Source organism: Cuculus canorus, chromosome W, assembly GCF_017976375.1.
Source record: "Cuculus canorus isolate bCucCan1 chromosome W, bCucCan1.pri, whole genome shotgun sequence".
Lineage (NCBI taxonomy): Eukaryota > Metazoa > Chordata > Aves > Cuculiformes > Cuculidae > Cuculus > Cuculus canorus.
In genome coordinates, this window is record NC_071440.1 from 7947965 (window position 1) to 8092143 (window position 144179).

At 45.2% G+C, this 144179-nt stretch overlaps 1 protein-coding gene across 1 annotated transcript; it reads right to left on the reverse strand.

Annotated features, from left to right (window-relative positions):
- Positions 1-1304: 1304 nt before the first annotated feature.
- LOC128850273 (ubiquitin-conjugating enzyme E2 R2-like) lies at positions 1305-56610 on the reverse strand. The gene is made up of 5 exons (XM_054053290.1): positions 56434-56610; positions 11403-11489; positions 7210-7307; positions 2102-2236; positions 1305-1524 (listed from the first exon to the last, which is right to left on the reverse strand). The coding sequence occupies exons 1-5, from the start codon at positions 56608-56610 to the stop codon at positions 1305-1307; spliced, it is 717 nt and encodes a 238-aa protein (XP_053909265.1).
- Positions 56611-144179: the final 87569 nt, after the last annotated feature.

Genomic DNA, 144179 nt, shown 5'->3' on the forward strand with positions numbered 1-144179 from the left:
CCAAGCTCTGCCAAGAGCTTCCAAAACACATGCAGGAGGCTGAAGCATGCTGCTAAATAGCTTGTCAAACCACCTTCTTTCAGCCTGAAAGCACTGTGTACTCCTCACCTGTGGGGCTACACACTCATGTCCCAGCCAGGAAGAGGAGAGCCCTGCACACATATATCCCTCTGCCCCATGCCCCAGCCCTAGTCACCACTGCAGGCACAGGGACAGCCTGGCCACCCCAGGCAGACAGCAAGAGAAGCTTTGACTTCTGCTGACCCTGCAGAGCTGCATTCACCAGCACATGATCTACATAAGCAACAGAAAGAAGGCTCAGGCCAGCACTGGTCTTGGCTGCAGGAAGCAAGGGCTGCTAGCGAGTACTGGAGCAGGAGGCTATCTATCTATCTCTCCTACTGCCAGAAACAAGTTGAGGATGAATGCCAGCCCACTGGGCAGCAGGATGCAAATCTGTTCTCCCTGTGTAGTGGGGCAGCTGGCAGAAGATCTCAGCAGTACGGCTAAACTGAAGTTTTTCAACCCCAACCTAGTGCACAAAAAAATATTAAAAAATAAATAGCAACCCAGGGCTCAGCTGTACAGATGTGAAATATTGAGTGTTTAATTTAGGGTTCATGTTGCAAGTCTTTTTCAGAGATGAAGCTGATTGTGCCCTCTGGGTCTCCAGGTGCCAGCTGTTTCCTAACTTGAGCAGGCTAAAAAGGAATACTGTACACCTTTCAGTAACACCCCATCAAGCTCAACACACAGTAGCTTTACACTCTTTGTCCCACACCTGATAAAGGAAAAGCCACCACCACAAGGCTAAACAAATGTACACATGCTATTATTGTAAATGGAGCAGCAAAACCTCGGCAATTTGCTTTGTGTGGATTTGTTTTTCTTCCCAGTAAATGCAGCACTTGAGCTCCTGAAAACACAGCTTCCAATAGGTTTGTTCCAGCTTTAAATACATTAAACATCTCAATGTAAGACTATTTAATTCAAGAATCTAAATGCGAGCAAACCTGTTTTGCTGTGAGCATTTTTGTAGAAGTGAAAAGGAGAGTTTGTTTTTTAAAAGAAATCATAATACAGTGATGAAAGAGTTAAGAATGCAAGAATTCAGACATTCTGTGGAGGGTTTCTAAGAGGTCCATAAAAAAAAGGAGCAAACAGATCCATACAACAGGAGACAGCAGGAGAGACAGTTTTGTTGACATATTCCACCCCCCCCCCCTTTTTTTTTGCTGGACTTCTGCTAGATTACTGCTGCTCCCTTCTGGCCTGAGTTGGCAGGGCAGTTACAGGGGAACAGTTCACGACTCCTCATTGCCAGAATCATCATCATCATAACAATCAGCATCCTCCTCCTCCTCATCTTCATCATCAATGTCATCATCATATAAGTCGTCATAAAGCAAATCTGAACTGTTGTCATTGGAAGGCACTTTAGTTTTGATGCAGTACTCTGCCAGCGTAGTGGGGACCTTCACGCCATCCTTCTCTGCCTCAACTTTGGTAGCCAACACTTGTTTCCTGCGGGGAGGAGGACACAGCAGTGTGAGCAGAGCTGCATGCTGACAGCAGCATGGCTCAACACCCAATCTGTCAGCCAGCCCCAGCCCCGCCCTCCCAGCAGCTCAGTCAGGAGAGCTGAGGTTTGGCTGAATGATGGTCAAGACTGAACAGTGCTTCCAGCTAATCAAACCCAGGTTTGCAAACACTTGCTAAATCCCACTGATGTTCCTCCAAATTGAAGGGACAAGATTATGATTCATGAGTGCATTAAGCACAGAATTAGTAGAATGCAGTGAGTCTGAATCATATCTTAAGCAATGCAGGCAGCACTCAAAGGCAAGCGGGGACTTCAGCTGGAATTTACTAGCAGCCAGTAGGTTTTGCAGAGCATCATCCCAGATTAGTCTGAAAAAAAGAACAATTTAAAGACAGATCAGCCTGGTCTTCCTGCTCCAGAAGTTTGCACTGCTCCTGTGTGCTGAAAAACCTAGAGGGACCAGAAGTGTGGACTTGGAATAGAACTATAAAATTAATTTCCAAAGCAGCAAGCACAGCAAGAAGCTGGTAGCACAGCATCACACAAAGCAAAGCTTACCTTATGATTTCAGCGTATTCCTTGTCTTTTCCTTTACTGTCCCTCCATTTCCTGAACATGACTGAGGCATCCACATTGGCAGGAGAGAATGTGTTGGGCTCGTTAAGCAAAGAGATTACACTCAGTAAGATAGTCCTGAAAAAGGTAACCACAACAGCAGAGTCAGAGCTAACATATTCATGGATTCTGGATGCTGACAACTTTACTTGATGAATCAGAAACTTGTTTAAAGTCAAAACTTAAGCTAAGGATAATAGTTGAAGTGATAGCAGATATTTATGAACTTCAGACCCCAGCCATCAGCATAGGGAAGGTGACAATACAAACTTCAAGGATCTAGTCTGACTACAGATAATCATATCTGTGCGCATGCTTGTGAAGGGATGGCAGCTAAAGCTCAGATCAGACACAAATTCAGCTTGTGCACACCACCCATGGATGATGCAGAATGGAAACCAGCTTGGTGAACTGCTCCTGATGATATTTGGTGTTCCATCAGAAAGCCAGAGTCTCCACCTGCCCCCTGCATAGGCAGGGGTACCACCACGGCCCAAGACCATGAGATGAGGCTGCATTGCCTTCCCTGCCCCACTGGCTGTGAGGAGGTTAGAGCTATGGCTGGGTCTCTCCCCTCCTCAATTCATGCACAGCTAAGGCTGCTGTAACAGTACACTAGCACAGCAAGGGGAAGACAGGGCAGATGTTTTTCAATACCCAAGCAAGCCACCAAGGGTCCAGCAGGATTCAGCTACTGGTACTAAGCAAATCCAGCATGAGCCAGACACGTAACCCCAGCAGAGCGCCTTCCTGGATTTCTAGCAGCATACAGAGCTGCTAGCTGCTCCACTCTGCTGGCATTTACCAGGGCAAACACCACCTCTCTCACCCAGATCCTTTTCTTGCATTTCCTACAACCCTTTGCACTTCAAAGATTCAGCCCTTCACTGCTCACACAGTGCCACAACCAGCACAAAACTCAACAGAAAGTCACATCAGGCAGGTCTACGCACCCAGCCACCTGGCTGTAGCTACCACTGCAATAGTTTCATGTGACCAAGGTGGCCCTGCTGGCAACAGCTTTCAATTTAAATGGAAAGGAAAAACAAGAAACAAGGAATAAGCCTTGAAATACAGCAGTACATAGCAATTGCTTTGCAGACTTGAATAAAAGGAGATTACAGCCCCAGCTGTACTTGCGATGATTTAGGGGCACATTCAGAGCAGTGTGTGCTGATCATATTGCTGGGATACAATTCCAGGAAATGCTTGGTCATTTGGATGCTGAGTTTCTTGAAAACTTTTGAAACTAAACCCTTGTGCCTGGCCAGCATAGCTATCAGGAGAGACTTCTACAGTTTATTTTTCAAATGATATAATTCGGGAGGAAAAGAGAACAGCATCTCTAGAAAAAAACTGTCTGGTCAGACTGGAATGATGGGCAGAAGAGAGACAGTCTTCTACTTCATCACAAGAATTCATTTAAAAGCCTTTGGTTCTCAACAAATAGACTGTAAAGCCAGCATGTCAGCACCAGCATCATTGCATGCGGCTTTACTGTAGAGCATGCAAATTCTAGGGAAGGATGAGGACAGGAACTCGTGTCTGGATTTAGCATCTGCTCTATCACAGTTCCATCAACAAAGTGAGGAGAAGCAGATTTCCACTGTGGTGCTCTGGACTCCAAAGTCACTGCAAAGCTACTTAAATATACCAAGTCAACTGTCTATTAGAGGTGAGGCTCTCTGAACTCCCCATTCCCAAACAGTACATCAGATCAGCTCCATCACTGCCAATATCTTAAGAGCTGGACAGTCTGCTCTAACTCCAACCCTGCTGCTACGGATAAGAAGGTGAACAAAGTACACTAACAAAAAGGGAATCCAGCACATGGGATCTGACAGGACCAAAACCACAAAAAGAAGTTGAACCACGTGCAACTGCAAACATCCTCAGCATCAGATATGAACTGCACCAGATTGGATACAGCCTGACTCTCTGCAATATTGTCAGGGATTTGTTTCTGCCTTGGGTGAGGTTGATCTAGCATGTTGTTTCATGCAAGCTTTTTACATGACAAGTGGGGATTTCAGTCCTGCTTTCTTACATCCCCCACCCTATTCTGGGGAACAGTAGGCGTAATTGTCACATCACTTAGCTCTAAGTGTTTATGGTGCTGTTGTTTACGAGTGAGTCCCTCTATCAGTAAAGGAGAGAAGCCAGCAGAGACTCAAGGTATCAGACCCGTTAAATGCCTTTTTCTTTCATAAGGCTCAGACACAGATGAATTTCACTCAAATGAAACATCACCCCTGGTATCCAGTGATAGGATGCATGGGAATGGTTAAAAGCTGTGCCAGGGAAGGTTTAAACTGGACATTAGGAAACATCTCTTTACCAAGAGGGTGGTCAAACACTGTAACAGGCTTCTTAGAGAGGTGGTCGATGTCCCAAGCCCGTCAGTGTTTAAGAGGCATTTGGACAATGCCCTTAATAACAAGTTTTAACTTTTGGTCAGCCCCAAAGTGGTCAGGCAGTTGGACTAAGATGATCGTTGTAAGTCCCTTCCAACTGAACTTTTCTATTATGTAGCTTGGCTGGGGCTCCCAACCAGCACATCCTGTTATTTACTGTGTTGAAAAGTATTTTTTTTTTTTTTTTATTCCAGCTACTATCTACACTGTAGCCTCTCAGAGCCACCTTTAGAGGTAGATATAGATTTGTCCTAGCACATTTTTGTTCTCCAATATAAAGCAAGAGATCTGGCTTAGGCTGTACTGACAGTAATGTTAGATCTGGGCAGTTTCTGCAACCAGCTCAATGCACTAAAGCAGCCAAAAAAAGCCAACCGAAACAGGCACCTTCAGGAAATAAAGCAACAGTGAGATGATGCATCACCTATGTTTACAAGATACAGATGTACCAAAATCTTAAGTACTGTGCTCAGTTCTGGCCTGTGCATCTCAAAGGACTGAGTGAGGCCAGGGGAGATATGGAGAAAGGGCAACTAAAACGATCAAAAGAGCCTCAACCCCTAAGCCCTGTCATCACTTCCTCAGCTTTAAGGGACTCAGAATGCAAGAAAAGCAGTATTCTCTGCCATACAGATCACAGCTGCATTCCTTCACATCTTGCTGGATGTTTGCCATATTTACTTATACCTGCTTTATCTGGCTCTGAGTGATAAGAGTCCATATTAACTGTTTAAAATAATAATGAGCATGCCTGACATCATAAGAGGTGGAAGCACAGGTGCTCTCAAAGTTGAAGAATGACATCTCCCCCCTTCAGACACTCCAACCACAGTTGTTTGTAGTAAAATGTCAATACTCAGTAGGATTTACAAAATTCAGCAGCTGAGGAAAAGCCCTAGGTTACACATGCAACTCACTACAAGAACCTTCAGCCCTGCTGCCTCCTATCTGTCACTCTGGAGCCTTGCAAAGCCAGATGAGACCCCAGCAGGACATGTTTCTATTGCCAGCATCACCCATTGGTCTAAGTGCCAGCAGGCTAACAGTTAAGGGCAAGTTTTATTTCCACTTGCTGACAGAGCTGAGAAATGTTTTCTCCCCAAATGTTACCCATAAGCCCCACATGTACCAAGAGAGTAAGCACCAAAACCTACACCACAGTAAGAAAGAGCAGAAATCAAAGAACTACCACCATGAGAAGTTCTATGTCAATCTTTAGGGCTGTACTTAATGAAATACTCAAAACATGTGTGATATAAGTAATTAATGCCCAAAGCTGTTTCCTATTTGAGTTGAGGCTTGTCACCAAGTCCTAATCATATCAGATGTATGAAAAAACAGTTTAATAGCCATGTGAGCAAGAGAAACAGGTGAACATAACTTAGTATTTAAGCTTTTTTTTTTTCCTTTTAAAAAATGTGAACCAGAACTTCATGAGAGGGTACCAATGAATTGGATAACATTTACCTCAAGCTCAGAAGGTCAGATTCTCAACCCTTCACAACTTCACACAGCTAGGATGCACCACTTCTTTTGAGCCTTTTTAACCTTGAAGTAGCATGCTCCAGGAGGAACAGTTGTTATAATTTGCTGACTGCTACAGTTCCTAGCCTCCTGCCATGTTAACTCTAGTTCAGCACTTTGCAGAACGTGGGTGTTACAATCCTATTCCAATGGTCAAGAATCCACTAAGTCCCCCTTGCTAGATCTTTACTTTGACAAAGGCTCTTTTCAAATGAATTTCATGAAGCCAAGTTAGATGAAAGCAGAGTCAAACTATCAGACAACTCTTTTCACTGCATTCCCTCAGGTGTGTTGCAATCCCCAGCTGCGTTTATCAACTGATATTTCAAGTTGGGCAATCAACAACTAATAAATCACTTTGAAAGCAAGCATAATTCCATATTATATACTAAAAATCTAGAGGCAATTATTTTAACTTTAATCTGATTCATTATCCAAATAAGAAGTTAGAACAGGAAATACCTCACTTCAAGGTTTTTCCGCTATATCACTCACTACTCCTGCTGCACACATCACTGAGCTACTACTTGATATGAATTTTATCTGTTATTTATTGGCAGCGTCTTGTAATGAGAATGAAATTCAGCTGACCATTAAAAAGAAATGGACAGATTAGCCTTGAATTCCTCTGGTACTTAGTGATCCTTCAGGTTTTTTAGGAGGAAGAAAACTACCTGTCTAACTGCTCAAGATACCACACTTCAAGATAGGAAACAAATACTGGAAGGCAAACAGTAGGTAGGATTATGCACGAAGTTACTCCTACTGGGCCTGAATAATCAAAAATGTGCTTTTCCACTAGTGGTATATTGGAGGAGTTTGAAAAACCTAAGTGTAGGATAACATGGACTGGGAAAGGGTAGAACATTTAAGATAATTTGCTTTTAAAGCATGAAACCCTGTGAACAGGACAGAAGTGTCCGCATTGTTAGCCCAGCACCAGGGGACACATTATCTTCAGATAGCTTAGTAAGTCTAGTTCCCACCCAATTCAAGCCTGAAAGCCCCCAAAGTCTTAAATTCCCTTCCAAACCTTTCCCAGCATAGGCCTTAGCCTTGGAGAGAGACAACAGGGCCTTTGAGGTCACTGTTGTACATCAGATTCACAGTTACCTGACATTTTGGGTAGGGTTCCACCTCTCAGATGGCAGCTCTCCACTTTGTGGGTCATCTACAGGTGGGTGAAGAATTGAAATACATACATCTCCATTCTGCAAGACAAACAAAAGTTGAGAATAGCTTGGCTTGAGGCAGAGATCTGATAGTCAAAGTGGCAGAGTTATGTTCTGAGCTGTTTAACCTTGTTGATATGAACACCACAAGTGCCAGCAGAAATATGCAAGAACTGGAAATGGTTTTCAGTTCTTCCTGGGTCTGCTCTATTTACACACTCAGCAGTTTCCCTTCCTAAAAAACATTAGTCTGCAAATTGGTACAAAATAACCTCAAGTCAAGAGGTTTAAAGTATGTAGCAAAGTTATAAATAATAATAATAAAGACACATAAAACTAAATTGGTCTCCAGACAGCAAGTACTGTCACAGTAATGGAAACAAGCTTTAGTCACAGGAGATCCAAAGTAGTGTTAAAAAAAATCTTTTCTCCCAGTGGTAGCCGAGTTAGGTGCAAGAATTTTTGAATCAGCTGCAGGAATTTTTTAATCGAAGGCTTAAGCACTCTCTTCTAGCTCAGGTATCAAAATAATGATTCTCCTGGGACACAAGGAGGCGGAACAGATGGTGCAGGGCAGGCTTATACCACTCTCCCAGGACACAGATGGTTTTCACCTGATATTTCAAAACAGGACGTATTTCCAGTGAAACCTTCAGAGACTCTCTTCCAGCATGCAAGAGGAAGAATATTTTGGCAGCATATGGAAGCCATACAGTCACATGATCCTCAATCTGTGTTTTACTCACCAGTGTTATAGCTTGAATATAGATTTAAAGCTCCATAATGCCTACCATTTATAAACACTTTAACCAGCCTGTAAAACCAATTCTACATCAGCAACAGCACTCCAAGACAATTACTTTGTAGGAGTGCTGTAGCAGTATTCACTACAGCTGATATTCTCCACAGGCTGATGGGCCCCAGTGCCTTACTGCAGGATGGGGTGAAGATGCAGGAGGGGCTCAAGACCAGCCAGCTGGTGTTGGCCTCCCCAGGCCCTCCTGGCTTGCTGTCTCAGATGACTTAAGAGTTCCCAGAGGCAGCCTCACACCTTCAGGTGACACAGCCTCAGCTGACAGGCAGCATTCACGTTGTTTCTTGTTACCCAGACCCAAAGCACAAGTTAGTGATGGGAACAAGAGAGAAGCTGCAGATCAGTTCTGTTTCAGACTGCAGGCTGGCAGCTCCCCATGCACCCTGCATCCTCCAACACTGTTCGACATACAGGAGCCAGAGCACAAAGCAGTGCTGCTGTGCTGCTCACAGCAACAGTATCCATGCCTTTGAGCCTGAGCCAGTGATCACAGCTACAGATAGCAGCAGCTCACTCGAAGGGCCTCCCAAATATTTCAACTTGCCTTGATTAACAATGACATTTGTTTTATGGCCAAATGAGATCCTGCTTTGACATTGGAGGCTTGTGATCAGTATCCAGATTTCAGCAGCTCACTAACCCTGCCAAGTATGGTAATCTAGCAAGCTCTCGTCATTTCAAAGCAGGTTTTTGTCAAACATAGCACCTGGAGCTGCTGAATACCCAAGCATGCACTTGTTTGCTTGAACAGTTTGCCATAACAAGGCAGTTTCCTTTTTAGGACTCCAACAGGCTTGTGCAATATAGAAATACTTTTAATATCATTTTAAGATGAAGTTAACCTTATTAATGTTAGATTATGCTCACAGCCTCTTCTGGTTTTATTAATAATTTCCATGGGTTTACGCAGTTTTTCCTTCAAACATCTCCTAGGAGAATGCAGTGCTGGTGGCCAGCAGAAAGTATCACAGGACTTGGGGGAAGTTCCTCAAGTGATCAGATCCACAGCATATGGATGAACAGATATTTGGCAATATGACAATATAAAGGGAAGCAAGGATGTGAGAAGTTTCCCTCTTGCAACAATCAATGTTACATGTTTGGAAATTCAAGCAGGGCAGCAGTGCATTACAGAGTCTGGAAGGGTAAAGGTGTCATGGAGCCTGATGAGATCAGCACAAGGTTTTAGGGATCAGCATAGTTGGGAGGAGAGCCTTTCCCTACATATGTTTTTGAAAGATATAAACAAGGAGGATGGGTTATTCATCTGCCAATGGGATATAGCCTATACTTCTATTAAGACTGAGAAATGTTATGTCAAAAATGAAAAAAAGTGAATGCAGTTTTACCAAAATTCAACTAGAAGACCCAAGTAAACTGGAAATAAGGAAACCACCAAAGTTACTCAAGTCTCATTGGTTGAGATCCGGAATGTCAGCCCCAACCTCTCTATCTGGTCCCACCAGCAGATTCTGTACACTGCTACTTTAATTTTCTTTACACTGAAAGGAGTTGGGTTTTTTTTGTTTGGTGTCCCCCCTCTTCCTGACAAACCCTCAAACCTCAAGTCCTTTGCTGATTTATTCTCAGTTTTATTTGGAGTCATTCAAGTGCCTTATCTTCCCTGCTTAAATGTCATTTCCAAAACGGCCTGAAAGCTGCTTCAGATTCTCTCAGCTCTAAGAAATACTGCTATGAACACAAAGTGCAAAGCTGCAAGCTGGAGTATTTGAAGAGTAACCCCAAAATACACCCATCAAGTTGTGGGTTAGTTTCTCCTCCTACCTTCAGTTGTTTCTAGAACAAGTTTTTCATCTTTCCCACCAGGACTGGGAGAGGTCCTTTCCAAGACTCATTTTGTACATACCATTTCAGTAACCATTTCCCACTCACCACCTGCAGGAGAATTTCTGGATTTAGAATCAACGTCCACAGTATGGATCTGCAATAATCTGCAGGTCTCAAAGTCTTTATTTTTAGATCAAACTCCCATGTAACTGAAATAGAGCCTTAAAGAGAAACACCATCCTTGGCTACATGCAAGAGTCCAAAACTCAAGTCTGTCAGATGACTAATTTCAGGATGTCCCTGGGCTTAGCATAATCCTCCTGAGCATCCAGTAATTAAAGGTGATTACTATCCTGTTTTGCGCTGAAGTTTGGAGAGGCTTTTGGCCATTTATTACTAAGCCATCAATGCGGGTTCTCACCATGACATTTGAAGCATGCTCATTCCAGGCTGGACATTGAGGAGCAACAACTTGTTAGAAAAGGGCCTTCTAAACTCAAGGCATCAACTGAAGCCATCATTTGTTCACAGCAAGTGACATTCCTGGTTTGAAGTGGGACCAAAGGAAGCCTGCAGAACCTCTCATAGGAAGACACGGGATAAGGTGACAAAGCTGCACCAACAGGAACATTCTGAAAGGCCTTTAGCTCCTCAAACTATTCAACCAGTAGTCCTAGCAGGCTGACACTTGTCTAGGATATCCAAAAGTTCAGTGAGAATTTGACTAGCCTCCACTAAAAGTCAAGTTTTAAGCCAAAACAGGCCTTCAACTTTAAAAATACAGCTTTATGAAATTTGGTACTTTTGAATCAATTGCTTCTATATAAAATCATTCCCCTTCTGGACATGCTATGTAGTTGTACCATGACCCAATTATGGACTTGACAGCCCACAGCATTACCCTCTGAATTTGACCCATACACACAGTGAACAAAGGGCCACTTCAAACTGGCTAGTGGACATTACGTCCAGAGGTGTCTGTTCACTCTGGTCCCAGAGTGATTGAGCTGTGCATGACTCCTCCTGAAGCTGGACAACAGCCCAGCTCCAGTTCTTTTTGCAGTCAGAGCACCCCAAGTTCAAACCCCACTCATTTGTAGGCTGACCGCTGCAGAAGACTGTTTTCCATTATTTCTTGTCTTGGCAGAATATTTTGTATGATATACTCAAATTAAAGTGTACTTGAACTGTGTACAATGACTAGTTGCCCAAGTACCACAGTAGGTTAAGACCCCATATGCCAGCCTTGATCTAAGGATCCCCTAAAATTGCCAACACTCATGGCATGGCACTTCAGCTGGGGCTGCCTGCTGAACTTGCAGGTATAAGAACGGCTCCATCCCTGTCTATAAGAACAGCATTTCCTACAACATTTAGATTTAACTGTTCAACCATGAAGCTGACATTTAACACCAACAGCTAACCTCTTCAGTTATGGCTAGAGACATTTAGTACCTTCGATACTTCCAGAAGTTTAGGGAAGTAGAAAGCCTTCTCACATGTCTGAGAAGGTTCTTTAAAATAGGCCTTACCTCATAAATGTTGGGGTGCCACATTTTGGTCAGGAATCTGAAGGTAGGTGGTGAATATGGATAGTCAATAGGAAATTTAATGTGAGCCTGGAAAAAAGCAAAATATTTTAGTTATCAAACAGAACAAAAAAGATCAACAAGAAACCGTGAAAAATTAGAAAAAACCCAATTTTAATTAAGGTCATTAAATTGTTACTTTTATATACCAGTGCCCATGTGACCCCAAAGCATAACTCTACACAATTTCTTATGAGCAAATCACTAACTGAACAAGAAAAATCTAAACACCAGGAATGACCTGGGCTGGCAATCCTCAGAAAACAATCCAAAAGACATCTACCACATCTTAATTCAAGAAGCAACAACTGTTGTTAAACAGGGTAAAATAGATTTGAAAAGCTGGAACTCAAGATATTGAGCGTGTCAGTTCATCAAATTGCACTGATTTATTAAACAAAATACTGATATGCAATGACAGCATTACTTTCCAGTGCCACTGAGGTCAGAGCTGAGTCAGTTGCGGGAAGACTGCAGAGATCCCAGTACTGGATATTAACTTCTCTGTGATGCCCTACCATCCACAGCAGTCAGAAAAGCTAGCCAGTAGGAAAGAGGGCTGAATCTGGACTGATTAAGTGCCAAAACCACTCCCCCCTTCTGAAAGGGGAACTTGCTTGCTGCACTGTGGAAAGCAAACCCTTCCCATAGCACTGCTCAACCTGCTAAGGAAGTCCCACCACCAAGTCTAGAATGGTATCTCCAGAGAAATGTCTCCCACAGCTGGGCTCATGTGCAACTGAGAATGCAAGAAGAGATCCCAAAAGCACAATGCACATGGTGAGAGCAGAATCCCAGGTCACCCCCTTCACTTAAGCATCTAACCATGCTGCTTGGACACAGGGTGCTGACCCTGTTCAACAGGACAAACTATGGGAAGTTTTATTCCCAGAAACAGAAGCAAGCAACCAACCAACCAAATTGGATTACTGAGAGATTAAGTACCTGGCTACAGTTTTGCTTATAGATTGGCATATGCCTTTGCCTTGCAATCCAAACTTTATGGGGTCAGGTAACCAAGAAAAGAAAGCTTTCTCTTTTTCAGCTCACATGGCTTTATGTTCTGCATATGTCCCCTTGTGATACTAACTGTATATGGGGATCTTACAGCAGCACAAAGTCCTCACTCCACAGTCATTTGCCATGGCATGCTCACAACCAAAAGATTTATAATCTGCTTAAACAATCCTAGCCCACAGTTTAAGGTCAGTTACACGAATGGCATTGCTCCAAGAACAAGCAAATGCCTCTTATCGCCACACCACCGCAGAAGAGAGCAGCTGCTACAACAAGGACATGCCTGGCTCTGTAATGTGCCACTCTGTACTGGGAGAAGAGATTTACCCAGAGCAGAGCAGATTCAATTCAGCTCAAGTGCTTGCAAAAGACACAAAACAGCCCAAGGACTGAGATTAAAACTGCAAGAGACAACAAAACTCAGGGTTGAGCTAGCTACAAGATTTCTTGGCAGAATCTGCGTCTTCTACACAGGTATAGTTTTTAGGTGACAGAAAAAAAACCACACTGCCAGTAGCGTACCAGAATTATCATGTTTATATCCCACATAAGTCATCAAGGAGCTGAGGGAACAGGTCTCATTCTTCTCAGTATAACCTCTCTGCATTCAAATTGTCTAACCCTGAGGGTTTAGTCTCAAGAAAACCACTGCATAGGATGAGCCTAGAGCACCAGTTATGGCCTCTGTATGTGATGCAGACTCATGAAGAAGCTGTAGATCCTGAAAGACTGTTTCAAACTTCTAAATCCTGTTTTGCAGCCACAGCTCTTTAATAGAAAGGGGCTATATGACTGCCTGCAATAATAATCATTATGGAATTAAATAAAGCTGGTGTTTTGCCACATGAAGGATGCCTCTTGAGCTCTGGCACCAGAAAGTACAACTGGAGAGAAATTAGAAAAACATTTTCTTCTCATATGGAGACAGCCAAGACTCAAACTTGCCTATGACCAGTCTCATGTTTACAAAAATCAGCATCACATTCATCACATTACCTGCTGATAAGCCATTTCTAACTAGCCTGTAAGCATTTAGCACATTGAGATCCTGTACTGGAGCATAAAGCAAGTGAAGCCTCTACAAACCTCATTTCAGAGCCCAAAGCCACCAAACTATGTGGTTGTTTTTTTAAAAAATATTGTCTCCCTTTCCCCTAGAAATTCAGTCTGGAGGTTTTAGCTTTCATGATGATAACTGCTCATGGCAGCTGCTACTCAATTAGAAAATGAGTTAGCCTGCACAAGTCAGCTGTGTTTAGGATCCTGAGCAGTTCAGCAATTAGAGAAGATACTCCTTTCTTGCAGTGGCTTTTACTGAAAGGACAGTCCATGGTATTGCCCAGATAATTGTGCCAATCAGTCTGAACCATGTAACAACCACTTTGGCTCTGGCTAGAAACACTCACTGTCAAAGCGCTTGAGCCAGCTTCAGACAGGACAGCTGTTAACACTCTCATTTGGAGAGCTTGCCAGGGACAGGCTGGAAGCCAAATAAGAAATTTCCCTTGGCATAGGCCACCTGCACACTCCTGAAGCTGTCATTGTCTGTCTGTGTCCCCCTCAAGTCACACAACCAAGCATGGACCCACCAACACAGGGGCCACAGGTGCCTATCTCCAGCTGTGCACAGGTCAACACTGCAGTGCCCATGGTTTGACAGAGAGGTTTTTCCTGCCTCACCTCTGTGTCCCAGGCTGATAATGGCAAAGCAAGAACATTTCCAAACAGGGCTAGAATTCTGAACTCCTTAGTATAAACCCTTAAGATACAGCTATAACACTGACAATTTTTTCCCCAAAACCACAGGTCAGTGCCCTCAGAGCTCAGGTGAAGGAGCAGATTACAGGAGCACTCATTTACATTAGGCTAACAACTGCCAGCTTCACTTGCATTGCTTTTATTGTCAGTTTGACTTTACACAATGCTACAGAAAGCACCATCATTGCAACAACTGCAAGAGATGTAGCATCCAGCAGTAGATACCAAGTTGGAAATGGTGGCATCCTGAGGCATCCAAGTATTTCTTCTATAACCTTTCCATTTCCACTCATTTTTTTCATTTGTCTGCCACCTTGTCACAGAAAAGGCAACTACCAGCAGCTATATAAGACCTAACACCAACCAGAACTAATTGGTCCTCCTCCATATGGCAAGCTGCTAGCCCAACAGCTTTACTGAGCTTTGACCACAGGAGCCAAGCACTAAAGCAATTTCAGATTCCCATGCAAGAAAGCTGACATACTGAAGTTTCTGTAATTTCCCAGGAATTCCCGTGATGAAATATTACTTGATTCTGCCTCCAGGTCAACCTTCACTCCAAGATCAGGCCTGATTTTAAGGGAAAAAAAAAAAAAAAGATTCAATATGTTAAGAGATTGTGACAGGCCAGATATGAGGAGACTTCTGCCCTCACTGAAGGCCTCGTGCTGAGATTGTGCTCTTGGGTCTGATGCCTTCTGGTTGCCCACAGACTGCGCATGAGTTCTATGGCTTGAAAACAGGCTCAATGGGTGTGTGTTATGCAGAGAGGCTAGTCTGTCTGACTATTTTCTGAGCAGAAACAGATGACTGTTCTTATTTTTATCTGTACAAAGACAATGACTTCCCCCTTTGGACAAAATAGGAAGAATAACTCCAGATGTGTGAAACTGAAGTCTCCCTATAGTGTCTGATACTTGCTGAAAGAGACAAAGATACTGCACCTAAAGTTTACTTTAAATCATAAATCTCCTCTTAGGTCTCTGCTTCTCTTCTGGAGAAGCTGGCACTTGAAATAGTCCTACTGCAGGTATAGCTGAGGATGCTGGCACTTGAACTGGTAAAGCTCAAACATTGGTGTAGCTGTTCTAGAAACGGTTTGTGACCACTTTAGAAGAAGCAGTTTTCAAACTCTTTCTATTTGCAAAAATAGAGTTCTGCTGGAGCAGTGGCAGGAATATTTGAGGGTGCTTATTAAAAGTAGCACGTTACATTACTGGCATCTCTGGCAGCATGTGTAAAAGTCTTCTAGTTAAGTGTGTACAGGGTTGACAGTCTGAGTACCTGCCTCCACTTGCCAAGCTTCAGGGTCCAGAAGATTGTCTCTTATTAAGAACTGCATTAGCCTATGACATCTTCAGCATCCTCTTCTATCTCACATTTTGAGCTTTCATGACCTGGATAAGTAATTTACTTTCTTGAAACAGATTTACATACAGGCACATCTATGGAATGGTAGAGCATGAGAGAGTATGACACACTTCAGACTTAACCCGGTCATTTCTCTAGCTTATTTTGCTCAAATTCAAGTGATGACTACCAAAGCATATCCTAGTTTCACAGCATTTTGCATCAAACTTGACAGAGTTTCTATGAACTCTCTTGTTCATTCTCCATTTGCATACTTATCAAAACATAGTAGATTGCTGTATTTGGTGAAGCAAGCCATACCATTTGCAACAGCTGAGTTAAAATGGCCAAGCTAGCTTGATATGCAAACATCCTTTCCTTCAGCCTTTTGTAACTGTTTTTTGACAATTCTTTAAACGACCACCACTCATGAGTCAGTGAATGACTAACTGCCTAGATTCTCTTGGTATGCAAACTGGGCTGGATGCAAGAGGAAATCTCCCCTCGAGGGTCAGTCAGTCACATGTTCTGCTAAAAACACTGTGCAGGTCTTGATGCAGTCACCTCTTTCATAAGCAGCAAGGGGAAATGAATATTTATAGCATTCTAAGTGTAAACCATAGCACTGTGCTGTAGTGTTACACAACTTTGCCTTTCTCATCACAGCAGGCAGCAGTTCTTCTAACAAGACTTCTCAAGCTGGCATACCAGCCTTTATTTAAACAAGGGATATAGGTTTCTGGAAACTGAAAGGCAGCACCTAGGAATTGCAGTCAAAATCTTATCTACACTGGCTGACACACAGAAGACAACTAAGCACTTCTGCAGCCCTGCTACTTATTTTTCAACCAGCCACTGCATTACTGATTGTGAACCCACCTGTTTGGAGTTGGCCACAAGCAGTAAATCTAGGCAGATGCAGGTAACACTTAGTAGTAGCAACCAAGTCTGCAACCAGAGAGCTAAATACAGCAGCAGCATCTTCTAGTGTTGAGACACAATCAGCATTGTATTAATCTAGATTTATAATCCTATACTGATACAGTTGTATTATGCATAGCCCCAGTGTGCAAGTGTATAATCCTGTATGAGCCAGTGAGGTCTGACACACCTATGCAAGCTGCCTCCCTGCCCAGCATCCTCCAGTTCACTGCAGGAACCAACACTCTGTCAGCAGATATTCACTAACGAGAAGCCTACATTTGAGACACAAAAGCATATTTTCACATTATTGCATAATGATGCACCTGTCAGCTCCATTATCATAGTCTGCTTCAAACAGATAAGTTGGTACATACCTATCCTTGCTCCTAAGGCTACTGTTTCTACAGTAACAGGTTTTGGGTTTTTTTTTGCTAGTGAGGAGCCAAATTCAAGAGGCATTCAACATTCTGTCATACTTTACCTCTTCACCTTTGCCTTGTGCTTTAGATGATTTGGAGCTCAGAGCATTACAATCAGTGTAGCTTTACTCATGAGAAGCAATGACTTGGTTGTCAGTAAACTGTACTGCAAGGGATAAAAATTAAAGATGAATTCTAGCTCAGATTTCAGATTTAGGTTTTCAAAACAAGACACACACACACCTCCCTTAATTTTCACAATATTATTAAAGTGCCAGAGTCTCCATTTGAGCTTTGGCCTACTAAGGAAAGGGAGCCCAGGTCAAATGATATACTTAATTCATTTAATGACTTCAGAACACATAAGTAAAAAAAATCAAGATACAGGCAGATCACTGAGGCCTGCACAGTATTAAGCTGCTACTTCTCCCACTAAAAAGTACTCTTGCTTGGGCCGGGGGGCGAAAGCAGCAGCCGCCAGCCCAAATCTGATATAGTACCATCTCCTGCAAATATACATGTAACAGCTGCATTACACCAGGCACAAGACTATCTTTTATGCTAAATGTCTGGTTAAAATAACCATATCAGGCAGCACCACTGCTGTAGTCACAAGGACAAGATACTCAACTGCTTGGGCCTTCAGCGGCTCCAAAGTACTACTACTGCATGAACCAAATCTTGAGTTGCCTTGTGTTAGGTACCATATAGACCTTACACTCCCAGTGTGGTTCCAAGGAAACAGTTACTGAAGAAGACATTCCTTCACATACAGTCCTCATCTCCTGCAGATCACCAAGAAGTCACCTCCCTGATATAACAACCACGTTCCATTAAAAAAGCTAATTACACATGGCTAGACAAGAACCATCTAAAAAATGGTTGTTCTTGATGATCGTTAATACACAGATGGGTATAGAAGAGAAAATACAACACTGAACTGAAAGCTAGCATTGATATTTCTACCCATGTTCCAACTAGTTGCCATGACAATGACTAATATGACATCCAGATAAAGCCAGTATCCTCAGTGTGTTGAAATATCTCCTGAAAGAGCCAGAAATAGAGTGTAAAGTAGGTTGATTCCTCTGCAGTACAGCACAAATAATTAAAGGTACTCTTTATACTTCTGATAAAAGCACTGAAAGGGGAAAGGAAAATGAGAGGAAAAAAACTTGTGGGTTGGAAACTAAAACTACAGCTTTAATGAAATAATAATAATAATAATAATGTAATAAAATATATACAAATATATGAGACTGCACCCCTCAGCCCACTCCTTGATGACTATATGTCACCACAAATAATGTAGAGCAGACACAAGGGGATGGGTCCACGGATAGGAGGGAGGAGGACTCAGGACCTGGATTCAGGAATCATAGAATCCCTAGGATGGAAAAGACCTTTGAGATCATCAAGTCCAACCATACCTGTCCACTACTAAATCATATCCCTAAGCATTTCATCTACCCATCTTTTTTAAAAACCTCCAGGGATGGTGACTCAACCACCTCCCTGGGCAGCCTATGCTAGTGCTTGATAACCCCTTCCATGAAGAAATCTTTAGTAATGTGCAATCTAAACTTCCCCTGATGCAGCTTAAGGCCATTCCCTCTTGTCCTATCACCTATCACTTGGGAGAAGAGACCAACACCTGCTTCTTTCTCTACAACTTCCTTTTAGGTAGTTGTAGACAGTGATAAGGTCTCCCCTCAGTCTCCTTTTCTCCAGGCTAAACAACCCCAGTTCCCTCAGCCGCTCCTCATAAGACTTGTTCTCCAGCCCCTTCACCTCTTCTCTGGACATGCTCCAGGACCTCAATGTCTTTCTTGTAGTGAGGGGCTCAAAACTGAACACAGTATTGGAGGTGCGGCCTCACCAGTGCTGAGTACAGGGGCAGAATCACTTCCCTGATCCTGCTGGCCATGCTGTTTCTGATACAGGCCAGGATGCTGTTGGCCTTCTTGGCCACCTGGGCACACTGTTGGCTCATGTTCAATCGGCTGTCGACCAACACTTCCAGGTCCTTCTCTGCTAGGCAGCTTTCCAGCCACTCCCCAAGCCAGTAGCACTGGGGTTGTTGTATCTCAAGTGCAGGAGACTGCACTTGCCCTTGTTAAACCACATCCCATTGGTCTCAGCCCATAGGTCCAGCCTGTTCAGATCCCTCTGTAGAGCCTCCCTACCCTCAAGCAGATCAACACTTCCTCCCAGCTTAGTGTCAACTGCAAATTTGCTAAGGGTACATTCAATCCAGCAGCACATGTACCTCTACAGAGCACGTCATTAACATCCCATGTTTAACTTTTTGAGAGAGTAGAAGAAACAAACGCTCACCAGAAACCAGCTCTTACACAGCCTAGTTACAGCAGAAAAATCACCCGTCACCATCTTTTTGGAGTATGCTAGATTTTCAGAAGTGCTCTAATTTACTTATATTTGCATACCACAAGTTGTACATTAACCATAATTTTAGCAGCTCATTAGTAGCCACAAACCCCTTATTGCATTTGTGGGCTGGATTGACTTAGCAGATTTGAGAGCACCTAGTAAGTCACAGCCTCATTGTACTGGACATTACACAAGCAGTAACACATACCTCGCCCTTAAAATTTGCAGGAGGCAGTCAGTGCTGTTGGCATAAGGAGACCAGTTTCAAAATATGCTCCTTCACTCTCGTTATGCAGAGATTAGCCTCATTTGAGTACCAGATTGTTTGCTGCTCTGCAATATTTTCAGTTAGCCTCTTCCCAAAAGGGCATCATTCAAAGTAAGTATCAATGTCTGAAAACAGAAAAAGAAGAATCAGATGCTGAAACTAACACTGGACCACTACCTACAAAGTCAGTTCCAGGTGTTTTTTTTTAAAAAAACCAAACACACCAAAACCAACCAACCGAAAAGCTTAGAGTCAATTTGGGCTTAATCAGTTTTCTAATTTCAGCTAAGTCTCCTCTAAGTAATTTCATTTTCTGAAAGTTAACTGCATGTTTTCGGACAGTATTTCTCTCTAGCAGTGATAACACAGGGCATTGGTATATAGAAAGGCCAATGCTTATACTTATTCCTATAGCAACCAAGGCCATCCTTGAGCTGGTGGAGTACGGACAGGACAGGTGAGAAAATAAATACAGATATATGTAACCACAACCCCACACCACCACTGTGTCAGTGGTGACAAACACTGTAGCTATGCCAAGAGTTACCAGAGAATCAGCCACTCAATATGAATCAGATCCAGTTGTGGCAAGCACTTCAACAGCTACTACGGACACTCCTTCTGAATCCACACCAGTGCCAGAGGTTGCAAGTACCCTACTACGGACATTCCTGTTCAATCCGTATTGGTGTCAGCTGCCCCTGTGAGGACAAGGAAACACAAACAAACCTCAGGAGATGAGGAGAAACAGCCTGAAAAGGCAGTTAACAAGGATGAGGATGAGTGTGAAGAAGAAACAGCTCCTATTCTGGTGCCAGAGAAAGACCCAAGATGGGGTCCTTCGCAGACACCAAAGAGTTCTTCATGATCACCAAGTCATTCATGACAATAAAGTCCTTAGACACAGTTTCTCAAGTAGAATACTGTGAGAAATGATGTCAAAGTCTTTACTGAAATCCAGGTACACTACATCCACAGCCTTTCCCTCATCCATTAAGCAGGTCACCTTGAAACAGGAGAAGATCAGGTTAGTTTGGCAGGACCTGCCTTTCATAAAGCCATGCTGACTGGGCCTGATCACCCGGTTGTCTCGTGTGTGCTGTGTGATAGCACTCAAGATGACCTGTTCCATGACCTTCCCTGGCAATGAGGTCAGACTGACAGGCCTGTAGTTCCCTGGGATCCTCCCTCCGGCTCTTCTTGTAAATGGGTGTAACATCACCCAGCCTCCAGTTCAATGGAACTTCCCCAGTCAGCCAGGACTGATGGTAGATGATGGAAAGAAGTTTGGCAAGCACCTCCGCCAGCTCCCTTAATAGCCTTGGGTGGATCCCATGTGGCCCCATAGACTTGTGAATACCTAATTTGCCATGCAGGTCTCTAACCATTTCCACGTGGATCATGGGAGCTTTGTTCTGCTCTTCCTCCCTGTCTTCTGGCTCAGGAGGCTGAGTATCCAGGGAACATCTCACCTTACTATTAAAGACTGAGGCAAAGAAGGCATTAAGTACCTCAGCCTTATCCTCATCCTTTGTCACTAATGTCCTCTCTGCATCCAGTAATGGATGGAGATTCTCCTTGGCCCTCCTTTTGTTACTGATATATTTGTAGAAATATTTTTTATTATCTTTCACAGAACTGGACAATTTCAGTTCTAGTTGGGCTTTAGCCCTTCTGATTTTCTCTCTACATGATCTCCCTTCATCCCTGTATTCCTCCTGAGATTGCCTGCCCCTTCTTCCAAAGCTCATAGACTTTCCTCTTTATTCTGATATCCACCCAGATCTCTCTGCTCAGCCAAGCAGGTTTTCTCCCCCTCCAGCTCATTTTCCGGCACATGGGAATGGTCTGCTCTTGCACTGCCAGGAATTCCTTCTTAAAGAGTATCCAGCCCTCCTGGGCTCCTTTGCCCTTAAGGACTGTCTCCCATCGAACTTTATCAACCAGGCTTCTGAACAGTCCAAAGTCTTCCCTCTGGAAATCCAAGGTGGCCGTTCTACTGACCTCCCTCATTATTTCTCCTAGAACTGAGAATTCTATCATCACGTGATTGCTGTGCCCCAGGCATCCTCCAGCCATCACATCTCCCATAACGCCTTCTCTGTTCACAAACAGCAGCTCCAGTGGGGCACCTTCCCTAGTTGACTCACCAATTGTCAGGAAGTTGTCTTCCACACACTCCAGAAACCTCCTAGACTGTTTCCTCTCTGCCGTATTATACTTCCAGCAGACATCTGGTAAGTTGAAGTCTCCCACAAGGACAAGGGCTAGGATTCCAAGACTTCTCCCAGCTGCTTATAGAATAAATTGTCAGCCTCTTTTCCCTGGCTGGGTGGTCTATAGCAGACTCCCACCACGACATCTGCCTTGTTAGGTGCTCCACTGATTTTTACCCATAAGCGCTCAACCCTATCATCACCATCATTAAGCTCTAGGGCATCAAAATGCTCTCTAACATAGAGGGCTACCCCACTGCCTCACCTTCCTCCCCTATACCTCCTGAAGAGTTTATAGCCAGCCATGGCAGCACTCCAGTTATGCAAGTCATCCCACCACATTTCTGTGATGGCAATTATGTCATAGTCTTCTTGCCTTAGAATAACTTCTAGCTCCTCTTGTTTATTGCCCATGCTGCGTGCATTGGTGTTACTACCTACTTGGAAAATCAATAGAGGATAAATAATCTGTGGGCCTGACCAGGGTTGGAAGTAATCGATACTGAGTGTGTGCCATCACAGGATCAGCAGGTGGATGATTCAGGACAATCAGAACCAGAGACAATCAGCAAATCCTTATCCATGAAGGAGTTGTGACTGAGAAAAGACTTTAGCCATCATGAGGGTGAGCCAATTGCTTCCTGGTTGCTCTGGTGCTGAGACAGTGGAGTTGATACCATAGACTTAGATAGTAAAGGAGCCAAGCAGATGGGAACCCTAGCCAGAGACAGAGGAGTTGACAAGGCACTTTGGAAAGACACAGATCCTTAGCCTCTGAAGATGACTCTTGTCAGCTGCAAGAGACAGGTATCCCTATAGAGATGACATTGAATGCTGCCCAATTAGATGGAACACCACGGAGAAAGGTATTAAGTACCTGAGAGAACTGGCTGTGCGAGAGTTGATCTATAGTGCATAGTGTTCAATTAGAGACCCTGATGAATTTCCACGTCACCGAGCTTTGTTACGGAAGTTTGTGCAGAGTGCCCAACCGACGTATTCTCACACATCGCCAACAATGATTTAGGGAGAAGCTGCTGGCAATCTGACAGTGGGTGAAGTGGTTGACAAACTGACAATATGAAGACAGACTCTCTCGGCCTTAACAGGCCTATGTCTCAGCTCTGGAGAAATTATCTGAAAGATTTGACAGAGCCGAACAAAGATCCGAATGCTTATTCGACAAACTATTTAATAAACTGTCTCACAGGGAGGATGGATCCTACTTCTCACAGATCCACATCTCAGCCATTAAGAAAAAACATCCTCCTACGAAAATCAGTCCGAAAAAGCCAGCAAATGCCACGATGCATCCTGTCGGTTTTCCTGCGTGACCACAGAGACGACATGAGGAGATGGGATGGACAACCTACTGCTGCCCTCGAGTCATGGGTTCATGCGTTAAAACAGAAGTCATGTAGAGTTTCTTTCAAGACAAATGTTGCTCCAGTATTCAGCAGATGGGAATCTAATTCCTACCTACAAGGTAGGGGTATGCAGGATTGGTCTCAACCCTCTATGATCCAAACAAACCCATTCCTTGATGGATACTATGTTCCAAATTAGAGGGGCTCTGTCTCCAGCCAGGTAGAGAAGAGGGGCAATTGAGTTCATTGGAATGTGTGGATTTGATGGCCTAGCACAAAAGAACCACAAAAGTATAAAGCCCTTGTAGATACTGGTGCACAGTGCACCCTATTGCCTTTGAATCATAAAGGGACAGAATCCATCACTATTTCTGGAGTGACAGGAGGGTCTCAAGAACTGACTGTACTGGAGGCCAAAGTGAGCCTAACCAGGAATAAATGGGAAAAATATACCATTGTAACTGGACCTAATGCACCCTGCATCCTTGACCCTTGAAAAAGGGTACTTTAAAGACCCAAAAGGGTATAAGTGGGCCTTTGGTAGAGCAGCTGTAGAGACTGAGAATGTTAAACAGCTGTCTACCTCGCCTGGTCTTACAGAGAACCCTTCTGCTGTGGGATTGCTGAAGGCTGAAGACCAACAGGTACCAATTGCTAACACCATGGTGCATTGACAACAGTATCATACCAACCGAGACTCCGTGATTCCCATACGCAAGCTGACCCGACAACTGGAAAATCAAGGAGTGATCAGCAAAACTCGCTCACCCTTTAACAGTCCTATATGGCCTGTGCAAAAGGCTAATAACGAATGGAGATTAACAGTGGATTATTGTGGTCTAAATGAGGTTACGCCCCTGCTAGTGCTCTCATACCAGACGTGTTAGAACTGCAATATGAACTGGAATCACAGGCAGACGGGTGGTCTGCCACAACTGATATTGCTAATGCCTTTTTCTCTATTCCTTTAGCAGCAGAGTGCAGGCCACAGTTTGCTTTTTCCTGGAGGGGCATCCAATGCACCTGGAATTGACCACCCCAGGGGTGGAAACACAGCTCTACCGTTTGCCATGGACTGATCCAGACAGCACTGGAGAAGAACATCTGCAATACATTGATAACATCATCGTATGGGGTAACACAGCAGAGGAAGTTTGAGAAAAGTGAGAAAATAATCAACATTCTCTTGACAGCCGGTTTTGCTATAAAGAGAAGCAAGGTCAAGGGACCTGCACGAGAGATCCAGTTTTTAGTAATTAAATGGCAAGGTGGGCGTCACCAAATCCCATTAGGTGTGATCAACAAAATAACAGCTATGTCCCCACCAACTAACAAAAAGGAAACACAAGCCTTCCTAGGTGTTGTGGGTTTCTGGAGAATGCATATTCCTGCTTACTATGAGATTGTGAGACCTCTCTGTGAGGTATCCCAAATGACAAACAGTTTTAACTGGGGCCCTGAGTAACAACAAGCCTTTGAACAAATTAAACGAGATTGTGCACACAGTAGCTCTGGGGCCAGTTCGAACTGGACAAGACATCAAAAATATGCTCTACATTGCAGCTGGAGACAACGGTCCTACCCAGAGCCTTTGGCGGAAAGCACCGGGGAGGACACGAGGTCAACTCCCAGGACTCTGGAGTCAAAGATACAAAGGCTCAAAAGCCAATTATACTCCAACTGGAAAAAGAGACCTTAGCAGTATATAAGGGAGGTAAAGATGCTTCAGAAGTAATTGGTACTGAAGCACAGCTCCTCCGAGTGCCCCGATTACCAGTACTGGGCTGGATGTTCAAGGGTAAAGTCTCTTCTACTCATCATGCCACCGATGCTACGTAGAGTAATTGGATTGCATTAATCACTCAGCAAGCCCGCATAGGAAGCCCTAATCGTCCAGGAATCTTAGAAGTGACCATAGACAGGCCAGAAGGCAAAGACTTTGGAATGCCACCAGAGGAGGTGATGACGTGCTGAAGAACCCCCACCATATAATCAACTATCAGAAAATGAGAAACAGTATGCTCTGTTCACTGATGGATCCTGCTGTCTGGAAGAAAATCATCAAAGATGGAAAGCCACTGTGTGGAGTCCTACACAACGAGTTGCAGAAGCAACTGAAGGAAAAGGTGAATTGAGCCAATTTGCAGAAGCCATTCAGTGAGAAAAGTGGCCAATGCTTTGTCTCTACACTGACTCATGGATGGTAGCAAATGCTTTGTGGGGTTGGTTAAAGCAATGAAAACGGAACAACTGGCAGCACAGAGGTAAACCCATTTGGGTTGCCACATTGTGGCAAGATATTGTGGCCCAGCTAGAGAAAATAGTCGTAAAGGTACATCATGTAGATGCTCACGTACCCAAGAGTTGAGCCACTGAGGAACATCGAAACAACCAGTGAGTGGATAAGGCTGCTAAAGTGTTCCAAACAGATTTGGACTGGCAACATAAAAGTGAATTATTTCTAACTCGGTGGGCCCATGACACTTCAGGTCATCAGGGAACGGACGCAACATACAAATGGGCGCTCGATCAAGGGGTGGATTTAACCATGGACGCTATTGCACAGCTTATTCATGATCGTGAAACATGCGCTGCAAGAAAGCAAGCTAGATCGTTAAAACCTTTATGTCGTGGGGGATAATGGTTGAAATATAAATATGGGGATGCCTGGCAAACTGACTGCATCACACTCCCTAAAACCCTCCAGGGTAAGCATCATGAGCTTACAATGGTGGAAACAATGGCCGGATGGCTGGAAACATATCCAGTGCCCCATGCCACTGTCCGTAACACTGTCCTGGGCCTTGAAAAGCAAGTTTTGTGGAGGCGTGGCACTCCAGAAAGAACTGAGTCAGAGAATGGTACTCATTTCAGAAACAATCTTATAGATACCTGGGCCAAAGACCATGGTATTGAATGGATGTATCATATTCCCAGGCTCAGGGAAAAAAGAGTGATATAATGGAGTATTAAAGACTGCCCTGAAAGCAATGGGAAGTGGTACATTTAAAAATTGGGATAAGCGTTTGGCAGAAGCCACCTGGTTAGTTAACACCAGAGGATCTACCAATGGAGCTGGTCCTGCTCAATCAGACCTTCTACATGAGGTAGAAAGGGATAAAATCCCTGTGATGCATGAAAGGAATTTGTTGGGGAAAACTGTTTGGGTTTCTCCTGCTTCAGGCAAAGGCAAATCTATTTGGTTTTTTTTTTGGTTTTTGAGCTTTTGCTCAAGGGTCTGGACATACTTGGTGGGTAAAGCTGGGGGATGTTGAATTTCACTGTGTACCTCAAGGAAATCTGACTGTGGGCGAGAATGCTCAGGTTTAAACTGTATTACTACCAGTGTTTACTAAGTGTTTTTCAGGATAAAGAGCTAGCTTCATCATGTGGTGTCCAGTGACCTTCTCAAGGTTGACGTCTCTAACCTGCAGCCTGTGGGCACGAACCACAATGAATCCTCATGCTATTCTTCTTGCCCTGAGAGACTGCTATAATGGATGGACACCCACAATCATGAACTTAAACTTTTGTGTGGATAAATCATGAATTGGCAATACATATGTGTGTATATATATGCATATTTGAAGATATAAGTAGTAATTACCTGAGCATGATGTAAATAGTATGGAATAAGGGGTGGAATGTTGCTATTTGAGCTAAAGGGGAATCGGTTTTCTGACTTTAACTCAGTCTCTTCTAAGTAACCTCATTTTCTGAAAACTAACTGCATGGTTTTCAGACAGTTTCTCCCTAGAAGTGATAACACAGGGCATAGAATGCAAGAAGGGTCGCACCTGCAAGGGAGGGGCAGACAGGACAGGTGACCCCAAACTGACCAATAGGGTATTCCATCCCATATACGTCATATTCTGTATAAAATAGAGAGATCACGAGGGTCTTACCCCTCTTCTGTGGTGGACGATGTCCAGTGAGGACCTTGTCTGCCTGTTTGACCCTGATCCCAGATCCATGCGTTCCTGAAACCTTTTCCTGGGTCCAGCTCTCTCCTGCTGCTGACTCCTTCCCCAACTTGCTCTGCAGCATTTGTGGTGACGTAGTCATCAACGGGTGGTGTGGGGGTGCGATTTCATATATTTGTGAATATTTTATTTTCTTGTTTTCTTTATTATTATTATTATTATTATTATTTTATTAATGCTGTTTTAGTTTAAGTTTCCAACCCACAAGTCTTTCTTCTATCATTTCCCTTTCCCCCGGGGTGGGGGGAAAGGGAATTCAGAGCTCGACTACTCAGTTTTAGCTTCCGAAATTGGCCAGGCCAAGGCTAAACCGTGATAGGCTTTGTAGGGAAAAGTACTTTCTCCTGCTGGCAAGATGACTCTCATGATAGAAGCAAATATACTGGCAGCATTGCTGCAGATCTAGCAGAAAGGCCAATGCTTATACTTATTCCTATAGTAACCAAGGTCACCCTTGAGCTGGCAGGAAAAGGGCTGCACCTGCAAGGAGGGGAGAACAGGACAGGTGACCCTAAACTGACCAACAGAGTATTCCACCCCATATATGTCACACTTGGTATAAAATTTAGAGATCATGAGGGGCTTGCCCTCTTCTGCGATGGCCAATGTCCAGTGAGGACCTTGTCTGTCTGGTTGCTTCTGATCCCGGATCTGTGTGTTCCTGAATCCACTTCCTGAGCTCAGCTCCCTCCTAGCCGTAGACCCATTCCATTGTGTCTGCTCTACAGTATTTGTGGTGAGGTATAGTCATCGAGGAGGGGGAAGGGAATGGCTTCAAAGTGTTTCAAAACAAATATCTACATAATTTACTATTGTTTAGTGTTGCTCAGCAAAGTCATATAATCTTTTCAAGATAGAAAGCCTGCAGAGATACAAAGGCTGAATACAGTGGCTGTTTACAGTTCTTATTAACAGCAAGTGGGGCAGCGTTTCAGGCTCAACAGTTCTGATCTTCCTCAGAAGGAAAATCAAGGAGCTGGATTCCAGGGAAGTGACCTGAGAAGTATCCAAGCAATGACATATGCAGCACAAGTTCATTCACATTTGCTGCAATGCTGCCCAACCTTTCAGGGTACTATGCTTGTGGACAACAGATTTCATATTTCACATAGGGCCCTTTTACTGGCTACAGTCATTAGGATAAAAATGCTGTCATTCTGTCAGCAGGGGAAAAAAAATCTCAGCAAATCCAGAGTGGGGTAACCCATACAGTACACTAAGCCATATGCACTGCAAAGGTCATGTTCGTTGTACAATCACTTCTACACTGGGCATTGCAGCCTATATCATAGGGTTTTTTTATGCTTCTGCTCTAATCATCAAAATAAACATACAAGGCAGCTTATCTAATAATATCTAGGGTAACACATCACTCATTTGCTTTTTTACTGTGAACAGTCAGCTTTAAACATGGCTAGTGCAATATCAGATTAGTGTTCATGGAAGTCTGCATCACTAGTCCATTAGCCTTACAGTTCAGTAGTTTAACACAAAAAAGCCACAACAACATTTTAAATTTACAAATTAAACATTGACTGCTCCAATATTCTTGTACATGTTATCATAGGACATTAAAGTTGCTTCCAATGTGAAATGATGTCTTTAAAAAATCCCAGCTTCATCCAAGAGACAAATGACTACAGCAAACTAATGAGAACATTCCACCAGAAAAAAAACCCTAACGATATGCAAAAAAAATTTTTTTAAAAATCAGCCAATGACAAAGCTTACAAGGATGGATTCTGAAGTCATCTTCCTGTTACACTGAAAGATTTTTCTCCCATAAATACATTGATAGGCACTGAGCACAGAACAGGAACTAGTTGAGGGTACCTCCTTGCTCCATGTGTAACAGAAGTGTCCTCCAAAAAGATAAGAACAGACGTTTAAAAAGGAAAAAAAGGATTCTGCGCTCTCCAGAAGGGATTAATTAATGGCTACTTACAAGTAGCTTATGCTGTAAGCATTGCATGGGTGAGCATGACTGAGTCTGGTGCTTGCAAAGTGCATCTCAGGAGCCAGTGCTGACTAGGGACCCACCCTGGGGAACTCCAGGTCTAAACTCAGGATTTGATGACACCAAGCTGAGTGGTGTAGTTGCCACACCGGAAGGACAGGATGTCATCCAGAGGGACCTGGACAGCCTGGAGAAGTGGGCCTCTGAGAATCACAGAATCACCAGGTTGGAAAGGACCCATTGGATCATCGAGTCCAACCATTCCTAACACTCCCTAAACCATGTCCCTAAGCACTTCATCCACCCTTTCCTTAAACACCTCTAGGGAAGGCGACTCGACCACCTCCCTGTGCAGCCTGTTCCAGTGCCCAATGACTCTTTCTGTGAAGAATTTTTTTCTGATATCCAACCTGAACCTCCCCTGATAGAGCTTCAGGCCATTCCCTCTTGTCCTGTCCCCTGTCACTTGGGAGAAGAGGCCAGCTCCCTCCTCTCCACAACCTCCTTTCAGGTAGTTGAAGAGAGTAATAAGGTCTCCCCTCAGCCTCCTCTTCTCCAGGCTAAACAACCCCAGCTCTCTCAGCCGCTCCTCATAAGACTTGTTCTCCAGCCCCCTCACCAGCTTCGTTGCTCTTCTCTGGACACGCTCCAGAGCCTCAACATCCTTCTTGTGGTGAGGGGCCCAGAAGAGAACACAGTATTCAAGGTGCGGTCTCACCAGTGCCGAGTACAGAGGGAGAATAACCTCCCTGGACCTGCTGGTGACCCCATTTCTGATACAAGCCAAGATTCCATTGGCCTTCTTGGCCACCTGGGCACACTGCTGGCTCATGTTCAGTTGGCTGTCAACCAGCACCCCCAGGTCCTTCTCTTCCGTGCAGCTCTCTAGCCACTCTTCCCCTAGTCTGTAGCGCTGCATAGGGTTGTTGTGCCCCAAGTGCAGGACCCGGCATTTGGCCTTGTTAAACCGCATGCCATTGGTCTCGGCCCAGCGGTCCAGCCTGTTCAGATCCCTTTGCAGAGACTCCCTACCCTCCAGCAGATCCACACTTCCACCCAGCTTAGTGTCATCTGCAAACTTGCTGAGGGTGCACTCAATGCCTTCACCCAGGTCATTGATAAAGACATTGAACAGGGCTGGACCCAGTACTGAGCCCTGAGGAACTCCACTTGTAACTGGCCTCCAGCTGGAGTTAACTCCATTGACCACCACTCTCTGGGCCCGGCCACCCAACCAGTTTTCAACCCAGGAGAGTGTGCGCCTGTCCAGGCCAGAGGCAGACAGTTTCTGAAGCAGAATGCTGTGAGAAACTGTGTCAAAGGCTTTACTGAAGTCCAAGAAGGCTACATCCACAGCCTTTCCCCCATCCAGTAGTCGAGTGATTTTGTCATAGAAGGTGATCAGGTTAGTTTGGCAAGATCTGCCCTTTGTAAACCCATGTTGACTGGGCCTGATCACCCGGTTCTCTTGCATGTGCTTCATGATAGCACTCAAGATTACCTGTTCCATGACTTTCCCCGGCACTGAGGTCAGACTGACAGGCCTGTAGTTCCCCGGATCCTCTCTGCAACCCTAAACCTCATGAGGTTCAACAAGGCCAAGTGTAAGGTCCTGCACCTGGGTCGGGGTAATCCCCATTTTCAGTACACGATGGGGGATGATGTGATTGAGAGCAGCCTTGCGGAGAAGGACCTCGGGATGCTGGTTGATGAGAAACTCAACATGAGCCAGCAATGTGCGCTCACAGCCCAGAAGGCCAACCGTATCCTGAGCTGCATCAAAAGCAGCGTGGCCAGCAGATCAAGGGAGGTGATTCTGCCCCTCTATTCCTCTCTTGTGAGACCTCATCTGGAATACTGTGTCCAGTTCTGGAATCCTCAATGTGAGCAGGATATGGAGCTGTTGGAACGGGTCCAGAGGAGGGCTACAAAGATGATCGGAGGGCTGGAGCACCTTCCTTACGAGGACAGGCTGAGAGAGTTAGGCTTGTTCAGCCTGGAGAAGAGAAGGCTCCGAGGAGATTTTATGGCGACCTTCCAGTATCTGAAGGGGGCCTACAGGAAAGCTGGAGAGGGGCTATTCACAAAGGCTTGTGGGGATAGGATGAGGGAGAATGGGTACAACCTGGAGAGGGGCAGATTTAGACTAGACATAAGGAAGAATTTCTTCACCATGAGAGTGGTGAGACACTGGAACAGGTTGCCCAGGCAAGTTGTGGATACCCCATCCCTGGAGGTGTTCAAGGCCAGGCTAGATGGGGCCTTGGGCAGCCTGATTTAGTGGGATGTCCCTGCCCATGGGAGGGAGGTTAGAACTAGATGATCTTTAAGGTCCCTTCCAACTCTAACTATTCTATGATTCTATGATTCTCCATATATTCCTTCTCAGTAGTGCTAGGTGACCCGCCCAGCAAAAGTGACAAGGAAGGGGATGCCTTGACATGTTCTGAACACCGAACTCAGAATTTAATACTGAACTCAAGATTACACAAAGGTATGTGTATGAGTCAGACTCAGAGCCTGAAATCCTGTACATGACCACTTTTACCATGCATTTGGTTCAGATTATCATCCTATTTTCTCAAAAAAAAAAAAAAAAAAGGTACACTGGGACACCTTATTCAGACACCGGGGCATTTGGCCCAAAGGCACTTTAACCTGCATCCTCCACCTTCTGGATGGGTGTCCTACCCTAAAGAGTGTTAAACCCAGCTCTCTTCAGCTTTCCCCTTAGTATCAGGCCACTGCCCAGACAGGATGCAAAACCCCAAGCCAGAAAACAAAAGGAGCCTGGCTGGCTGTCAAGATTAAAATGGTGATTTGCAAAAAAATGATGAGATGAAATGTGAACTGCAATGTGTTAAAACAAGATTAACAACTAGATAGTTACCCATATCTTATCACCCAGACTCGTTAAGATTAACTGCTCAGGTATGGCCAAGCTTTAACGACTCTGGATGGGAATAATTTTAACCCGCTGGACCTTCAATGAAGTTGCAGGAATAAGGTGTGCTTGTCATTTCTTGGAAAAAAATATGAATATGAAGACACTTCTGTGTATATAAAGCTCTCTGAAATCACTGTTGGGTAGGAGCACTCTGAGGACAAATCCCAGTGCTCCTCCAGTGCTGAATAAAGAATATCTACTTAATAAGCACACTGGTTATTGAGTCCATTTCTATTTCTGTGTTTCAGGATTATAAATATTACACACTAGAAAGCAAGCTGAGGAACAGGAGCAATCCCTCCTTCCAGTTGAGCACCTTAGGCTACAGAGGCATGTTCCCTCACTGCTGGCTGGGTTTTGGCCCTACCCCACTATGCAGCCAAGAGCCTAGGAGGCAGAAGTTTCATCAAGGGGAAGGAAGGATTCTTCAGCATAAACTCACAGCCTGATGACTTCATTAACCACCCTAAAAAAGAAGATATAGGCTTAGCCTCCTCAAGATGAAGGAAATGAACACATCTCCAAGCAATAAGCCAAGGCTGACCAATAATTTAGGCTGAGAGCCACATATTAAATTTCTTGCATAAGCCAAAACCCTGAGGGGGGCACAGTTGTCCCTAGATAAGAGATGGCAGAACCCCTTCAAGCCCCAATACAAACATTGGCACTTAAAATAAGTGGGATTGTTACCTAAGGGGATAAGGAGAATTTATTTTGCATCTCATTTATTTACTACAAACATCCAGATCCCAGAGATGCAGACACTTAATATAAAAACATCCGGGCCTCCACCCAGGGATGTAGACACTTAGTCTTAAGAAAATTATAAACACCGTACTTAATCGACTCAAGGTTGAAAACGTGTGATGAAACAAGGAAAGGGATGGATATCAGATGGGGAGAATTTGTGACTGTTTAAGGATTACCCGAAGGGCACCCTCATCCTAACTAAGGATGTGGAAAGAAATAAGTGATTTTGTGTTAAAGTAGAATTGTGTAACCTAATGAATATATGTATTAGATAAGTTTAACAATTTTATTAGCTAGGTGGGATTTTAAGCATAGTTTTGTATAAATAGGCCTTTGGGTCTGCAGTAAGTGTGCTAGTTTTGTGGAAGATCCTCCTAGCACACTGCACAAAATAAAAGCAACATCTCCTCTGTAAACAAAATACTTTGTTTAGGGAGTTTATTTTTTTTTATTGATTTCAGCTAACAGGATGGCCCTTAATATCAGTCTTCTGTACTGAAGTTGATGACACTTCAGGCACCTCTGCACAATTTTAATTCTTTACCCTACTCATCACAGATTGCTCTAAAACTATGATAAAGTTATAAGGCAACATCATATGGGATAAAAATATTGCAAGAAAAATATAGTATGGATTATTTGAGAAGCCTGTATTATTCCTTAACTTTAAATGGAAATTTGATCTTGAACAACCAAACTTGCCTAGAACAAACACATCTGAGGATGGAATAACAAAGAATCAAAATCACAAAGTGAAGGCTTCTCCAGTATCCTATTAAAGCTAAACAATCTCCAGATCAAACATCCAAGGTGTCTGAACAACAACTACCATTCCTCCTTTATCATAGCCATGTGTAAGATGATGATGGTTAAACTGAAAGTAGCAGAATGGGATCCAGCAATGCAACTCACAAATTTGCATTAAAAAGGGACACAGATGTTTTGTCTTTGTGAATGTGAAGCTTCCTACAAAATACTCCATAGGGAAGGAGGCTATCAAGCATTCTTAAAAGCCTGCCCTATCAAGTGGTAACACAACAAAAGAGCTTTCAAGACAAGCTTAAGAAAAGATCCAAGCTCAGGGCTGGCAATCAAGCTAATACAATTATCCATCTGAGTTGCCATTCACTGACAGCAGTGGAAGTATTACCAATAAAAATAATAAATTAGCTAGGATCATAGAATCATTAAGGTTGGAAAAGACTTATAAGATCAAGTCCAACCATCAACAATAACAACATGCACACTAAACGATGCCCTGAAGTGCCACGTCTACGGGGTTTTTTTAACACCTCTAGGGAAGGAGACTCCACCACTTCCCTGGGCAGCCTGTTCCAATGCTTCACCACTCTTTCAGTAAAGCAATTTTTCCTAATATCCAATTTAAACCTCCCCTGGCACAACTTGAGGCCATTTCCCCTAGTCCTATCACTTGTTACTTGAGAGAAGAGACAAACACCCACCTCCCTACAACCTCCTTTCAGGTAATTGTAGACAGTGATAAGGTCTCTCCCTCAGCCTCCTCTTCTCCAGGCTAAACAACCCCAGTTCCCTCAGCCACTCATAAAACTCATTCTCTAGCCACTTCACCAGTTTCACTGCCCTTCTCTGGATGCACTCCAGCAACTCAATGTCCTTCTTGTACTGATGGGTGCAAAACTGAACACAGGATTCGAGGTGCAGCCTCACCAGTGCCATGTACAGGACAATCACTTCTCTGTTCCTACTGGCTACACCATTTCTTATAGAAATCAGTATGCTCTTTGCCTTCTTGGCCACCTGAGCACACTGCTGGCTCATGTTCAGCAACTGTTAGGCAAAAGAAATGTTGTTTTTGGAATCATAGAATCATAGAATCACTAGGTTGGAAGGGACCCACTGGGTCATCGAGTCCAACCATTCCTAACATTCCCTAAACCATGCCCCTCAGCACCTCTTCGACCTGTCCCTTAAACACCTCCAGGGAAGGTGACTCAACCACCTCCCTGGGCAGCCTATTCCAGTGACAAATGACCCTTTCTGTGAAAATTTTTTTCCTGATGTCAAGCCTAAACCTCCCCTGGCGGAGCTTGAGGCCATTCCCCCTTGTCCTGTCCTCTGTCACTTGGGAGAAAAGGCCAGCTCCCTCCTCTCCACAACCTGCTTTCAGGTAGTTGTAGAGAGCAATAAGGTCTCCCCTCAGCCTCCTCTTCTCCAGGTTAAACAACCCCAGCTCTCTCAGCCGCTCCTCATAAGACTTGTTCTCCAGCCCCCTCACCAGCTTCGTTGCTCTTCTCTGGACACGCTCCAGAGCCTCAACATCCTTCTTGTGGTGAGAGGCCCAGAAGAGAACACAGTATTCGAGGTGCAGTCTCACCAGTGCCGAGTACAGAGGGAGAATAACCTCCCTGGACCTGCTGCTCATGCCGTTTCTGATACAAGCCAAGATGCCAATGGCCTTCTTGGCCACCTGGGCACACTGCTGGCTCATGTTCAGTTGGCTGTCAACCAACACTCTCAGGTCCTTCTCCTCTGGCAGCTTTCTAGCCAGACTTCTCCTAGTCTGTAGCACTGCATAGGGTTGTTATGCCCCAAGTGCAGGACCTGGCATTTGGCCTTGTTAAATCTCATGCCCTTGGTCTCAGCCCATCAGTCCAGCCTGTTCAGATCCCTTTGCAGAGCCTCCTTACTCTCGATCAGATCCACGCTTCCACCCAGCTTAGTGTCATCTGCAAATATAGACACTGAATTTTGCCCGATAAGGACCAGAGACAAAGACACCCAAAACTTTGTGCCTCACGCAAGTTAGGTCTGCAGCCAAAGATAAAACACACAACGATGATTATTCTTGTAGAACACACGGCAATATCAGTGCAAACCAATACTGCAGTTACAGGGGCAAGCCTAAAGAGTTCAAAGAAATCCAAAACCATGGAAGGAAGTGTCTAGATAAGGGGAGGGGGCAACTGGGGAGACATGGTAGGAGATGTGAACAGGAGACTTGATAGGCTAATTAGGAGGATCAGATAGGCTGTAAACCTTAAAGTACCCAGCCAATGGGGAAAAAAGGGAGGGACAATCTGGTCGGGGTGGGGGGTGGGGGTGGGTGTTAGAAATAAAAGGTATGCTAAGTGTGTACCAGTGCGTGCCTACTTGGTGGAACACCCATTTATGCATGAATGTGAATAAAGTGTGCTTCACTAAGGAATCTATCCAAGCCTGTTTCCATCGGCTACAAGGACATTTCTCACAATTTGGGGACTCATCTGGGATCTCAAGTTGTCACTCCGTGAGTCTGTTGCTGAAGGATGAAAAGGCACTCCTTGTTGAAATCAATGGCCCCGTGGATTGTTGGCAGAGATTCCAATAGGGGAGACCGACTGAGACCCTGAGACCATGTTTAAGGATAGACCTTGTGAACCACAGGGGGAAAAAGGATAAGGATAGTAGGCACAATACACTAGGCAAACTCCGTGCGTGGACCAAGGTAAGAAAACTGAACTGTTAAGTATTACCTTGGTGGTCAGGGGAGGCTCTTATGTACGAGTGAGACAGATGTACGTACATCAGTATGAAGCAAGTGCGGAGTCCGGATCCCCGGTTCTGTTCTTCCGCGAGGAAGACAGCTGGAGAAGGACAAAGTAAAAGAATGGCGTGAAAGAAAAGGAGTCTCAAGACATAAAATGGGAAACAGGAATACTAGGCCTAGGGATAATACAGGGGACAAAGGGAGATCCCCTGTGGGAACATTCTTCCAGACAATCTGTTAGGGAGGATAAAAACTTAAAGCACTGGGATGATGTGTCATGTACTAAAAGAAAAGACAAAAGGAAAATGATAAATGATTGTGGGTTTGTTTGGTCAAAATATGCATCAGAAGAAAACCAGTTGTGTCAGGACTTAAACTTGTATGTAAATCAGAAATCCCCTTTTTCCTCAAGAAGAGTCTGATTATGCAGCTTGGAGGAAGGTTAATTAATTTTTTTTTTTTTTCCACAAAACACAGAGCGCCTTTTTGTGCTGAGAGTAAAAGGGGAAAATAATTATGGCAAACAGGAAGAGAGTAATAAGGAACTCCAGTCTTGGGATCCCTTAAAATGTCTACCCTCTCCTTATAATCCTCCCTTGGCTAGTCCCCACCCTCCTCCCCTTAACCCCGAAAGACCAGGTTGACAGCTAGAGCCAGCAGGAAGAGGCAGCGAGTGCTCCCTCCCCCACAAAGTACTCAAGGTTAAAGCAGGAAATCGAGCAATGTAAAAAAGATCTAGAGAATTATCTCATAGCAGAGAGTAGCCGCAGGCGAGAAGGCATTGCAGAATGTATGTTTCCCCTTCGTGAGGTACCCCTCCGTCCCGGACAAGTAGGATATGTAAGTGCTCCGCTTACTAGCACCGAAGTACGAAACTTTAAGAAAGAAATGAAGTCCTTGATCGAAGATCCCATGGGTCTGTCTGATCAGTTCTTAGGCCCCAACTACTTTTCTTGGACAGAAATTATGTCTATTATGAACATCTTGTTCACTGGAAAGGAACGGAGAATGATTAGGAGAGCAACTATGCAGGAATGGGAGAGAAGAAATCCACCCGGATCAGGGGTTGTTCCAGCAGAGCAAAAATTCCCCAACATAGATCCTAACTGGGATAATAATATTCCTATATATAGGGACAAAATGAAAGATTTAAGAGAATTAATAATAAAGGAATCAAAGAAGCTGCCCCTAAGTCCCAAAATTTTGTAAAAGCATATGAAATTCAGCAAGAAAAAAATGAAACCCCATCAGCCTTTTTGCAACATTTGCAAGATCAGATGAGGAAATACTCTGGGATGAATCCCAAGGACCCGGTGGCCCAGTGGTTGTTAAAGGTGCATTTTGTCACCAAAGCTTGGCCAGATATTCAGAAAAACATACAAAAGATAGAAGGTTGAAGTGAAAGACCAATAGAGGACTTATTTCGAGAAGCCCAGAAGGTGTATGTGAAGAGGGAAGAAGAAAAGCAGAAGTAGAAAGTTAAAATTATGGTCTGTAGGTAAATCAATAATGCAACAAAGACAGGGGGACTGGAGTCTAGGCCAGGGGAGGGGAGGATGAGGAGTGAGAGGGAGAACCATGGGATGGGATAAGGGACAACCATGTCAAGGGTCATCCACTCATCCTCCGTCAGCTGGGTGCTTGACATATCCCTCCCCTCCTTGAAGCTGCTGAAGAGGGCTGCTGCTTTGCTGAGTTGCAGGGTGGAGAGGAGCAAGGATGAGTCCGGGAGAATGAGCTAGCCATTATGTCTCCACCACTCGTTTGCCTATCAGGATGACCAAATTGGCCCCTGGTCACCCCCTCCCGCATATCAACGTAGGTATGTAGAGTTACACCATAGCCACAGAACAAAGAATGAGAGATGATCACGAACACAGAAATATTAATATGATTTATGAATAGAAACTAATATATGTCGTACTTGGATGACTTATGGATGTGGAAACCGTGAGTTTTGTGTGTTGGAAATGGCTTGATGTATGATCCTGGAGTTTTTCCGATACCTACGCATTGGTGGAGGTTGCACTGGCAGGGGGACTAAAGCAACCTGCTGTGTCCCTTACCAGCGGCACCACTGGCCAAAAGTAAAGAAGATAAGGAGCTGGGCTGACTGATACCCTAGATGTTCTCACTCCAGAATGGACTATAAGAGAATGAGAGGAGCAAGCCTTAATCGGAGCTCCCTCTCAGCTGGTCCGAGACCCCCACCGACGTCAACATTAACATCATGGATCCAATCCCTCCAAGCACTGGAGAATCTGCAAAACTTCACGTGCAGCAACTTTGTGGAAACATCTAAAAAGACTTTATCACTGAACTCCAGACAGGTCGTATAGTCCCTCACAAACCCTCATAGGATGCTAATATTGGTCTAGACTTAAGCTTATATTCTTGACTTAGAATTGTAACATTATAGGTAATAAACTAAATTTTTAAATGCAGTTCTGGGTCCTACTCTGTCTTCCTCGGGGTGTGACAGTGCTATAACTGAGGCAAGCTGGGACATTTTAAAAGAGAATGTCCACGCTTAAGGAGGAAGGAGAGGGTGATTCCGATAATGAATTTTGAAGGTCTGGAATAGGGGGGCCAGGGGTTCTTTAACTATCGGTCCCACCCAGAGCCCTTGATAAACATAAAGGTGGGACCCCAAGAAGAGAATGTTGTCTTTTTAGTATATACAGGAGCTGCTAGGACCTCCCTAAACTATATTCCTTTAGGATTAGAATTATCCAAACAATGAGTGTCAGTTTCAGGAACAGAAGGAGAAGAATTTACAGTCCCTGTCTTTAAGGTTACAGTGTCGAAACTTGGAGACAAGAATGTTCAAGGACAGTTGCTGTACATACCTGAAGCAGGCAGTAATCTATTGGGTAGGGACTTGATTATACAACTAGGGCTACAAATTAAGACTCGCACAGAACGTATGACAATTATCATGAATGTACTAACGGAAAAGGATGAAATGGACATAGACCCTGTAGTGTGGGTCAGAGAGGGTAATCGATGAGGCCACTTTGAAGATAGATTTGCAGGAAGAACATGAAGTAGTAAGTCAAAACCAGTACCCTATCTCTGTCAAAGGGCAGAGGGGTCTTCAGTCAGGAATCGAAACTTTACTTAGATAAAATACTAGAGCCCTGTATGTCCCTTTTAATATGCCCATTTTGCCCATATGGAAATCAGATGGATCCTATCAACTAGTGCAAGATTTACGGAAAATCGATAAAATTGTAAAAATCTGACACCCTGTAGTTCCTAACCCATATACATCAATGAGCAAAATACCACATGAGCATAGATGGTTCAGTGTTATAGACCTTAAGGATGCTTTCTGGGCCGGCCCCCTAGACCCAGAGAGCAGAGAATTGTTTGCTTTTGAATGGGAGGACTCTCAGGCAGAGACAAGCAAAACTTAGATGGACTGTCCTACCCCAAGGGTTTACTGAATCACCTAATCTATTTGGGCAAGTGTTAGAGGGAATTCTAGAGCAATTTAAACCACCCTCAGGGGTTCTGTTGTTACAGTATGTAGATGACCTTTTATTTTCCAGAGCAGAACAAAAAACAGTAAAAAAAGCCACAGATCTGCTTTTAAACTTTTTAGGGAAACAGGGCCTGCAAGTATCAAAACCAAAGCTTCAGCATGTAGAAAAAGAAGTCAAGTATTTGGGACGCCCTATTTCAGAGGGAAGGCGTAGAATAAATCCTGAGAGAATTCAGGGAATTATTGACCTGCCACTGTGGAAGAATGGCTTGGTGAACGAGGGCATGATTTAATAGCAGTGAACAATCCAGGGTTTGCTGTCTGTGGCTAGGCCTGACCTTGAGATAAAGCTAAAAGGGAGCAGAATACAAGAATGCGGAACTCAGCGCTGGAAAGTCCCGAAGAGTCGTGTCGTGAAGCCGACCAGAACTTTGTATCTGCCCCTTTCGCGTACTTGAGAGCATTTAACCAATTATGTAACAGCACAAGGCACGTGAACAGTAGGACATAACCAATTATGATTTGTTATCTTAGCGCGTGCCTTATTAGGATAAGTATATAAGGAGTGTTAAGTGTGTGAATAAACGAGAACGATCATACTCATATTGAGACTCCGTCGTTACTCCGGGTCCGTCTCCCACTCCGACATGCCATTCTCAAAGACAAAAAAGGAATTAAGAAAGTTTTTAGGTCTGACTGGATATAGTCACCTATGGATTGAAGGCTATGCACAAAAGACTAAAGGATTGTACTTTAAATTATTAGATTAGGAGCCTGAAGTTCTCACCTGGACAGAGGACAAAGAAAAACTGGTCAAAGAATTGAACCAAAGTTTAATAACGCACCAGTCCTGGACCTACCGTCCTTAGATAAACCCTTTTGTTTATTCACCACAGTAGATAAGGGAGCAGCCTTAGGAGATTTGACTCAAGAGTGAGGGGGGAAGCAACAACCCACAGCATACTTATCTAAGCTTTTAGACCCAGTATCTCGGGGCTGGCCAGAATGCATATAGGCTGTAGCAGCAACTGCTTTGCTGGTAGAAGAAAGCAGAAAATTAACCTTTGGAGGAATGTTAGTTGTAAGTACCCCATACCAAGTAAAAGCAATTTTAACCCAAAAGGCTGGGAGATGGTTAACAGACTCCAGAATTTTGAATTATGAAGCTGTGTTAATTGAGAAAGACGACCTGATCTTAACAACAGAGCCATGTTTGAACTCTGCTGCCTTCTTATGGAAGGGGGATAGTGGAAATCAAGTTTTAGAACATAATTGTTTAGAGTTAGTTGAATATCAGAAAAACATATGACTTGATTTAAAAGATATACCCCTGCATGCAGGATTGAGTCTATTTATAGATGGGTCTTCCAGGGTCATTCAAGGGAAAAGGCATAATGGATATGCTGCCATCGAGGGACTGAGTAAGGAAAATAAGAGAAATAGGCTGGTTGCCTAATAATTGGTCAGCTCAAACATGCAAGTTGTACGCACTCAATCAAGCATTGCAGATGTTAAAAGATACAGAAGGAACTATTTACACCGATTCTACATCGATTCTATTTACACCCATTGGGGTGGTGCACACATTTGGAAAAGATTGTGAAGAACGGGAGTTAATTAACAGTAAAGGGAAAGAATTAGTTCATGGAGAACTTATTAAACAAGTACTGCACAACCTAATGTTGCCCGCAGAAGTGGCGGTGGTACATATTAATGGACACCAGAAAGGAAATGCTTTTTGAACCAAGGGAAACCAACTAGCAGATGAAGTAGCCTGAGAGGCAGCTTTGCAACCAGAAATAACTACTATGAATTATCTCACACCTGAGGTACTGGTCCCAAGGGAAAGCCCAGTCTTTGAGGAAAAAGAGAAATGGGCCCTTAAAGAACTAGGGGCCAAAGAACAGAATGGAAAATGGAAAATGGTTACTCCCAGATGGTAGGGAAATGCTGAATAAACCAACTATGAGGGAAATATTAGCTATCTTGCATCAAGGAAGTAATTGGGGAACACAAGCCATGTGTGACCTAGTGTTACAAAAATGTGGGTGTACTGGCATCTATAGTATAGCCAAGAAAATTTGTGAGAGGTGTGCAGTTTGTCAAAAAATAAACAAAGGAGCACTAAAAATACAACCAGCAGAGGGGTGAAACCCAGGTCTAAGGCCCTTTCAGAGCATTCAAGTTGATTTTACAGAATTACCTAGAGTAGGTCAAATTAAATATTTACTAGTGTTAGAAGATCATCTCACAAGACGGGTCAAAGCCTTTCCCCCAGGCACAGCCACAGCAGCTATAGTAGCAAAACCAATTTTAGGACAAATTATCCCTCAATATGGGATAGTAGAAAACAGATTCAGATCAAGGAAGTCATTTCACCTCTAAGATGCTACAGAATTTGATGGGCAACCTAGATATATCTTGGGACCTCCATACCCTGTGGCACCCTCACTCATCTGGAAGGGTAGAGAGGATGAATCAGATGTTGAAGAAGCAGTTATCAAAACTAGTGTTAAAAACCAAATTACCTCAGACCAAATGTCTGCCCATAGCCTTGTTAAGAATTAGGACTGCTCCTCACAAAGATGTAGGAGTCTCGCCTTATAAGATGCTTTTTGGTCTACCATATCAGCAGGAACAATGGACCTCCACAATTCGAAACTAAGAATGTGTTTTTCAAAAACTATATACTCGGGTTGTCCTCTTCCTTATCTTCCCTTCCCTCAGGCGCCAAGGACTACTAGCACAGACTCTACCACTAGAGTTCACAGTCCACAAGTTTCAGCCTGGAGACTGGGTCCTGGTCAAATCCTGGAAAGAAACCAAACTACAGCCACATTGGGAAGGACCCTTTCAAGTCCTACTGACCACAGAAACGGCTGTACGAATGGCTGAGAAAGGGTGGACGCATTATACACAACTCAAAGGGCCAATGGATCCCCCTTCATGACTGAACAGTGGAACACACATCCTACTGATAAGCCATTACGTTTCACATTGAAAAGAGCATTGGAATCCAAATGATAAATCCAAATGATCAAAGGACCTTTAGGAGTTGGAGTGGTAACCATTGCTATTTGTGTGGGATTAATATTAATCTGCTGTTTTGAAAAATGTAGGTTTTGGGGAAATTATAAGGTTAGTTATGATGATAATGACAATGTTCCTTTATCACTCAGTGATAGGTCAGCAGAATTACCCAGTAAATTTAGTGAATGAAGATAAGCTATATCGACAAGTTGGATATCCAACCAAAATATGGATAAATGTCACCGAAGAAAATACCCCTCAGACTATACAGATCAATGCATTCCAAATATTAGATTGTGGAGATGTAGAGGATCAGAGGCAGTTGAGTAGCGCAGATAAGCATCTATGTCCCAAAAACGGTTCATCACCAATTAGAGGAGGACCTCCATGTTTTGGATGGAGTAATGTATGCTTTACAACTGCTTTCCAGGGATGGATGGCCCCTTATAGTCGCAATCAACCTTTAAAAAGTAAGCTTAGTATATTTAAGGGAACTCACCAATCAGATTGTCAACGTTTGCAGTGTAATCCCATAGTAATCACTATCAAGAAAGCAGACAATGAAGTTAACCGTACTGCAGAAAGAAAATTCTCTGTTCCACTCTACCTCCCAAATGGGAAGGTATGTGTTTGTATATATATATATATATAAAATTTGGCTATATATGTTAAAGTATTGCACACTCGAATCTTAAAGCAGTGAATTAGCTTAAGCAACAATTCTTAGCCAGCTTGCGGTGAGAAAGTATGTGACCATTTGTACTTAACTAGACAGACAGCAGGCAGGGAATTGGATAAGAAAGTAGAAAAGTGGTTGGAACTGCCTGGTATTTACAAGACCTTGAAGCAGAGGCCAAGGAGCACGAGTAGCCAGGAAAGGTGCCATGAGAACAGGACCTGGTGTCAAAATCGCTGTTAGCGTGGGACAAATAACAAGTTGGCACTCAGCCCACTCACATGCTGGCCACACAAGGGGCGGGTGATGCTGCTAACCCTTTTTGCAGTCCCCGAGAGGAGGATAAAAGGAGCTGGGCTGGACGGGTCCGGTCGAGAAGGAATACATGCACATCTTATTACCAAGGAGACGCCCTGGCAGGTGCAGTACCTATCGACTCTGACCGTCCGAGCACAGTACTCCACCTCCATCTGGCAGGTCAGTAAGTTTATAAGCTTTAATGTAGGTGTAATAGGTTGAGGTATAATAGCGTGTTTGAATAATAAAGTATTTTTGATTTAACCATGATTTAGTGATCCTGTCTTTGCACACTGGTATCTATAAACAAGCCTAATACATAATTGGCGACAAGGATGAAGCGCCAGGAGTGCAGAGCAATACCACCCATGTAAACAGAAGGAAGGGATAGGGGCTTGATCAGTCGAGCACGTAGCTGAATCAAGAGATGCTGTCCGGTGTGTGAGTACATTCTCTGCAGCTGGAAGCCTCCGTGTTGTTGTGTTTTAGTATTCTTTGTGCTGTTGGTGTTATATATATATTTGTCATTGATGAGCGTGGAAGGAACCTGCTCCCACACGATATTTATTTGTCATAGACGTTTAGCTGGTTGTTACAGCTGTAAAGAGGTCTGGTAGTAGGTAGTTAATATGTTTAAAAAAAAAGAAAAGGCTGTTGCTCCCCCCGTGGAGCAGCCAGGCTGGACTACTGAGCCATGGAACACTTTATGGGACAAGCTGGAAATGCGTGCAGGTATTGGTCCCGAACCATGGGGGGCTCAGGAGCCCACAGAAGTATTGCAGTATTGGGGGGAATTTATACAGAACCCACCCCTCACCTGCTTGTGAGAGTGCTTGGGGCACACAGGGAGGACGGCTGGCTGCCTGCTGTTCACTTGTAAGATTATGGTGGACAGAAACACAGAATGGCAGTGAAAATATGATGATGTTTTGAGGGTGGAAAATGAGGGGTTGCAGGTTTATCTCCTGCGGCAATGACAGGCTTGTCTGACCCCTGTAAAGGAGGGGGAGCAGTGGGGAAAGAAATGTGCACCGCTGGCAGAGAAGAATGTAGTGTGGTTGGCCAGGAAATGTGGCAAGAAGCAGAGAGAAGAAAGATCTGAAGTTAATTCCTTTATTCCGTGTTCCCCCACCCTTCGGAGACACTCAGAGCCTGGGGTTTAGCCCAAATGGGACCCTAGAAATAACATCTCTGAAACCTTTCAGCTCAAATGTCCACTAAGCCAGCAAACTGGTGAATTCACCTGGGACCTTTGGACTGAAAGGCTGCAGAAAGGAAGAAAAAAAAAAAAACCAAACAAAAAAAAAAACCCAAACGAGCATAAAGGGGATGCCCTTTAGCTGAGGTACTGGAAAATTTACAAAGTGTGCAGTTAAATTATGTTAAGAAGTTTGGCTAATTCTGACCCAAAAGACCGTGGCCACCACAAAAAGTTTTAATATCGATAACAACTGGCAAATGCAAAAGCCTCAAGGAAAAAACCCCACGGTGTGTGTGCGCGCGTGTGTGTGTGTGTGTGGGGTGGCTACGAGGACATTTCTCACACATCCACAGCCTTTTCCTCATCCACTAGGCGGGTCACCTGGTCATAAAAGGAGATCAGGTTGGTCAAGCAGGACCTGCCTTTCATGAATCCATGTTCGCTAGGCCTGATGCCCTGGTTGACCTGCACTTGCCTGCTGAGCACATTAAAGGTGAACCGCTCCATAATTGTTCCTGGTACCAAGGTCAGGCTGACAGGCCTATAGTTCCCTGGATTCTCCTTCCAGCTCTTCTTGTAGATAGGCGTCACATTGGCAAGCCTCCAGTCATCTAGGACCTCCCCTGTTGACCAGAACTGCTGATAAATGATGGGGAATGGCAAGCTCCTCCACTAGCTTCCTCAGTACTCTTAGGTGGATCCCATCCAGTCCCATAGACTTGTGAGTGTCCAGGTGGTGTAGGAGATCATTGACTGCTTCCTCCTGGATGATGGGGGGTTTATCCTGCTCTACATCCTTGTCTTCCAGCTCAGGGGGCTGAATACCCTAGGGATAACTGGTCTGACTATTAAAGACTGAGGCAAAGAAGGCATTAAGCACCTCAGCCTTCTCCTCATCTTTGGTAGCAATGTTCCCCTTGATATCCAATAAAGGATGGAGATTCTCCTTGGGTCTTTTTGTTCTTGATGTATTTGTAAAAACATTTTTCGTTGTCTCTTACAACAGTGGCCAGATAGAGTTCCAGCTGGGCTCTTGCCTTTCTAATTCTCCCTCTGCGTGACCCAACGAGATCCCTGTACTCTTTCTGAGTTGCCTGTCCTGTCTTCCAAAGATGATAAACTCTCCTTCTTCTCGAGTCCCAGCAAAAGCTCCATGTTCAGCCAGGCCATTCATCTTCACTGTTGGTTCATCTTGCAGCACATGGGGACAGCCTGCTCCTGCACCTTTAAGATTTCCTTCTTGAAGAATGTCCAGCCTTCCTGGACCCCTTTGACCTTCAGGACTGTTTCTCAAGGGATTCTCAACCAGGGACCTGAGCAGGCCAAAGTCTGCCCTCCAGAAGTCCTTGGTAGTGGTAGAAGTGGTTCCTTTCACTGTATATATTAATACATGGTTAACAAAACTAGAAAAGACTTCATATTCTGCCTGAATCTCAAACTCTACATGGCAATCACATTAAAGCTGTGACCAAACACTACTGTAGCAAATAAGTATTGTAAATACATTGATAAATGTTGCATAATCAAAACCAAGAAGCCTCTGGCAGTTAGAAACATCAGCTTTCCTTATAAAAGAAAAGGTACCTGCAGGTCAGCTGTGCTGTAGTTTTCTATTTGAAGTGCTTGATAAGTTTAGAATTTGGCTTTCTGCCCATGTGTTTTAAGTTTAGTGTTGTGGCACAGCCTGGATAATTGCACTTCAGGTACCAAGCACAACAGAACTCAGAGGCACATCAGTAATATACTTTAAACCTCATCTTAACTTACTAGAATCAAATCTTGCCCTGCAAGCGTGCCAGCTCCACGACGCGCCACACCAGGCTGTTTCCCTGGCCGTGCTACAGAGCTGAAATCCTTTCCACACTTGATGTCAAGTCCCACACAACAGTTTCACTTTAGAGGCTTTATTTTGAACCTAAATCTTCAAAGCACAGGAGAGAAAACCTGGCATGGCTGTAGAAGGGCACAAGGAGCTGGAACTATTAAGACCATTCAAGAAAGAAATTCCAGAGGTAGGAGGTAAAAAAGCTGGATAGCTCCAGAATCAGTGCAGATCCCTCTGACATTTCAAAGGACAAGGCAGCAAAGGCATAGCTTTGCCTAATCCAATGAGTTTGCCCAGATTCTCCCTGATACATTCTGAAAATTATTTGCGAAGCCTTCATAGCATAGGTCTCCCTCAGCAAGCCTACATACCCAAGCCTTGACTTGATGGCTTTCTCTTCCACAGCAGGAATGTCCTCCTCCTCCCCCAGGTTGTTACACAAGCCCAGCTTTATTTTTTGCTCTTGGAGAATTGCTGCAGCTGCCTCATGGACAAAGTCTGCGCAGAGGAGCGTGACTTGTCAGTACATTAGGATCAGTGCTGGGGTCCTTCAGGAAACTACTCGGGTTTTTATTTTTAAAAGACAGGAATAAGCAGAAGTTGTTACAAAAAAAAAAAAAATCCCTTTGCTTTTGTGCTTAAGCAGCCTGAAAGCTATCCACTTGACAATTTCTTCAGCTACTCCAAATAATTACTGTACTTGTAAACATACAAGTCAAACTTGTTTTGGAAGAAAGCCTTCCCATGTACTATTTATAAAAAGCAAAATACCTTCTACCTGCAGATTTAATCAACTATGCTATTATTAAGATATATCCATTTTATATAAAAAATCCAGGATCATGGATACAAACCCATTACAGATAGAAGACTTGGTCCCTATCCTATTCACTAAATTATACTGCCTCTTAGTCTTGTCAAAGAACATTTTGGCTATAACTCACATTAAAAGCTATACAAAGCTCCCATGCTTCTACATGACTCTTCCAATCCAAGCCCCGTGTCCTTCAGATGAGTATCTCACGTTCACCAACAGATCTAGAACAACACATGGCATTGGTTCTCTCATCCTGTTTATGTAGCATCCTCAGACTGTTCTTGACAAGTACCATCATGCTTCACCTACACAAAGGGCCTAACAGATGATCAGTTCTGGATTGCACATCCCCTTTCACCCAGTGCAACATCAGATCATTGCAATTCACATTCAGAGTACGTGACAACAATTTTAACAGCTTTACCAAACAAAGCTCAACTAAATACATACCAAAGAAAGCTTGTGGGCTACTATCCAACAGAAGACGTTTGGTTGGCCATAAAAGCATATAGCAACAGACACAAACCTTTCTTGGAAGAAGCCCATTTCCCATAACCCTCTTTAAGTTGGCATCATCTAGTTATTAATCTGCAAATGAAAATCCAAATTCAACATGCCAACCAAGCATTAACAGTAGGCTTTTGGCTCAGTCTAAATTTTGTCATCCACAGTTTTTCTGCATTACTACATTTGCACAAGTTACATATCACAAAAGTAGATTAACAAAACTCCAGTCTCTTCCAAGAATAGGAAATCTCCTTCCCAGTGATATCATCACGTTCATCTGCCATACAACACTTCCATCACAGCAATGTTTTTATTAGAAAGATTTAGATTAAAAGTTGGATGACAACACTGCAAACCCCATTACATCTCCTGTGTTCCAGGAAATGTACTGTATCTATTCTTATCTCTAGCATACAGAAATCATTGCTCTAGACTTTAAAAAGAAGGGAAGAAAAATCCCCAAAACTTTCAGAATCATAGAATGGCTTGGGTTGGAAGGGACCTTAAAGATCATCCAGTTCCAAACACCCGGCCATGGGCAGGGACATCTCCCACTAGACCAGGCTGCTCGAGGCCCCACCCAACTTGGCCTTGAACACTACCAGGCAGGGGGCATCCACAACTTCCCAGGGCCTCACCACTCGCATTATGAAGAATTTCCTCCTGATGTCTAATCTAAATCTTCCCCTCTCCAATTTAAAGCCATTCCCCCTCATCCTATCACCACATGCCCTCGTAAAAAGTCCCTCCATAGCTTTATTGTGGCCCCCTTCAGGTACCGGAAGGCCACTAGAAGGTACCCCTGGAGCCTTCTCTTCTCCAGGCTGAAGAACTCCATTTGTCTCAGCCTGTCCTCATACGGGAGGTGCTCCAGCTGTCTGATCATCTTCATGGCCCTCCTCTGGACTTGTTCCAACACTTCCATATCCTTCTTATGTTGGGGATTCCAGAACTGGATACAATACTTCAGGTGAGGTCTCACAAGAAAGGAATAGAGGGGCAGAATCACCTCCCTCGACCTGCTGGCCATTCTTCTTTTGATGCAGCCCAGGATATGGTGGACCTTCTGGGCTGCGAGCGTACATTGCTGGCTCATGTCAAGCTTCTCATTGACCAGCACCTGCAAGTCCTTCTTCACAAGGCTGTTCTCAACCACGTCATCCCCCATCCTGTATTAAAACCAAGGATTGCCCAGATCCAGGTGTAGGACCTTGCACTTGGCCTTGGTGAACCTCATGAGGTTCACACAGGCCCACTTCTCCAGGTCCCTCTGGATGACACCCCATCCTTCTGATGTGGCAACTGCACCACTCATCTTGGTGTCATCTGCAAGCTTGCTGAGGGTGCACTCGATCTCGCTGTCTATATCACTGATGAAGATATTAAACAGCACTGGTCCCAATACGGACCCCTGAGGGACACCACTTGTCATGGATCTCCATCTGGACATCGAACCTTTGACTGCTACTCTCTGGATGCAACCATTCAACCAATTTCTTATGCACCAAACAGTCTACCCATCAAATCATTATCTCTCCAATTTAGAGAGAAGGATGTTGCTACCTTATGGGGATGTTATACTCTCAGCTATGAACTAATGCATGATGAACAAGACAGCTAGGAGATCCCAAATAAATTGGTGCATGCAAGAGTTAAAGATACAACATGACTGATGCAGATGCCAATATCCGGAGAGTTTTTCTGTCTGCTAACCTCCAACCAGAGCTCTGCTAGATTTGCTCAAGTATAATTCACAGGCTCTCCCTAGCACCACCAGCAAGCTTACTTTTAACAGCAGAAACTAGCCATTTCAGAAGTATGCAGGTCAAGAATACTTCACTGTTCTCTTGAAAATAGGTGAAAGTCATCCACATGGTCAAAGCCGATAGCTGCAGAGGGGAAGATAAAACAGAACAAGGCCAAGACACAAGGAGCTCTAATCAGGTGGTGACCTTACGCCAGCCCTCAGTCATGCCCTAAAGTATAGTCAGTCCAGTGTAGGAAGAGAAATGAAGGAAGAGGGAGACACCCAAATAGGCTTAGATTCCCAGAGATTCAAAGACAGATGAGGATGCCTGGTAACATTGTGATGACAGGTCTTTTGTGGCCAAGCATACTAGAACCTTCCTCCATGCCTCTGCCACTGCACAGAGCTGACCCCACAGTATGCAACATTACCTACTTGGACAGCAGGTATGATCTCAAGTACAGTGCATGCACCAAAGACTGTTGAAGATATGCCCATATGACATTTCGTTGGACCCTTCCATGAAGCCTGGGAACAGGCAATGTCATGCTTTGGGAGGGTTACTTACTACCCTTACCCCAACCTGACCTGATCCACCACTTAGCAACACTCCTACAGTTCCCAGCAGGAAGCTCCCTGGGCTAAGGTAGGCATCACATACCTACAGCAGCTAGCCTAGCTGTTGTCTCCATGGACACTACCATTAAGCAGCATGGCTTTTGACAGCTTTTGTTGATCGCCAGCATGTTACTTAATTGTCCCTTGCAGGCAAAACATGGTCCGTGCTTGAAGAGCCCAAGCATAAGCATATCACTTGCACCAAAGACATGAACCAAAGTGAACAACTAAATACTTAATAGGTATGGGATAAGCCTGCAAATTGGATGAAAATTAACAATGACTTGTCCAAGTTGAACATTAAGGGGGCTGCTTCAAATCGGTGAAATCAGAGTATTGCCTCTAACAGCACCAGAAGCCAGACCTTTTTCCATAACAATTAGAAGAAAGGGGCCAAGATCAGCAGCCTTCTTACCCCATCTCACCTTAGTAGCAGCCAATACAACTATGATCTCATTCCAGCTGGAGAATAGCCATAGATAATATGGGTTCAAGACCTTGAACTCAGGTATTATTGCCATTTAAAATAGATTCCAGAGTGACATGCCACAATGACCCTGCCAAGGCTGGTCTTTAGCTCCTGATGAGTCTGTCCATAAACCTCTGAGGATCAAAAACTTCAGTATTAACAAGTTTGCAAAAATAATCCAGACGATTCCAAAATGTAAAAGCCCAAGTGGTCATAGCCTCAGTGAAGTCTATCCAATCTATCCAGCTTCCCCCAGTAGTGCTGTTATTGCTGTATTTCAGGCCAAAGGCAGTCAAGCTTCTTCCACAGAAATGAAAGACTGCTACCAGCAGGAAAAAGAAAGAAAGAAAAAAAAAAAAAATCAGTTAAATTTCACAGAAAGCATATTAGTCAAATTTTGAAGCACATAAGCTTTCAGGTTTCTGGCAGACCCCGAGAAATGGAAATCATTCCATATGTTGGTCTCAAAACTTTCATTTTTCTATGCTCTAATGGAGATCATACAGCAATATAAAATGTCTAGTTGCATTTAGAAGTTATTTCAAAAACCAAGGTGACAACAGGTCCTCTATAGGGAATTGTTTAAACATGGCCATGGTTGTCTCCAGAAACAGTCCCTTGACACTTACAGCATTATACCAGAGAAGAAATGTTACCATCATCCGCTGAATTTGAACACTAAGTTTTCAACAAGCATTCAGTTGCAATGTCTTTTTTTCCTTAGCATTTCAAGCAACATGGCCACAACAACAAAAAGGTTAAGCAGAGATATCACTGAAGTGACATTATCATTAAGAACAGACAAGGCCTTTTCTTTCCACCTTAACTGAGAAGCACCACACACCTTCACCTGAAACATTTGGGTAGGGATATTTTGTTACCACATGAGTGACAAATTAGAAGTACTTTAGACAATAGCTACAAGACACTTAAAAGGTACAGAAGATACGTTAGCCTCTCAAGTTACACTGCTTAATGCACCACTGAAAGGCACTTGGCTACAAAGTGTGGGTATGGTTACTATTTTGCAAGAGAAATGATTGGGACCACCAAGATGAAATTCAGTTTTCTGAGATAGTTATTCTACCCAAAATAAGCAGACCCGCTCCTTCAAGTAGCAAAAATACTTTATGAAATAAATTGCCTTAAGAACAATCAAATAGCAACTCTAACAATGCAGTAAATTTTTCTTGTTTCCTTTCATGTTAGGTGTACTCATTTTCATCTACTCAGCCTAAATCACCTCTGAAGGAGCTCTTAATATTGACTTTTGCTCCATATTAAACACATTTCTTGACACAGCATACTTGGGGTCAAGTCATGCTTCTGGGAAGCACTATGTATTTAATTATGAAATTCCTATTTATATCATTTCTCACTTGCACCTTCCCTGAAAGGTTGGCTCCTAGCATAAGGCTACCATTCAACTATAAAAATGAGAATAATTTCCTTTTTTAAAAGGAATCAAAAGCTGTGATGCTAAGGTGCAATTGTGCTTAACACACAAAGTTTTGAGTAAGCCACGGGGAAACACTAATAGTTCTGCAACTATCCTGAAAACATTGCTTGATCGAAGCATTGGGCAGAGGTTTATAAGCCTCCAGGTTCTGAAGGCCCAAGCATCAAAGACACTGAATTTCAAGGCAAACAGAGATCAATCAACAGTCAACTGAGATGGTTAAAGTTTCACCTGCACAACCATCAGCCACTGAAATCTAGCCCAAATAGCACCCATCACCAGGTAACAGCTTATTAAGCTTTATTGTGGTGGCCTCCTTTTAAGTATTGGCTGCCAGAATTAAATGCCAAGAAGTTCTCCTGCCATTAGCAAAGGACCCTCTCAGCTGAACAGAAGATGCCTATGGCATAAAGGTGGCATCAATGAACTGCTCACATGTAGTTTTGCAGATTATAGCACAATCTAGTTCTCTGTTGCTCAGGCACTGCCTGCAAAACCAGAAAAACACATTCCTGTTGTTTCCAGAGCAATTCAGAACACCACATAGCCTGGTAGAGATTGAAATAAAGACCTGTCTTATCACACCACAGCCTTCCCAGCTGACCTAAGAAAGAAGCAACTGGCACTATCTATGACCTGGGCACGAGCATTTCATTCTGAGAAAAATCTTCCCTTTGTCACACAGAAGCCCTCAATAACTGAATTAGTTGCGAGCAAATCAACATCTTAGACACACAAGGTCTACCCACCTTTCACCCTTAAACTCCAAAGGAGTCAAGGACCAAAAATGAAGTTCACTTATTGCAGTTAATACTTGTAGCCCAACACAACTGATTTTACCAGATCCTTTACCTGTCAAACCGGCAATTTCTTGCTGACAACAGCTGAGGGCAGACATTTGCTCTTATCCCTGGACCTCTTTGGAGGACTTAATATCACTGAACCTGAGCTTGCTGGAAAGGCAAAAGTAGGAATGAGAGGTAGCCAGAGCATGGAATAGCTCAACTCCTTCCTCAAGGGTGGTAATCTGGAACTTAAGCAAAGGGTTGTCCAAAACATTATGTAGCTATTCAGTATGATGAAGAATAAAGCCACTAAATGAGGCAAAGGTTGATAGAACTTCCATTGCAGATGTTCACCTTCAACTGATCACAAGGCAGGGGACTTGTGGTTCAGGACTGCTCCTATCCCTCACGGACACAAGCAGTTCCTCACCAATAGTCACTTCTGAAGGCTGCTGCTCTTTCCATGTAGCTGGGAGGTCCTAAACTAGGAAGTACTGCAACAGATCTGAGTATGCTATATTAGTTGATAAAATATGCTTAGATGCTGCACTTGGATTTTTAAGAGGCCCCTGACTTTATTATAGCCAACACCAAGGTATTGATAACCTTGATATTGATACCATTTAAACATTCGGGGGAAGTGCTTTCTGCTTCAATTTATCAAATGCTAGAGTTACAGGATTAGCAACTGAAATCAGAATTAGTTGATATGTTGAACCAGCTTGTAACAGCGGTAGTTCCTGTCAAAGAGGTGCAAAGAGAGCACTTTCCTTATTTCAGTTTATTCAGCTAGTTCAACAGCCCAGAGAGAAAGGTCCTGTTTCTCCAAGAATAAATGAGGTGCCAAAAGCTGATGTTTCCAGCTCCAAGAGCACAAATCAAGTGGTTGATTTAGAATACAAACATCACTAACGCTTTATTAAGGTCACTTTAAACACAATTTTTCCTCAAAATATTTACTTGAGTCTAACTAGAAGCCTTTGTACTTTCCCTCCAGTTCCTACCACACCTCAGGCAGAAGAAAATTCCCAAACTCACATAGCCATAAATTTTAAAATAAGTTACATCCTCTAAATGCATATTTCTAATCTTGCTTATCTCATCTGAGAAAACTAAAAATACAGAACAAGATGAAGCTAGCTATTTCATCAAGCCAAGAAATCTGAAAAATAAAACAGATGCTAATCTGAACTAGTGCTCACCTTGCATATACTATGAATAGAAGTCACTCCACCAAATAAAGTTTAGACTATTAATTTTATCTCTAAACGATTCAGTAAGTCAAGTCTAACACATCTAAAAAGTTTTGCCTGAAGGACCAATACAAAGAAAGCCAAGAACATCACTTCTCAGGACAACAGGACTCCTTCTTCCTAGGGACAGAGAGAAGGTTAAAGACCACTTTTTCAGTGGCTCTCAAAACTTAAGATGCACAGCCAAAGATCAAACACTACTGAAACAAAAGACATCATGCATGGCTCCTCAAGGAGGAAAGATGAGACAGACAGACTCCAGACATGTCACTGGAAGAGAATCCCTGTGCTGTGGAGGGGTGAAGGCATCATGAAACCTTAGTCTCCCACCCTCAAAATAAGTATCACAGGATTGGTTAGAAGAAAGGCATGACAGTTCAAGGACATCAAACACCAAAAAGAGATATTACATTCATAATATTGAGGTAAGGCAACTGGCAACCTTGCCTAAATCTACGCTCATTAACACACATCCTCAGATTATTTCACAGGCTGCTTCTTTCCAAGAACAATTACAAACATACAGTCCAGAGAGCTTCCCCAAACAAACAAAAATATTTTGTCCCACTGTGATTTCTTTGAAAAAAAAAATGGATGTGTAAAATCAGTGTAAGAAGGTCACCAAACCATTTGGGTGTAAAAGTGACCCAGTTAACAACCCAAAACTAGAGCAACTTCCTGAATAAGTAATAACAGAGACAAGTCTAACAATATACCTATCATACCTACATGCTTAAGCCAGCCAACTCATTACAAAAGGTAAGTCTTGTGCCTTCCCTTTCTTCAAAACAATGAGGCCAAACTAAACATGACTCAAATCTATTATTCCCCAAGCTACAGGTTATTTTGGTTTTGTTGAACAAAGCCCTTAAACCTTGACCCAGAGAGGCTAAGAGGCACTGAAGATGCATGTTAGTCAAGCAAATGGATCATCCAAATTTTTTTCCAGTTTGATGGAAGCCAAAGGGCATGAAATGGAAGACGCAGGAGCCACTACTAAAACAGTTAACTCCTGGGAGCAGCAACCTGAAGGGGACAACGTTTTGCTAGAGACCAAGCGGACATCAAGTGCAAAGGGGTATGCCCAATGCAACATATCTTCTTTAGGCACCAAGGGTTTTTAATTGCTTCTTTTAAGAAAACTGCAATTCCTCCTCCAGTTGTTTTGAGAATTTAAGTCTCTTCCCTTCAGTTCCTTTCTGGGACAGCAGTGCCAGCTTTCTCACTTACTGCATTTACAAGAAGGGAAAAAACAACCACAAATTCTTTTTAGATTAACAGGAAGGTCGAGAAAGAAAATTAAAGCATTTATCTACCTTAACCAACTAAGCATCACCACAGCCCTTTGAAGGCTGCCCTCTAAAAGTTTGGAAAAGAAGAAGAAAAGGACAACATGGGAGAAAAAAAAAAAAAAAAAGAAAAAGAAAAACAGTCCTGAAGCACCATGAAGTTTTGAGTAAAAGCACGGCCTTTATCCTGAATTAGTCATCCTGCACAGGATGCCCCCGTGTGACAAGTGATGCTATCAAGTGATGGTTGGGAAGCCTCTTACTTTAAAATAAATGCACACAGAACAGAGCCAAGTGGACAACTTAGGGATGGACAGGAAGAATTTGCATCCTACCTCGAGGCACTTGCCTTTCTTTAGGGTTAAGCAGGGAAATAACAGCCCAGAGGCGGCTGTGGCATGGGCCCCGCACCCTGCGGAAGAGGGAGGCCCCGCAGACGCCAGCCCCAGCCCACCGGGCAACGGGGTGGAAGGGCAGCACCCAGAGGCGCCAGGCTTCCCTCCCTCTTGGTCCCGTGGGGGCTGGAGGGCTGGCAGCGGCCCCCCCGAGCCCGACAAAGAGACCCAGCAGGGGTAGGTGCAGGCCCAGCAGCGACTCCCCAGGACCACCGCAACAGCGGGAGGCCCAGTCTGCCGGCAGGGCAGCGGTGAAGGCCGTACCTTGAAGTACCCACCCTCGTAGAGGGTGTTGGGGGGCCCGAAGATCGCCACCTCCCAGTTGTAGAGGTCGGACTCGTCCACTAGGGTGATACGGAAGCCCTCTACCGGCTCCTCCTGCAGCGACTTCAGCTCCAGCATCAGCGCCTTCTGCGAACTGCTCATCTGCTGCTGGGCCATGGCGTGGCGTGGCGTGGCGTGGCGTGGCGTGGCGTGGCGTGGCGTGGCGTGGCGTGGCGTGGCGTGGCGTGGCGTGGCGTGGCGCGGCGGTGGCGTGGCCGTGGCCCCGGCCCCGGCCTCGGCCCCGGCCCCGGCTACCGCCACCACTTGCCACCACTTCCTTTTGTGACGGTACCCGCTCACCGGTGACCTCATCGCGCCGCGGCACCACGTTGCCCCGCACAGCGAACCCCGCCCCACCTCACGCCCCGCCCCTACCAGCGCGTTTAAAGGGACAGCGCTCCCTCACCGTGACGCGGTTCGGTCTGATCGGTGGTCCTGCGCTAGCTCCATACGGGCCAGGACTGCATCTCCCCTACGGCTAGGACTAGTAGAGAAGCCACGTGCTTGGCTGAGTGGGCTGGAGAGGGCGGTGTTCATGGTTAGGTACGATGAGGTAACTCACGGTACGCCCTGCTGCGCTGGCAGAAGCATTTTTGTACAAAAGATGTTTTTTGTGGAGTGGCTTTGCATGTCCCTAAAATTCCTGCAGCAGTAGGAGAGGAAGAGGCAGTTACCCCCTTCCCACGGGTGCACGAGTTAATACACACAGCAAATGAGGTTTCAATCCTCCCATTCCCCAACCTGGTTAAGGGAGAAAAATGTTTCATAGAATCATAGAGTAGAGTTGGAAGAGACCTTAAAGATCATCTAGTTCCAATCCTCCTGCCATGGGCAGGGACACATCCCACTGGATCAGGCTGCTCATAGCCCATCCAACCTGGCCTTGAACATCTCCAGGGATGGGGCATCCACAACTTCCCTTGGCAACCTGTACCAGTGTCTCACCACTGGAACAGGTTGCAGAGATGGCAAGGTCCATCGACCTGTGTGCCTACTCCTTAGGAAGCCTTTAAGGAATGACATAAATATTATTTGTTATAAAAATAAATAAGGAAAAATAACAAAGCAATTACCCAGGAAGAGGACAAACAGCACAGCATAACCTCAGCTGGTGCAAATCTGGGTTTCACTTCTGGAAACATTAATGGAGTTGCCTATCAGTCAGCATCCATATGCATGGGCAATACCCAGCATGGATGCACTCGCAAGCTGGGCATTTTAGCCAGGAGAGGAGGAATAATAAGGATGTAATAGCTCTGGCAAAGAAAAGATGATGCGTATTCCTTGAATTAATGAATGAATGCAATTCTAACATGAATAATTTAAATAACTAATAGAGTGTGATAAGTTCTAAATTAATTTTAACGTCTCCTCTGAAATGTCAGACTTATTTGAAGGAAATCTCCACTGTCTGTGGACTTGGGGGAAATAAAAACTGGGGATGAATAAAAAGGAAAATTGTGTAATGCCTTAACTTAAATCAGTAGTGTTGGATTTCATGGAATCCAGGGATGAAATGGTAAAAGATCTTGAGATATTGCTGTATAGAGAGGGATTGAGGAGTGTTTACTTTAGAGATTAATTAAATGAACAAAGCAATCAAAGACAGCAAGAACAAGGGGAAAGTCAACAGGGACTGTCCAGCAAGTAGGAACCAATAACTGGGAATACTTATTTCATGGGACTTAATACTATTAATACTGTGGGACTCGCTGCTGCAGGATTTTACTCCATCCAACAACTCAGTGACATTTAGAGAGGCAGGATATTTATTCAGACAATAACAAGAGTACCACATTTACTGTGTAGAAAGGAATGAGATTCATCAGACACCTCATGGTTGAGATATCTTAACCCATTTCTGCTTGGTATTTCTTTCATCCTTCTGCACGTGGCAGAGCTTATTCTACCTTGCAGAGGCTCCTACTCCTTGGACAAACACGTTGGATGACATATCCCATCATTCTTACATCCTCATGTAGCTTTAACCCTCTCTTGCTTCCATCACCTCTCACTGCTTTCCCATTCCAATGACAGCCCTGTGGGCATGGGTGACCATTAGACCCCTCTCCTGCCTTTTCCAGAGCCACAGACATTCCTGAAGGCACAGGAGCAACAGACAGGGTTCCCTCCATCAGTGGGGGACCATGCGGCTTGGGCAGCCTGCTCTGCAGATGGACCTTGAAGTCTCTACCTGGTACTAAGCAGCCACAGCTCCTTCTCCAGACCCTCGCCCAGGCAGGAGAGCAGGAGGCAGATGGTTTTCCCCAAGCACCAGCTGTTACTAGGACAAATCTGCTGTCAGCCTGGTGGCGAGCATGGCATCCTCCTGCTCATCCCTGCGACTGCTCCACTTGCCCTCCTCCTACCTCTTGGGCTCTCCCCAAGGAGACCCTCATTACCTCCTCTAAAGATGCTGCAGAACTGGCACTGGTACCCGGTCCAGGGCTTGCAACTGCCTACAGGCTGTACTTGGTTAGACTCAATGATCTTAAAAGCCTTTTCCAACCTAAATGATTCTATATAATCACCAAGGCGAAGGACTCTGGAGCGGACAATTGCACTGGGGGACCCTTTCTGAAAGTGGCAAAACCATGACCAGAGATATGGATTTGATGGGTGGACTGTTTGGTGAATAAGGAATTGGTTGGATGGTTGCATCCAGAGAGTAGTGATCAACAGCTTGATATCCAGATGGAGATCCATGACAAGTGGTGTCCCTCAGGGGTCTGTATTTTGACCAGTGCTGTTTAATATAGAATCATAGAATCATAGAATCACTAGGTTGGAAAGGACCCACTGGATCATCGAGTCCACCCATTCCTAACAATCCCTGAATCATGCTCCTCAGCAACTCATCCACTCATCCCTTAAACACCTCCAGGGAAAGTGACTCAACCACCTCCCTGGGCAGCCTGTACCAGTGCCCAATGACCCTATCTGTGAAATTTTTTTTCCTCATGTTCAGCCTGAACCTCCCCTGGCGGAGCTTGAGGCCATTCCCTCTTGTCCTGTCCCCTGTCACTTGGGAGAAAAGGCCAGCTCCCTCCTCTCCACAACCTCCTTTCAGGTAGTTGTAGAGAGCAATAAGGTCTCCCCTCAGCCTCCTCTTCTCCAGGCTAAACAACCCCAGCTCTCTCAGCCACTCCTCGTAAGACTTGTTCTCCAGCCCCTTCACCAACTTCATTGCTCTTCTCTGGACGTGCTCCAGAGCCCCCACATCCTTCTTGTGGTGAGAGGCCCAGAAGAGAACACAGTACTCAAGGTGTGGTCTCACCAGTGCCGAGTACAGAAGGAGAATAACCTCCCTGGACCTGCTGGTCACGCCATTTCTGATACAAGCCAAGATGCCGATGGCCTTCTTGGCCACCTGGGCACACTGCTGGCTCATGTTCAGTTAGATGTCAACCAGCACCCCCAGGTCCTTCTCCTCTAGGTAGCTTTCTAGCCAGACTTCTCCTAGTCTGTAGCACTGCATAGGGATTGCTGTGGCCCAAGTGCAGGACCCGGCATTTGGCCTTGTTAAACCGCATGCCATTGGTCTCAGCCCAGAGGTCCAGGCTGTTCAGGTCCCTTTGCAGAGCCTCCCTACCCTCCAGCAGATCCACACTTCCTCCCAGCTTAGTGTCATCTGCAAACTTGCTGAGGGTGCACTCAATGACTTCATCCAGGTCATTGATAAAGACATTGAACAGGGCTGGACCCAGTACTGAGCCCTGAGGAACCCCACTTGTGACTGGTCTCCAGCTGGAGTTAACTTCATTTACCACCACTCTCATTTACCACCCGGCCATCCAACCAGTTTTCAACCCAGGAGAGTGTGCGCCTGCCCAGGCCAGAGGCTGACAGTTTCTGAAGCAGAATGCTGTGAGAAACTGTGTCAAAAGCTTTACTGAAGTCCAAGAAGACTACATCCACAGCCTTTCCCCCATCCAGTAGTCGAGTCACTTTGTCATATAAGGCAATCGGGTTATTTTGGCAAGACCTGCCTTTCATGAACCCATGTTGACTGGGCCTGATCACCCAGTTATCTTGCATCTGCTTCATGATAGCACTCAGGATTACATGTTCCATGACTTTCCCTGGCACTGAGGTCAGACTGACAGGCCTGTAGTTCCCCGGATCCTCCCTGCAAACCTTCTTGTAGATGGGCGTAACATCAGCCAGCCTCCAGTCCAGTGGAACTTCCCCAGTCAGCCAGAACCACTGGAAGATGATGGAAAGGGATTTGGAAAGGACATCTGCCAGCTCCTTCAATACTCTTGGGTGGATCCCATCTGGCCCCATAGACTTGTGGGTGTCTAGCTGGGCAAGCAAGTCTCTAACTGCCTCCTCTTGGACCATGGGAGACTCATTCTGCTCCTCTGACTCCTGGGTTTGTACACAGGGGGAACAACTTCCCTTACTATTAAAGACTGAGGCAAAGAAGGCATTAAGTACCTCAGCCTTGTCCTCATCCCTTGCCACTGTTGTTCTTTCTGCATCCAATAGGGACTGAATATTCTCCCTAGTCCTCCTTTTCTTGTTAATGTATTTGTAGAAAGATTTTTTATTATCTTCCACAGACTTAGCCAGTTTGAGTTCTAGTTGGGCCTTAGCCCTCCGGATTTTTTCCCTGCACGATCTCACTTCCTCCCTGTAGTCCACCGAAGATGCCTGTTCCTACCCCGCCTCCTCTCCTACCCTTCCTGTCCCGCCTGAAGAGTTTATACCCCGCCATGGCTGCACTCCAGTTATACGTGTCATCCCACCACGTTTCTGTGATGGCAACAACATCATAGTCACCTTGCCCTACAACAGCTTCCAGCTCCTCCTTCTTATTGCCCATGCTGCGTGCATTGGTGTAAACGCACTTCATCTGGGCTGGCAAACCTTCAGCCCTCATAAAGGGAATAGAGCTCATTCCCAATTGCCTGGTCCTTGGAATAACTAACTCCACAGTGCCAGTTTCATTCTTGCTGTCCCCAGCTGTACTCACCCCCACTTGCTCTATGGTGGTCCTCTCCAGCACACTATCTCTCAGTCACTGGAGTCACACTTCCAGGTTCACTTCCGACTAGCCTGGTCTTGTCCCCCTCCCCCTTCACGTCTAGTTTAAATCTCTATTTAAGAGCCTAGCTAGATTTTTAGTAAGGACTTTAGTTCCCCTAGGATACAAGCATGTCCCATCCCTAGTAAGAAAGCCTGGGGGTGGGTGGGTCACCCCATGATCAAAGAACTCAAAGCCTCTCTCCTCACACCAGGTTCCAGAGCCAGGCATATACTTGTCTCGAAGGGGGACTAAAGTTATCTCTAAAAATCTAGTTAGGCTCTTAAATAGAGCTTTAAACTAGATGTGAAGGGGGAAGGGGAGGAGACCAGGCTAGTTGGGAATGAGCCTGGAAGTGGGAAACCGGCGGCTGAGAAATGGTGTGCTGGAGAGGACCACCAGTACACCACAACAGGGCAAGTGAGGGCGAGTATAAGTGGGGACAGTAAGGATGAAACTGGGTCTGTGGAATTAGTTATTCCAAGGACCAGTCAATCGAGAATAAACTCTCTTCCCTTTATGAGGGCTGAAGGTTTATCAGCCCAGCTGAAGTGCATTTACAACAACGCACGCAGCATGGGCAATAAGAAGGATGAGCTGGAAGCTGTTGTAGGGCAAGGTGACTATGATGTCATTGCCATCACAGAAACGTGGTGGGATGACTCACATAACTGGACTACAGCTATGTTGGGATATAAACTCTTCAGGCGGGACAGGAAGGGTAGGAAAGGAGGCGGGGTAGCCCTCTATGTCAAAGAGTGCTTTGATACTCTTGAACTGGATTACGGTGAGGACGGGATCGAGTGCCTATGGGTTAAAATCAGAGGAGCCCACAAGAAAGGGGACTTTGTGATAGGAGTCTGTTACAGACCACCCAGCCAAGAAGAAGCTGCTGATGAACTCTTCTATAAACAGCTGGGGACAGTCTCTAAATCTCTGCCTCTTGTCCTTGTGGGAGACTTTAACTTTCCGGATGTCTGCTGGGAGTACAATACAGCAGAAAGGAAACAGTCTAGGAGGTTCCTGGAGTGCATCGAAGACAACTTCCTTGCACAACTGGTTAGCGAACCAACAAGGGAGGGTGCCTTCCTAGACCTGCTGTTTGTGAATAGAGAAGGTCTTGTTGGGGATTTGACGGTTGGAGGATGCCTGGGATTAAGTGATCATGAGATGATAGGGTTTTCAGTTCTAGGTGGGATTAAGAAGGGGGTTAGCAAAACAGTCTCATTAAACTTCCAGAGGGCAGACTTTGGCCTGTTCAGAAGGTTGATTAGCAAAGTCCCGTGGGAAACAGTCCTTCAGGGCAAGGGAGCCCATGAGGGTTGGGCGCTCTTGAAAAATGAAATCCTAGCAGCTCAAGAGCAGGCCATCCCTGTGTTCTGGAAAAGGAGCCGGCGGGGGGAAAAGCCAGCTTGGTGGAGCAGGGAGATCTCAAGATGCGTCAATAAGAAAAAGAAGCTCTATGTGCTCTGGAGGAAAGGACAGGCATCTTGGGTGGACTACAGGGACGAAGTGAGATCGTGCAGGGAAAAAATCAGGAGGGCCAAGGCCCAACTAGAAATAAAACTCGCTAAGTCTGTGAAAGACAACAAAAAGTCTTTCTACAAGTACATTAACAGGAAAAGGAGGACGAGGGAGAATATCCAGTCTCTAGTGGATGCAGAAGGAATAACAGTGACAGGGGATAAGGACAAGGCTGAGGTACTTAATGCCTTCTTCGCCTCAGTCTTTAATAGCAAAGAAAGTTGTTCCTTCTGTTTACAAATCCAAGAGTTAGAGGGGCAGATTGAGGCTCCTGTGATCCAAGAGGAGGCAGTTAGAGACTTGCTTGCCCAGCTAGACTCCCACAAGTCTATGGGGCCGGATGGGATCCACCCAAGAGTATTGAAGGAGCTGGCGGATGTCCTTTCCAAACCCCTATCCATCATCTTCCAGAGGTCCTGGCTGACTGGGGAAGTTCCACTAGACTGGAGGCTGGCTGATGTTGTGCCCATATACAAGAAGGGTTGCAGAGAGGATCCGGGGAACTACAGGCCTGTCAGTCTCACCTCAGTGCCAAAGAAAGTCATGGAACAGGTAATCTTGAGTGCTATCATGAAGCACATGCAAGAGAACCGGGTGATCAGGCCCAGTCAACATGGGTTTACAAAAGGCAGATCTTGCCAAACTAACCTGATCACCTTCTATGACAAAATCACTCAACTACTGGATGGGGGAAAGGCTGTGGATGTAGCCTTCTTGGACTTCAGTAAAGCCTTTGACACAGTTTCTCACAGCATTCTGCTGCAGAAACTGTCTGCCTCTGGCCTGGACAGGCGCACACTCTCCTGGGTTGAAAACTGGTTGGATGGCCGGGCCCAGAGAGTGGTGGTCAACGGAGTTAACTCCAGCTGGAGGCCAGTCACAAGTGGAGTTCCTCAGGGCTCAGTACTGGGTCCAGCTCTGTTCAATGTCTTTATCAATGACCTGGATGAAGGCATCGAGTGCACCCTTAGCAAGTTTGCAGATGACACTAAGCTGGGAGGAAGTGTCGATCTGCTGGAGGGTAGGGAGGCTCTGCAAAGGGATCTGAACAGGCTGGACTGCTGGGCCGAGACCAATGGCATGAGGTTTAACAAGGCCAAATGCCGGGTCCTGCACTTGGGGCACAACAACCCTATGCAGCGCTACAGACTGGGGGAAGAATGGCTGGAGAGCTGCACAGAAGAGAAGGACCTGGGGGTGCTGGTTGACAGCCGACTGAACATGAGCCAGCAGTGTGCCCAGGTGGCCAAGAAGGCCAACGGCATCTTGGCTTGTATCAGAAATGGGGTCACCAGCAGGTCCAGGGAGGTTATTCTCCCTCTGTACTCAGCACTGGTGAGACCGCACCTTGAATACTGTGTTCAGTTCTGGACCCCTCACCACAAGAAGGATGTTGAGGCTCTGGAGCGTGTCCAGAGAAGAGCAACGAAGCTGGTGAGGGGGCTGGAGAACAAGTCTTATGAGGAGCGGCTGAGAGAGCTGGGGTTGTTTAGCCTGGAGAAGAGGAGGCTGAGGGGAGACCTTATTACTCTCTACAACTACCTGAAAGGAGGTTGTGGAGAGGAGGGAGCTGGCCTCTTCTCCCAAGTGACAGGGGACAGGACTAGAGGGAATGGCCTGAAGCTCCGTCAGGGGAGGTTCAGGTTGGATATCAGAAAAAAATTCTTCACAGTAAGAGCCATTGGGTACTGGAACAGGCTGCCCAGGGAGGTGGTCGTGTCGCCTTCCCTGGAGGTGTTTAAGGAACGGGTGGATGAAGTGCTTAGGGACATGGTTTAGGGAGTGTTAGGAATGGTTGGACTCGATGATCCAATGGGTCCTTTCCAACCTTGTGATTCTGTGATTCTGTGATTCTGTGATTCTGTGATCCTTCACTGATGCCCCCGGTAAGCAGCAGACCTCCCTGTGGAGCGGGTCCAGTCTGCAGATGGGTCCCTCTGTTCCTTTTAGAAGGGAATCCCCTAAGACAATCACTCTACTCTTATTATTTACGGAGGATGTTTTTATGGTCATCTGAGGATGGCGCAGCCTAGGGAATGTTTCTAAGCTGTGGGAGGCATCTTCTTCATCCTTGGGGATGGGTTCCACCTGCAGTGATTCATATTTCTTCTTCAGGGTGATCTGGGGGTTTGTTGTCTGGGTAGAGGGAGCAGGTTTCCTGCGCCAGGCAGGAACTTGCTGTCACTCCCCATCTCTTGTTCCCCCAACCTTACAGTTTGCAGGTGGGTGTTGCTCAGCTGCACTGGCTTCAGCAGCCTGCTGAGTTTGTGAGATGGCGCTGCTCCAGTGATCTATCTCCCTCTCACATTCCCTGATGGTCCTTAGTCTATTTACCTCCTCCCTCAGCTCTGCCACCATGCGAATATCTTCATCAGTGATGTAGACAGCAAGATTGAGTGTACCCTCAGCAAGTTTACAGAGGGCACCAAACTGAGTGGTGCAGTTGCCACACCGGAAGGATGGGATGTCATCCAGAGGGACCTGGACAAGCTGGAGAAGTGGGCCTTTGTGAACCTCATGAGGTTCAACAAGGCCAAATGTAAGTTCCTATACCTGGGTCAGGGCAATCCTTGGTTTCAATACAGGATGTGGGATGATGTGATTGAGAGCAGCCCTGCGGAGAAGAGTGCTGATTGATGATAAGCTCGACATGAGTAGTTGCTTAGGAATTAAGATTGTTCCCCTTAGGAGCATATCGGGTTGACAGCCCGACTGAAGTGCATCTACACCAATGCACGCAGCACGGGCAATAAACAAGGGGAGCTAGAAGTTATTGTAAGGCAGGAGGACTATGATATAATTGCTCTCATGGAAACGTGATGGGATGACTCAAATAACTGGAGTTCTGCTATGGAAGGCTACAGACTCTTCAGGTGGGATAGGAGAGGAAGGAGAAGCAGTGGGGTAGCCATGTGTGTTAGAGAGAATTTTGACCGCCTTGAAATCATTGATGGTGATGATAGGGCTGAATGTCTATGGGTGAAAATCAGAGGTTCACCTAATAAGGCAAATTTCGTGGTGGGAATCTGTGGAAGAATGGCTCAATGATCATACTCATATTGAGACTCCGTCGTTACTCCAGGTCCGCCTCACACTCTGACATCTGGTAGCAGAGGATGGTCACAGGACGCCTTTGACTTCTCCGAGACTGCGGTAAGCAGCTAGAGGAGGGGAGTGGGAAACCGCGGCTAAGGGAAGCGCTGCCTGTGCATAGTCAAGGTAGACAGCTGGTGTGAGGTCGCTCCTCGCCCCTTAGGGATAATTATGGAAACAGAAGCTGCGGCAACGCTACTTGTGGGAATCCTCTCTAAGAGAGGGCATGAACTGCCCGCAAAACTGCTGATAAAACTTCTACATTTAGATAGAAAATGGGGACACTTTACTGATCCACACACAATGTTTTTGGTTACGGAGTGGTGAGATTATGGAGAAACGTTGTGGCAAAAGACTATATCAGGAACAGACAAGGATGAAAAAGAAGTTAAAGCTGTTCGGGGGGACTGCACGATCACGAAAAAGGGCAAAGAGCCTTTTGGGGGCTGTGGGGAAACTTGGCGAACTGTCGTTAATACTTTACAAGTGCTGAAGGCGGAGTCAAAAGTTGCCGCTGCCGCTGTGCGCGCCATAGCCTCCCCCAGTCCCCCGGCTGAAACTCATCGCACCACGACGAGTCGTATGAGTGCTTTCTTTGGGGTGAGCCAGAATTGCCCGATGAATAGAATGAATGGGAAAGTTTGTACCAGCGTCTGCGAGCTCTTAAATCCGGCTGTAAAAAGGGGGAATGCGTCTGAGGACACAGACGGCCCCAGTGCGCCAGAGGCGCCCGATGTTCACCCATCAGAGGGCGGAAGTGCAATGACACAGAAACCGGAAGTGCCCACAGTAGCCCGCTGCGCTGATAAAGTGCGGGGCGGACGAAGTTGTCGGGCTAGTGAGGAATCAGAGGAGGAAGAAGATGCCACGAAAATGCTGTAACAACCAAGGACTGTTACCTGTTAAACAATTGATACAAACCTTATCTTATAATATATGTGCATATTGTAAGTGTTGCATGTGTTCGGTACCGTGTATAGTTTAAATATCCATACCATCGTGCTATTCTTATTGACTGGTCGTAAACAATATTGTATAGGTATATTAAGCCAGCTCTCAAAAGAGTGGTTCTGTGTGTGTATGCGTGTGTGTGTTTAAAGCGTTTTAAACGTTTGTAAGATTTGCAAATTGGGTTTTGGTTATAGGAGCTTGAGCCTCTGTTTGTTTTAATTAATCTTAAAAATGCAACTCTGAGACTTTTCAATCTCAAACGTCCACTAAGCTGGCAAACAGGTAGATTTACCTTTGAAGTGAAAGGCTGCAGAGGACACAATTTCAAACTGAAAAAAAAAATAATACAAACAGAACGTAGACAATAGAAAAAGAAAATGGAAAAAACCCCAGCCCTATGGCTGTGTGTGAGTTTTCCCCCCACCCTATTCCCCCCCCAGCCCTGTGGCTGTGTGTGAGGTTTTTTCCCCCCCCATTCCTCCCCGCCCTTACTCCTGATATGTGAAGGTTTTTTGTTTTGTTTCAGCTTGGCAGTCCTTATTTCTCTCTAGGGGAGTAACAATTTATGAAGAACACTCTGCATTCCAGTGTCCGTTATAAGAACCATTTGATGAACTGGCACTGCAGACATTGAGGGATATGCTGAGAGATAAAGGACTTGTTGTTGCACCTGAAAAAGTACAAAGGCCAGCTCTGTGGAAGTATTTGGGCTGGTGCATTTCTGATGCCCAAATCCCACCACAGAAAATCGAACTGACGACCAGTTTACGTACTGTTAAAGATGTTCAAACGTTGTTAGGGAATATTCAATGGGTCCACCGTTGTGTGGACATTTCCAACTCTGATATTGCTCCCTTGACTGTGTTGTTGCACAGTGCCGACCCAGCCTGCAAAATTGAGCTTACCACAGATCAAAGGACTCTTTTACAAAAAATCAGTTGTCGCTTACAAAATATCTTGGTCATCTTGGAAGATACTGAATTTACCGATATCGCTTTTGGTTTGTAACAATAGCGAATCCCCATATGCAGTCATCTATCAACGGCAAAACAAAAGAGGGGAATCTGGGAAGAACAGAGACCTGGATGACCCTGCCATTGCCAGTAGTAAGAGAACTGATAAAGCTGAATCATTTTGGGTATTGGAATGGGTGTTTCTGGGTGTGCAGCCAAAAACGAGCATTCAAATCAGACCCAAAGCTGTGGCAGAGTTAGTACAAAAAGGCAGATCTCGAATTATTGAGATCAGTGGTCAAGAACCTGCAGACATTAGCATTCCAGTTAATGCTGTAGACCTAGAGTGGTGGTTACAAAATGTAATACCACTTCAGGAAGCCCTATTAGGATTTGAAGGACAAATACATTTGCAGCAGCCGCAAGGGAAAAAGTGGCAGATATTGTCACGAAATCAGTGGCTGGAAAGAACGAAAGTCAGTAGGCAACCACTGGTGGATGACCTTACTGTATATACTGATGCCGGAAAACGACTGCATCGTGCTGTTTGTGTATGGCACGAACGTGCTGAATGGCACAAGCATATCTTGGAGGGACAGCCCCAAGATTCTTTACAGACCTTAGAATTAACTGCTGTTGGTTGGGCCCTGTTGAATTGGCTAACCACCCCTCTTAATGTTGTAACGGACTCATTGTATGTAGCAGGAGTAGTCCCAAGATTAGAGGATGCTCTTTTAAGACAGACAACTAACCCAAGATTAGGAGCATTGTTTGTGCAATTACGCTCCACGCTTCAACAACGCACAGAGCCTTGTTGTGTTATTCATGTGCGAAGTCATCAACTTGACGTAGGACTAGGAAGGGGTAATCAGATAGCAGATAGCTTCGTTAGTCCAGCTCAGCATATGCCCCCTGTGGATAAATTTTGTGTAGCAAGACAGAGTCACCACCAATTTCACCAGAATGCCAAAGGATTAAAACGACAGTATTGCTTAACAGAGAATGAAGCCCGTAGTATTGTACAAGCCTGTCCAAGATGTGGAAATCACGGTCCAGGAATAGGGATCGGAGTTAACCCTAAAGGACTAAAGTCCTTAGAGCTTTGGCAAATGAATGTCACTCACATTGGGGAATTTGGAAGACTAAAATATGTTCATGTGACAATCGATACCTTTTTGAAATTTGTATGGGCAACCGCATTACCTGGTGAGAAAGCACAACGTGTGTAAACACCTGTTGTCCTGCTTTGCTGTAATGGGGGTGCCTGAGACCATAAAAACAGATAATGGGCCTGCCTATACTAGTCAAAAGACGAGGGTCTTTTTGTCCAAGTGGGGAGTACAACATATTACAGGAATCCCGCACTCTCCCACTGGGCGGGCATTGGTGGAGCGAACTCATCAAGTTTTGAAAGATTATTTACAAATACAAAAAGACACTGAAATGAACGTGCAAATGAGATTGAATAAGGTTTTGTTCACATTAAACTATTTGTGTTTAATGAGTGATAGAGAAGAGCCACTGGTGATAATACATCATCAAAGTATAAGGTTGAATGAAAAGACAATTATCCCCAGCTTTCGAGTATTATATAGAGATCCAGTAACGGGAATATGGAAAGGACCTGTTGCTGTAATATTTAATGGTCGAGGATATATGTGTGTTTCCACAGAAGGTGGTCCTAGGTGGATACCAGCAAAAAGCATTCGACCCTATCTACAGACGTCATCAGAACGTGATCAACAGCCTACACAAGAAGATCCTGCACAGGAATGAATGAAGAAAGCTGTAATTGTGGGAATTGTGATCCCTGGGTGATGCATAACTGTGGTGACTGTGATAATAATTAGTGGCCCTGTAATATGGACTATTAAGGATCAAGATTGGAAGAAAGTAAAAGAAAACTGTAGGCATTCTTGTAAATGGAAACGGTATCGAAAATGAGGCTGTTTTGGCTGTGTTTAGTATGTTTAGAACTAGTCATTGCAGTCTACTACCTCGCATTGTTTGATCTGCAACAAAATGTATGGGTTACTCTTGCACAAGTCTTGAACATTACTAGTTTTGTGCCAGTTTGGCAACCCCAAGCTTACCATTTGTGACTTGTCTTATAGGACTTCCCATAAAAAAAAAAATAATTTTTTTTTTTTTAACTTTAATCAAACAATGCAAGAGTTGAAGTCACAGTTTAACATCACTAGTGACTTACCCTTTCAATGGGAAAACAAGAGCGAAGCATTCGATAAATATGATAATTGGTATAACAAACTTCCAATTGAATCCGAACCACAAGAACTTGAACTTGTGGATTCATTGAATGCTACGTATTGTTTTTTTGGTTTTTTTTTTTTTGTTTTTATAGGTTTAGCATCATGGTCTGAGGTATAGAAGGAAATGAGATTAGCAGACCAAGCAGCACCAACAATAATTAATCCCATGGGGAACAGCAGTGATTGGGAGTGGAAATGGTGCAACATTACAATGCGAAATAAAACTCACTCCGCTCCTGGCACTGTATTACCAAGACGATTACCACCAGGATACCTTTCGATCTCTGGTAATTGAGCGCGGGCAGGCATGCCCACTAACCGGAAGGGTGGACCATGTACCATTGGTCAGCCCAGTTTGGGCGTTCCATATCATCATCCAAATCAAACTCATCCCACAAAAAGAGATCTGAATTATGGAATTCTTGGGAAAGATTTTTGCATTTCTTTGCTATCAATAGTCGCAGCCATAAAAGCGCATAAAAACTTAGAAGAATTATTTTGTTGGGTAGTGAAGCAAGCCAACATGACAAGTCGAATTTTGTCTGAACTGGCTGCAGCAATAAATTTTTCTTCTTTTTTTTGTTTGTTATTGGCGCATGGTCATGGCTGTGGCGATTTTGACCTAGGTCTCTCCTTTTTTTTCTCTTTTCTTTGATTTGGATGGATTATCCAACTGGTTAGGATTGACTGGTTGGCTTAGGAGCGTATTAAAAACCGGATTAATGTTGTTGATAGTTATACTTGTAGAAATAGTTCTTTTCAGTTGTGTAAGGTTATGTCTAAGACAAATGCTATCGTGAATAACAAATGAACCCTGGCTTGTTCAAAACAAAAAGGGGGAATTGTGGAAGAATGGCTCATGATTTAATAGCAGTGAACAATCCAGGGTTTGCTGTCTGTAGCTAGGCCTGACCTTGAGATAAGATAAAAGGGAGTAGAATACAAGAATGTGGAATCCAGCGCGGGAAAGTCCCAAAGAGTTGTGATGAGAACTTTGTATCTGCCCCTTTCGCGTGCTCAAGAGTGTCTGGCCAGTTGCGTGACAGCATAAGGCACGTGAACAGCGGGACATAACCAATTAGGATTTGTTTTGTTAGCGCGTGCACTATTGGAATAAGTATATAAGAAGTGTAAGGTGCATGAATAAATGAGAATGATCATACTCATATTGAGACTCCATTGTTACTCCGGGTCCGCCTCCCACTCCGACAGGAATCTGCTATAGACCACCCAGCCAGGATGAGGAGGCTGACGAGTTATTCTATAAGCAACTGGGAGAAGTCTTGCAATCCTAGCCCTTGTCCTTGTGGGAGACTTCAACTTACCAGATGTCTGCTGCAAGTATAATACAGCAGAGAGGAAACAGTCTAGGAGGTTTCTGGAGTGTGTGGAAGACAACTTCCTGACACAATTGGTGAGCAAGACAACTAGGGAAGGTGCCCCACTGGAGCTGCTGTTTGTTAGAGAGAAGGACTTGTGGGAGATGTGACAGTTGGAGGACGCCTGGGGCATAGTGATCACGAGATGATAGAATTCTCAGTTCTAGGAGAAGCAAGGAGGGGGGCAGTAGAACGGCCACCTTGGACTTCCGGAGAGCAGACTTTGGTCTGTTCAGAATCCTGGTTGATAAAGTTCGATGGGAGACAGTCCTTAAGGGCAAAGGAGCTCATGAGGTCTGAATGCTCTTTAAGAAGGAGTTCCTGGCAGCACAAGATCAAGTCGTCCCTGTGTGCTGGAAAATGAGCTGACGGGGAAGAAAACTGGCCTGGCTGAGTAAAGAGCTCTGGATGGAAATCAGGAAAAAGAGGAAAATATACGAACTCTGGAAGAAGGGGCAGGCAACTCGTGAGGACTACAAAGATGAAGTGAGATCTTGTAGAGAGAAAATCAGAAGGGCTAAAGACCAACTAGAACTTAGATTGGCCTATTCTGTGAAAGATAATAAAAAATCCATCTACAAATATATCAATAACAAAGGAAGGACCAAGGAGAATCTCCATCCTTTACTGGACGCAGGGGGAACAATAGAGACAAAGGATGAGGATAAGGCTGAGGTACTTAATGCCTTCTTTGCCTCAGTCTTTAATAGTAAGATAAGATGTCCTCTGGGTACTCAGCTGCCTGAGCCAGAAGACAGGGAGGAAGAGCAGAACAAAGCTCCCTTGATCCAAGAGGAAATGGTTAGAGACCTGCATGGCAAATTAGACATTCATAAGTCTATAGGGCCTGATGGGATTCAAACGAGGATATTAAGGGAGCTGGCAGAGATGCTTGCCAAACCTCTTTCCATCATCTACCATCAGTCCTGGCTGACTAGGGAAGTTCCATTGAACTGGAGGCTGGCTGATGTTGCACCCATTTACAAGAAGGGCCGCAGGAATGATCCTGGGAACAACAGGCCTGTCAGTCTGACCTCAGTGCCAGGGAAGGTCATGGAGCAGGTCATCTTGGGTGCCATCTCACAGCACGCACAGGACAACCGGGTGATCAGGCCCAGTCAGCATGGCTTTATGAAAGGCAGGTCCTGCCAATCTTACCTGATCTTCTCCTATTTCAAGGTGACCTGCTTAATGGATGAGGGAAAGGCTGTGCATTTGGTGTACCTGGAATTCAGTAAAGCCTTTAACATCATAATAGCCCTCTATGTTAAAGAGTGCTTTGATACTCTTGAACTGGATTACGGTGAGGATGGGATCGAGTGCCTATGGGTTAAAATCAGAGGAGCCCACAAGAAGGGGGACTTTGTGATAGGAGTCTGTTACAGACCACCCAGCCAAGAAGAAGCAGCTGATGAGCTTTTCTATAAACAGCTGGGGACAGTCTCTAAATCTCTGCCTCTTGTCCTTGTGGGTGACTTTAACTTTCTGGATGTCTGCTGGGAGTACAATACAGCAGAAAGGAAACAGTCTAGGAGGTTCCTGGAATGCATGGAAGACAACTTCCTTGCACAACTGGTTAGTGAACCAACAAGGGAGGGTGCCTTCCTAGACCTGCTGTTTGTGAATAGAGAAGGTCTTGTCGGGGATTTGACAGTTGGAGGACGCCTGGGATTAAGCGATCATGAGATGATAGGGTTTTCAGTTCTAGGTGGGATAAAGAAGGGGGTTAGCAAAACAGTCACATTAAACTTCCAGAGGGCAGACTTTGGCCTGTTGAGAAGGTTGATTAGCAAAGTCCCGTGGGAAACAGTCCTTCAGGGCAAGGGAGCCCACGAGGGTTGGGCGCTCTTGAAAAATGAAATCCTAGCAGCTCAAGAGCAGGCCATCCCTGTGTTCCGGAAAAGGAGCCGGCGGGGGGAAAAGCCAGCTTGGTGGAGCAGGGAGATCTCAAGATGCGTCAATAAGAAGAAGAAGCTCTATGTGCTCTGGAGGAAAGGACAGGCATCTTGGGTGGACTACAGGGACGAAGTGAGATCGTGCAGGGAAAAAATCAGGAGGGCCAAGGCCCAACTAGAAATAAAACTCGCTAAGTCTGTGAAAGACAACAAAAAGTCTTTCTACAAGTACTTTAACAGGAAAAGGAGGACGAGGGAGAATATCCAGTCTCTATTGGATGCAGAAGGAATAACAGTGACAGGAGATAAGGACAAGGCTGAGGTACTTAATGCCTTCTTCGCCTCAGTCTTTAATAGCAAAGAAAGTTGTTCCCTCTGTGTACAAACCCAGGAGTTAGAGGGGAAGATTGAGGCTCCCGTGATCCAAGAGGAGGCGGTTAGAGACTTGCTTGCCCAGCTAGACGCCCACAAGTCTATGGGGCCGGATGGGATCCACCCAAGAGTATTGAAGGAGCTGGCGGATGTCCTTTCCAAACCCCTATCCATCATCTTCCAGAGGTCCTGGCTGACTGGGGAAGTTCCACTAGACTGGAGGCTGGCTGATGTTGTGCCCATATACAAGAAGGGTTGCAGAGAGGATCCGGGGAACTACAGGCCTGTCAGTCTCACCTCAGTGCCAAAGAAAGTCATGGAACAGGTAATCTTGAGTGCTATCATGAAGCACATGCAAGAGAACCGGGTGATCAGGCCCAGTCAACATGGGTTTACAAAAGGCAGATCTTGCCAAACTAACCTGATCACCTTCTATGACAAAATCACTCGATTACTGGATGGGGGAAAGGCTGTGGATGTAGCCTTCTTGGACTTCAGTAAAGCCTTTGACACAGTTTCTCACAGCATTCTGCTTCAGAAACTGTCTGCCTCTGGCCTGGACAGGCGCACACTCTCCTGGGTTGAAAACTGGTTGGATGGCCGGGCCCAGAGAGTGGTGGTCAATGGAGTTAACTCCAGCGGGAGGCCAGTCACAAGTGGAGTTCCTCAGGGCTCAGTACTGGGTCCAGCTCTGTTCAATGTCTTTATCAATGACCTGGATGAAGTCATTGAGTGCACCCTCAGCAAGTTTGCAGATGACACTAAGCTGGGAGGAAGTGTCGATCTGCTGGAGGGTAGGGAGGCTCTGCAAAGGGACCTGAACAGGCTGGACTGCTGGGCCGAGACCAATGGCATGAGGTTTAACAAGGCCAAATGCCGGGTCCTGCACTTGGGGCACAACAACCCTATGCAGCGCTACAGACTGGGGGAAGAATGGCTGGAGAGCTGCACGGAAGAGAAGGACCTGGGGGTGCTGGTTGACAGTCGACTGAACATGAGCCAGCAGTGTGCCCAGGTGGCCAAGAAGGCCAACGGCATCTTGGCTTGTATCAGAAATGGGGTCACCAGCAGGTCCAGGGAGGTTATTCTCCCTCTGTACTCGGCACTGGTGAGACCGCACCTTGAGTACTGTGTTCAGTTCTGGACCCCTCACCACAAGAAGGATGTTGAGGCTCTGGAGCGTGTCCAGAGAAGAGCAACGAAGCTGGTGAGGGGGCTGGAGAACAAGTCTTATGAGGAGCGACTGGGAGAGCTGGGGTTGTTTAACCTGGAGAAGAGGAGGCTGAGGGGAGACCTTACTACTCTCTTCAACTACCTGAAAGGAGGTTGTGGAGAGGAGGGAGCTGGCCTCTTCTCCCAAGTGACAGGGGACAGGACAAGAGGGAATGGCCTGAAGCTCCATCAGGGGAGGTTCAGGTTGGATATCAGAAAAAAATTCTTCACAGTAAGAGTCACTGGCTACTGGAACAGGCTGCCCAGGGAGGTGGTCGAGTCGCCTTCCCTGGAGGTGTTTAAGGAACGGGTGGATGAAGTGCTGAGGGACATGGTTTAGGGAGTGTTAGGAATGGTTGGACTCGATGATCCAATGGGTCCTTTCCAACCTTGTGATTCTGTGATTCTGTGATTCTGTGATTCTGTGTGATTCTGATAAGCGTCTGGATGGATCTCAAAGCGACAAATGCTTTGCTCAGTGTCGAGGCAGATGTCTTGAACATCGATTGCATTATTTAGCAAATGAATCCTTGTTGTTCTCGTGTAATGCAAGATTCTAGATTTACAGTTTGCCATTTCCCGTTCACAGTTTGTGCCCATCTTCTATGTTCGGAAGGATAGAGCATAGTCTTATCATGGCTTAATCCTAATGCAATGATGGGGTGGATTACATATATTGAAGCGTTACGTATGGTCAACACAAAGGCTGTGGCTGTATTAATGATTGGGTCATAGGTAAAATTTACCAGAGTCTACCAGGATTGAAGCTTTCTCTCTAAGACAGTGGCACTGTCCCAAACCACTTTCTGGATTTCGGTGGGGAAAGTACCTTCACCACCTTCTCTTATAATTAAGGCGGCCACTGACTACATCCATAATTGTGCCTGCATACAACTGAGGGCCAAAGAAACGTTATCTTGGATCACACCAAGTGCGTTTACTATTAATCCATGGTCCTGTTCCTCCACCTTTTCCCACTTTGGTAACACTTTTGATAACTGATTAGTTCCTAAAGCCAATAGAGAAGACTGTAAAGGTTGTCTTAATTTTGTTAAATCACTAGTTGTGGTGGCCAATTTGTTCATTAGTATTTCTGAGTCAATTCCATTTAGGACCTCCAATCCTGTCTCTAACACTCCTGTTCAGCCCCTTTGTGTTTTGCCTCTGAAGGGCATTTGTTTTCACAGCCAGGTTGTCCAGCCCTCGAAGGATGTTTCGAGGAAATGAGAGCCTGCTGGTTGAATTTCAGAAATATCAGTTTGCATTAGCAGTTCAACACGTTTAAGAGACCATTCTGGGTTGAACGGCATTTGCTATAATATTTATTTAAAATCTGAATGAGAGCCCAATGGTATCATAGGCCCAGAGACAAACCACCTTAACGGTCTGTACTAATGTAAAATTATGCCAACAGTCTAATTCACTGGAAATACAGGTCTTTGTATTCTTATCTGTAGGCGTAGTTGAGATAGTAATTTGGGATGCCTTTTTATGGATAATCCTATTAACCATTCGGCATCCTACTTTGATTTCTCCTCCTACAGTCCCCTGAAGTTGCTGAATCCTCTGTTCTCTATACACATTCCATTCTTGCCTCACGTATACTTGATTTTCATGCATAACCACAGTTGATAGATTTAAACCCTTCTGATCAGAATATTTCCCAGGGCTCCAGTATACCAAATAAAAGTTTGAGACCAAGGCCACTCAGTAGTCTTTTAGCCAGAGGTGCCTTTCCTTCCCTGGATTATAATTATAAGCATGAGAAAAATAATTTTCCTGGTTGGACTTGCGTGACCTTCCATGGAGATTTATGTGCCTTTTTCACTCAGGTGCGATGGATCCATGCACTCTGCTCCCTAATTTTGATTGCTGTAAAGGAGGTAAGGAGCACCTGGAACCGTCCTTCTCACTGTGGTTCCAGAGTCCTCTCTGCAAGAGACTTTACATATACATAATCTCTAGGTTGCATGTTATGCACAGGTCCATACAAACCCCTACTTCGTATCTCAACCTCATGTCTTTCAATTTTTTCGGAGCTGTTTCTCCAATGCCACCATGTAGGAGGTCATGATTTCATACGCAAATAGTGACTGATCTATTGTACTACTTCTGAGATAAAATGTGGTCCCCTATCAGGAGACATAGTTGCTGGAACCCCAAAGCATGGTATTATCTCCTGTATTAACGTTCTTGTTATCTCCTTGTTCTAGGAGGGAATGCCTCCGGCCAACCTGAAAAGGTACCAGTTAATACCAATAAGTATCGACATCCCCCCTTTTTTTGGGGAGTTCCAGAAAATCAATCTGCCATTGTTGCCCAGGCCCATTGCCTCTTCCAATTTGGCTCATTTCTGGTTTGGGGTAATTTTGTGATTAATCTGGAGGTAAAGGTCACACTGCTGAGCCACTTTTCTCACAGTGGTGTATAAATTTCTAGCTGCAATCCCTTTAATTAGGTGTTTATAGAGCTTCTGCCCCCCCCTCCCCCTCCCATGTCTCTTCCTGTGTTCCTCTCTCATCAAAGGCCATGTTAAATAAGGGGGAATGATTAGTTTCCCTTGTGGAGCAAGGACCCACCCCTCTTTACTATATGACCCTGCCAGGTCTATAATAAGTTTCTGATTATCTGATCTTCCTTGGTATATTCTGGCTTACCTTCCAGGGAGATTCGCCTGTCGGGGATCAAAGCCCCTTTTGTTTTTACCTTGCCTTTGGCTGCCAGCTTTGCCTCTCTGTCCGCCAGCTCATTTCCTCTCCCCAATTCCAAATTCATTTCTGGTGCGCCCTGATGTGCATGACTGTCACTTTCTCAGGTAGCTGGACTGCTTCCAGCAGTCTCAGGATCCCTCTGCATGCTTGATGTCTTTGCCCTGGCATGTCTTTTTATTGCTTAAGACATAGCTGTTTCCATCCGTGAACCAGCTCTCCGCGTCTTATATGGGACTGTCTTTCAGGTCTGAACAGCTCAAGTATGTGACCTTGATGGTCTCTAAGCAGTCCTGGTGCACTGGTTCTCCTATATTTCCACTGACAAAAGAAGCTGGGTTGATGATGTTAATAACCACAATTCCCACATCCACATGTTCCACCATTATAACTTGGTGTTTTAGGAACCTTTGTGGAGAAAGCCAGTACCCACCTTTCACTTCCAGACACTAATACAGTCTTTTTTTTTTTTTTGGCCCAGGGTAAATCTTCGTGCCTCCTGGATGTTTAGCGCGACGGCTGCAACCGCTCATAAACAGCCAGGCCCTACGGCAATCCCTTGCTTCTCATGAGAGAAAAGTAAAAATGGCTTACTCACATCTAGAAGTCCTAAGGCCAGGGCCGACATCGGGGCTTTCTTCAGCTGTTCACAGCCTCTTTCCTCCGTTGGAGGTATTTCTGTTCGGCGGTGGTTAGTGCATACAGGGGTTTAACAAGCAGCACACAGTTATAGATCCATAGCTGACACCACCCAGTCATCCCCAAGAAAGTTCCTAACTCCTTCAGGGTTTACAGTCTCGGAGTTTGGTATATTGCCTCTTTTCAGGCCTGTCCCAAAGTTCTTCGTCCAGCGCTGATTTCATAGCCCAAACAGATCACCTTGCGTTGCATTATTTGGGCCTTCTTTTAGATACTCGGCATCCCTGGACCCCCCAAAAATTTAACAGACTCACCATCCAGGTCATGCAAGCGTTGTCTTGGTGGCAATCAGGGTATCATCTACATACTGCAACAGTCTCCCTTCCTCAGGTGGCGCTTCCAGGCCTCAAGATCCTTTGCAAGTTGATTACCAAATATCCAGGTGAGTTGAGTTCTGCACCCGCTTTCAGGGTTTGCCCATTCAAATGCAAATATTTTCTGGCTGGCTGGCATTATGGAGAGGGAGGCAAAAGTAGGCATCCTTCAGGTCTAAAACAGTAAGCCAGGTTAGTTCAGGTATTAATACAGTTAACAGGGTATACGGATTTGCCACCACTGGGTATAGGTGGTTTTGGTTATTTTATTTACAGCCCGTAAGTCCCGGGCACATCGGTGGCCCATACCTCGGGGTATACCTGGTTCATGATTTCTTTGCTGATTTTTCCTTCTGTGGAACACTGGCTAAGGATAAAACCACTATTTGTATATACTGCTGGTAATTTACCTCCAGAGTAATCTCTCCCTTTTCAAATTTGATTAGTGCACCCAATTGTTCTAATAAATCTCTCCCCAAAAGTGCCTTCGGGGACTTGGGCATATACAAGAATCTGTGGATGCCCCATTGTATTCCCAGTTTATATCTTAGAAGTTCACAAAAATACGCCTTTTCACTTTGGCCAGTTGCCCCTTTTACCACGATGTAGTTATTTCCTAGGGACATCAAAGCTTGGTTCAAAACCGAATACGTTGCCTCTGTGTCAACTAAAATTCTACTTTCTTCTCCTCTTTCCCTGGCTTCATTATAACTAGTGGATCCGCTAGGGTGGATTCCCCAGGTCCCCATCAGTCTTCCTTCGCATGAGCCACTATTCCTTTTTAGACTGGCCCAAAACCAAAGAAACTAGTTGTTGTATTCCTACCCTTGACCCAGGATCCAGTGGTGTGTTGCGGCTGTCTGGATCTACATTGGGTCTGGCAGGGGAAAATACTCTTTCCAAATCCCTACAGTTTTAAAATCAGTTTGGGGTTTTTGTTTGTTTGGTTTTGGTTTTTTTTTTTGTTTAATTTTGTTTTGTTTTTCATCTCAGTCTTCCCGGAGAGGTGCCTGCAAAACTGTCAAAGTAGACCTTTCCCTGATGCAGGAAGATACCGGACTATCTGGGGGGGTAGGGGTCCTGTCCGAGTCTGTATCCCATTCCTGTGATCGAGGGGGAAGCTTAAGCAAATCAGGTAAATCTTGTTCTGGTGTCCAGTGAATTTTATTTATTCTAGTGCACCTTTGCTCAATACTGCACGTCACGCAACACCGACTCAGTTTACCTTTAAATTCTTTATTTTCCCGCTCAAGGGTGACTACCATAGGGTCCTGCGTCGGCAAAATCCCACAGTCCCTTTGCCACTCCGGATGCTTTTGGAGGGTGAAAACCACTTCATTCCACTTTCCCCTCTCTTCTTAAAAACAACATTAGTTTCAAAACGGTACTGCAATCCTCTTCTCACTCATTGAGCTCCTGGTTCCCCCCTGTTAATTTCTTCCAGTGCTGTAATATGCATCCTAAGGGGCAAGATGAAATTCTTGCTCGGTTTTGCCCCCATTATACTACCTTCCGACTCTACCTTTCTCTAACTTCCACAAACTGTTTAAACACTTACAAATGTCTTGTCCCTAAATTCTCAGGGACTTCCCACAAGACTACCAACAACAACAATTCCCATTTACAGATTATAGACACTCAGGACAATAGAGTGATCCCAACCTAGCTGAATAGCACAATAAAACCTTATGATAGTCTGAATGCCAAATCTGATCCATTCCCACAGCCTGCAGAATTCTGGCCCCTCTGTCCACGCAAACCGTTTTGCTTTTACACTTTCAAATTATCCTTTTTTTTTCTCTCACACAAAACACTTAACTCACATTCTGGGAGGGGGAGGGTTAACTCACACACACAGCACCTAACTCACATACAAGGAAGGGGGGGAAGGGAGGGGCATTCTCAGCCACTTCTCCCATTTTTCTCCTTTTTTCCTTCTTCTATGCAAGGTATTTTAAAATTTCACCCTTTGCAGCCTTCCATTCCAAAGGTCTGAGGTAAATATACCCATTTGCTGGCTCAATGGTCATTTGGAATTAAAAGGCTTCGTAGATGCATTCCTAAGATCAAGACAAACAGAGCTTCTAAACAATTTGCAAGTCTTTCAACATTTTGAACTCAGTCCACCTCTGGCCCCTGCCTATGGAGGAATAACATCTCCCGGTAAGCTATCCTTCTCAATTCCACTGGTACTCTATTATACGTCAAACTATTCACAGAGTATACTTATGACACAAGACACACAACATATAACAGTGATCACTCGCTTCGTTCGTCTCCGGCTGCTTCCTTCGCAGGAGAGCAGAACCGCAGACCAGAACTCCGCACTTGCTTCGCGCTCAATTGCGCGTCTCGCACTACCACACATTCACATACAAACACTCCACAACATATGAGAAATTTAAAACGAGCTCTTAGCGATGTTAAAATATACATGGTACCGATACTGAAGATTTGCAACAGATGTAGAAGATGATAGCTATCCCATATAAGGCACTCCTGCTACCTCAGCAAGGAGTACCCAATCCACAATAATATTATAATACTATAATATCTATAATACCATAATTCCTCACCCAGCGTCAAGCATCTTACGAGAATCTTGGAATTATAACCATAATTCCTCACTCCGCGTCAAACGTCTTACAAGAATGTTGGAATTATATTTTTCCCGGTGCTTTGCTATTACAGCAGGGAGCACCCATATCGTACAGTACCATACCATACCAGCGAATTCACTATTTTTCCCAGGGGCAGGCAGTATCACTCCCTCACCAGGCACTACAAGGGTATTTATATCCCCCCTTACAGACTTACAGGATCTTGGGTAGTGAACTTTACCTCTTGTCATCGTGTGAGGCATCCCATATACGACTTATAGACTCTTCCCCTACTTCCCCTGCAGGTATATTCAAATTACATAAATCACATATCTGGTCCACCCACTGATGGGCCATCTCTCCCCCCGCAGCGATCAGGTAGAGGTGGGAGATTCTCCAGAGAAACTGTCCGGGTCTCGCCTTAGAATGTCCCACTCCCCACCGATCCTGCAGCCGGGCAGAGAGGGTGTCCCATCTGGGGTGCCAAATTGTTTTGCAGAATCAAACCCTATAACCCAAAATGAGTTATAAAGCAGGTATGTTTATTTCCAGCGCTGGGGTGCAAGAGGGTTCTCCTCCTAGCTTGCACAATGTATAACTTAACAAGCAGCTACTTATAGTGTAAAGACATTCATAGTTATAAGCTCCTACTACATATTCATAACTTTCCCCGCTTTGTACTATAATTAGTTCTGGAAAGTTTACTCCAGTCTTGCGCCTGCGTAGTGCCTCCTGGTGATCGTAGGCCGGGGTCTTAGGGATGAAGTAAGAAGTCTTCCTCAGGATGAAAAAAAGTTTTTCCCCTTGAACTGTGTGCAGACACAGTCTCTTCTGGTTGTTTTGCAGCTTTCTGCATTCCAGTGCCCATTTATCAGTCAACTTCTGCTAGCTGGCTCCTTCGTTATCAACTTCCAAGGTCTTCAAGGCAAGCAGTGCCAAGTTCTAGTGAACATTCCTAACCCCCCTGTCTGTTTTCACTCATCACCAGCACCAGAGCAACCAGGAAACAATTGGCTCACCCTGACGACAGCTGAAGTCTTTTCTTAGAAGTCACAACTCCTTCATAGATAAGGATCTGATGGTTACGTTTGGTTTTGATTGTCCTGAATTATTCTTCTGCTGATGCTGTGGTGGCACTGATTTCCAAAGACCTTCTTGTTGTGGAGGATTTAACAGTCATACAGAACTCAGTAATTGTGTAAGTTTTGGCAATTCTGAAAGACTTGGAAATTGTACAGGACTTGATGGTCATGATGGATTTGGTAATTGTTCAGGACTCAGCAGTCATGATGGACTTTCTGGTCACTGTGAAGGACCCTCTCCTGGGTCTTTCTCTTGCTCTGGAATAGGAGCTGTTTCTTCTTCACCCTCATCACCATCCTCATACTTTCTAACTGCCTGTTCAGGCTGCTTCTCCTCCTCTCCTGAGGTTTGTTTGTATTTCCTCTTCTTCACAGGAGCAACTGGCACCAGTACAGAGTCAGTAAGCATATCTATAGTAGGTATCCAAGTACTTGCCTCAAATGGATCAAGTTCATATTGACTGGCTGATTCTCTGATAGCCTTTGGTATTGCTATGGTGTTTGTGGCCACTGACACATGTTTAGGTCAAGTAGCTATCCCCGTAGCTGCTGTGCTTGTGATGGCTGGTGCTGTCTGAGTAGTTACAGTGCTCATTAGGGCTGGTACTGTCTGTGTGGCTATGGTTCTTTTTTTTCCAAGATACAGTGGCAGCAGTCTTAGATCTGCGTTTTGCAGGGCCTGTTATCAAAGCCATACACTCAGTGGAAGCTGAGGCAATTGCATAACTCTTATGGTAGTACCTTACTAATCTAATTACATACCCCACCTGAAACACATTAAATAAATTTAGTAATAAATTCAGAAGCATTATTAACAACATAATGCTATTTTGCTCAACATCTAGTGCAATCACTAGTGTAGTTCCCCCAGTTCAGCTCCTCTGACTGGCAGCCAAACTGAGTGTCCTCCTTACCCCAGACAAGGCCAAAAGTGTAATTAAAACTAAAGTTCACTAAATTATGCCCATGGTTCTCAGGTAAGGCCACAGCTACATGTATCGCAAGGTATATTACAATGAGGCCACAAGTAACGAGTATCACTTTCATCCAGCGCTTAAAATTGATAACTGCCAGAATGATGCAGAGAGCGAGTAAGCCATAACGTATCTTCTGTATCACGTGCCACACCGAGGAAACCAGCTGTACACAAAATTTCACAGGAGCATCATCAGGGAAACATACTACCATAAATATTACCAAATAAATCAGGCTTAGGCCATTCATGATGTTAATTCCTTTTCCCAGCACCTCCAATCAATAACACACAAAATAAAACTGAGGGCCCCTACGCAGGTGACCATCAAAAGTCCCATGATCCATATATTGGCCATTACCACCTGCATAATTACTGAGTATGTTATCATTTTAATCAACAGTTGGAAAAATTTTACAAGAACATAACATAATAATTTTCTCAAAAGCAGCATGAACTAGCTGTCTGCTTAAATTTCCAGCCCTTTAGCTCTCAAGGAGAAAAACAACTGTCCCACTTTTTAATTGTATTTTTCAAATCTCACCCCAAGTGGACCACTCGGTGAATGAGAAATTGGCCGAATGGTCACACTCAAAGAGTTGTGGTCAATGGCTCAATGTCCAAGTGGAGACCAGTGATGAGAGGCATTCTGCAGGGGTTGGTATTGGGACCAGCGTTGTTTAACATCTTTGTTAGAGACATGGACAGTGGGATTGAGGGCACCCTCAGCAAGTTTTCTGATGACACCAAGCTGTGTGGTGCAGTCAACACACTGGAGGGAAGGGATGCCATGCAGAGGGACCTGGACAGGCTGGAGAGGTGGGCCCATGCAAACATCATGAAGTTCAACAAGGCCAAGTGCAAGGTCCTGCACCTGGGTCAGGGCAATCCCAAGCACAAATACAGGCTGGGCAGAGAAAGGATTGAGAGTAGCCCTGAAGAGGAGGACTTGGGGCATGTTGATTCATAAGAAGCTCAACATGAGCCAGCAATATGTTTGCATCTGAGAAGGCCAACCATATCCCAGGTTGCATCAAAAGAAGCATGGCCAGCAGGTCAAGGGAGGTGATTCTGCCCCTCTACTCTGCTCTTGTGAGACCACACCTGGAGTATTGTGTCCAGTTCTGGAATCCCTAACATAAGAAGGAAATGAAACTGTTGGAATGGGTCCAGAGGACGGCCATGAAGATGATCCGAGGGCTGGAGCACCTCTGCTATGAGGACAGGCTGAGAGAATTGGAGTTGTTCAGCCTAGAGAAGAGAAGGCTCCAGGGAGACCCTAGTGGGCTTCCAGTACCTGAAGGGGGCATACAAGAAAGCTGGGGAGGGACTTTTTACAGGGGCATGTAGCGATAGGACAAGGGGTAATGGCTTTAAAGTGAAAGAGAGGAGATTTATACTAGACATTAGGAAGTAATTTTTTACTGTGAAGGTGGTGAGGCATTGGAATAGATTGCCCAGAGAATTCGTGGATGCCCCTGTGGGAATATAACAGAAGGGTGGTGAGAAGGAACTATGGACACGCTCAAGTGACCTTGCAGCTAGGATGTAGAAAAACACACATATCATACTGTTGTTTAGCCTTGTGTGTTGACAAGTAGAACCTCTGTGTTTAGATAGCATAGGCCTGTGAAACTCAGAGATTCCAGCTCTGCCATGAGAAAGATCAAAAGACCCTGCTCTCCCATGATAAATAGGGAAAAAAAGCAGCAGTTTGCTCTCATGCTTTCTAGCAAGGACTGAGCTCCGTGATGCCTGTGTTCCCAGTTGCATTACCTCTGCTCGGGTGCTGTTTTGGAGTTGCCCCGCATTGTGAGGTAATGGGAATAAATTTATTATTTTCATTTTATCCGTGGCTTTGTGGTTGTTCCTGTGCTTTGCCTGTGTTCGGCTCACACAGCCCCATCCTTGGAGGTGTTCGAGGACAGGTTGGATGCGGCTTTGAGCAACCTGGTCTACTGAAAGGTGTCCCTGCCCATGGCATGGGGGTTGGAACTAGATGATCTTTAAGGTCCCTTCCAACCCAAACCTTTCTGTGATTCTGTATTGCCTACACAGAAAAAAATCCACTATATGTGGTTTGGGGTATTTTTTCTAACATGAATCTGTCACATCTAACTGTTTGGCTTTTTGAGTCCTCTCAGCTTCAATTGCCTAGGTCACTACTTGGTACACCAAGCTCCCCTCCAAAACGCATGTACCTCCCTTCAAAGGGCAAATAAGTGTGTCTACATCTCCCAGGTCCATTTCAATTATAGATGTTTTAACTTAAAAAAATAAAATCACGAAGAAAATGAAGAGGTTTAAACTATATATGGCCTTGCTTCTCCACTCAAACCAAAATAACATGTTCCTAAAGTGCCTGTAAGCGTCCTACCAAAATTTCTGCCACCCTGGGCTTGGTTAGACTTGAGCACACAAGCCAGATTTGCATAGCTTCACCAAAACAGTCTCCCAGAGGAGCCATTTGCCCCAGCCACAGACATGCAACCAATTCAGCACAGGAACATCATGTGTTTGCTCACATCCCAAGAATACAAAATAAATCTGTCCTATAGTTGATGACATTTCACCCCAAGTTGCTATGCAGCTCTGGGTCCCCCAAAAGCAGGGGAGCACAGTGAGGCACCAGCAGCCATCCTTGCTGCTCTTCATTCCACAGCAACTGCACATGGCCACAGCCTGAATCCTACTAACACATCCCACTGATCATCACCGAAGACCAGTATGCTTTGCCAGAGCCTGAAAACCCTTATGCTGGTGCCCCAGGGGTTTACCTTCATGTCCTGGCTGTTGAGAGGGTCCATGAGCTGCAGGGCATGGAGAGACTTCGAGGCCAGCACGAGAAGGCACTGCAGGATCTGGGAAGGGAAGAAAGACAGAGGGTGAAACTCGGCAGTCTTGCATGTAGCAGGGACCCCGTTCACCCATAGGGCTGTTGGAACTCACTCCAGCAATGGGAGCAGGAAATTGCCCCAAGCCAGCAGCTACTATAGGGCAAAGGTAGAAGGCCCAGCTCACTTGTACTGAGGGTTGCTCTTGGGTCCACATGGAGCTCCACTGGTCTTTGAGGGTGGCAATGAACATTAGTTCAGTGAAGCGAGAGTGAGCAGCTACAAATTTGTTCTTGATATCTGTGCAGTCCGGAGAGGGCAGGCAAACAGGTGAGATGCCCCACCCACAGCCCTCTGGTCTCCTCACCCATGTATCGCAGCCCAGAGAAGGGCAGTACAATAAGCCTCCTGTGGGAAAGAGACCACCAGCCACTTTTCCTTTTCAAAAACTCCAAATTGACTATGCAGATATGCCAAAAGCAATGGGGTATGCTTACATGTTAGTGATCGTTAACTAATTATCAGGGTGGGTGGAAGCATTTCCTGCTAGGAAGAATGACTCCAAAGCAGTAGTAAAGATTTTATTAAAAGAAATAATCCCTAGGTATGGGGTTCCAGAAGTGATTTATTCTGCTTAAGGAAGTAATTTTAAATTTAGAATCTTGATTTATCAATATTCTTCTTCATACTTCTTGTAGTAAAATGATTTAAAAGGTCCAGCAATGTCTATGGTTCCATTGAACAAGGAATTGCAGGGATTTGATAAAAAAAAAAAAAATCAAAAGGAATTAATTGTTAAGGGAAATGAAAAAATATGATAAATACATCCATGTAGAACTTAAATATTATTGACAGTTGATTGTGATAAATAGGGCATTGTATTAAGAATATAATAAGAACAGGTGTTGGAAATTAATCTTTATGACAACTACAAGAATACTGCTCGATTGTCCCATGTATAGCCCCAGTCCAGCTGGATCAACAGATTGTGTAAGAAATGTCAGACCTGGAACATAGGTATTAGAACTGATGATAACTGATGATTAAAAGGTCAACCTATTTTTGAGTATAGGCATAGACTAGATATAGGTATAAATTAATGAAAGAGCTTGAGGGTTTTCTTTGAAGTTTAAAGGTGAATAGATGTGTCTCAAGAAAGGAGATAAGTGATTTTTATTACCAGAGGAGAAACATGGCCTGTTGAATCATCACTTCTAAGGAAGAACCGAAACACGACAGCAGAGATGAATTACCAAGGTGGACTTTTGTGGACTTTCAAGTTAATGAAGAATAAAGAACTAGGAGCACATGGAAAAACACCAAGAACTTTTCAAAGAAAATACCTATTGTATAATGCTATATAAATATCTGATGATTTTGTGTGGGCCTTTGCCACTCACTGAGGTGATGGTCCAACTCTGAGCTGTTGATAAAGCAAGCCTAGAGTTACCCACAGTCTGGTGAAAATCCTTTAACATACTCTCCCACCCTCTGATCCCACAGTCCACATGCAACCAGAGCTCCATCACTTTGAGCTTGCTCTGCTCTCACACTCCCTTCAGCATCTGCCTGCAGGAAGTTTTGGAGACAGGATGCAGAGCTAGATGGACCTTTGCTCTAAACACACCTAGACAGGCCTAGCCATAGCAGGCACTGAGACTGACACGGGTTGGGAACTCACGTTATAAGCTAACAGCAGAGTTTGTACTCAAAGAGTTTTCTACCTTCTCCCACCCCTCAAGTGGGGAAAAAAGTAGCTCTTTGGCCAACCCCAAGTCCTGTTTAGTTCATTAAAAAAATCTGGGGGGTAGAAAAATATCAGTTTCCAAACCCCAATTCTCTCCCAAGCAGCTTTACCTTTTTTTTTTTTATTAATTGGCTTTAAAAGCTAGATGTAACTATCTCCCTCACCCCACAACCATGCAAAGCCAAAATAACCCCACAGTCTCTTCTGACTCCTGGGGAAAGATGGCATGTATCCAAAAGATGATCAACAAACAAAACACAAGGAACAGGGCAGGACCGCAGGTCCGTTTGGACGCGCCAATGTGCTCCTTTGGAAATCAGGGGCCTTTACAAGGAAATTCTCAAGGCTCAGGGGGTAACAAAATCTGGAGGACTGCAGCCCTTCTCCCTTGCAGGTTTTGAGATCGGGAATTAGCAGATCATCCCCATGATCTGAGTGGCTCGGTGGAGCTCTCAGAGCAGACACGCAGAGGGAGGCTTTGAAGCTTCCTGTTTAAGAGCCTGACTGCTCTCCCAGCACAACCAAAGGTTTGTCCCTCAAGAGCCAGGGCAAAGCCTCAAGCAAAAGTGCCAGCTACAAAGGAGCAGAGAGCTTCAAAGACACCACCACATCCAACAACACCCAGGCTCATCACAGATTTCAGCAAGACCAGAAGAAGCAGAAAGATTTATCTCTTCCAAGGCAAGCAGGAGAAAAAAAACCACACACCACAACCAAACCCAGACTGAAGCCAAGTTAAGCATGGCAGGACAGGAGTAAGGGAGTGGAAAGTCTCCTTGCCTCTGGCAGAAGCTGAGATGCCTCCATGTACTCCAAGGTCCCTGGAGCCAGCTGCTAACCAAGGAGGGCTCAAGACCCTCATGCCATGGCTCTCCTGCATGCTGCCTGTTCACCTGTGAGGCTAGCATTCAGGTTGATGATCAGAGGGTTGTTTTTCCAGGCAAAGATTGCCAGCAAGTCAAGGAAGTACAGGAACCCCACCTGGGGAGAGCTGCAGGCAAGACAAAACAGTTCAATGCTGGCATTTGCTCCCCTGGCAGCAAGAGGGGTTAAGCTTGGGGGTGACTTAGCAATGTCCAGCCCACACACAGCCCAAGAAGGGATGTCCACGGTGGGAAAGGGAAGTCCAGGACAAGCATGAGGCACTTCCCCTTCTCTGAACCCCTGGGGAAAGTCTCCCTCTGGTTCTTCCCTCTCCAAGTAAAAGAAACCAGCAGAAAATGAAACATTGCCTCCAGTTGCCCCATCTCCTGATGCTCTCCCCACTCAGACTCCTTGGGTTGGAGCAAGAGGGAAGTGGAGAGAGGGCTGCTTCCATCTCTGGTGCAGCTCTGAACACCATCCAAGTTCCCACTGTGCCTCTTCCTCTGCAACACAACATGCATGTGAAGCCATACAGCTGGGAAGATGGGGCTCCTGCTAACAGGGTATTTTAGAAGACAGGAAGGCATTCTAGGCATCAGGCTGTTATTCCTGCTGCTTTCAGGAAGGAAATTGGACCCCGAGTACAGGGTGAAGTAACCTTTTGGCTTCACATGGAGCAAAATCACTTCCTTTCACTTTATTTCACTCCTTCTGGATCGCATCCCATCCATCTGCCAGGGGCCAGCAAGCACAGGGTTATTTAGTAACATACTATTCCATTCAGCTTTCAGAAGCCAACCTTTCATCCTTCCCTAGGGAATCCTCTCCAGGAGGAAGGGAGGTTGCAGCCACCAGCACCACTGTAACATCCCTCCCAGGGAACCCAGATGCTCCAGCATGCTGGTAGCCACAATGCAGCCCTCTCCCATGCTTCTTCTGGCCATCACTCCCAGGACAAGAGACCCTGCCAGTCCTCAAGAAGGCTCAAGACACCCCACAGTTGTGCTGCCAGCACTCAGAGGCCACAAGGACACTTACTCCCATCCTTACCTGCTTCGCCCCTTTCTCTGCAGCATACAGGGTAGGGGAAACCACAGCCCCACAGCACCAAGCATCTCCAATTCCTCTGGCCAGCCACTCCCAACAGGGCTTGGGACAGTGTTTTGGCAGCACAGGTGCCTCACAACCCCTGATGTGCACCTTCCCAGCATGCCCTGCCCTGGCAGAATCCCATCCCTCTTCCATCTCAGGTATGGAAAAAAGGCACTAAATTCCCCTCAGGCCAGCCTGGGCTCCTCATCCTCACCTGGGCATCATAGAAGGGGGGTAGAGGAAGAGAAACACCACAAAGAGATCCACACACTCCTTAGAGAAGTTGTTGCTCAGGAGTTGGGCACTGACCCAGTGCTTGGCCAGATGGCAAGTGCTGCCGAAGACAGTATGTTGCTTCTGGAGCCTGTGAAGAGGTAGACAAGCCACTGCTCAACCCACACATCTCAGGACCCAAAATGGCCTTTTGGTATTTGGAAAAAGAGAAGAGAGGGGCAAAAATCTGCCAGGAACATGTGTGTAGCATCATGAGCACAGGACACTCTCTGTGTGTGTTGAGATTTTGGGGGAACGAAGGGGAAATGCTACCATATGCTCCTCTAACCATGCTGCTCCTTGGTACTTGGCTCCCCATACCAGTGACCTCGGATGTGACAACAGGGACAACTGATGTTGCACCCATCCATGTTTGTCCCTCCATTCTCCCATGGGGCCTCTCACAAGGTGGGCTGAAGGGCCACTTCCCACGGTGAGCTCCTCTCCCCACCATCATCCTCCAACATCCAAGAGCATCTCCACACTGGCTTCCAGCCACATCCCATGTCCTGGCCCCTCAGGCACTCCACACCTCACCTACCCATGCAAGGAGCTGGTTAGATAGGGCAGATGCAACATCTCCAGCTCCAGCTGCTGAGACTCCTCTGTGTCCTCATATTTCATCCCTTTTGGGGTGACTGCTTCCTTCAAGATTAGGGGCTCACAGTGGTAGGCTATTTGGAGACAGAAAACATAGTCCTCCTGAGATGGGAGCAGAAGGTGAAGTCAGGCTTGGCAGTAACATAAGCAGGATGGGGTGCTGTGTTGCACTTCAGGGACACAACAGCAGCATCCTGGCATCAGCACAGTCTCACCATGCTCTTTCCTAGGCCCAGCTCCCAAATCTGGTTTTGTCCAGTGGGACCACTGCCACAGCCCCCTGCCTGCCTCATTGTTAACAAGTCAGGTCTGGAGAAGGTCCCTGTTGCCCTCTTACCTTGTACACGTCACTGTGGGTGACCACAGGTCTGCAAACCAGCTGGTGCTGCTGCTGGAGGAACTCAGCCAGTTGGAGGTGGAAAGCTGCCTTGATGCACTTGATGGTTTCTTTGTCCTGCAGCCACTGGCCACTTCCTTCCATATGGCAGATGACTGAAGACAAAGGCACAGTAGGAAGCCAGTGAGCCCAACACAAAAATGAGTTGTAGTATGGGGGTGGCAGGAGAGCAGGAGAGGTCAGGGCTCTGTTCCTGCCTGCAGCACACCAACACAGCAGCAATGGAGCCAGCATCACTGCTTGCCTCTGCTTCCTCCCACCAAATCATCCCCTGCTCATGTCTCTCCTCAATTATTCTTCAAAGGGGCTATGTAAGCTGGGCAGGGCTTCTCCTCCGAAAGAAGCAGCAAGTGCTTGGTCCTGATTCGGGTATGGAAGGAATCAATCGGCTTCATGGGAATCATAGAATCATATAATGGTTTGGATTGGAAGGGACCATGAGGGTCATCTAGTTCAACTCCCGCCTGCAGCAAGCAGGGACATCTTCAACTAGATCAGGTTGCTGCCCATCCAACCTGACACTGACACTGAATGTTTCCAGGGATGGGGCATCTACCACCTCTCTGGGGAACCTGTTCCAGTGTTTCACCACTCTCAGCAAAAAAAAAATCTTACTAATATCTAGTCTAAACTTCTCTTTTAGTTTAAAACCATTGCCCCTTGTCCTATTGCTACAGGCCTTGCTAAAAAGTTTTTCCCCATCTTTCTTTTAGACCCCTTTTAAGTATTGAAAGGCTGCAATAAGGTCTCCTCAGAGTCTTTGCTTCTCCAAGCTGAACAACCCCAACTGTCTCTGTCTCTCTTCATAGGGGAGGTGTTCCAAGCCTTTGATCGTTTTTGTGGCCCTCTTGTGGACCCGCTCCAACAGGTCCATGTCTTTCTTGTGCTGAGGGCTCCAGAGCTGGATGCAGCACTCCAGGTGTGGTCTCACCAGAGCAGAGTAGCAGGGCAGAATCACTTTCCTTGAACTTCTTTTGATGCAACCCAGGATACAGTTGGTCTTCTGGGATGCAAGCACACATTGCTGGCTCATGTCCAGCTTCTCATCCACCAGGACCCCCAGGTCCTACTCCACAAGGGCTGCTCTCAATGTCTTTATCCCCCAGTCTGTATCGATATTGGGGGTTGCCCCGACCCAGGCGCAGGACCTTACACTTGACCTTGTTGAACTTCACGAGGTTTTCACAAGCCCACTTCTCCATCTTGTCCAGGTCCCTCTGGATGGCATCTTGTCCCTCAGGGGTGTCAACCTGTTTTACCACAAGGTACTATGATGCACAATCAGCATAAAAGCCCAAACTCTCGAATACTCTGTGAAATCAAGTTTTACTCAACTTATTACAACAAGAAAGATAACAAATGATTAGCAGTGATCAACAACAGGTTAACAATAACAGCTTTCAAGGCAATGCATCTAATCATTCTCTACAAGAGAATAAGTATAGTCATTAAGAAAGATACATCACCAGTTGTCTTATTATCATCACCCAGATCCACAGTCTCCAGGGAGCCCCTTTTTCACAGCGAGGATTTGGAGAGCCTGTCCCGGCAATTAGGGGTCCCACGCAGTGCGTCCACTTGTAGGTGAGGTCTACAAAGATCGCTGTGAGGGGCCTAGCTACATACAGTTGAACAACTTGCAATACCCCAAAAAGTGGAGTCTGGTCCCAGTTGCTTACTGCTCCCCTCCTCCCAGAGCATGGGAGAGGAGAGGAGAGGAGAGGAGAGGAGAGGAGAGGAGAGGAGAGGAGAGGAGAGGAGAGGAGAGGAGAGGAGAGGAGAGGAGAGGAGAGGAGAGGAGAGGAGAGGAAGCAGCTGGATATCTTTTATCTTTAAGCTAAGGGGCCGTAGACATGCAGCATTCCTGCACAGCTCCTATCTTTTTCACATAGCATCCATGCTCATGCTGATTGGTCGGCCAGGGTGTTGATAGTCTTCTTTTCTCATCTTGTATACTTGAGAAGCTACAATTAAGGTTGCACAACCCAGTTCTGCTGATAATGCCAGCCACAAAGCACTTTCTCACACTCACTGTATCAAGCATAGCACAGCACAATTCTACTAATAGTAGCAATGTGAGAAGTTACAGATTGAACAGTACACATAGCAATACAATATGAACATCCATGGGTCACCTATATTGTTTTAGGCCTGTCGATCAAGCCCTCTCACTTCACAAGGTCAGACTGACAGGCCTGTTGTTCCGCAGATCCTCCCTTCAGACCTTCTTGTAAATGGAAGTAACATTTGCCATTCTCCAGTCAAGTGGAACCTCCCCAGTCAGCCAGGACTGATGGTAGATGATGGAAAGGGGTTTGGCAAGCACCTCTACAAACTTCCTTAACACCCTTGGGTGGATCCAATCTGGCCCCATAGACTTGTGAAAGTCTAGTTGGTTGAGCAGGTTTCTAACCATTTCCTCTTGGATCAAGGGAGCTTTGTTCTGCTCTTCCTCCCTGTCTTCTGGCTCAGGCAGCTGAGTACCCAAAGGACATCTTATCTTACTATTAAAGACTGAGGCAAATTAGGCATTAAGTACCTAAGCTTTACCTCATCCTTTGTCACTACTGTTCCCCTTGCATCCAGTAAAGGATGAAGAATCTCCTTGGCCCTCCTTTTGTTGGTGACATTTTTGTAGAAACATTTTTATTATCTTTCACAGTTGGACAATTTCAGTTCTAGTTGGGCTTTAGCCCTTCTGATTTTCTCTCTGCATGATCTCACTTCAGCCTTGTAGTCCTCCTGAGATGCCTGCCCCTTCTTCCAGAGCTCACAGACTTTCCCCTTTTTTTCTGAGATCCACCCAGTGTTTTGTGGAATCAAACCTTATAACCCAAAATGAGTTATAAAGCAGGTATGTTTATTTCCAGCCCTGGCGTGCAAGGGGGTTCTCCTCCTAGCTTGCACACCGTATAGCTTAACAAGCAGCTACTTATAGTGTAAAGCATGCATAGTTATAAGCATCTACTACATATTCATACCCTTTCCTCGCTTCCTATTATAATTAGTTCTGGAAAGTTCGCTCCAGTCTTGTGCCTGCGTAGTGCCTCCTGATGGTCGTGGGCTGGGGTCTTAGGGATGAAGTAGGAAGTCTTCCTCAGGATAAATATTTTTCTTTTTGAACTTTGTGCAGACTCAGTCTCCTCTGGCTGTTTTCAAACTCCTGAACCAAATGCAGCCAGCTTTCTGCATTCCAGTGCCCACTTATCAGTAAACTGCTGCTAGCTGGCTCCTTTGTTATCAACTTCCAAGGTCTTCAAGGTGAACAACGCCAAGCTCTAACGAACACTCCCAACCCCCCTTGTCTGCTTTCGCTCATCACCAGGTCTCTCTGCTCAGCCACGCTGGTTTTCTTCATTGCTGGCTTTTTTTTTCAGCACACAGAGATGGACTGCTCTTGCACCACTAGGATTTCCTCCCTGAAGAGCGTCCAGCCCTCTTAGGCTCCTTTGCCCTTTAGGACTGCCTCCCAAAGGGACTTTATCAACCAGCCTTCTAAACAGTCCAAAGTCTTCCCTCTGTAAGTCCAAGGTGGCCCTTCTGCTGACCTCCCTCCTTATTTCTCCAAGAATGCATAGGGAGGTGAAGGTTTTATGCTGTCTAACATCCAGGTAGATCAAAAAATCTCAAATGCCCAGACCCAGAGGTGACAGAGGCTTCCTTCCCCCAGGTGATGAGCCTCTGTCCTTGAACAGATCGGTTATTGCACTCAAGTTTTACACTGGAAATGAATGACTCTGCTGTCATTTGCGGTTTCCATTGCCTCCCCTGTACCTAGTGTAGGAGGAAACGCAAAGAGACAGATTCCCCCAGGCAGTAGCAGCATCCAGGGGAGAAAATACAGGCATGGGAAAATTTGAAGTCACCTGGGAGGCAGTGGGCATCTTGCTTTGGGGCATTTTCCTTTGATTTGTCTTTTAAACAATGGGGGGGGGGGTATGCAAGATTCATGGTGCTTATTATGAAAGGGATGCAGACAAAAGGGAAACCATCTTCAGGTTATCATAACAACATAAGGTCTCTCTCTCCATAGGAGGAACAGTTGTGCAGGCTGGGACTCTTCTGTCCCCAAAAGACGTATATGGGAAAGGTTATGGTAGAGCCTGCAAAATTACAAGGAGCAGAGTGTGGCTGGATAGAAAAGGACCACTCATCAAACACTCCAGCACTAAACTTAGACACTAGAGGGCATGGACAGCTAATTTACATAGCAAGCAAGGATTGTATTTGCCAGTAAGACAGAGTATTAATTAAGATAGAAAACAAATAAATGTAAATCTGATGTAATTAGGGGCAGAGATTTGTAAACAAAGAACAGGAGAAACATTGCATAAAATTTTTTTGAGACGTGCCAGTTTTTTGTGAGATAATTTGGCTAGCATCCCAGTTTGTGCAAACTGGAATAAAACTCAATACTTCGACTCTGTGTTATTGGCTTGCATACCAGCTAAACGACCTGTCACACTCTGGATCCATGAGCTATCAAATCATGCCCCGGCTCTTTTGACCTGCACAGTCAAAAGGCTGTTCATTGTCAGAAGAGATGTTGAGCAAGAGATGGCCATGACAGTGTTGTTAAGCCCCAGCAAGCCATGGGCCTGAGAAGAATAAACATCGCTGGAACATGAAGTGCTGAAGTGGCAGAAATGAGAAGTGCATGAAAACAACAACAATGGTCACAAGGAAGTTGGAACAAAAAAAACATTGTGGAAATTTTTATGATGGACTTGTGGGGGTGGTGTTGACATTTTTAGTAGGGTACAAATATGAGCTTGTAACAATAAATTGGGTCTTAGCTTGAAATGGAAAGCTGAGTCCATGCATGTTAATACGTCACAGTTTGTTTATCTGTGCAGTGATCTGGAGGCCTACAAGGTCACTCTCAAGGTGAAAATCAGAAGCAAAATTTATTCTGGCTTTTGATCAAAATAAACAGACCAAAAGACTCAGGTGTACAACGGAGATCTGGGAGTGCAACTTCTTAAAGTTGCAGGAAACAGATTTCAATCTGTTCAAATCACAATCTGATCCCTGAACACAGACAAAGTCACTTGGATTCAATCCAACATACACACCGATACCAGTCAAGGAACAGTAAGGTAAATGAAAGAGAGAGAAAGAAAAAAAACAGAGAGAGAAGGGGAAAAAAGAAAGAAATCACAACATCGATGGACAGCAGCAGTTCTTTAAGAACACAAGGTCACTGCATCAGCTTCTTCCAGGCTGGTTCCATGGAAGTGGTGGGCAAGAGTGCGCTGCATGGTGATGATCGAAAGCAGATAGGGGGTTGGGAATGTTCACTGCTGCTCGTCTTGAAGACCTTGGAAGTTGATAATGAAGGAGCCAGCTAGCAGAAGTTGACTGATAAATGGGCACTGGAATGCAGAAAGCTGCAAAACAACCAGAAGAGACTGTGCTTGCGCACAGTTCAAGGGGAAAAAACTTTTTTTCATCCTGAGGAAGACTTCCTACTTCATCCGTAAGAACCCGGCCCACGACCACCATGAGGCACTACGCAGGTGCAAGATTGGAGCAAACTTTCCAGATCTAATTATAATATGAAGCGTGGAAAGGTTGTGAATATGTAGTAGGCACTTATAACTATGCATGTCTTTACACTATAAGTAGCTGCTTGTTAAGTTATGCAGTGTGCAAGCTAGGAGGATGACCCTCTTGCACCCCAGCGCTGGAAATAAACATACTTGGTTTATAAATCATTTTGGGTTATAGGGTTTGATTCCGCAAATCAATTTGGCACCCCAGATGGGACACCCTCTCTGCCCGGCTGCAGGATTGGTGGGGAGTGGGACATTCTAAGGCGAGACCTGGTAAGCTACTTCACCGGAGAATCTCCCACCTCTACCTGATCGCTGCGGGGGGAGAGATGGCCCATCAGTGGGTGGACCAGATTCCAATGCCTCACCACCTTCACAGTAAAAAATTACTTCCTAATGTCTAGTATAAATCTCCTCTCTTTCACTTTAAAGCCATTACCCCTTGTCCTATCGCTACATGCCCCTGTAAAAAGTCCCTCCCCAGCTTTCTTGTATGCCCCCTTCAGGTACTGGAAGCCCACTAGGGTCTCCCTGGAGCCTTCTCTTCTCTAGGCTGAACAACTCCAATTCTCTCAGCCTGTCCTCATAGCAGAGGTGCTCCAGCCCTCGGATCATCTTCATGGCCGTCCTCTGGACCCATTCCAACAGTTTCATTTCCTTCTTATGTTAGGGATTCCAGAACTGGACACAATACTCCAGGTGTGGTCTCACAAGAGCAGAGTAGAGGGGCAGAATCACCTCCCTTGACCTGCTGGCCATGCTTCTTTTGATGCAACCTGGGATATGGTTGGCCTTCTCAGATGCAAACATATTGCTGGCTCATGTTGAGCTTCTTATGAATCAACATGCCCCAAGTCCTCCTCTTCAGGGCTACTCTCAATCCTTTCTCTGCCCAGCCTGTATTTGTGCTTGGGATTGCCCTGACCCAGGTGCAGGACCTTGCACTTGGCCTTGTTGAACTTCATGATGTTTGCATGGGCCCACCTCTCCAGCCTGTCCAGGTCCCTCTGCATGGCATCCCTTCCCTCCAGTGTGTTGACTGCACCACACAGCTTGGTGTCATCAGAAAACTTGCTGAGGGTGCCCTCAATCCCACTGTCCATGTCTCTAACAAAGATGTTAAACAACGCTGGTCCCAATACCAACCCCTGCAGAATGCCTCTCATCACTGGTCTCCACTTGGACATTGAGCCATTGACCACAACTCTTTGAGTGTGACCATTCGGCCAATTTCTCATTCACCGAGTGGTCCACTTGGGGTGAGATTTGAAAAATACAATTAAAAAGTGGGACAGTTGTTTTTCTCCTTGAGAGCTAAAGGGCTGGAAATTTAAGCAGACAGCTAGTTCATGCTGCTTTTGAGAAAATTATTATGTTATGTTCTTGTAAAATTTTTCCAACTGTTGATTAAAATGATAACATACTCAGTAATTATGCAGGTGGTAATGGCCAATATATGGATCATGGGACTTTTGATGGTCACCTGCGTAGGGGCCCTCAGTTTTATTTTGTGTGTTATTGATTGGAGGTGCTGGGAAAAGGAATTAACATCATGAATGGCCTAAGCCTGATTTATTTGGTAATATTTATGGTAGTATGTTTCCCTGATGATGCTCCTGTGAAATTTTGTGTACAGCTGGTTTCCTCGGTGTGGCACGTGATACAGAAGATACGTTATGGCTTACTCGCTCTCTGCATCATTCTGGCAGTTATCAATTTTAAGCGCTGGATGAAAGTGATACTCGTTACTTGTGGCCTCATTGTAATATACCTTGCGATACATGTAGCTGTGGCCTTACCTGAGAACCATGGGCATAATTTAGTGAACTTTAGTTTTAATTACACTTTTGGCCTTGTCTGGGGTAAGGAGGACACTCAGTTTGGCTGCCAGTCAGAGGAGCTGAACTGGGGGAACTACACTAGTGATTGCACTAGATGTTGAGCAAAATAGCATTATGTTGTTAATAATGCTTCTGAATTTATTACTAAATTTATTTAATGTGTTTCAGGTGGGGTATGTAATTAGATTAGTAAGGTACTACCATAAGAGTTATGCAATTGCCTCAGCTTCCACTGAGTGTATGGCTTTGATAACAGGCCCTGCAAAACGCAGATCTAAGACTGCTGCCACTGTATCTTGGAAAAAAAAGAACCATAGCCACACAGACAGTACCAGCCCTAATGAGCACTGTAACTACTCAGACAGCACCAGCCATCACAAGCACAGCAGCTACGGGGATAGCTACTTGACCTAAACATGTGTCAGTGGCCACAAACACCATAGCAATACCAAAGGCTATCAGAGAATCAGCCAGTCAATATGAACTTGATCCATTTGAGGCAAGTACTTGGATACCTACTATAGATATGCTTACTGACTCTGTACTGGTGCCAGTTGCTCCTGTGAAGAAGAGGAAATACAAACAAACCTCAGGAGAGGAGGAGAAGCAGCCTGAACAGGCAGTTAGAAAGTATGAGGATGGTGATGAGGGTGAAGAAGAAACAGCTCCTATTCCAGAGCAAGAGAAAGACCCAGGAGAGGGTCCTTCACAGTGACCAGAAAGTCCATCATGACTGCTGAGTCCTGAACAATTACCAAATCCATCATGACCATCAAGTCCTGTACAATTTCCAAGTCTTTCAGAATTGCCAAAACTTACACAATTACTGAGTTCTGTATGACTGTTAAATCCTCCACAACAAGAAGGTCTTTGGAAATCAGTGCCACCACAGCATCAGCAGAAGAATAATTCAGGACAATCAAAACCAAACGTAACCATCAGATCCTTATCTATGAAGGAGTTGTGACTTCTAAGAAAAGACTTCAGCTGTCGTCAGGGTGAGCCAATTGTTTCCTGGTTGCTCTGGTGCTGGTGATGAGTGAAAACAGACAGGGGGGTTAGGAATGTTCACTAGAACTTGGCACTGCTTGCCTTGAAGACCTTGGAAGTTGATAACGAAGGAGCCAGCTAGCAGAAGTTGACTGATAAATGGGCACTGGAATGCAGAAAGCTGCAAAACAACCAGAAGAGACTGTGTCTGCACACAGTTCAAGGGGAAAAACTTTTTTTCATCCTGAGGAAGACTTCTTACTTCATCCCTAAGACCCCGGCCTACGATCACCAGGAGGCACTACGCAGGCGCAAGACTGGAGTAAACTTTCCAGAACTAATTATAGTACAAAGCGGGGAAAGTTATGAATATGTAGTAGGAGCTTATAACTATGAATGTCTTTACACTATAAGTAGCTGCTTGTTAAGTTATACATTGTGCAAGCTAGGAGGAGAACCCTCTTGCACCCCAGCGCTGGAAATAAACATACCTGCTTTATAACTCATTTTGGGTTATAGGGTTTGATTCTGCAAAACAATTTGGCACCCCAGATGGGACACCCTCTCTGCCCGGCTGCAGGATCGGTGGGGAGTGGGACATTCTAAGGCGAGACCCGGACAGTTTCTCTGGAGAATCTCCCACCTCTACCTGATCGCTGCGGGGGGAGAGATGGCCCATCAGTGGGTGGACCAGATATGTGATTTATGTAATTTGAATATACCTGCAGGGGAAGTAGGGGAAGAGTCTATAAGTCGTATATGGGATGCCTCACACGATGACAAGAGGTAAAGTTCACTACCCAAGATCCTGTAAGTCTGTAAGGGGGGATATAAATACCCTTGTAGTGCCTGGTGAGGGAGTGATACTGCCTGCCCCTGGGAAAAATAGTGAATTCGCTGGTATGGTATGGTACTGTACGATATGGGTGCTCCCTGCTGTAATAGCAAAGCACCGGGAAAAATATAATTCCAACATTCTTGTAAGACGTTTGACGCGGAGTGAGGAATTATGGTTATAATTCCAAGATTCTCGTAAGATGCTTGACGCTGGGTGAGGAATTATGGTATTATAGATATTATAGTATTATAATATTATTGTGGATTGGGTACTCCTTGCTGAGGTAGCAGGAGTGCCTTATATGGGATAGCTATCATCTTCTACATCTGTTGCAAATCTTCAGTATCGGTACCATGTATATTTTAACATCGCTAAGAGCTCGTTTTAAATTTCTCATATGTTGTGGAGTGTTTGTATGTGAATGTGTGGTAGTGCGAGACGCGCAATTGAGCGCGAAGCAAGTGCGGAGTTCTGGTCTGCGGTTCTGCTCTCCTGCGAAGGAAGCAGCCGGAGACGAACGAAGCGAGTGATCACTGTTATATGTTGTGTGTCTTGTGTCATAAGTATACTCTGTGAATAGTTTGACGTATAATAGAGTACCAGTGGAATTGAGAAGGATAGCTTACCGGGAGATGTTATTCCTCCATAGGCAGGGGCCAGAGGTGGACTGAGTTCAAAATGTTGAAAGACTTGCAAATTGTTTAGAAGCTCTGTTTGTCTTGATCTTAGGAATGCATCTACGAAGCCTTTTAATTCCAAATGACCATTGAGCCAGCAAATGGGTATATTTACCTCAGACCTTTGGAATGGAAGGCTGCAAAGGGTGAAATTTTAAAATACCTTGCATAGAAGAAGGAAAAAAGGAGAAAAATGGGAGAAGTGGCTGAGAATGCCCCTCCCTTCCCCCCCTTCCTTGTATGTGAGTTAGGTGCTGTGTGTGTGAGTTAACCCTCCCCCTCCCAGAATGTGAGTTAAGTGTTTTGTGTGAGAGAAAAAAAAAGGATAATTTGAAAGTGTAAAAGCAAAACGGTTTGCGTGGACAGAGGGGCCAGAATTCTGCAGGCTGTGGGAATGGATCAGATTTGGCATTCAGACTATCATAAGGTTTTATTGTGCTATTCAGCTAGGTTGGGATCACTCTATTGTCCTGAGTGTCTATAATCTGTAAATGGGAATTGTTGTTGTTGGTAGTCTTGTGGGAAGTCCCTGAGAATTTAGGGACAAGACATTTGTAAGTGTTTAAACAGTTTGTGGAAGTTAGAGAAAGGTAGAGTCGGAAGGTAGTATAATGGGGGCAAAACCGAGCAAGAATTTCATCTTGCCCCTTAGGATGCATATTACAGCACTGGAAGAAATTAACAGGGGGGAACCAGGAGCTCAATGAGTGAGAAGAGGATTGCAGTACCGTTTTGAAACTAATGTTGTTTTTAAGAAGAGAGGGGAAAGTGGAATGAAGTGGTTTTCACCCTCCAAAAGCATCCGGAGTGGCAAAGGGACTGTGGGATTTTGCCGACGCAGGACCCTATGGTAGTCACCCTTGAGCGGGAAAATAAAGAATTTAAAGGTAAACTGAGTCGGTGTTGCGTGACGTGCAGTATTGAGCAAAGGTGCACTAGAATAAATAAAATTCACTGGACACCAGAACAAGATTTACCTGATTTGCTTAAGCTTCCCCCTCGATCACAGGAATGGGATACAGACTCGGACAGGACCCCTACCCCCCCAGATAGTCCGGTATCTTCCTGCATCAGGGAAAGGTCTACTTTGACAGTTTTGCAGGCACCTCTCCGGGAAGACTGAGATGAAAAACAAAACAAAATTAAACAAAAAAAAAAACCAAAACCAAACAAACAAAAACCCCAAACTGATTTTAAAACTGTAGGGATTTGGAAAGAGTATTTTCCCCTGCCAGACCCAATGTAGATCCAGACAGCCGCAACACACCACTGGATCCTGGGTCAAGGGTAGGAATACAACAACTAGTTTCTTTGGTTTTGGGCCAGTCTAAAAAGGAATAGTGGCTCATGCGAAGGAAGACTGATGGGGACCTGGGGAATCCACCCTAGCGGATCCACTAGTTATAATGAAGCCAGGGAAAGAGGAGAAGAAAGTAGAATTTTAGTTGACACAGAGGCAACGTATTCGGTTTTGAACCAAGCTTTGATGTCCCTAGGAAATAACTACATCGTGGTAAAAGGGGCAACTGGCCAAAGTGAAAAGGCGTATTTTTGTGAACTTCTAAGATATAAACTGGGAATACAATGGGGCATCCACAGATTCTTGTATATGCCCAAGTCCCCGAAGGCACTTTTGGGGAGAGATTTATTAGAACAATTGGGTGCACTAATCAAATTTGAAAAGGGAGAGATTACTCTGGAGGTAAATTACCAGCAGTATATACAAATAGTGGTTTTATCCTTAGCCAGTGTTCCACAGAAGGAAAAATCAGCAAAGAAATCATGAACCAGGTATACCCCGAGGTATGGGCCACCGATGTGCCCGGGACTTACGGGCTGTAAATAAAATAACCAAAACCACCTATACCCAGTGGTGGCAAATCCGTATACCCTGTTAACTGTATTAATACCTGAACTAACCTGGCTTACTGTTTTAGACCTGAAGGATGCCTACTTTTGCCTCCCTCTCCATAATGCCAGCCAGCCAGAAAATATTTGCATTTGAATGGGCAAACCCTGAAAGCGGGTGCAGAACTCAACTCACCTGGATATTTGGTAATCAACTTGCAAAGGATCTTGAGGCCTGGAAGCGCCACCTGAGGAAGGGAGACTGTTGCAGTATGTAGATGATACCCTGATTGCCACCAAGACAACGCTTGCATGACCTGGATGGTGAGTCTGTTAAATTTTTGGGGGGTCCAGGGATGCCGAGTATCTAAAAGAAGGCCCAAATAATGCAACGCAAGGTGATCTGTTTGGGCTATGAAATCAGCGCTGGACGAAGAACTTTGGGACAGGCCTGAAAAGAGGCAATATACCAAACTCCGAGACTGTAAACCCTGAAGGAGTTAGGAACTTTCTTGGGGATGACTGGGTGGTGTCAGCTATGGATCTATAACTGTGTGCTGCTTGTTAAACCCCTGTATGCACTAACCACCGCCGAACAGAAATACCTCCAACGGAGGAAAGAGGCTGTGAACAGCTGAAGAAAGCCCCGATGTCGGCCCTGGCCTTAGGACTTCTAGATGTGAGTAAGCCATTTTTACTTTTCTCTCATGAGAAGCAAGGGATTGCCGTAGGGCCTGGCTGTTTATGAGCGGTTGCAGCCGTCGCGCTAAACATCCAGGAGGCACGAAGATTTACCCTGGGCCAAAAAAAAAAAAAAGACTGTATTAGTGTCTGGAAGTGAAAGGTGGGTACTGGCTTTCTCCACAAAGGTTCCTAAAACACCAAGTTATAATGGTGGAACATGTGGATGTGGGAATTGTGGTTATTAACATCATCAACCCAGCTTCTTTTGTCAGTGGAAATATAGGAGAACCAGTGCACCAGGACTGCTTAGAGACCATCAAGGTCACATACTTGAGCTGTTCAGACCTGAAAGACAGTCCCATATAAGACGCGGAGAGCTGGTTCACGGATGGAAACAGCTATGTCTTAAGCAATAAAAAGACATGCCAGGGCAAAGACATCAAGCATGCAGAGGGATCCTGAGACTGCTGGAAGCAGTCCAGCTACCTGAGAAAGTGACAGTCATGCACATCAGGGCGCACCAGAAATGAATTTGGAATTGGGGAGAGGAAATGAGCTGGCGGACAGAGAGGCAAAGCTGGCAGCCAAAGGCAAGGTAAAAACAAAAGGGGCTTTGATCCCCGACAGGCGAATCTCCCTGGAAGGTAAGCCAGAATATACCAAGGAAGATCAGATAATCAGAAACTTATTATAGACCTGGCAGGGTCATATAGTAAAGAGGGGTGGGTCCTTGCTCCACAAGGGAAACTAATCATTCCCCCTTATTTAACATGGCCTTTGATGAGAGAGGAACACAGGAAGAGACATGGGAGGGGGAGGGGGGGGGCAGAAGCTCTATAAACACCTAATTAAAGGGATTGCAGCTAGAAATTTATACACCACTGTGAGAAAAGTGGCTCAGCAGTGTGACCTTTACCTCCAGATTAATCACAAAATTACCCCAAACCAGAAATGAGCCAAATTGGAAGAGGCAATGGGCCTGGGCAACAATGGCAGATTGATTTTCTGGAACTCCCCAAAAAAAGGGGGGATGTCGATACTTATTGGTATTAACTGGTACCTTTTCAGGTTGGCCGGAGGCATTCCCTCCTAGAACAAGGAGATAACAAGAACGTTAATACAGGAGATAATACCATGCTTTGGGGTTCCAGCAACTATGTCTCCTGATAGGGGACCACATTTTATCTCAGAAGTAGTACAATAGATCAGTCACTATTTGCGTATGAAATCATGACCTCCTACATGGTGGCATTGGAGAAACAGCTCCGAAAAAATTGAAAGACATGAGGTTGAGATACGAAGTAGGGGTTTGTATGGACCTGTGCATAACATGCAACCTAGAGATTATGTATATGTAAAGTCTCTTGCAGAGAGGACTCTGGAACCACAGTGAGAAGGACGGTTCCAGGTGCTCCTTACCTCCTTTACAGCAATCAAAATTAGGGAGCAGAGTGCATGGATCCATCGCACCTGAGTGAAAAAGGCACATAAATCTCCATGGAAGGTCACGCAAGTCCAACCAGGAAAATTATTTTTCTCATGCTTATAATTATAATCCAGGGAAGGAAAGGCACCTCTGGCTAAAAGACTACTGAGTGGCCTTGGTCTCAAACTTTTATTTGGTATACTGGAGCCCTGGGAAATATTCTGATCAGAAGGGTTTAAATCTATCAACTGTGGTTATGCATGAAAATCAAGTATACGTGAGGCAAGAATGGAATGTGTATAGAGAACAGAGGATTCAGCAACTTCAGGGGACTGTAGGAGGAGAAATCAAAGTAGGATGCCGAATGGTTAATAGGATTATCCATAAAAAGGCATCCCAAATTACTATCTCAACTACGCCTACAGATAAGAATACAAAGACCTGTATTTCCAGTGAATTAGACTGTTGGCATAATTTTACATTAGTACAGACCGTTAAGGTGGTTTGTCTCTGGGCCTATGATACCATTGGGCTCTCATTCAGATTTTAAATAAATATTATAGCAAATGCCGTTCAACCCAGAATGGTCTCTTAAACGTGTTGAACTGCTAATGCAAACTGATATTTCTGAAATTCAACCAGCAGGCTCTCATTTCCTCGAAACATCCTTCGAGGGCTGGACAACCTGGCTGTGAAAACAAATGCCCTTCAGAGGCAAAACACAAAGGGGCTGAACAGGAGTGTTAGAGACAGGATTGGAGGTCCTAAATGGAATTGACTCAGAAATACTAATGAACAAATTGGCCACCACAACTAGTGATTTAACAAAATTAAGACAACCTTTACAGTCTTCTCTATTGGCTTTAGGAACTAATCAGTTATCAAAAGTGTTACCAAAGTGGGAAAAGGTGGAGGAACAGGACCATGGATTAATAGTAAACGCACTTGGTGTGATCCAAGATAACGTTTCTTTGGCCCTCAGTTGTATGCAGGCACAATTATGGATGTAGTCAGTGGCCGCCTTAATTATAAGAGAAGGTGGTGAAGGTACTTTCCCCACCGAAATCCAGAAAGTGGTTTGGGACAGTGCCACTGTCTTAGAGAGAAAGCTTCAATCCTGGTAGACTCTGGTAAATTTTACCTATGACCCAATCATTAATACAGCCACAGCCTTTGTGTTGACCATACGTAACGCTTCAATATATGTAATCCACCCCATCATTGCATTAGGATTAAGCCATGATAAGACTATGCTCTATCCTTCCGAACATAGAAGATGGGCACAAACTGTGAACGGGAAATGGCAAACTGTAAATCTAGAATCTTGCATTACACGAGAACAACAAGGATTCATTTGCTAAATAATGCAATCGATGTTCAAGACATCTGCCTCGACACTGAGCAAAGCATTTGTCGCTTTGAGATCCATCCAGACGCTTATCAGAATCACACAGAATCACAGAATCACAGAATCACAGAATCACAAGGTTGGAAAGGACCCATTGGATCATCGAGTCCAACCATTCCTAACACTCCCTAAACCATGTCCCTCAGCACTTCATCCACCCGTTCCTTAAACACCTCCAGGGAAGGCGACTCGACCACCTCCCTGGGCAGCCTGTTCCAGTAGCCAGTGACTCTTACTGTGAAGAATTTTTTTCTGATATCCAACCTGAACCTCCCCTGATGGAGCTTCAGGCCATTCCCTCTTGTCCTGTCCCCTGTCACTTGGGAGAAGAGGCCAGCTCCCTCCTCTCCACAACCTCCTTTCAGGTAGTTGAAGAGAGTAGTAAGGTCTCCCCTCAGCCTCCTCTTCTCCAGGTTAAACAACCCCAGCTCTCCCAGTCGCTCCTCATAAGACTTGTTCTCCAGCCCCCTCACCAGCTTCGTTGCTCTTCTCTGGACACGCTCCAGAGCCTCAACATCCTTCTTGTGGTGAGGGGTCCAGAACTGAACACAGTACTCAAGGTGCGGTCTCACCAGTGCCGAGTACAGAGGGAGAATAACCTCCCTGGACCTGCTGGTGACCCCATTTCTGATACAAGCCAAGATGCCGTTGGCCTTCTTGGCCACCTGGGCACACTGCTGGCTCATGTTCAGTCGACTGTCAACCAGCACCCCCAGGTCCTTCTCTTCCGTGCAGCTCTCCAGCCATTCTTCCCCCAGTCTGTAGCGCTGCATAGGGTTGTTGTGCCCCAAGTGCAGGACCCGGCATTTGGCCTTGTTAAACCTCATGCCATTGGTCTCGGCCCAGCAGTCCAGCCTGTTCAGGTCCCTTTGCAGAGCCTCCCTACCCTCCAGCAGATCGACACTTCCTCCCAGCTTAGTGTCATCTGCAAACTTGCTGAGGGTGCACTCAATGACTTCATCCAGGTCATTGATAAAGACATTGAACAGAGCTGGACCCAGTACTGAGCCCTGAGGAACTCCACTTGTGACTGGCCTCCCGCTGGAGTTAACTCCATTGACCACCACTCTCTGGGCCCGGCCATCCAACCAGTTTTCAACCCAGGAGAGTGTGCACCTGTCCAGGCCAGAGGCTGACAGTTTCTGAAGCAGAATGCTGTGAGAAACTGTGTCAAAGGCTTTACTGAAGTCCAAGAAGGCTACATCCACAGCCTTTCCCCCATCCAGTAATCGAGTGATTTTGTCATAGAAGGTGATCAGGTTAGTTTGGCAAGATCTGCCTTTTGTAAACCCATGTTGACTGGGCCTGATCACCCAGTTCTCTTGCATGTGCTTCATGATAGCACTCAAGATTACCTGTTCCATGACTTTCTTTGGCACTGAGGTGAGACTGACAGGCCTGTAGTTCCCCGGATCCTCTCTGCAACCCTTCTTGTATATGGGCACAACATCAGCCAGCCTCCAGTCTAGTGGAACTTCCCCAGTCAGCCAGGACCTCTGGAAGATGATGGATAGGGGTTTGGAAAGGACATCCGCCAGCTCCTTCAATACTCTTGGGTGGATCCCATCCGGCCCCATAGACTTGTGGGCGTCTAGCTGGGCAAGCAAGTCTCTAACCGCCTCCTCTTGGATCACGGGAGCCTCAATCTGCCCCTCTAACTCCTGGGTTTGTACACAGAGGGAACAACTTTCTTTGCTATTAAAGACTGAGGCGAAGAAGGCATTAAGTACCTCAGCCTTGTCCTTATCTCCTGTCACTGTTATTCCTTCTGCATCCAATAGAGACTGGATATTCTCCCTCGTCCTCCTTTTCCTGTTAAAGTACTTGTAGAAAGACTTTTTGTTGTCTTTCACAGACTTAGCGAGTTTTATTTCTAGTTGGGCCTTGGCCCTCCTGATTTTTTCCCTGCACGATCTCACTTCGTCCCTGTAGTCCACCCAAGATGCCTGTCCTTTCCTCCAGAGCACATAGAGCTTCTTCTTCTTATTGACGCATCTTGAGATCTCCCTGCTCCACCAAGCTGGCTTTTCCCCCCGCCGGCTCCTTTTCCGGAACACAGGGATGGCCTGCTCTTGAGCTGCTAGGATTTCATTTTTCAAGAGCGCCCAACCCTCGTGGGCTCCCTTGCCCTGAAGGACTGTTTCCCACGGGACTTTGCTAATCAACCTTCTCAACAGGCCAAAGTCTGCCCTCTGGAAGTTTAATGTGACTGTTTTGCTAATCCCCTTCTTTATCCCACCTAGAACTGAAAACCCTATCATCTCATGATCGCTTAATCCCAGGCGTCCTCCAACTGTCAAATCCCCAACAAGACCTTCTCTATTCACAAACAGCAGGTCTAGGAAGGCACCCTCCCTTGTTGGTTCACTAACCAGTTGTGCAAGGAAGTTGTCTTCCATGCATTCCAGGAACCTCCTAGACTGTTTCCTTTCTGCTGTATTGTACTCCCAGCAGACATCCAGAAAGTTAAAGTCACCCACAAGGACAAGAGGCAGAGATTTAGAGACTGTCCCCAGCTGTTTATAGAAAAGCTCATCAGCTGCTTCTTCTTGGCTGGGTGGTCTGTAACAGACTCCTATCACAAAGTCCCCCTTCTTGTGGGCTCCTCTGATTTTAACCCATAGGCACTCGATCCCATCCTCACCGTAATCCAGTTCAAGAGTATCAAAGCACTCTTTAACATAGAGGGTTACCCCGCCTCCTTTCCTACCCTTCCTGTCCTGCCTGAAGAGTTTATATCCCAACATAGCTGTACTCCAGTTATGTGAGTCATCCCACCACGTTTCTGTGATGGTAATGACATCATAGTCACCTTGCCCTACAACAGCTTCCAGCTCCTCCTTCTTATTGCCCATGCTGCGTGCATTGGTGTAAATGCACTTCAGCTGGGCTGATGAACCTTCAGCTGGGCTGATGAACTTTCAGCCCTAGTAAAGGGAAGAGAGTTTATTCTCGATTGACTGGTCCTTGGAATAACTAATTCCACAGACCCAGTTTCATTCTTACTGTCCCCACTTGTACTCGCCCTCACTTGCCCTGTTGTGGTGTACTGGTGGTCCTCTCCAGCACACCATTTCTCAGCCGCCGGACTTTAGTCCCCCTTAGAGACAAGTATGACCCATCCCTAGTAAGAAAACCTGGGGGTGGGTGGGTCACCCCATGATCAAAGAAGCCAAAGCCTCTCTCCTCACACCAGGCTCGGAGCCAGGCATTAATCAGCTGTATGTCCCTGACCTCCTGTTCCATATTCCTTAGTATTGGGATAGAACTAAACACCACTTGTGCTCCAGAGCCCTCCATCATCCTCCCTAAAGCCCTGAAGTCTCTTTTGATGGCTTTCAGCTTTCTGCGCTGTAAGTCATCATTACCTATTTGAAATACTAAGAGGGGATAGTAATCCGTTTCCTTCACCAAGGAAGGGAGTTTTCTATTGATATCCCTCACTGATGCCCCCGGCAAGCAGCAGACCTCCCAGTGGAGCGGGTCCGGTCTGCAGATGGGTCCCTCCACTCCTTTAAGAAGGGAATCCCCTAAGACGATCACTCTCCTCTTTTTATTGACAGAGGATGTTTTTAGGGCCCTCCGAGGATGCTGGAGCCTAGGGAATGTTTCTAGGCTGTGGGGACCATCTCCTTCTTCCTCTGCTTCTTCCTGGGGAATAGGTTCTACCTGCAGCGTTTCATATTTATTTCTGAGGGCTATCTGGGGGTTAATTGTCTGGGTGGGGGGAGCAGGTTTCCTGCGCCGGACAGGAACTTGCTGCCATCCCCCATCTCTTGTTCCCCCTGCCTCACAGATTATAGGATCGAGCTGCTCCGCCGCACTGGCTCCAGCAGCCTGCTGGGTTTGTGCGAGGGCACTGCTCCAAAGATCTATGTCCCTCTCACATTCCCTGATAGTCCTTAACCTGTTCACCTCCTCCCTCAGCTCTGCCACCATGTGAAGGAGTTCTGCGACACGTGCACAGCTCCCACAAGTGTAGCTGGTACCAGAGGCACGGGCTGGTGTGGGAGGGGGGCACTGCCTACAGCCCAGGGTCTGCATGGCTGCATGGACCCACTGAGGCTCTGTCTGGGTGGCAGTATCCATCCTGCTCGCTGCAGCACCCGGAGCAGCTTTAATCTTCTGCCTGGTAGCCACCATGGTCAGCCACCAGCCTCTCCCTGAGCCCTTCCTGCTGGCCCTGACCGCTCGAACTGCCGCTCAAACTGCCCCTTTGTAATAACGTGGCCCGCGCCTCTTCGCCACGCTCCCAAGAGACCGTTTAAATCTCCCGCGGTAGCCGCCGGGACCGCCCCCTCCCGTCAGGCACCGCGGGACCGTCCGCTGTCACGTGTCAGGAGCCGAGCGCCGCCCGCCCCACTCCCGTTTAGGTTTTCCTAGGCTTTTCTCGTCACAGGGAAGTGCCCCACCACCTCAGATGGCCACCCCACCGCAGTACTCACCGTCCTGCAGCTGGATGTTGCCGAAAAAGCGATCAGAGGACTGTACTTGTATATATGGGCCAGAGTTGTGTGTGTTTGAGAACTGCTTGTACCTCTATAGCAATAGATGAGATAATTATGGATAGTAAGAGTCACTCTAATTTCTGTATTTGTAATTTTGTTAAGATTGTTGGGTGTGGCTTTTCTTATTTAGCACCAGTCGTATCCCATCACCCGATATTAAATCATCAATTATACAATATTTCACAAATTATCACCTATACCTATTGGAATGAATCTTACACTGGTAAAATAATTAATGAAACAGTTAATGAAACATCAGGACATGATTATAATTCTGGATGAGGTCCAGGAAAGCGGGAAAAAGACCCTGATAACAGTCCACCACGACACAGAGGAAAGAAAGGGGGTCCTAAAAAGTGTAAAAGAAATGTGAACCGTCATTGGTGGGACATGTTTGGTTGGTCCCCTACCACGACTGGCATTCTAAATAAGTTGTGTCACCCCATTATTATCCTTCTGATGCCAGTTTTAGTTAGCTTTGTTTCCTCTGCTATGATATTTATTTGGAATTGGAGAATGCTACAACGACTAACAATTTTTACTTCCATGGCTAGTGCCCATGAGAATGCATTAAAAGGGTAATTTTCCAACAAAATAAGGGGCAGCACCCGCCACTGCATCTCCTCACCCCCTGTAGCAGCTGGCTCAGGACCATAAACTTGGCCAGGCGAGGGGGACCGGTGCTTGCTCCTGCACCTCCCTTCCATTGAAATCACCACAGAGGAGGCCCTCGGGTGATATCCTAAGATCCCTCTTTGGGGAACGCCTGCTGCTGCATCCCTTCTGCTTTTCATTGCTGGCACCAGGAAACAAGGGCACAAATGGCCAGCCTTCAGAGGAAATGTTTAAGGTAAAGAAAGAAGCAAAGTCAGGCTATACATTCCACCCAAAGACTTTAATATTTGTCACAGAACTCAAATCCAAAACTCAAGTCTGTGCTGCCTAGAGAGGTGACCCTTACAAGAAGGGGAGAAGATGATGAGAATAAGGCTGAGAAAGAGAGAAGGAAGGGATATAACAGATAGAGTAAGAAAGAAGGGAAGGAAAAGACAACCAGGATGGCATGGGTGATCATACAAGGATCAAGATTAATATAACAATAGCTGCGTGAACCAGTACAAGTATAAATCTAACAATCGAAAAATAATGTTTTAACAAATAGGGTTGAAACTACAGTTGCTATCCTTGTTTTTCTATTTTTTATTTTTCTAGATTAATAGCCTTGGTAGATATACAACTCCAGTCTGAATGCGTAAACCACAAGCAATAATAATTTTGGAGCACTCAAAGGGGTGCCACGTATTCTCCCAAAAGATTTAATGTTCAATTTTTTAAACAGAATTCCACTGGCTCAGATAAATTTAGTGGGCTTAAAACCAGAGTATTAGGAAACTTGAGGCACATACAAAGCCTCATAATAATCTGGTCTCTCAAAAGGATGGAATTTTGGATCCAATTCAAAGAACAGTTTCCAACCCCCCTTGATTTCTAACACTCCTCACCAAAGTGGGAGGCTAGGTGCAACTGGGCAAGGATTCCGAGATAATAACTCAATAACTGGATAGTCGTTATATTAAGCAGATATTCCTTTATTTGCAGTGCTGGGTGTGTGGGTGATTGGTCCTCCAAAAACACACACACCAAGTGAGAAAACCATGCATCTTTTATGTTAGAGATCTATGCATATTCATTTCATTTCCCAAAAATGTTTTACATATTCATTTTTTCTAAGACATCATTAACATATCTCCATGCCTTGTTCTCATGCCCAGTCCATCCTGTTAAGCTTTTGACCTTAAGGGGGGTGCAGCCCAAACTTTGAAAAAAATAGTTCATATCTGCTGGCGCAGCAGTGTGGATTCCCTGCTTCCTTATCTTGTCTTACAGGATGTCTGTTCCTTGCACAATGGGTCCCCCTTTAGAAAAACATTTCTCAAGGTGCATACCACTATAAGATACACAAGCTTAGACAACTGCTATTGATCAATACACAAGCTTAAACATTTGCCATTTACCAGATCCCAAGGACAGAACTCACAAAACTGTGTGGTGATGACATCTTCAAAGAATATCCTTCACCACCACTTTCTTGCTCCCAGTCGAGATCACTGGGTCTAGACCTCTGTTCCTGAGGAGCAATAACATTAACAGAGAATGTTAACAGAGAGATATGCAACTTCCTTATAAAAGGAAAAAATCAACTTAGGGAAACCCAAAATCTGTAATACAAGTATAGTGAAAGTAGCCACATTAATCATATTAAACACAAAGACAAAATCAACAGTTGTGGCAAAAAAATCTCAGCCCATCTTCAGTGGTGGAGGGCATAGTGGAGTGTGTCAGGACATGTCCTCGGTCCATGTGGCTCCATGGTGGATCTTTAAGTTTTTCCCTGATAAAGAGAAAGAAAAGGAAAACTCAGTCCAAAACAGGACCGATTTTAAAAAGAAAGAACAATCCACTGTGTATTTATTTTATACTCCTTTCTGTGGGCATCGGTGGCTACTCACACATACAGATTAAGTAGAGTTTTCAGAGTAAGGGGTACTGTAGGTTGATAGATAAGAGAGAATTTGTGGCCAGCTGAGTTAGGACTAATTGCTGCAGCTGTGAGATTAGTTAGCAAGTATTGCTTTAATACATAATATGACACTGGACACACAGGGAATCATTTCACCTAACGTGTGTCCATTGAGGCTGGTTGCAGGACTTATACTGGTTAAACATACATATTCATATAGATTCCAAGAAACACTGGTTACATATTCTAGAAAATATTGATTAAACATACATAGAACTCATTATCATATCTTATCACCCACTGTTGAATGTACATCACAGTTCCTTTGTGTCTTCAGAATCCTCTGATGCATCTTATCTTATCTTATCTTATCTTATCTTATCTTATCTTATCTTATCTCCTTCCTCATTGTGCCCTCTTGGTGAGCTCAGGTCTGTCCTTTGTTCCCAGTGGGGGACTGTCCTTGTTTTAACTAGTAAACAAGCTAAACTCCTGTTACAATCACATTCTTTCTTACTGCAAACTGGCCAAAATTTGATTCTTATTATTTTTATTATTCTTAATGAGTTACTCCTTCCTTCAGGCTGCAGGCATTTCCTTCTCTTGAGGAGGAGGGTGGCTTTTGTCCAGGGGCTCATGCAACCAGTGGAGGTCAGATAGGGGCAGGCCATCCATTAACTATCAGGGAACCCCCTTTCCTAACTGACTCCATGAAACTTTGCAAAGCTTCAAGGAGTCAGGCACATCTCTTATCAGAGGAATAATTTTGCCTGGGTTTGCTAACATTAGCATTGGGGCACACATCAACTTCAAACAAGCTGCCTTTTGTATGCTTCCAGTGAGGTGGCCAATCTCAAGGGTAGGAATCGCAATCACATCATCCTTCTCCAAAAATCCATTTCCTCCACCCCAGCAAAGTATTGTTTGAATCACAAAGCATGGTGCTCCCTCATGCCCCTGCAATTGTGTGAGCTTCTGCAATTCAGCCTTTAGGGCACATGCATTTGCTTTCATTACAGTAGAGGTTTCAGACTTCTCCCCCTTATCAATAACAATTAGGGGCCAGAGTTTGAAATCAGGATCAGCATCAAGAGCAGGATCAGGTCCTGCTACCCCCTCATTAATAATAATCAGGGATTGGAGTTTGGGATCATAATCATGAGTAGGACCCGATTTCACCCCACCCCCCACCCCCCCCCAACCCCCCCCCCTCCTCCAAAAAACAATGAAACACATCAGGAGCCTCGTGCTCGCCCCCCCCCCCCCCCCCCCATCCAGCAGTGGCAATCCAATCACTTTTGTTTCATCCACAGCACCCTGCTGCCGAGCCATACACTTGGTCTCTGGGTCTACATCCAACGTCAAAATAATTCCTGGTCCACAAAATCCCTCAGCTTCTTGCCTAGAAAATCTAATCCAATCCCTTCCCTCATAAGTAACCTCTGTTTTACGCAGGGGTCAGAGCTTAGGGGCAGGATGAGGCAGTGAATCAGGTTTCACCACCCCCTCATCCCAACAATAGGTGGCCGCTTCCTCTGCCAGATCAGTGGCCTGGTCTCTAAAACTCAAAAAAACAGTTTCCCTACTGGCCCAATGACCATTGAGCAGCTGCAATTTCAGCCTCTTCTCACGTGCATAAGCATCTTCTAAGCTACCTCGCAAAATCTCCTTCGTCCTTTTCAGATCAACCAGTGCCTTTTGTGCCCTCAGCAGAGCTGTCCACTCTCCAGGCCTGTCTCCAATGCCTCAGTCACTGTTTTCAGTGTTTCTTTTTCTCTCTCAATTTTAGGTATCTCTAACTTCCTTTTCCGAGCAGCCACCCACACGGCTGCTGGGACTCCAAAAATCACCAACAATTCCAAAAACAATTGGGAGCAATAGAAAGAAGGCATATCCCAGCTGGCCATCGTAGCTGTGCTGAAAATCACAATTTGCTTTCTAGCTTTCAAACTTCTATCCCTTAACAATTTCATCCTGTCACCATTGCAAACAGAGAAACTCGTTGTGCCAAAAATGTCACACCCCAGATCTACGAGATATCAACTTGTGCCCGGGGCCTCTTTCGACCTACACAGTCAAAAGACAGGGGTTCATTTATCTGTGCGGCAATCCAGAGGCTGACCAAGTCATCCTTAGGGTGAGAATCAGAAGCAAAATTTACTCTGGCTTTTAACCAAAATGAACAGACCAAAAGACTTGGGTGCACAGCCGAGATATGGGGGTGCAACTTCCCAAAGTCACAGGAAACGGATCCCAACCTGTTCAGATCACAAACTGATCCCTGAATGCAGCCAAGGTCACTTGGATCCAATCCAACACACACACACCGTAAGGTAATGGGAGAGAGAGAGAGAAAGAGAAGGGAAAAGGAAAGAAATCACCACATCGATGGACCTCAGGAACACGTGGTTGCTGCAGCAGCTTCTTCCAGGCCACGTGGTCCAGGCTGGTCTCATCGAAGTGATGGGCAAGAGAGCGCTGCATGGCTCCTTGTGAGTTCTTTTATAAGGCCAGTTCATGCCCCATCAGCACGTGTGGGGGTGGTCTTGCCACATGTGTGCAGAAGCTCCTTTGGGAGGGCTCAAATGGCTAGCCTTCTGAGGAGATTAATGACATGGACTCCGATATCTTGGATCGAAGACCTTTATTGCTCTTAGCGAGCTCCTTATATACACAATGTTATGTTGCATCTAAAACTTGGCATCATTTGACTGGTTACAAACAACTGTTCACGCGTATAAGTTTATACTACTATTGGTTAGTTGCTACTGACCAGGCACCTAGATCAAATGCTTACTTGGTCAATTATCTTTGCATATTTTACATGCTTTTCCCCTAAGTTATCATGATTTCTACTTTTCTAGCTTACACCTCCCTCTCAGCTTCTGGGCATACAGCCATAGCTTACTGTTGCTATCCGTTGTTTCCTCTTACTACACCGTTCATGTCCTTCAAGGGCATTGTGGCCTTCATGAATATAAAATGTTTCTACAGCCTTCAGATGAAATGTTTAAGGCAAAGAAAGAAGCAAAGTCAGGCTTTACATTCCACCCCACAAGTTTGGGGACAACATAGGCAGGTCCCTGGAGATAGGGTGACGGTGAGGGAATTGCTCAGTGCAGCAGGCACCAGCCACTAGCTCTTGAGACAGGAAACTGAGCCTGAAGGCCATGAGGTAAGGTGAGGGCAGAGGGAAACCAGCCCATGACCTGGCAGAGATAATTTCCAAATCTCCTTTTTTTTTTTTTTTCTTTTCTGTGACACAGGAAAACAAGATCAAAAATGAAAATATTCAAAGCAATTAATACATACCCTCAGCAGGGCCAGCCCAGCTGCCCTAGACACAACTGCAGGGTCAGGGTCTGAAGGGGTGACCAGAGCATGGCATATGCAATATCTTCATGGTCTTCGTGACCAAGATGCCCTGAGAGTTGCATGGTGAAAGCACTGGTAGGAGCTGGATTCAGAGTCATCCCAATGGATGGTAGCACCTCCTCCTACCTCCTCCAGACCCTCAGGAGGTCCAAGCAAAACCCAAAACAAACCTATTTGAGACAAAATACATAGCTAGTAGTTTAGGCAGCATCTGAGCCTTCACCTTTAAAATTGGGATGCACACCCAGATGCAAGTATGCAGCGCAGCTCTGGCTCCCTTTGTACTCTGCCAGCCCTTTTGTCAAAAGCCAAATTTCAGAGAAGAGGATTAACCCATCCTACAGGCCAGGCAGAGGATGCTGAGATGTGCTAGATGGCACAAGGACATGGGATGTGCCAAACCTACCATGAATTGAGAGCTTGAAGTTGGTGCAGCCAAGGGGTTTCCTGCAGGATGGAGAAGCATGCAGGCAATTAATGGAAATCTCCCAGCAGGAAAACAAGTCTGGAGGAGACTTACTTGGCCCTGTGGGCAGCTGTAGATGGAGATTGAGATGGTGGCACAGCAAAGCACTGAGGCACAGTATCTACAGGGCACAGCCACCCTCTACCTTGTACACAACTTCCCCAGGGACCCTCCTGCAGGGCTGAGCCCTCCAGGAATGGCCACAAAAACAGGAAACAGACATGCTGGGATGGAGGGATGGGGTGCTGGTATGGGCTCTCCACCTGCTGCCCTGGGGCATGCTGGGGATGCTGAGGCACAGTTGAAGGCCTGTGGAGATAAGCAGAAGGCTCCTGAGGTAGCAGGTGCCAGGAAGGAAACTTCCATGGAACATCTTAAAGCAAATAAGGAGTCTTACACTAAGAAGGCAATGCGGCCAACAGCCACACAAACGCACGCAGCTTGGAAAACAAACAGAAGGATCTGGAAGCTACCATGCTACTAGAAAGCTACGACCTAGTTGCCATCACTGAAACTTGGTGGGATGAATTCCATTACTGGAGTGTGGCACACCCAAGAATCTTAACAAGATTTCAGATACAGAAATTAGAAATTAGATTCTTACTACCCATAATTATCTCGTCTATTACTACAGAGGTACAAGCAGTTCTCAATGAATATTAAGGCAGAATCACCTCCCTTGATCTGCTGGCCACGCTACTTTTGATGCAGCACAGAATATGGTTGGCCTTCTGGGCTGTGAGCGCACATTGCCGGCTCATGTTGAGTTTCTCATCAACCAACATCCCGAAGTCCTTCTCCGCAAGGCTGCTCTCAATCACATCATCCCCCATCGTGTACTGAAAACGGGGATTACCCCGACCCAGGTGCAGGACCTTACACTTGGCCTTGTTGAACCTCATGAGTTTCTCAGAGGCCCACTTCTCCAGGCTGTCCAGGTCCCTCTGGATGACATCCTGTCCTTCCGGTGTGGCAACTACACCACTCAGCTTGGTGTCATCAAATCCTGAGTTTAGACCTGGAGTTCCCCAGGGTGGGTCCCTAGTCAGCACTGGCTCCTGAGATGCACTTTGCAAGCACCAGACTCAGTCATGCTCACCCATGCAATGCTTACAGCATAAGCTACTTGTAAGTAGCCATTAATTAATCCCTTCTGGAGAGCGCAGAATCCTTTTTTTCCTTTTTAAACGTCTGTTCTTATCTTTTTGGAGGACACTTCTGTTACACATGGAGCAAGGAGGTACCCTCAACTAGTTCCTGTTCTGTGCTCAGTGCCTATCAATGTATTTATGGGAGAAAAATCTTTCAGTGTAACAGGAAGATGACTTCAGAATCCATCCTTGTAAGCTTTGTCATTGGCTGATTTTTAAAAAAATTTTTTTTGCATATCGTTAGGGTTTTTTTTTCTGGTGGAATGTTCTCATTAGTTTGCTGTAGTCATTTGTCTCTTGGATGAAGCTGGGATTTTTTAAAGACATCATTTCACATTGGAAGCAACTTTAATGTCCTATGATAACATGTACAAGAATATTGGAGCAGTCAATGTTTAATTTGTAAATTTAAAATGTTGTTGTGGCTTTTTTGTGTTAAACTACTGAACTGTAAGGCTAATGGACTAGTGATGCAGACTTCCATGAACACTAATCTGATATTGCACTAGCCATGTTTAAAGCTGACTGTTCACAGTAAAAAAGCAAATGAGTGATGTGTTACCCTAGATATTATTAGATAAGCTGCCTTGTATGTTTATTTTGATGATTAGAGCAGAAGCATAAAAAAACCCTATGATATAGGCTGCAATGCCCAGTGTAGAAGTGATTGTACAACGAACATGACCTTTGCAGTGCATATGGCTTAGTGTACTGTATGGGTTACCCCACTCTGGATTTGCTGAGATTTTTTTTCCCCTGCTGACAGAATGACAGCATTTTTATCCTAATGACTGTAGCCAGTAAAAGGGCCCTATGTGAAATATGAAATCTGTTGTCCACAAGCATAGTACCCTGAAAGGTTGGGCAGCATTGCAGCAAATGTGAATGAACTTGTGCTGCATATGTCATTGCTTGGATACTTCTCAGGTCACTTCCCTGGAATCCAGCTCCTTGATTTTCCTTCTGAGGAAGATCAGAACTGTTGAGCCTGAAACGCTGCCCCACTTGCTGTTAATAAGAACTGTAAACAGCCACTGTATTCAGCCTTTGTATCTCTGCAGGCTTTCTATCTTGAAAAGATTATATGACTTTGCTGAGCAACACTAAACAATAGTAAATTATGTAGATATTTGTTTTGAAACACTTTGAAGCCATTCCCTTCCCCCTCCTCGATGACTATACCTCACCACAAATACTGTAGAGCAGACACAATGGAATGGGTCTACGGCTAGGAGGGAGCTGAGCTCAGGAAGTGGATTCAGGAACACACAGATCCGGGATCAGAAGCAACCAGACAGACAAGGTCCTCACTGGACATTGGCCATCGCAGAAGAGGGCAAGCCCCTCATGATCTCTAAATTTTATACCAAGTGTGACATATATGGGGTGGAATACTCTGTTGGTCAGTTTAGGGTCACCTGTCCTGTTCTCCCCTCCTTGCAGGTGCAGCCCTTTTCCTGCCAGCTCAAGGGTGACCTTGGTTACTATAGGAATAAGTATAAGCATTGGCCTTTCTGCTAGATCTGCAGCAATGCTGCCAGTATATTTGCTTCTATCATGAGAGTCATCTTGCCAGCAGGAGAAAGTACTTTTCCCTACAAAGCCTATCACGGTTTAGCCTTGGCCTGGCCAATTTCGGAAGCTAAAACTGAGTAGTCGAGCTCTGAATTCCCTTTCCCCCCACCCCGGGGGAAAGGGAAATGATAGAAGAAAGACTTGTGGGTTGGAAACTTAAACTAAAACAGCATTAATAAAATAATAATAATAATAATAATAATAAAGAAAACAAGAAAATAAAATATTCACAAATATATGAAATCGCACCCCCACACCACCCGTTGATGACTACGTCACCACAAATGCTGCAGAGCAAGTTGGGGAAGGAGTCAGCAGCAGGAGAGAGCTGGACCCAGGAAAAGGTTTCAGGAACGCATGGATCTGGGATCAGGGTCAAACAGGCAGACAAGGTCCTCACTGGACATCGTCCACCACAGAAGAGGGGTAAGACCCTCGTGATCTCTCTATTTTATACAGAATATGACGTATATGGGATGGAATACCCTATTGGTCAGTTTGGGGTCACCTGTCCTGTCTGCCCCTCCCTTGCAGGTGCGACCCTTCTTGCATTCTATGCCCTGTGTTATCACTTCTAGGGAGAAACTGTCTGAAAACCATGCAGTTAGTTTTCAGAAAATGAGGTTACTTAGAAGAGACTGAGTTAAAGTCAGAAAACCGATTCCCCTTTAGCTCAAATAGCAACATTCCACCCCTTATTCCATACTATTTACATCATGCTCAGGTAATTACTACTTATATCTTCAAATATGCATATATATACACACATATGTATTGCCAATTCATGATTTATCCACACAAAAGTTTAAGTTCATGATTGTGGGTGTCCATCCATTATAGCAGTCTCTCAGGGCAAGAAGAATAGCATGAGGATTCATTGTGGTTCGTGCCCACAGGCTGCAGGTTAGAGACGTCAACCTTGAGAAGGTCACTGGACACCACATGATGAAGCTAGCTCTTTATCCTGAAAAACACTTAGTAAACACTGGTAGTAATACAGTTTAAACCTGAGCATTCTCGCCCACAGTCAGATTTCCTTGAGGTACACAGTGAAATTCAACATCCCCCAGCTTTACCCACCAAGTATGTCCAGACCCTTGAGCAAAAGCTCAAAAACCAAAAAAAAAACCAAATAGATTTGCCTTTGCCTGAAGCAGGAGAAACCCAAACAGTTTTCCCCAACAAATTCCTTTCATGCATCACAGGGATTTTATCCCTTTCTACCTCATGTAGAAGGTCTGATTGAGCAGGACCAGCTCCATTGGTAGATCCTCTGGTGTTAACTAACCAGGTGGCTTCTGCCAAACGCTTATCCCAATTTTTAAATGTACCACTTCCCATTGCTTTCAGGGCAGTCTTTAATACTCCATTATATCACTCTTTTTTCCCTGAGCCTGGGAATATGATACATCCATTCAATACCATGGTCTTTGGCCCAGGTATCTATAAGATTGTTTCTGAAATGAGTACCATTCTCTGACTCAGTTCTTTCTGGAGTGCCACGCCTCCACAAAACTTGCTTTTCAAGGCCCAGGACAGTGTTACGGACAGTGGCATGGGGCACTGGATATGTTTCCAGCCATCCGGCCATTGTTTCCACCATTGTAAGCTCATGATGCTTACCCTGGAGGGTTTTAGGGAGTGTGATGCAGTCAGTTTGCCAGGCATCCCCATATTTATATTTCAACCATTATCCCCCACGACATAAAGGTTTTAACGATCTAGCTTGCTTTCTTGCAGCGCATGTTTCACGATCATGAATAAGCTGTGCAATAGCGTCCATGGTTAAATCCACCCCTTGATCGAGCGCCCATTTGTATGTTGCGTCCGTTCCCTGATGACCTGAAGTGTCATGGGCCCACCGAGTTAGAAATAATTCACTTTTATGTTGCCAGTCCAAATCTGTTTGGAACACTTTAGCAGCCTTATCCACTCACTGGTTGTTTCGATGTTCCTCAGTGGCTCAACTCTTGGGTACGTGAGCATCTACATGATGTACCTTTACGACTATTTTCTCTAGCTGGGCCACAATATCTTGCCACAATGTGGCAACCCAAATGGGTTTACCTCTGTGCTGCCAGTTGTTCCGTTTTCATTGCTTTAACCAACCCCACAAAGCATTTGCTACCATCCATGAGTCAGTGTAGAGACAAAGCATTGGCCACTTTTCTCACTGAATGGCTTCTGCAAATTGGCTCAATTCACCTTTTCCTTCAGTTGCTTCTGCAACTCGTTGTGTAGGACTCCACACAGTGGCTTTCCATCTTTGATGATTTTCTTCCAGACAGCAGGATCCATCAGTGAACAGAGCATACTGTTTCTCATTTTCTGATAGTTGATTATATGGTGGGGGTTCTTCAGCACGTCATCACCTCCTCTGGTGGCATTCCAAAGTCTTTGCCTTCTGGCCTGTCTATGGTCACTTCTAAGATTCCTGGACGATTAGGGCTTCCTATGCGGGCTTGCTGAGTGATTAATGCAATCCAATTACTCTACGTAGCATCGGTGGCATGATGAGTAGAAGAGACTTTACCCTTGAACATCCAGCCCAGTACTGGTAATCGGGGCACTCGGAGGAGCTGTGCTTCAGTACCAATTACTTCTGAAGCATCTTTACCTCCCTTATATACTGCTAAGGTCTCTTTTTCCAGTTGGAGTATAATTGGCTTTTGAGCCTTTGTATCTTTGACTCCAGAGTCCTGGGAGTTGACCTCGTGTCCTCCCCGGTGCTTTCCGCCAAAGGCTCTGGGTAGGACCGTTGTCTCCAGCTGCAATGTAGAGCATATTTTTGATGTCTTGTCCAGTTCGAACTGGCCCCAGAGCTACTGTGTGCACAATCTCGTTTAATTTGTTCAAAGGCTTGTTGTTACTCAGGGCCCCAGTTAAAACTGTTTGTCATTTGGGATACCTCACAGAGAGGTCTCACAATCTCATAGTAAGCAGGAATATGCATTCTCCAGAAACCCACAACACCTAGGAAGGCTTGTGTTTCCTTTTTGTTAGTTGGTGGGGACATAGCTGTTATTTTGTTGATCACACCTAATGGGATTTGGTGACGCCCACCTTGCCATTTAATTACTAAAAACTGGATCTCTCGTGCAGGTCCCTTGACCTTGCTTCTCTTTATAGCAAAACCGGCTGTCAAGAGAATGTTGATTATTTTCTCACTTTTCTCAAACTTCCTCTGCTGTGTTACCCCATACGATGATGTTATCAATGTATTGCAGATGTTCTTCTCCAGTGCTGTCTGGATCAGTCCATGGCAAACGGTAGAGCTGTGTTTCCACCCCTGGGGTGGTCAATTCCAGGTGCATTGGATGCCCCTCCAGGAAAAAGCAAACTGTGGCCTGCACTCTGCTGCTAAAGGAATAGAGAAAAAGGCATTAGCAATATCAGTTGTGGCAGACCACCCGTCTGCCTGTGATTCCAGTTCATATTGCAGTTCTAACACGTCTGGTATGAGAGCACTAGCAGGGGCGTAACCTCATTTAGACCACAATAATCCACTGTTAATCTCCATTCGTTATTAGCCTTTTGCACAGGCCATATAGGACTGTTAAAGGGTGAGCGAGTTTTGCTGATCACTCCTTGATTTTCCAGTTGTCGGGTCAGCTTGCGTATGGGAATCACGGAGTCTCGGTTGGTATGATACTGTTGTCAATGCACCATGGTGTTAGCAATTGGTACCTGTTGGTCTTCAGCCTTCAGCAATCCCACAGCAGAAGGGTTCTCTGTAAGACCAGGCGAGGTAGACAGCTGTTTAACATTCTCAGTCTCTACAGCTGCTCTACCAAAGGCCCACTTATACCCTTTTGGGTCTTTAAAGTACCCTTTTTCAAGGGTCAAGGATGCAGGGTGCATTAGGTCCAGTTACAATGGTGTATTTTTCCCATTTATTCCTGGTTAGGCTCACTTTGGCCTCCAGTACAGTCAGTTCTTGAGACCCTCCTGTCACTCCAGAAATAGTGATGGATTCTGTCCCTTTATGATTCAAAGGCAATAGGGTGCACTGTGCACCAGTATCTACAAGGGCTTTATACTTTTGTGGTTCTTTTGTGCTAGGCCATCAAATCCACACATTCCAATGAACTCAATTGCCCCTCTTCTCTACCTGGCTGGAGACAGAGCCCCTCTAATTTGGAACATAGTATCCATCAAGGAATGGGTTTGTTTGGATCATAGAGGGTTGAGACCAATCCTGCATACCCCTACCTTGTAGGTAGGAATTAGATTCCCATCTGCTGAATACTGGAGCAACATTTGTCTTGAAAGAAACTCTACATGACTTCTGTTTTAACGCATGAACCCATGACTCGAGGGCAGCAGTAGGTTGTCCATCCCATCTCCTCATGTCGTCTCTGTGGTCACGCAGGAAAACCGACAGGATGCATCGTGGCATTTGCTGGCTTTTTCGGACTGATTTTCGTAGGAGGATGTTTTTTCTTAATGGCTGAGATGTGGATCTGTGAGAAGTAGGATCCATCCTCCCTGTGAGACAGTTTATTAAATAGTTTGTCGAATAAGCATTCGGATCTTTGTTCGGCTCTGTCAAATCTTTCAGATAATTTCTCCAGAGCTGAGACATAGGCCTGTTAAGGCCGAGAGAGTCTGTCTTCATATTGTCAGTTTGTCAACCACTTCACCCACTGTCAGATTGCCAGCAGCTTCTCCCTAAATCATTGTTGGCGATGTGTGAGAATACGTCGGTTGGGCACTCTGCACAAACTTCCGTAACAAAGCTCGGTGACGTGGAAATTCATCAGGGTCTCTAATTGAACACTATGCACTATAGATCAACTCTCGCACAGCCAGTTCTCTCAGGTACTTAATACCTTTCTCCGTGGTGTTCCATCTAATTGGGCAGCATTCAATGTCATCTCTATAGGGATACCTGTCTCTTGCAGCTGACAAGAGTCATCTTCAGAGGCTAAGGATCTGTGTCTTTCCAAAGTGCCTTGTCAACTCCTCTGTCTCTGGCTAGGGTTCCCATCTGCTTGGCTCCTTTACTATCTAAGTCTATGGTATCAACTCCACTGTCTCAGCACCAGAGCAACCAGGAAGCAATTGGCTCACCCTCATGATGGCTAAAGTCTTTTCTCAGTCACAACTCCTTCATGGATAAGGATTTGCTGATTGTCTCTGGTTCTGATTGTCCTGAATCATCCACCTGCTGATCCTGTGATGGCACACACTCAGTATCGATTACTTCCAACCCTGGTCAGGCCCACAGATTATTTATCCTCTATTGATTTTCCAAGTAGGTAGTAACACCAATGCACGCAGCATGGGCAATAAACAAGAGGAGCTAGAAGTTATTCTAAGGCAAGAAGACTATGACATAATTGCCATCACAGAAATGTGGTGGGATGACTTGCATAACTGGAGTGCTGCCATGGCTGGCTATAAACTCTTCAGGAGGTATAGGGGAGGAAGGTGAGGCAGTGGGGTAGCCCTCTATGTTAGAGAGCATTTTGATGCCCTAGAGCTTAATGATGGTGATGATAGGGTTGAGCGCTTATGGGTAAAAATCAGTGGAGCACCTAACAAGGCAGATGTCGTGGTGGGAGTCTGCTATAGACCACTCAGCCAGGGAAAAGAGGCTGACAATTTATTCTATAAGCAGCTGGGAGAAGTCTTGGAATCCTAGCCCTTGTCCTTGTGGGAGACTTCAACTTACCAGATGTCTGCTGGAAGTATAATACGGCAGAGAGGAAACAGTCTAGGAGGTTTCTGGAGTGTGTGGAAGACAACTTCCTGACACAATTGGTGAGTCGACTAGGGAAAGTGCCCCACTGGAGCTGCTGTTTGTGAACAGAGAAGGCGTTATGGGAGATGTGATGGCTGGAGGATGCCTGGGGCACAGCAATCACGTGATGATAGAATTCTCAGTTCTAGGAGAAATAATGAGGGAGGTCAGTAGAACGGCCACCTTGGATTTCCAGAGGGAAGACTTTGGACTGTTCAGAAGCCTGGTTGATAAAGTTCGATGGGAGACAGTCCTTAAGGGCAAAGGAGCCCAGGAGGGCTGGATACTCTTTAAGAAGGAATTCCTGGCAGTGCAAGAGCAGACCATTCCCATGTGCCGGAAAATGAGCTGGAGGGGGAGAAAACCTGCTTGGCTGAGCAGAGAGATCTGGGTGGATATCAGAATAAAGAGGAAAGTCTATGAGCTTTGGAAGAAGGGGCAGGCAATCTCAGGAGGACTACAGGGATGAAGGGAGATCATGTAGAGAGAAAATCAGAAGGGCTAAAGCCCAACTAGAACTGAAATTGTCCAGTTCTGTGAAAGATAATAAAAAATATTTCTACAAATATATCAGTAACAAAAGGAGGGCCAAGGAGAATCTCCATCCATTACTGGATGCAGAGAGGACATTAGTGACAAAGGATGAGGATAAGGCTGAGGTACTTAATGCCTTCTTTGCCTCAGTCTTTAATAGTAAGGTGAGATGTTCCCTGGATACTTAGCCTCCTGAGCCAGAAGACAGGGAGGAAGAGCAGAACAAAGCTCCCATGATCCACGTGGAAATGGTTAGAGACCTGCATGGCAAATTAGGTATTCACAAGTCTATGGGGCCACATGGGATCCACCCAAGGCTATTAAGGGAGCTGGCGGAGGTGCTTGCCAAACTTCTTTCCATTATCTACCATCAGTCATAGAATCATAGAATCATAGAAAATTAATCATAGTTTCTGAAGCAGAATGCTGTGAGAAACTGTGTCAAAGGCTTTACCAAAGTCCAAGAAGACTACATCCACAGCCTTTCCCTCATCTAGTAGTCGAGTCACTTTGTCATAGAAGGTGATCAGGTTAGTTTGGCAAGATCTACCTTTTGTAAACCCATGTTGACTGGGCCTGATCACCCGGTTCTCTTGCATGTTCTTCATGATAGCACTCAAGATTACCTGTTCCATGACTTTCCCCGGCACTGAGGTCAGACTGACAGGCCTGTAGTTCCCCGGATCCTCTCTGCAACCCTTCTTGTAGATGGGCACAACATTAGCCAGCCTTCAGTCCAGTGGAACTTCCCCAGTCAGCCAGGACCGCTGGAAGATGATGGAAAGGGGTTTGGAAAGGACATCTGCCAGCTCCTTCAATACTCTTGGGTGGATCCCATCTGGCCCCATAGACTTGTGGGAGTCTAGCTGGGCAAGTAAGTCTCTAACCTCCTCCTCTTGGATCATTGGAGCCTCATTCTGCTCCTCTAACTCCTGGGTTTGTACACAGAGGGAACAACTTTCCTTGCTATTAAAGACTGAGGCGAAGAAGGCATTAAGTACCTCAGCCTTGTCTTCATCCCTTGTCACTGTTATTCCTTCTGCATCCAATAGGGACTGAATATTCTCCCTAGTCCTCCTTTTCTTGTTGATGCATTTGTAGAAAGATTTTTTATTATCTTTCACAGACAGCGAATTTGATTTCTAGTTGGGCCTTAGCCCTCCTGATTTTTTCCCTGCACGACCTTACTTCCTCCCTGTAGTCCACCCAAAACGCCTGCCCTTTCCCCCAAAGCTCATAGACCTTCTTCTTCTTTTTGATGCATCCCAAAATCTCTCTGCTCAACCAAGCTGGCTTTTTCCCCCCCTGGCTCCTTTTCTGGAACATAGGCATGGCTTGCTCCTGAGCTGCTAGGATTTCATTTTTTAAGAGCACCCAGCCCTCGTGGGCTCCCTTGCCCTGAAGGACTGTCTCCCATGGGAATTTGCCAACCAACTTTCTGAACAGTCCAAAGTCTGCCCTCTGGAAGTTTAATGTGACTGTGTTGCTAATCCCCTTCTTTATCCCACCTAGAACTGAAACCCCTATCATCTCATGATCGCTTAGTCCCAGGTGTCCCCCAACTGTCACATCCGCCACAAGACCTTCTCTATTCACAAACAGCAGGTCAAGGAGGGCACCCTCCCTTGTTGGTTCACTAACCAGTTGTGTGAGGAAGTTGTTTTCCACACACTCCAGGAACCTCTTAGACTGCTTCCTTTTCTGCTGTATTGTACTCCCAGCAGATATCCGGAAGGTTGAAGTCACCCACGAGGACAAAACGTAGAGATCTAGAGACCATCCCCAGCTGTTTATAGAAGAGCTCATCAGACTCCCATCACAATGTCTGCCTTCTTGTGGGCTCCTCTGATTTTAACCCATAAGCACTCAGTCCCTTCCTTACCGTAATCCAGCTCAAGGGTATCAAAGCACTCTCTAACATAGAGGGCTACCCTGCCTCCTTTTCTACCCTTCCTGTCCCGCCTGAAGAGTTTATACCTCCCCATAGCTGTACTCCAGTTATATGAGTCATCCCACCACGTTTCTGTGATGGCAACGACATCATAGTCACCTTGCCCTACAACAGCTTCCAGCTCCTCCTTCTTATTGCCCATGCTGCGTGCATTGGTGTAAATGCACTTCAGCTGGGCTGACGAACCTTTAGCCCTCATAAAGGGCATAGAGTTCATTCCCAATCGACTGGTCCTTGGAATACCTAACTCCACAGTGCCAGTTTCATTCTTGCTGTCCCCAGCTGTACTCACCCCCACTTGCTCAGTGGTGGTGTGCTGGCGGTCCTCTCCAGCACACTATCTATCAGTCACTGGAGTCACACTTCCAGGTTCACTTCCGACTAGCCTGGTCTTGTCCCCCTCCCCCTTCATGTCTAGTTTAAATCTCTATTTAAGAGCCTAGCTAGATTTTTAGTAAGGACTTTAGTTCCCCTAGGATACAAGCATGTCCCATCCCTAGTAAGAAAGCCTGGGGGTGGGTGGGTCACCCCATGATCAAAGAACTCAAAGCCTCTCTCCTCACACCAGGCTCGCAGCCAGGCATTAATCAGCTGTTTGTTTTTGACCTCCTGTTCCATATTCCTTAGTGTTGGGATGGAACTAAACACCACTTGTGCCCCAGAGCCCTCCATCATTCTCCCTAGAGCCCTGAAGTCTCTTTTGGTGGCTTTCAGCTTTCTGCGCTGTAAGTCATCATTGCCTTTTTGAAATACTAGCAGGGGGTAATAATCTGTCTCCTTCACCAAGGAAGGAAGTTTTCTAGTTACATCCTTCACTGATGCCCCCGGTAAGCAGCAGACCTCCCTGTGGAGCGGGTCTGGTCTGCAGATGGGTCCCTCTGCTCCTTTTAGAAGGGAATCCCCTAGGACAATCACTCTCCTCTTTTTATTAACAGAGGATGTTTTTAAGGTCCTCTGAGGATGCTGGAGCCTAGGGAATGTTTCTAGGCTGTGGGAGCCATCTTCTTCTTCCTTGGGGATAGATTCCACCTGCAGCGCTTCATATTTATTTTTGAGGGTGATTTGGGGGTTTGTTGTCTGAGTGGAGGGAGCGGGCTTCCTGCACCAGGCAGGAACTTGCTGCCATTCCTCATCTCTTGTTCCCCTAGCCTTGCAGTTTGTAGGATGGAGCTGCTTAGCCACACTGGCTCCAAGCAGCCTGCTGAGTTTGTGAGAGGGCGCTGCTCCAAAGATCTATTTCCCTCTCACATTCCCTGATTGTCCTTAATCTATTTACTTCCTCCCTCAGATCTGCCACCATGTGAAGGAGTTCTGCGACACGAGCACAGCTCCGACAAGTGTAGCCGGTACCAGAGGTATGAGCTGGTGTGGGAGGGGGGCACTGCCTACAGCCCAGGGTCTGGGTAGCTGCATGTACCCACTGATACTCTGTCTGGGTGACTGGGGAAGTTCCACTTGACTGGAGGCTGGCAGATGTTACACTCATTTACAAGAAGGGCCAGAGGGAGGATCTTTGGGAACTACAGGCCTGTCAGTCTGACCTCAGTGCCAGGGAAGGTCATGGAACGGGTCATCTTGAGTGCTATCACACAGCACATACAAGACAACCGGGTGATCAAGCCCAGTCAGCGTGGCTTTATGAAAGGCAGGTCCTGCCAAACTAACCTGATCTTCTCCTATGACAAGGTGACTTGCTTAATGGATGAGGGAAAGGCTGTGGATGCAGTGTACCTGGATTTCAGTAAAGCCTTTGACACCATTTCTCACAGTATTCTACTTGAGAAACTGTTTTCCACAGGCCTGGATAGGCACACCCTCTGCTGGGCAAAAAACTGGCTGGATGGTGGAGCCCAGAGTTGTGGTAAATGGAGTTAAATCCATTTGGAGGTCAGTCACAAGTGGTGTTCCCCAGGGCTCAGTACTGGGTCCAGTTCTGTTCAATATCTTTATCAATGACCTGGATGAAGGGATCAAATGCACCCTTAGTAAGTTTGCGGATGACACTAAGCTGGGAAGAAGATTGATCTGCTTGAGGGTGGGGAGGCTCTGCAAAGGGGTCTGAACAGGCTGGATTGGTGGGCTGAGGCCAGTGGAATGAGGTTTAACAAGCCAAGTGCCAAGTCCTGCACTTGGGACACAACAACCCTGTGCAGCGCTACAGGCTTGGGGAAGAGTGGCTGGAAAGCTGCCTGACAGAGAAGGAGTTGGGGTTGTTGGTTGACAGCTGGCTGAATATGAGCCAAAGGTGTGCCCAGGTGGCCAAGAAGGCAAATAGCATCTTGAATTGTATCAGAAACAGCATGGCCAGCAGGGCCAGGGAAGTGATTCTGCCTCTGTACTCAGCACTGGTGAGGCCACATGTGGGAGTGACTCCAAGTATATGGAAGACTAATTGAGACTAAGATAAAGCATGAAGCTGGTACCAAGCATATCAGAATAAATAAGATTGAAAGACCAGATGTTCCAAACAAGACACATAGGATAACGAATCTTGAGTATGTGAGAATGTCAGGCTGGAAAAACCTGCCTGGGAATGAGAGTGTGGGTGTGGAATAGACAAAGCAAAATATCCTGTTTGTCTTCTTAGTTCGGAAACCAAACAGCTGTATAATTGTGCTTGAAAGAGAGAAGCCAGTGTACTTTCTTAATTTGACTTCTGTATGCCATGCTGATTAAAAGAATATAATTAGAGTAAACTGCAAGGTCTGCATCTCCTTTATCGACACAGACTGGTGCCCCATGTGTGTGTCTTCTGGGTGAACATGCAATCTGATGGGTGAGTTTGTTCATTTTTACAAAATTTTTATGGCCATGTTCCTTAAATAGGAACAGTAGCGCCTGTTGAATGGGAAAGCTACGGCATCATATTGCAATGAGACAAACACTTTCGCAAGAGCACAAGATATATTTAAAAGTACTGCAACAAGTATTGCACGCCGCTGGCTATAGAGTAACTGAAAAACATTTAATACAATTATTACTACTGGTAAAAGAGCATTGTGACTTGTTTCTGGCAGACGGTTCTTTTGATAGCACTATTTGGGAGCGAGTAGGGGAATGCTTACAGGCACATAAATCATCAGGTGTTCAAATCCCTTCTTCTGTTTTTGTGACATGGCAATTCATATACTCTGCATTAGCACAGCTCAAACCATCAGAGGCTAATTTTTAAAAAGATAAAGATGAAAGCCAAACTATACACGATCAATTTAAAAAAAGCTCTAAATGATTCGGAGACTGAATACCCTTTTAATCCTGAGATGGTTAATCCAGAGGAGGAACCAGATTTATACTCTTCATTACCTTTACCTACTCAGCCCTTAGAAATACCTCCTCCTGCTCTGCTGAAACTCCCACCTCCACAGCCGTTAACTCCTACATTGCCTACAGCACCTACTAATCCCTTTATGGAAGAGCAAAACAAAGACCCCCTCAGTGACAGGGACCCCCCCCAAACAGGGGCCCCCTTAAAACAAAGACAACCCCCATCTCATGAAGAGTTAGCTTTTGAAAACCCTAACAATCACTGTCAAACAGCTCTATTACCATTGAAAGGAAAAGGAACTGGCACAGAAGAATATATTAAAGTATAAGGAACCGGCACAGGAGAATATATTAAAGTATGTCAAAACATTGGTACCAAAACTTGCAGAGCATCAGTTCTTGTTGCTGCATTATCTCAACTGCAAATTAATCAGAACACTGTTAAATGTTTTAATTGTGCAAAACAAGAACACATAAACAGAGAATGCCCTGACAAGTGGCAGATGCCTAAAAATAAAAAACCTACACAGCTTTGTCCCGGATGTCAGAAAGGATATCATTGGGCTAATCAATGCAAATCTATATGTGACAAAAATGGATGACCTCTCTCAGGAAACAGGAAGAGGGGTGTGCAGCCCGGTGCCCCTCAAATCAACAGGGTATGGAATGGTCCTGAACAATAGACCCATGCCCCACCTCTGATAGATGCTTAATCTCCAACCTTTCACCCGCTAAAACAGGCAGTGCCAATTGGATCTGGCAACCGTCTCAGAAGTAATTATTTTTATAACCACATAAATTTCAAACTGTAGGAACTAATATGTGTGGACCTTTACCAACAGGATATGTAGAGCTGGTTGTAGGGTGTTCAAGTATTTCAAAACAAACTTGATATGTATTACCGAGAATAATTGACTCATACTATATAGGTCAGATTCAGATAATGCTAGCTGCCTTCCAAACCCTGTGCTGCATACCAATGAATCAGAAGGTTGCACGAATTATTTTGTTATCCTCTTCTGTTCTCCAAAGTTCCCCTCATATTCAAAAGCAGGGACGATTTTACACTACTAATTCTGCCCAGGTATCTTGGGCTCAGCAAGTCACAGCAAAACAACCTACACTTACAATTAACATTCAGGGAATGACATTTACAAGATTGTTGGATACTGGAGCTGATGTTTCTATAATTTCTCAAACTGAATAGACCCCTCAGTGGACTCTTGACGTAGCTTTCACTACCGTTACAGGCATAGGTGGGATACAAATTCCTATGAAGAGTGCCAAACTATTACCAGTGACAGGTCCAGAAAATTCACGAGCATGGATTCAACCATATGTAATGTCAACACCAATAAATTTATGGGGAAGGGATTTACTAAAGCAATGGAATGTATCTACCACTATCACAGAAACAAATTTATCCTAAAGGTCACTGATCTAGAGCCCCTGCTCAAACTCTCTTGGTTAACAGAGAAACCTGTTTGAGTTGATCAGTGGCCTCTTAAAGGGGAAAAACTTCTTCAGCTGCAATGTTTAGTAGCAGAACAAATAGAAGCTGGACGTATCGTTCAATCTAATAGTCCATGGAATAATCCCATATTTGTCATTCCTAAAAAGTCTGGGAAATAGTGATTTCTGCATGATTTAAGAGCTATAAATGCAGTAATGCAGCCGATGGGTGCCTTACAGTCCGGATTACTGAATCCAACTACGTTACCTGCTGATTGGTACCTTTTTATAATACATCTCAAAGACTATTTCTTTACAATTCTCCTACATGCAGATGACTGCAAGTATTTTGCATTTTCAGTACCTGCTGTAAATAATCCGGAAACCATGGAAAGATAGACACTGGACAGTATTACCACAAGGAATGATGAGCAATATGGGGTTGAAACATCTACTATAATAATCATAGTATCATAGTATAGTTAGGGTTGGAAGGGACCTTAAAGATCATCCAGTTCCAACCTCCCTGCCATGGGCAGGGACATCCCACTAGATAAGGCTGCCCAAGGCCCCTTCCAACCTGGCCTTGAACACCTCCAGGGATGGGGCAGCCACAACCTCCCTGGGCAACCTGTTCCAGTGTCTCACTTCTCTCATGGTGAAGAAATTCTTCCTTATGTCTAGTCTAAATCTGCCCCGCTTCAGTTTATACCCATTCCCCCTCATCCTATCACCACAAGCCTTTATGAATAGCCCCTGTCCAGCTTTCCTGTAGGCCCCCTTCAGGTACTGGAAGGTCGCCATAAGATCTCCTCGGAGCCTTCTCTTCTCCAGGCTGAACAAGCCCAACTCTCTCAGCCTGTCCTCGTAAGGAAGGTGTTCCAGCCCTCCGATCATCTTTGTAGCCCTCCTCTGGACCCGTTCCAACAGCTCCATATCATTCTTATGTTGAGGATTCCAGAACAGGACACAGTATTCCAGATGAGGTCTCACAAGAGAGGAATAGAGGGGCAGAATCACTTTGCTCGAACTGCTGGCCACACTACTTTTGATGCAGCACAGAATATGGTTGGCCTTCTGGGCTGTGAGCGCACATTGCCGGCTCATGTCGAGTTTCTCATCGACCAGCACCCCTAAGTCCTTCTCTGCAGGGATGTTCTCAAGCATGTCATCCCCCATCGTGTACTGAAAACGGGGATTGCCTCGACCCAGGTGCAAGACCTTACATTTGGCCTTGTTGAACCTCATGAGGTTCTCAGAGGCCCACTTCTCCAGTCTGTCCAGGTCTCTCTGGATGACATCCCGTCTTTCCAGTGTGGCAACTACACCACTCAGCTTGGTATCATCTGCAAACTTGCTGAGGATGCACTCAATCTCACTGTCAATATCATTGATAAAGATATTAAACAACACCGGTCCCAGTACGGACCCCTGAGGGACACCACTTGTCATGGATCTCCATCTGGACTTTAAGCCATTGACCACTACTGTCTGAATATGACCATCCAACCAGTTTCTTATCCACCGAATGGTCCACCCATCAAATCCATATCTCTCCAATTTAGAGAGAAGGATGTTGTGGGGGACTGTGTCAAAGGCTTTACCAAAGTCTAGATAGATCACATCAGTCGGTTTACCTGTGTCTGCTGCTGCTGTTAACCCATCATAGAAAGCCACTAAGTTGGTTAGACAGGACTTGCCCCTGGTGAAGCCATGCTGGCTGCCATTAATCACCTCCCTGCCCTCCATGTGCTTTAGCATAGCTTCTAGGAGGATCTGTTCCATGATCTCCCCAGGCACAGAGGTGAGACTGACAGGTCGGTAGTACTCAGGGTCATCTTTTCTACTCCTTTTAAAAATGGGCACAACGTTACCTTTCTTCCAGTCACCAGGGACTTCTCCTGATTGCCATGACTTTTCAAATATCATGGAGAGGGGCTTGGCAACCACATCTGTCAATTCCCTCAGGACTCTGGGATGCATCTCATCAGGTCCTATGGACTTATATATGTTCAGGTTCCTCAGGTGTTCATGAACCTGATCCTCCTCTACTGTGGGAGGGGGTCTACCCCCATGGTCACCATCTTGCTGACCCATGACTCAGGAGGGGTGAGGAGAGCGGTTATCGGTAAAGACTGAGGCAAAAATGTTGTTAAGTGCCTCAGCCTTCTCCTTGTCTGTTGATACATGGTCACGATTTCTAACCATCAGTGGGGGTAAGTTCTCTTTGATCTTCCTCTTTTGATTGATGTACCTGTAAAAGCCCTTCTTGTTGGTCTTTACTTCCCTTGCCAATGATGATTTCGTGTAAGTTCCCGCAGAATTTGTAACAGTCCCATCCTCAGCCTTGTTGCGATATCTAAGTTGTCCAGCCCTCGAAGGATGTTTTTAGGAAATGAGAGCATGCTGGTTGAATTTCAGAAGCATTAGTTTGCATCAGCAGTTCAACATGTTTAAGAGACCATTCTGGGCTGAACAGCATTTGCTGTTGGCCTGTATTCTTGATTATATACTGACCAATCTCATAAATTCTGAGTTGTAACAGGCTTAGCTATAGTATTTATTTTAAATTTGAATGTGAGCCCAATGGTATCATAGGCCCAGAGACAAACCACTTTAACGGTCTGTACTAATGTAAAATGATGCCAACAGCCTAATTCATTGGAAATACAGGTCTTTGTGTTCTTATCTATAGGAGTAGTCGAGATAGTAATTTGGGATGCCTTTTTATGGATAATCCTATTAACCATTCGGCATCCTACTTTGATTTCTTCTCCTACAGTCCCCTGAAGTTGCAAAATCCCCATGTTCTTTAACCGCATTCCATTCTTGCCTCACATATACTTGATTTTCATGCACAACCACAGCTGATAGATTTAAATCCTTTCGATCAGAATATTTCCCATGGCTTCAGTATACCGTATAAAAGCTTGGGACCAAGGTCACTCAGTATTCCTTTGGGTAGAGGTGCTCTCCCCTCCCTGGATTATAACTACAATCATGAGAAAAATAATTTTCCTGGTTGGACTTGCATGAGCCTCCATGGAGATTTATGTGCCTTTTTCACTCATGTGTGATGGATCCACGCAATCTGCTCCTTGATTTTGATTGCTGTGAAGGAGGTAAGGAGCACCTGGAATGGTCCTTCCCACTGTGGTCCCAGAGTCCTCTCTGCAAGAGACTTTACATATACATAATCTCCAGGTTGTATGTTATGCACAGGTTCATCCCAAACCCCTACTTTGCCTTTCAACCACATGTTTTTCATGCTATTCCAGCAGGGAGCACCCCCTTGGGCCCAAAACACCAGTTCCCAGGGATGAGCAGTATAGTTATCTCACCTTGCGCACAACGGCTTACACGATCTTGATAACCTATCTTCTTATCTTAGCGTGAGGCATGCCATATAAGACTTACAGATTCTTCCCATTTCCCCTGCAAATATTCCCCAAATCACATACCTAGTCCACCTGCCGATGGGTGGTCTCTCCCCCCGCAGCAATTGGGTAGGGATGAGAGATTCTCTGGAGAAGCAGTCTGGGGTGCGCCTTAGAATGTCCCACTCGCCACAGGTCCTGCAGCCGGGCAGAGAGGGGGTCCCATCTGGGTGCCAAATTGTTTTGCGGAAAACAAACCCAAACACAAAACATAACACAAAAATGAGTTAAAAAGCAGGTATGTTTATTGCCATTGCTGGTGTGCAAGGAGGTTCTCCTCCTAGCTTGCACACCGCATAACTTAACAGTTACGTATAGTGTAAAGACATGCATAGTTATAAGTTCCTATTACATATTCATAACTTTTCCCCACTTCATATTATAATTAGTTCTGGAAGGTTTCTCCAGTCCTGCGCCTGCGTAGTGCCTCCTGGTAGGTCGTGGGCCGGGGTCTCAGGGATTAAATCAACACCCTTCCTCGGGATGAATTTTTTTCTCCTCGAACTGTGTGCAGGTGCTGTCCCTTCTGAGACTACTGAACAAGATGCAGCCAGCTTTCTGCTAGGGCATGCATTCCAACCCCCTTGTTATCAGTAAACTTCTGCAAGCTAGCTCCCCTTATGAGCATTCAAAGCCTTTACCAACGAACAGCATGAGTTCCAGTGAGCATTCCCATTGCACCTGGGTTGAGGCAATCCCCGTTTTCAGTACATGATCGGGGATGACGTGCTTGAGAGCAGCCCTGAAGAGAAGGACTTGGGGGTGCTGGTCGATGAGAAGCTCAACATGAGCCGGCAATGTGCACTCACAGCCCAGAAGGCCAACCATATTCTGTGCTGCATCAAAAGTAGCGTGGCCAGCAGTTCGAGCAAAGTGATTCTGCCCCTCTATTCCTCTCTTGTGAGACCTCATCTGGAATACTGTGTCCTGTTCTGGAATCCTCAACATAAGAATGATATGGAGCTGTTGGAACGGGTCCAGAGGAGGGCTACAAAGATGATCGGAGGGCTGGAACACCTTCCTTACGAGGACAGGCTGAGAGAGTTGGGCTTGTTCAGCCTGGAGAAGAGAAGGCTCCGAGGAGATCTTATGGCGACCTTCCAGTACCTGAAGGGGGCCTACAGGAAAGCTGGACAGGGGCTATTCATAAAGGCTTGTGGTGATAGGATGAGGGGAATAGGTACAAACTGAAGCGGGGCAGATTTAGACTAGACATAAGGAAGAATTTCTTCACTATGAGAGAAGTGAGACACTGGAACGGGTTGCCAAGGGAAGTTGTGGCTGCCTCATCCCTGGAGGTGTTCAAGGCCAGGTTGGATGGGGCCTTGGGCAGCCTGATTTAATGGGATGTCCCTGCCCATGGCAGGGAGGTTGGAACTGGATGATCTTTAAAGTCCCTTCCAAGTCTAACTAATTATTCTATTCTATTCTATTCAATCTCCGGACAGGAGCAGTGAAAAAAAAAAAGTGTGGATTAATGGTTAGGTGAAAAAAAAATTACCTTTAAAAAACAACAATGTTTTTACTTAACTAGCAAGTACTTACCTATTGCAAAATCATAGAATCATAGAATGATTTGGGTTGGAAGGAACCTTTACAGGTCATCTAGTCCAACCCTGCTGCAGGAACAGGGACATCTTTAACTAGATCAGTTTGCTCAGATCCCCATTCAACCTGACCTTGAATGTTTCCAGGCATGATGTCACCACTACCTCCCTGGGCAACCTGTTCCAGTGTTTCACCACCCTCACAGTAAAATATTTCTTCCTTACATCCAGTCTAAATCTACCCTCCCTTAGTTTAAAACCAGTACTCGTCCTGGCACAATACGCCTTAGTAAAAAGTCTGTCCCCATCTTTCCTGTAGGCCCCCTTTAAGTGCTGGAAGGCTGCTATAAGGTCTCCCTGCAGCCTTCCCTTCTCCAGGCCAAACAATCTCAACTCTCTAACTGTCCTCATAGGAGAGATGCTCCAGGCCTTGGATCATTTTTGTGGTCCTCCGCTGGACGCGCTCGAACAGCTCTGTGTCTTTCTTGTGCTGAGGGCTCCAGAACTGGACACAGTAATCCAGGTGGGATCTCATGAGAGTGTTATAGAGGTGCAGAATCACTTCCCTCAACCTGCTGGCCACACTACTTTTGATGCAGCCCAGAATACAGTTGTCTTTCTGGGCTGTGAGCATGGATTGTTGGCTCATGTTGAGCTTCTCATTGACCAGCACCCTCAAGTCCTTCTCCGCAAGGCTGCTCTCAATCACAGCATCCCCCATTCTGTACTGAAATTGGGGATTGCCCGGACCCAGGTTTAGGACCTTACATTTGGCCTTGTTGAACCTCATGAGGTTCTCAGAGGCCCACTTCTCCAGCTTGTCCAGGTCCCTCTGGATGACATCCCGTCCTTCCGGTGTGGCGACTACACCACTCAGCTTGGTGTCCTCTGCAAACTTGCTGAGGGTGCACTCGATCTCGCTGTCTATATCATTGATGAAGATATTGAACAGTACTGATCCCAGTACAGACTCCTGAGGGACACCACTTGTAATGGATCTCCATCTGGACTTTGAGCCATTGACCACTACTCTCTGAATACGACCATCTAACCAGTTTCTTATCCACCGAACAGTCCACCCATCAAATCCATATCTTGTCGGAAGAGATGGTGAGCAAGAGATGGCCACAACAATGTTGTTAAGCCCCTGGAACAGGAGTATAGAACATTTAATATCCAGCAAGTCATGGCCCTGAGAAGAATTAACATCACTGGAACATGAAGTGGTGATGTGGCAGAAACAAGAAGGCATGAAAACAATAACATTGGTCACAAGGAAGCCGGAACGAGAGAAACATACTGTGGAAATTTTTATGAGGGACTTTGTGGGAGCAGTGTTGATATTTTTAGTAGAGTATAAATATGAGCTTGTAACAATAAACTGGGTCTTAGCTTGAAACAAAAGCTGAGTCCATGCATGTTAATAAGCCATGAATGGCGCCCGTATCGTATCTGAACAGAGGCTCACGTAAGGAGGAGCACGGTCTGGTGGTGTAGATCGGCAGAACAATTGGAGGGGCTGAAACAAAGCTAAGGGTGCACCCGCAAACACCTACCCACAGGACGGTAAGCTGCTGATAACATGATGGGGAACACGATAACCCAGGAACAGAAAGATGTGATACATTTATTTAAGCATATTTTAAAGAAACAAAACTGAATGCTAGAAATTAACAATCTTAAAGTGCTTTTGGCGTGGGCTCAGGATCAGGCACCTTCTTTTGATGTTTGCTCAGCATTCAAGCAAGAAACCTGGGATCAGATGGGAGTTCGATTATAGGATCAAGCAACTCGGTCAGACAAAATGGCTAGTATGTTGCTTGGTCCCTGGCGGACAGCTCCTGAAGTGCTAAAGGCATATATCGGCTCCAGAGAGCACAGCGATAATGTGGAACCAAGCACAGGACCATCAGCGACTGCCAACAACCCCTTTGATCCGGGTCTGACAGACCCTGGGAAGGAGCCTGATTTATTTCCACAATGTCCCTCAGACAGATGGGTGCAAGTCAGGAGGGAAGCACAGTGGTGGGGGACCTTGAGCTGTTACAAGCTTTTCCTGTGATTTATTCATGGAATGCTGGTCCTGGGTGGGAATCAATTAGTTATGAAGCGATAAAGGAGAATCGAAAAGCTGTAAAAGAGAAGGTACTAACTGACATGCATAGTCCCCTTCTGGTTGTTTTCAAGCTACTGAACCAGGCACAGCCAGCTTTCTGCTGGAGCTTGCATTCCAGTCCCCGCTTATCAGTAAATTTCTGCAAGCTGGCTCTCTTGTTATCAACTTTCAGGGTTTTCAAGGCCGTCCCTAACGAAACAACGCGAGTTCTAGTGAATGTCTTTTCCAAATATGGTGTGATTTACATTTACAATTAACTAAGTCCTTCGAACTTCTAAGCTTCCCAGTCCCCCATATCTGCTTTTGCTCATCAATCACTACTCTGATGGGGATGGGGGAAGTGACTAGCCAACGATAAAGTTTACACTCTGTAATCATATATGGACCCGAAGGTTGTGTGGCAACTGTTAAACCATATGTTCTGTCACTTCCCACTGTCTTATGGGGTAGAGATTGTGCAGCACAATGGGGTCTGACTTTGAGCACCTGCCGTGCAGACCACTCTTCCTCTTACCTGGACTACAGATGAGCCAGTTTGTATGGAACAGTGGCCTCTTAGCAATGAGAAACTGCATCGCCTTAAAGCTTTAGTGCAAGAACAATTACAAGCTGGACACATTGTACCAACTACCAGCCCGTGAAATACGTCTGTGTTTGTAATACAGAAGAAAAGCGGAAAATGGCTTTTATTACAAGATTTGTGAAAAATAAATGTGATTATTGAGCCTATGGGACCATTGCAAACAGGAATGCCCTCACCGACAATGTTACCTCAAAACTGAGACTTAACCATTATAGATATGAAAGACTGTTTTTTTAATCCCTCTGTGGAAATATTTGTGATGGAAAATTCAAGAACAAACCATTCAACCACAGCAAGTTAAATTTTTATGTGCTGTAAAGACATTAAATGATGTGCAAAAATTGTTAGGACCCATAAATTGAGTACACCCCTTGTTAGGCATCACTACAGAAGAATTACATCCTTTGTTTATGTTGTTAAAAGGAGATTCAGATTTAACCTCTCCCAGGAAATTAGACAAAGATTCTTTGGTTGCATTGGACAAGGTCGCTGTCATAAATGGACAATGCACAATCTTTTATCAAATCAAGCAAAAGTTTATTATGAAAAAATTATTATGAGGTATTAAATTTGCAAAGCAAGGAAGCAGCGCTGGGCACGTGGCTGAGGCTAAGTCGCGTCAGCCAGAGATGCATCTGGTCCAGGCTCCCCTCCCCTTTTATACATTTTGTGAAAAACTGTTACATTTTGGTGCCAAAGCAGTTAATAATAAGGCCTATATGCCCCCCATGAGCTGGTGGGCAGAGGAAGGGGGGAATAGGGAGGGGACGAGCAGTGCCCGCTGGTGAGCACTGCCCCTCCGTTGAACCCCTCACCACAGACAAGCTGACGTCACCAAAGAAAGACATTTGGATCTCCACCCCCCTTCAAGCCAAAAATACCAATAGCCTGTTTCACAGGGCAGCAGGGCACCCGTCTCCCCAGTCTGGGGGAAGGAAGCAGGACTGAGTGCGATGGCCCCACCAGCAGCACAACCCAAAGCTGCCCTCTCCGGAGGGCACCCTGCTGGGGGCGGAGGACAGTCCCACTGCACTGCCCTGGAACACAGGGCAGGACATCGATCCCTTGCAATTACAGTTCTCCCTCTAATATTGATCTAATTTTTGGCTTGAGGTTGGAACTTTTAATCCACTTTTCTTTCCACTGTTTTCCATACCCAAATTGAACCCATCCCATGTCTGAACTAGAACATGAACAATCCACTGAATGTTAAACAATCATTAGTATTTTATCTTTTTCCTGCCCTCATAGTCCATCATGAGGGTCTTTAGGGGTCGCATTATATGCCCTTATCTGGCATTGTTTACCAGTGCAAAGCCAACTACTCTTCCCCGTTTTTCATTCGGTATAAAGCTTAGTCAGAAACAAACATTTTGCAAATGTTTAAACACCTCAATTGAATTATATATTATTTCAGCCAAATTCCAACCGTTTTGGAGTTTCAGCCCAATGGGTAGCAGGTGAATGGATATTTTTACCACATCAGTTTTCTAAAACAATAACAACTCAGCATGAAATTGATAAGTGGCAAATTTTTAAGCTCAGCTGCAGGACCCACTGAGAGCCAGGACTCTCTAGGGTACCCCCAGGACTTTCCGGAGGGACTCCTAGCCTCATCTGGATCACTGCGGGAGCAGACAAGGGCTATCCAGACCGTAAAAGGTACTCTTTCACTTTGTTTGGGGCTAGCCATTTGGAAAGTCATGGGAGACGTCCCACGCACAGTTGGTATACCAGGTACCGGAACTCAGAGTATGCCTTTGGAAACTTTGAATTTGCAGTGCCGTAGGGACTCTTGGAGAACAATTCAAAGAGTCTTACTGATTGAAACCACACAGTTTCTTGGAGTTTGGTGACAGGGGTTAAAGTTCCCATTGTCTTGGCTTTGGTATGGGGGTTCTGAGTCCCCACTAATAATTGGTATAAAAAATTGTGTACTGTTTTGGTTTTGAACTTGGAAAGTATAATAAGGAACTGAATATGGATAACTGATTTTAACCTTGGTATACGTCATAACTATGTGTGTCTTAAACTTGGAAAGTACAATAAGAAATTGAATATGAATAACTGATTTTAACTTTGGTATATTTCATAACTGTGTATGTGTGTGCCTGAGGTGTAGCACAGGCACGAAGCAAACACGTAGTCCCAATTCATGTTTCCGATATCCTGCGAGGGGTACGTCTGGAGACGGAAGAAGCAATAGTGGTTTTGAACTAAAGTTGATGGGAGAATTACAGAGAGATTTACAAGCAGGAGTGTGTAGGGGAAATTGGTGGTATTGTGGAGTGTGTTGAAAGTGGCATCTTAAGGAAGGTGTTTTGTATGTGATATGTATTAGGATAAGAGAAAGGCTGCGAAATTGGACTATAAAAGGTTATCTGAAGACTGGAAATTTGGAATGGCTTGAAAGTTAGGATTAGCAAAAAGAAACATAAAACTGGAGTGGTATTTGACAAATATACAAGAACGCTCAACAACAAACTTGTATCGCTGTCTTCTGTGTAGAAATTGTAATATTTATGTAACAACAGCTTGTTCTTTGTGCGGGGCCTTTTTCAACTCTGAGACCAATTACCACAGAAGAGTAGCATTTGGGACTGGAGAATTGCTGTGGTAGGGGTCTCGAGGGAAGTACAGGATATTATTAATGCACAAGAGATTAAATACCCCACACAAGAAAAGAGTTAAACAGTACAAGAGAGCCCACACCTCTTTCAAAAGAAGAACCAGACGAACTGCTTATGGGGGGGGAAATAGAGTAAAGAGATCCCTAGGAAGACACCTTTAGGATGCGTTTTAGTTCACTGGGGAAAAATTGGAGGTTCTCCAGGCAGAGCAACCAGTAAGACAACCCTCATAGAATATTGCAATCAATGGTGGCCAGTGTATAAATTGGAAGATGAAGTGAGTTGGCCCCAAAATGGGAGCCAGGACTACGATATGTTGCTTCATCTTATGTTATTTTTAAGATGACAGGGAAAGTGGGATGAGGTTACATATACTGATATGTTCTTCTGCCTCAAGAATCACCCTGAATGGCAGAAAGATTGTGGGTTTAACATTCCTGCCCCGGATCCTTTAGTTTTGGCTTTGGAAAGGGACAGGAGGAGGGAACAAAGGCTTAAGAGATGTTGCTCTGCTTGTAGCATTGGACAAAGGTGTATAAAAGTTATCCAGGAGCAGAAAGAGGGAGAGATAGAGACTCCAGAGAATTTAGGATTTCCATATAGGTCACCCCCACAGGATGCACTCCGACTTCCTCCCCCATCCCCCTCAACTTATGAGAAGGATGAGGAAGGATCCCCAATTACCCACAGAACTTGTAGCAA

Coding starts and splice junctions, on each gene's coding strand:
- LOC128850273 (XM_054053290.1), bottom strand. CDS start 56,610: ATGGCCCAGCAGCAGATGAGCAGTTCGCAGAAGGCGCTGATGCTGGAG. Junction 2,237..7,209: donor AACCCTACCCAAAATGTCAG/GTAACTGTGAAT, acceptor TACCTTTTTCAG/GACTATCTTACTGAGTGTAA. Junction 1,525..2,101: donor GAATACGCTGAAATCATAAG/GTAAGCTTTGCT, acceptor TCCTCCCCGCAG/GAAACAAGTGTTGGCTACCA.